Here is a 123,437-nt window from a genome sequence, read left to right as displayed (position 1 = left end):
AAATATTTATTTTTATATGTACAAAAATATTTTACTTGGAATATACAATCTCACATGTTGAACATTTCAATAATTTTCATTTTGGACAACATAGGAAATATGTGAAAAGAGAAATTTATAGGGACAGTTTCTGAAAAATCAATAATTGTACTGCAAGAAAATTTTATTTATACAAGGGCAGCAGTAATGTTTCTTTTATACAGGAACTAGTAATACAATTACTTGGAAAGCAGTAGCAAATTTTATTTTTAAACTTTTTCATCAGAAAGTTAACTTCAGCAGCTTGTTCAGCTTTTATTTTTAGATTGCTAACAAGCATTTTGCCCTCCATTAAAAAAGAAAAGTTCTACAATTATTTCAAAGATTAGAGGTTAAAAAGAGCATGCATTTGTGTTCAAAATAAAGATATACCAAACTGAAATGGAAAAAAAAAAAATCCCCAAAGCAAGGTTTTCACATCAAATACTCACCATGGGCTCTAAAATAACTCAACATGCAGAAAACTACACTTGTTGCCGAACCCTAAGTGTTCCTTCTTCCCCAGCAAAACCCAAGATCCCACTTCCTTAAAAATCAATGTTACCAAAGAAAGAGGAGTCGGCAGTTCTTTTTTAAAAAAGAACACATAGCCAAAAGGAGACTATAGTGGAGATGAGCAGTTCCTCAAATCTGGTTCTACCTGAAAAGGTGAAGGCATTCCTCATTTGGACCATATTTACCAGAACAAGCTTTGTCTTCAAAGCAATGTTGCTATACTATTGCCTCTCTTTTTTCAGAATAAGATGAAGACCACATATTTTAACTGGTGATGACTTCTGCTTAAACAGTGGTAATTTATAGCTGAGGAGTTTTGAATGCTCTGCTTTTTTCTACTTCCTCTAAGCTCCTTGGCCACCTTGACTGATATGAGGAAAAACTAATTTCAGGTATGGCCTGTCATATTTGTATGTTTCTACCCCCTGCTGTTGCTGAAGTGCAACAAAGACATCTAGTTCCAACTTTTAAAATAAGACCTTTTGGCTTCTGCTTATTGGCAACAACAGTACTATTCAGTGGTACTCAAGGCAGGTTTATAAGCACTGAGTCATTTACTTTCCCAAGTACGAAGTGGCATTTATGCTCATTGTAGACGTGTTCATTCGGTTTGTGCTGGTAATTAGTAAAAACTGGTAGGGAAAAAAAGGGAAGGAACTGTCACTTCTGGCTAACTTTGGTGTGTGGAGGCAAGTCAGATTTATCAAAGCACTGCATTATCAGCCAACAGCCATGAAGCCATTAGAAAGAGAATGCAACTAAGATGTCTTCATGTTCAATTCAAGGTCCACTAATTGAGGTAACAACAGTTCTCCCTACAAAGAAACAGATGCCTTTTAAACTTAATACTATGGGTTAAACAATAAGGCTGCAATGATAAATTTCAGGCATAAGAATTAAGGTAGGGCAGCTTTAAAGGCCAAAGATCAGAATGTCTTGGATGTCAGAATACTGGATTGCTTATATTTTATTTGATTTGTGAGTAACAATTTGTTAAAGGTCTGGACTGAGAGTGGGATTCTAAACTCAAAAGGATCTCCTGACCAAGGCCACAAGAGAGCAGAACAGACCCTCCTCGGAGCTGTTTTAAAACTGGAGGTAGGATTCTGTAATAGTATGTACCATTCATTATGCTACCTCTGAAAGAGATACATTTTAAACAAACTAAAAGATAAAAAACCTCAATATAAGTGAATACATGTAATAAATAGATTAAGTAGCCTAATAAGGATTTTCCAGCCTAGCATTTATCACATCAGAGTTAAAAATTACTTCTTGTAACTTAAGGTGAAGACAAATATTAAGCTAGCCTCATTTAACTGATGGAATATTAAAAGTAAAGGAAAATATAAATTTTATCAAAGGTCGCATAGTCAGAACTAGGATCTCAGCTAGTAGAAGCACGCCATCTCTATTTTTAACAAAAGAGATTGTTTTAAAGAAAGTAGTGCAATGTACTGCAGAAGTGGTATCAACCAGGCTTCAAAATTCTTACCTTAGAAATGAGATATCATTCCTTCACTTTTTAGGGTATTAAAGATTCATTTTTGATTCTGTGCACTAAATTATTCCAGGAACACAAAAAGTAACATAATGAATTAAGGGATATATTAAAAAAATGAATAAAACTTGAAGCTAACAAAAATGTAATTTAAAAATAATCTTACCTTAAGGAATTACAGAATTGTTATCTTCAGATATACAGTGTATACTCAAAAAATGCTGCTGCTGATTATTAATTAGTTGACTGTATTCTTAGAAGTCTGTGAATATTCACTTGCACTATATACAATAATCCCATTATTTAAAATACTGAATCTTGCTCAAGAACTTAAAATACATTACAGATGTTATTACATGAATTGTCACAGCAAATCCACTGGAACAACAGGAGGGCAGTTACCAGAATCTCGAAGCCTGAACCATTTCACAAATTCACTTCAAAATTTAAGTATTTCCCAAGACATTGCCATCTAGAACTCTGTCCTTTTTGCTTAAAGAAATTGTTATAATTTTCTGAGCTTAATTTCGTATTTTTCAGAAAGATTAGTATCTGCCTCAAAACTGGAGCCTTATAAAACAATGTGAAAAAAGTTTCAGAATGTCTAAGAATTTGGGAGTAAACATTTAAGAACACTAGCTATAATTACATGGGTGAACCTATTTAGTTTTATTATTCACGTACTTTGGGAAAATTTTACATATTATACATATGGCTGTATATATATATATATATAGATAGATAGATATAATATATATGGTGACTCAGACATTAAAAAAAATGACCTATATATGTACATAAAAGTTCAGGATTTCTTTCTCCGTATTTAGTATAAAGATTCATTACTACAAAATTATTGGCTCCCTAGCCTGTGATTTCTGGAAAATGGAGTGTTGTTTCAGAAGTCGTAAAAGTACAATGTTAAGCAGACCACTATTTTGACCAATTTTCAAAACTTTTACAGTTAACATTTATCAGTTCAAAATAATCGTACCTAACTCCATGGCTATCCATCTTGAAAATCAACTCCAATCACCAGATTATGACACTTATTGTTTTGCCCAGCAATAAGTACCAATTTAATGAATTTTTAAAGCAAATATCATCTTTTATTGTCATTGGGATAGTATGGTCAAAGCAGTTAGTATCTGGCCATAATCTATAATGCTACACTATTGTATTTTATTGCTAATTTGCATTCTTTCCTAAGTTTATGTTAATAACCAATTTGCTCTTTTCAAGAAAACTTGTCCTGATAAGGTATTATAAGTAAATTTGCTAGATTCTAGAATCTAGGGCTCAGGCTACTATTGCTGTAGTCACACCGTGTTTATAATAGGATTTCTATTTTAGTAAGCTATGTTCAGCAATTGTATAGTTAAGAATTGGGAAAAGTAAAAGTCCTGATGTATTAGATATTTGATAATATCCAAATATCAAACAGAAATTAAGACTACATAATCAAGACGTGGCTGGAATAAAAGTAAAACTACTTGTAGTGCATCACATATATTCCACTAGTTATAAGGTTACATGACTTATCCAGGAACATCACCTCTACGGGTATTTGTACATTTGAAAATAAAAAATACATATATATATAATAATTAGTCGTATATAAACAGTCATGCCCTGAATGCTGAATGTGGACACAAAGTCCTCAGTCCACAAAGAATCCTCAGGTACATTAATGTATTGGCACAGGTTTCTTCCCAAAGGCATTTGCATGTGCATGCATATTTTAACTATTACCAATTGCTTAGCGTCACTTTAAACCATTTTCTCTTCAGTAAATCTAATTATTTTAGATATTTCCCACAAGAGAAGTTCATACTTCATTGATTACAACTGTACTCTCATTGCCTTGAAAGAATCCTGGGGCCTGTGGGACTCCTAGCCCCAATAGAACTCTACAGGGCCCTGCAGACTCAGATGGAACTTCAGTTTCAAGTTCAATGATTCTATTGAGATACAATGAACTTTTCTGAATTTATTCTCTTCAGCTCTGGCATCTAGACTGAAATAAACTAAACAGCATTATTTTGTATTATGGGGGTCTAGTGTATATTAACTAGTCATGAATACCATTCATAACAGAAATAATCCTTTTAAGTATAGACTATTTTCTAAATAATATGCATTTTAAATCATATGATAAAGCTAAAAATATATATGATGTAAATATCATCTCCATCATGTCAGGATAGTTGAAATATTTTGTGGATAAACTTCTTGTGCTGCTACAATGATCCCAAAGATGTTCAAAGAGGCTCCGTGCAGCAGCATGAAGGCACACCACAGAAGACAAAACATTTCCTGAGAACTTGGAAACAAAATTTCTCTTAAAATTTTCAGTGTTGAAACACTTAAATCATAAGACATTACCTCGACACTGTGCTTTGAGTCAGGTTGCTTTGAGAAGCTGAGAATTTGAAGTAAATCTATGTGGTTTAAAAGTTACCAAAGTTATTAAAAGGGTGTGATCCATTTTACCACTAATTCCCTATCCTAGGACTAAGAACATGATCTGTGTTCTGGATATGAAACTCTAGAACAAAAAAAAAATACCTATACATTTCCAATCTTAACAATACAGCAACTTGGCTGTTCTGTTTCATTGTGAAGATGATTTAAAGCAATGTGTGCATAACTGCTTATTGCCATGTATTTTCTCTCCCCTCTAAGCCCTCCCGGCTGGTGTTCTGTCACAGCTTTGCTGAGGAGAAAGCAAATTCAACAGCCAGGAGCCAGATGCCTACCATGGACAAAGATGACCACGAGCACCTAACCCTGTAGGTGTGAATACTGTCCTTCTGAAAAGCTGGCAGCAATATAGAACACAGCTAACTTAGTTTAATGATGAGCTACATCTCAATATGTTTGAGGAAGAATTTATACCATCCAAGAATCCTAAAGGAAGCTATTAACTGAGATGAATTTTAAAAATCTGAATGTTAATGCATCTAAAAGAGAGCTGTTTTCTTAATTACCAAACAAAAAAGTGCATTTCCTAACAGAAAAGTAAAAAACTATATAAAACCTTATTTTATATTATATAATACATACAATGTACATATTATATAATGTATATGTTATATATAGATAAGACAGCTGAGAGTTATTCCCAGATCTCATAAGTTGTTCAATGGATCTGGTTCTCAACACGACAGATTTAACAAATATTCTAACAATCACATCACACTTCAAAAAGCACACCGATTGTTCACAAAATCCCCCACTTGCAAACTTGAAGTATCACAGAAATTTGCAAAGGCATGATACATTTGCTGACCATATCCTAATAAAACACTGCTGAAGCTACAGTAGGTTCATTTTTGTCAGTCAATGTCGGTATTTTCTACATGTGAAAATAAATCCACTTTATGTGTCATTTTGCTGCATTATGTGTTACAGGATAAGGCACTCTCTTAGCCTACAAGGCCTTGCTTGCTGTGTACACATTCACTTAGCATCAGCCTGTAATGGCAACAAATGAGAGTGCAAAGTATTGCTCTTCACTTTTTCCCTCAAGATGGAAATGAAGGGGAAAAAAAAACCAATATACCTGCTTAAATTACAATGGATAGCCATATATCTTTGAGATAATGAAACCATGTATTGTTGAGCAGACTTCTAATGTCAGACTTGGAAGGTATGGACATTATAGTTCTGCTTCAACTTATATTAGGAAAGAAGGCCAATAACTACTATTTTCTCCTAATAAAGAGTAACTGACCTTTCACTAGTTAAATACTGAACTAAAGGACAGCTTTACAAAACTATTTCAAGTATTCATTATCACAGTGAAAATGGGAGACCAACGCGAGAATGAAGGATTTGAAAATTCCTTTGATGAAAAGGCAAGGGTACTAAATCAAAACATACAAAATGCTTCAACGCATTTCTTTATGTGGTATGAATAGAAAGATTACCCATAAAAAGTTAGAAAAATTAAGATAAATTATATATTAGTACACCTTCCCAACCACATTTTATATAAAAATTCAAATAGTGTACTGGTATTACAATCTACACAATAAAAATGCCTGAACTTGGCAGATATCTTCTATCTGTGCATGTATTTTCTCGGTAGAAGGCTTATTTGTTGCAGTCATTTTTAAAAAGTTTTATTTCCATTATGAACCTTATTGAATCATCAGTAAACCCAGCTGATTGGGACCCACTGTGGCTCCATTCTCAACTTCTCTATGGCAGTTTGTAGTTTCTCAAAGGCTTTGTCTAGATTGTCGTTTACGATGATCAAATCAAAATAGTGGTTGTATGCTCTTTGAATCCGTGCACTTTCGTCCACTGTTTTCTTTAAGTCAGAGTCCTGTCAAAGAGTGTTAAAAGGAAATGTTTCTATCATAATGTGTATTTCCTTGCTCAAACACCAATTCAAAGTGAACATAAGAAATAAGCTGGGACTTTTATGGTGATTCTGATATTAATGCTCAAAATCTAATCTCTACAGTGTTAAAACAGACATTACCACCTGTTCATATCCCAGTCCTTCCAGCAGTGCTCATGTTTGCTTTGTAAGTATTCTGTATCTTCTGTTTCATTGATCTTAGGATAAGATTCCTAATTAAACAACTGCTGACAATAATCTCAGGGTGAAATCTAAGGTAATAAAAGAATTATTGCAGGTTTCCAGCCCAACTATATCATCCTTTTCAAATGATTTTTTTTTTTTTAAACTTTGCATGTATGTAATACAACCCTAGAAAAAGAATCCCAGGATTTTCCCTTCTGTGTGTTTTTGTCTTCCTTCTTCCTGGTCCAGGATGCCAGCTGAGGTGGTCAAGACAATGAAACCAAACTGGGGGGACAGGAGCAGATTATTCCGCCATTTTTGTAGATCTTTGAGTTGTACATCAAATCTGCTCAAGCACTGATTCAAACACCACACTTGTTTAACCTGCTTGTGAGGTTCACAGCAATTTTCCCAGCTCTGTGATCATCAATGATTTCAAATATGCCAATGTAACCACGCTTCATCATCACTGTTAGAAACTGGTTAATGACTTTGGAGCATAGCCTAATAAGAACCTAGCGTTTGCCTCTCCTTTCAGGAGTGTTAATGCTTTTGAGAGCATCTGCCAAGACATTCATGTGCACCATTAGGGCGACACAGAAAGACTGCGGAAAGAGCTCAAAAGACTTTTATCTTATGGGCTCTGAGATCATGGAAACCATTTTGCAGTGCCTATTAAGCTCAAAGCCAAATTTGCTGCCTATCTCCAGGAAAGAGAATATTAGGAATGGTATTTTGAAGACTAACTACATGCTCCCTATCCCCACCACCACATACACACATATTTTTTTATTTCTTTAGCTGGCACTGTTTATATTTTGTATATTTCTAGTCATTTTGGAATGATATAAGGAAACAATAATAGTTTCTGCATGAGCAAGTAAAGCTTTTCGTTAAATTGCAACCGTTTTTGAAATTTCACAGTACTTCTACATGTTCGTCAAATATTTATTGATTGCTATTAAATTGTCTACTATGTTTCATCATCTGTGGACAGAACAATGAATCAGACAGAGTGGGTTCCTACCCTCCAGAGCACGAGACAGACGAAGGGCAAATATAAACACAAAAACTTCCAAGTTGTAGTGAGTACTATAAAAGAAACCAATCAGAACAAAGAATTTTGAGAACTCTATTTTAGATAGAGTGATTACAAAGATACTGAGTAAATGACATTTAAACTGAGAACTATAGTGTGGGAAAGAGCATTCCAGGCAGAGGAAACAGCAATGCAAAATCTGGGAGGTAAATGACCCTGATATGTTTTAAGATACTGAAAGACCAGAGGGATAGAGGGACTGAGGGCAGTGGTGATACCTTGAGATAAGTACGAGCTAGGTTGTGGACAACTCACATGCAACAGAAACACATCGCTGGCTTGTGATGGAGAAATAGGAGATGGATATGACGGCAGACCGGAAATATATTTTGGTGATAAAGTCATCAAGATTGGCTGATGGGCTGAATGTGAAAAGTGACGAATGAATGAATGGGCGAATAAGCCAAGTGCAGATGTAAGCTAAGTAGATGGGTTATGCAAGTCCGAGCTCTGAATTCTGGGTTACCTATACAAAAACTAGGAGTAACCAGTGTAACAATGGTATATAAGATAATGAGTTTGGTGAAAACACCAGAAGGGAAGTGTAGAGAGAGAAATGAGTTCCAAACTAGGCCTGAGGGACACTAACAACTTACATTTCAGTTAATATTTTCACTGACATCTCTAAATCAATTTGAAACAACTAGAATATCTTTTGTGATAGATGTGCAAATAGCCTCAGTTCAACTTGGAAACCATTCTTTATTATTACAGTCATTAGCAATCTGCTTCATTTAAGAAAAAAGTTGTTGTTGTTGTTTTTTTTTTTTACAATAGTGGAGTACACCATTCAAATAGAAAAAAGAATAAAGAATCTCTATATATGGCCATAGCGAATCTTAAATATACTGATAAGTGGAAAATGTAGGCAGACTTCTGAATATAACAGGTTACTTTTTATGTAAGAAATGAGGGAGGGAAGGTACACATACATACTTGCTTATATTAAAAATTTTTTTTGAAAATGACCTACGTAGGTCGGAATGGAGCGGACAGAGAAAAGCTAGATTTTCCTGTTAAGATTTACTTTAGAACTATGAAATGTATAGAATTATACAAAATTAAATTCAAATAAAAAAAGAACAATACTTAAAAATCAAAAGAAAAATGAAACAGACCTGTTTTTCAAGTTAATGGTTTAACCACGCAGAAAGGAATTATTTCACTGACTTTAAAATAATACCCAGTGGGATATATCTTAGGAACAATTTTTTAAAAGCCTGAAACTTAAGAGTTTTCAATAATCATACTGTTGATATCAGTATTGATACTGTTACTCAGAAATTATATAGAGTGGGTTCTTAGTTTATATATGTGAAGTAAGAAATTATTTTAATGTCATCAAGAACCAAGATTTTCAGCATAAGAAAAAAAAATACAAACATAGAGTCAAAGAAGTTAAGTAAAATAATGGAAAGTTTAAATTAGAATTATCAAACTGAACAAATGATGTGTGCTTTCTAAAAAAGAAAAACGTATTTCCTATATCTGGCCACCAAAAAGCCTGGAAACAATGAGCAGCTAAGTTGAGCACACAACTTCAGCACCTATATTGCCTCTAAATACCATTTTCCACTAAAAGGAACCATGTTTTTTGGATGGCTGGCTCCAGGTCTGGGCTAAGAAAAGTGTAAGAAAACCAGGAACAGCTTATCTAGCTAGGAAGAAAAGAGTCATCAAAGATTAGTGGGATTGTGTTAAAAAAAACTCAGAAGACAAGCTGAATATTCCCACAAGCTAAACATAAGCCAATTTAAACACCAAAAAGAGTTGTAACTAAATTATCAGAGATGAAGTAGTCCAAGAGACTTTAAAACACAGCAATTTGACTGCATATATTTAGTGAGATAAACCTTAAGGACAAAAAAAACAGAAACAGAACAAAACAACCCACCAAAAAACTAGTTCATGGTAATCACACCTGGTAGTGTTGGTGTACTTATTCTCAAACTGTTGTATGTGTACTGTGGGATAAAGCAAATGAACAATTACATCATATTTTAACTCTAACATTCCCAGTGTTTTTGAGAACTGGGATACTCAGTACTTAGAAGGGAAATAAGCTAAAAGAGGTTAACTAAAAACCCTGTAGGGACGCCTGGGTGGCTCAGTTGGTTAAGCGGCTGCCTTCGGCTCAGGTCATGATCCCAGCGTCCTGGGATCGAGTCCCACATCGGGCTCCTTGCTCCGCAGGGAGCCTGCTTCTCCCTCTGCCACTCTGTCTGCCTGTGCTCACTCTCTCTCTCTCTCTCTCTCTCTCTGACAAATAAATAAATAAAAAATCTTTAAAAAAACAAAACAAAAAAAAAAAACACCTGTAATTCTGAATTTGAATGGGAAATAGCAGTATGAATTCATGAAAATGGTTTCCTTCAGAAATACAACAGAAAAACATATCCTAATTCTACCTGAGAGGTGTAGCTAGAAACAAGGATCAATCTTGTGACAATGAGCGCCCCTAAGCATTATGGTCTTAAAATACCATTTACTCTAAAAGGAATGAAAGCTTCTTGAAGAAACAGCTCATACCTGGCCTAGAAGAGAAAATGTACAAGAGGAGCCTGGAACATCTGTCATACCAGATAGTAATGAAGCTGAAACTAAAAGGTCTCAAGGGCCAACTTGAATAAGCTCCTACTGGTCAAAGATGGGACAATCTGAGCATCAATAAGAATAACCATAATAGAGTAACCACAACAAAAACTCACACCAGGTGCTCGAAATGAAACTAAAAAACAAAGAAAATGAAGCTTATTTGATCACCTGTTGCTTCTGGGGACTCTCAGAACAAATCCATTATTCTGAAAACTGACCCATCGAAGTATCAGCATATACTCTGACTTTCCTACATGAACTCTACTTCAGAGTGATCAACTAGTTGATGAAGAAAAGTTATTTCTTAGAACTCTAGTTTATAAATTCAGAAAGAATGACAAACTCTTTGGTGTTACCATTTTACAATCCCTAAGAAATATGTGATCCAGGCAAAGATGAATAAAACTTGCCAAAATCATTAGGTAAAAAGCTACTAGAGAACTTTACAGATCAGGCTTACAACATATGAACCCACTGATTAATCGTCTCACAAAAAGAGAGCCTTTCATATGCCTCATAATGTAACAAGGCAAGATGTATCAGTTATTAATTATTTTTGGGAAAAATAAGTAAGCCTATACCTGTTCAAGCTTCTATCAGTTCACAGGGAATAGAGGGAAATGACACCATGGGGACAAAATTGGCAAGATCTAGACTTTGAAGCACTCTATAGGATAACTGACCCAACTTTTTTGTTTTTTGTTTTGTTGTTATTTTGATTAGAGCAAAAGCTTGATCTCACAAACCCGAGATCATGAACTGAGCCCAAATCAAGAGTTGAATGCTTAACCAACTGAGCCACCCAGGTGCCCTAACCCATTTTTTTAACAACTAAATTAGAAGGTTCCAAGAGAGGAGAGGTGGGGAGAGTTTACAGATTAGAACAAGTAAAGGGATGTCTGCTTCCAGCTAAGATGTACTAACAGATATCAGACTAACCCTCCTACCTATGGAACAACAGCTTTTAAGACTTTATGCACGAGGCATAAACATAAGCCAATTTATCTCAGAGAAACAGGAAACAAATGAAGTGAGCCCTACTTATTAAGCCCAGCTTATTGTCTTGAAAGACCTTCTAGGCCACAGTATACAAGGTAGAGCCCAGAAGGAGCCTATACAACATTCCAAGTTGGGACAGAGCTGAGAGCCCAGAGAGACCAAGGTGGCAAGAGTTCACAGGACAGAATTCCTGAATAGAAAGCAGCATGGAGAGAGAACTTCAGACACTAGCAAATGGTCCCCTCTTCCAGCATATAGCTGTATACCAGTCAGGGCAGTGTACATCTACCTGAGACCACCAAAGAACCACCAGAAAAAAATGAGAAGTGTTCAACTGGAGTCAGGAACAGGACCTCTTCTCATGAGGAAGAACAGAAAACCTCTATGCACAGGCCATTTGGAAGAGTCCTCAAATGGTCTTGCCTCAGGAGTGGAGAATAATTGCCCCCAGATTAAGAATTGTTCTGGTCTTACCTAACACATGTTAAAAGCAATACCTGAAAGGAACAAACTGTTTCTAAACAAGTACATCCTAGAACGAAGCTCACAATGTCTGGCATCCAATAAAAAAATTACTAGGAAGAAAAGCAGAAAATATGGCCAGTGTGAAGAGAAGTCATTCAAGCCAAAACTGATTCAGAACACAAATGTCAGAATTAGTATGTGATGACATGACAGCACTTATTACAGCTATGTTTCAGATATTCAAAAAGTTAAGTAGAGACATGGAGAAAACTGAAAAAGAAGAAAGAGGATTAACACTATGAGGTTTTAAAAGTCTTTATCTTTTAGAGATAGATAGTGAAGTATTTATGGTTGACATATCAAAGATTTGCTTTAAAATAATTCATGTTAGGGAGGAAGTGAGAGAGGGCTGAGTGAAATAGAAATGGCCACACATTATTGAACATAGGTGATGGGGATATGGGAGCTCATTTTTTTCCTCTTTTGTATGTATTCTGAATTTCTAATAATATGAAAAGAGAGAAAGGCAGAACAAGAGAAAATATAACAGAAACTAAAAGTCAGAACTACCTACCAGTAGTAAACCTTATGATGAATATACTTGTTACTGGTCTTGGAGCCCAATTTCCTCACTGGTAAAATGAGAGGTGGATTAATATGCATATTTTAATATTGCTCCCTTTCATTTGTATGGGGGAATAAACTTGTATGTGTGTTTTTAAGATTTTTATTTATTTATTTGAGAGAGAGAGAGAGGGAGAGGGAGAGCACTCCCTGCTGAGCAGAGACCCCGATATGGTGCTTGATTTCAGGACCCTGAGAATATGACCTGAGCCAAAGGCAGATGCTTAACCGACCGAGCCACCGAGGCATCCCTACTCGTGTTTTAAAATAAAGTGAACAATGAGTTTTAAGTAAAAGCCATATGTTCCGAATCTTAGCTACATCTCATGAATCGATTTTTATTCTGTAATATATCATATGGTATATTTATTTCATAAATATGATTAGAATCAAACATGCCCAAAAGAAAAAAGAAAAAATCTTAGGAGTGAAATAATATTGTTAGCCTGAAAAGAACTGCTCACCGTCAAAAGCTTAGTAGTGATACCAGCATCCACCACTGCCTTGTGCATGGCACGTAATGTCTCTAGTTCTGGAGCAGCAATAAATACAACATAGGGCATGAACTCGGATGTCCTCAGCACTTTCAGGGCCTGTGTAGAAGAAAAATTACAAACCAATTTATATGGGAATAGAATTTGAATTATGTTACCCTATAATTTACAATAAATGCTAACTATTCAAAATCTATCTGCCCTCTCACTAAGGATGAAGGATGTAATTTAATACTTGCCCCCTTCTATCCTTTCGGTTCCATACAGTACGTTTCTAAAACAGTGATCCATTAACCATGTTCTGACCTCAGTCATACTACCCTTTAATCCTCCTGAACAAAGGAAAGTATTGAACTTAATGATCCAAAAATTATCAAGAATGATGTAAATGCTTTCTATGTTATTTGTACAATTCTGTTAATACTGGAAGAGCAGAAATAATCTCAATGTTTATTGAGAATGGTTATATAAATTAATATCCATTTGTACTGTGAAACACTATATAGCAGTTACAAAGAACTAAAAAGCTCTACAAAACTGACATGAAAAGATCTTCAAGAGATATTGTTTAATGGGAAAAAAGCTAAAGAATCTATATAGAATTTTCCTATTTATGTAAAAAAGAAAAATAGAAAACATAAAAAATCTAATAAAACTATATAGATATATATCTGTATTTAAGGCATACTCAAATGACAAAGATATATATCAAACTATTAATAGTTATCTCTGAGTAGGGAAGTTAAGTTGGATTGAGTGTGGAGGGATGAGAAGGGGTCACTGAGAGAGAAGAAATGAGAGGAAGAGAATGGTGTGTGTGTGTGTGTCTGTTGAGAAGGGGTGCGACTTCATTATGTTGCAGCTTGCTGAAATTTTAAAATCAATATTTCCTAACACATGCATTTATATGTTACTTGAGCAAGTAAGTAAATACTAAACTTCTATCAAGTTGTATTGCTATCCAAACCTCTGCTGGTTAATTAATGATCAGAGATTTATTTAACTAGCTGCAGACGCATAAACAGGTAATAGAGATACCCTCACAATCTGAAAATAAAACCAAACAAAACTCCACAGGAATTAAAATTTTAAAAACAGCTTTGGAATTTGTGCAGCTTACTTGTGGGTTGACATCCAAAATACAAGTTCGTCCAGTTTGGACAACTTCAAGAATAGAATCAATTTTGGTTCCATAGAGATTTCCTTCATATTCCCCATGTTCCAAATATTTTCCAGCTTTGATATCTGCTTCCATCTCAGACCGTGACACAAATTTATATGCCTGACCATCTTTTTCATCTTCCCTTGGTTTCCGTGAAGTAACTAAAATAATGTTGAGAATTTATACAAAGAGAACACAGGGATTAAAATTGAGACTAAAATGCACAGGGTAGCTTAAGATTTTTCCATTTAGTTTGGGATTGGCAAATTATGACCTATGGCCAAATCTGGTTTGCTCCTTACTTTGAAAAACTAAGTATTATTAAACCACAGCAATGGCACATTTGTTTTATCATCCCTGGTTTCATTCGTGTTACCATGGTGTAATAGTTGTGCCACAGACCAGATGGCCCACAAAGCCTAATATTTACTCTGTGGCCCTTGAATTTAAAAGTTTGCTGACCCCTGACCTATAGGAATATTTTAAGAGGTAGTCCCCAATACACAATTTATATTTTTAAAAATGTGCTTTATAAAGTCAGCTTTATATTATATTTACATTTACATACAGTAAATATATTTACATAGAGTCCTAAATTTAAATTCTTAATTATGATGAGTCCTACTAAGTGTGAGGTATATTGTAAGTGAATATCTTTTCCAGTTGCCACCGCATCCCCCTTAAGGAATATACACTTGAACACTTCCTAATAGAGCACGCAACAAGTGAGCAAATTCTATTTTTAGTTGGTATTATCAATCTTCTGAAGCACAGTTTTACCCACCAATTATCTGTCCTCCTCACCCTAAAACCACACCTTCTTCTGGCCTCCTGTTTACTGATATTCTGAAATGTTAACTATTCTGTTCTGCAACTTGGTGGTGGATCTAGCCACACTTGATGCTACCATGTTCTATTAACTTCCTCTAAAGTGTTTTTTTCTGAGAGGATAACAGTAAACAGACCAAGTCAAAATTTAGAAGATTGTTTTTGTCTGACAGAGTTCTGAGTACTTCCGAGATATACAGTTCCTTTGCAACTTAGGCTAGCATAGAAATGGCAATTCTCTTTCATACTGTTGCAAAGATGCAGTTAGATACTCCCTTCCAATTTGTTAACACTAGCTTGGAAGAAGGAAAGTAATGTGTCTGTCTGTTATTCTACAGTTTAGCCTTAACCTGATTTTGGCTAGATCAGATATAAAATCAAATACTTAGACATGCAGAATATCTGATGAAATCATTAGGCACATGCAATTAAGAAGTAATCCAGATCAAGAGCTGACACTATTTTGACTGTGTAATAAGTATAGCACATCAAGAAAATTTTTGAGAACAGAATGAACTTGAAATTCAAGCTCAATAATAAGGGTCTAGTTCATAAATGAGATCATTAGGCACAATAGGACTCCCTTTCTTCTCCTATTGTTTTGTGGCTCAGTCTTTAGGGCGATCATCCCAGACAACTGTGGAGAGCATTTATAAAGTAACTTAAAGACCTGCAAGATGCTATGATGCCTTTTCATATTAAAAAATGTGGGGGCACCTGGGTGGCTCAGTGGGTTAAAGCCTCTGCCTTCGGCTCAGGTCATGATCCCAGGGTCCTGGGATCGAGTACCACATCGGGCTCTCTGCTCCGCGGAGAGCCTGCTTTCTCCTCTCTGCCTGCTTGTGATCTCTGTTTGTTAAATAAATAAAATCTTTAAAAAAAAAAAATTTTTTTTTTTAAATGTGTAGTATCCAAGGTTTCAGGAATTATTCACCAAAGGTGGTATGATAAAATGTCTAAGGCAATTTTAAACTTCCCAAATAAATACATACTAGGACTTGGCTCAATATCTGTGAATATAATTTTAGAAGAGTACTGTTTTTTGGTGAAGCTCTACAGTGAAACCATATATGGGAATGTGCTGCTTGAAATAAATATGTATAAAGCACTCATTAACCCCATCACCACCCCCATGTTGAGGGAATCTTAATTATTGGCAAATGTTTTTAGTTTACAAGCAAAAAAATTTAAAAGATTTTATTTATCTATTTAGAGAGAGGAAGAGCAAGCATGAATATAAACAGGGGGAGGGGCAGAGGAGAGAGAGAATCTTAAGCAGACTCAGTGCTGAGGGCAGAGTTCCATGCAAGGCTTGATCCCACAACCCACAGATCATGACCTGAGTGAAATTGAGAGTCGGATGCTTAACAAACTGACTAAACCACCCAGGCGCCCCTAATTTACAAGTGAATTTTAACCATAATCTCATTCTCAAATGAAAACTCAGAACAAAGCAAAACAAAAATCAAAACCCAACAACTATACTGCTACATATTTAAGTTCCTTTCCATTCTTAGGACAGAGAAATTAGAATAGGGTGGCTTCACTACAACTCACTTCTTAGGCTTATATGCTAAGCAAACAAATAATGTGATTTCTTAGACTGTAATCACTATGGCAAAATTCTAAATTTTTATAGCTCTTCAAATAATGAGCAAACAACAAAGTAACATTTCTCTGTTAATTAAACTCAAGATGTCAATGTTAAAAAGCAAACTTGATTCCTAAGGTAGCCTATTCCCCCTGGATTAATAATTTTTTCTATTTTAGGATCATTTAATAATATATAAAGAAAAATCTATTTCTTCTAAGATTTATTTATTTGAGAGAGAGAAAGAGCAAGAGAGCACAAGCAGGGGACAGAGGCAAAGAGAGAGGGAGAAGCAGGCTCCCCATTGAGCAGGGAGCCAGACTTGGGGCTGGATCCCAGGACCCCTGGACGAAGACCCGAGCTGAAGGCAGATGGTTAACCAACTGAGCCACCTAGGCGACCCAAGAAAAATCAATTTAACACAATGCCAGCATTTACAACCTTCCCCATGAGACTTCCTTATCCATACCTTCTGACAACACGCAGCACAATACTATATATCAGGAATTAGGCAAACTTGTCACACTTTTGCAGTGTTTCTTTTTTGTGATGCATTCTGTGACTTAAAAAAAAAAAAAGCTAGATGCTATTTAAATGAGAATGTTTTATTTATTATTTTTTTTAATTTTATTTATTTATTTGACAGACAGAGATCACAAGCAGGCAGAGAGGCAGGCAGAGAGAGAGGGAGAAGCAGGCTCCCCGCTGAGCAGAGAGCCCGATTTGGGGCTCGATCCCAGGACCCTGGGACCATGACCCGAGCCGAAGGCAGAGCCTTTAACCCACTGAGCCACCCAGGTGCCCCTAAATGAGAATGTTTTAAAGAGAAGTAAAACACACCTACATTATATGAAGAAGTGAGAGTTACCCTGATGTATGGATATACCTAAAATTTCTATATGAAAATTTAGATTTGAATCCTCACTAAAATATTTATTTACTGTTGAAAGGCAAAACAGCATCTTTCCAGAAATTAATTTGACACCAAGAAATCAAGAAATTGAAACATCTATATATATTTTTTGATCTAATATTATATTTGAGATTTATATATGTACACACTTTATCATCTCTTATAACAAACATAACTAAACCATATACATAGGCAATAACACTATACTTATACGCTGGAATATTAAGAAGTTTAATTTTTTTTTTAGGTTTGTTATGGTAAAATATATATAATATAAAATTGATCATTTTAACTATTTCTAAGTACACAATTCAGTGGCATTAAGTACATTCATACTGCTGTGTAACATCACTACTATTTCCAGACCATTTCATCATCTCAAACTGAAATCTGTGTCCATTAAACACTGACTTCCATTAAACACTCTCTCCTAGGCCCTGGTAACCACTACTCTACTTTGTCTCTATGAATTTTATTATTCCAGGTACCTCATATAAATGGAATTATACAATATCTGTCCTTTTGTGTCTAGCTTATTTCATTCAGCATAATGTTTTCAAGGTTCATCCATATTACAGTATGGATAAGAATTTCATTCTTTTTTAAGGCTGAATAATATTCCATCGCCTACACATATAAGTTAGTTTACCCATTTATGCACTGATGGACATTTGAATGATTTCTATCTTTTTGGCTATTGTTAAATAATGCTATGAATATTCATGTACAAATATCTCAGTCTCTGCTTTTAATTCTTTTGGGTATATACCTATAAGTTGAATTACTAGATCTTTTGCAGTGCTCTGTTTATTCTTTTGAGGAACTGTTATACTGTTTTCTACAGAAGTATACCATTTTACATTCCCATCAGTAATATACAAGTGTTCTAATATCGCTACATCTTTGCCAGTACTTATTATCTCTTTTTTTTTAAATGCGTAATACCATCTCCTAATGGGTATGAAGTGGTATATCATTGGAGTTTTGATTTGCAAGTCCCTAATGATTAGTGATGTTCAGCATCCTTTCATGTGCTTATCGGCCATTGTAGATAGTCTTTGGAGAAATGTCTATTCAAGTTCTTTGCTCATTTCTGAATCGGGTTGCTTGTTTTATTGTTGTTGTAGGATTAATATTTACATAAAAACATATAATGACAATAACTTGTGAGGAAAAAGCTCATATTACAATGTTCATTCATTTATTCATCAAGTATGTCTTGGGTCTATCATATGTGCCAGACCCTATTCTAGATTCTGAGTCTACAGAAGTACAAAAGACAGAGCAGCTCTCTGTTCTCGTGGGACATATTCTTGAATGTAGAGATGGGTGAATAGTCAAAAAATAAAGAATTTAAGTGCTAAAACATAACCACTAGGTACTGGGGAGGCTACTTTAGTAATGTCCTATGAGAAAGTGATATCTGAATAAAAAGAAAAATTTAAGAATGTGAAGATCTGGGAGGCAGAGTGTTTCACGCTGAGGGACCAACAAGAACAAAGGGTGTGAATGATAAGTTTGAGGAATCTGAAGAAAAGAAAAACCAGTGTGTTAAGTAGGAGAAAAAGTATGGAAATTTTTATATGAATAATATGGTCCTAATTTCATAATTAGAAGTTATTTTAATTGTGTTCATTGTATTAATAAATAGAACACTGAATAAGGTGTGTTTTCTTTTTTCCTTTTTGCAATCTCACAGTATCCCTCAAGTCCCAAGTAGAAGCTAAAATGCCAAGGACTTATAGCTTCCTCTTTCAGAGTTCAGTAAAAAGTGGCCAACTTGGTCCTAGGATCATCTGTCCACCTATCTCTATCTTATATATACTCAGAAAGGAGTTGCTGAGGTTATGAATTGTAGGTTCAGTGCAGAATGCTTTATTTTCTTCTCCTTTACCCCATGGTAAAATGATTCTCCCTGATGAATTCTGAAAACCCATGATGACATACTGTAGCAGTGGGGTGATTGAACTCTCACTGTTTGACAAAGCAAGAATGAGTTTCCTGTGGGATATTGTGTGTGAGAGTGTGTGTCTGTGTTTGTGTATTCAAAGATAGAGTGGCTGAACTGTACTGAAGGTATCCTGCACAGAAAGACAGAATGAAGGGTAGAGAACGAAGCAAAAGAGAACATTAAGTATGGGATTGGGGCTTGGCATTAGTCTCAAGGGGACATCTGGAGATCATATTATCCTGGGCAGGGAATGGCAAAGTATGGAGGTCTCCAAAGAACCTACCAAGAGGCCTTAGTGAAGAGACAGTATTTGGACATTTATGACAAAAAGAACTCTAGTCTCCAAAAGGCAAAATTTTACATGACAGCCTTCGATCCCCACTTCTTCCTGTCCTGACCCTGAAAACCAGAAGTAGCAGAGCAGGATATGAAGGCAGAGTAATAAAACAAACTATACTGTTCACCTCAGAATATAGGTCTCAACCCAAGGATCAGAAATGAGCTATGAGGAAGGGAGAAACAGTGAATTGGATGTAACATTGAAGTTTTGAACTGGAGTAGCCTTTTTTAAAAACACCTCAAAATAGGGTTTTATTTAATCAAAATGACACAGTTCTTATACCTGAAAGTGACTACAAAGTTACGGAATCTTCTAAGGGGAGGAGGGAAAGTAGAGAGAAAGAAAATGTGACAGAGCATGGATGAAGTCAGTGGTTAGATGAAAATGAAGCTCTTTCCTGTTTGTACTCCCAAAGAGCTCAGCTGTCCAACAAACCACTTAGTTATATACTTGCCAGAAACAAATTAGTCAAAATAGCTAACTGCAAGGATACTAAGAAATGAATGTGTATTCAAACAATGTAAGAAAGGATTTTAGTGGCCTGGTAGCTGTTATCCCAAATTCAGGAAAAGATTTTAAATTAATGAATTATTGATGGATGCTAAAACAATTGAGTAAAAGTTTGCTGAGGAGAATAATTAATTACACAGTTTCAAAGTATCTTTGATCAAATGACTTATTAATGACAAATGGAAGAAGTTACCCTTTACAGTGAAGAAATCTATCAGACATGACCTAAATCAATAATCAAAGTTAAATTCATCAGTAATGGGATAATTTGACAAGATGGACCTACTATGTAATGTTCAGAGAAGGATAAAGCATGATTTATCTTTTCTAATAATGCATGACCTGAACCTAATCATGGGGAAACAACCAGGTAAACCCATGATGAGGGACATTTACATTAAGTGGATAAAATACTCCAATTAAAAGGCAGAGACTGGCAAAATGGATTTAAACAAAAAACCATGACCCAACAATATGGCTGTCCCCAAAAGACGCACTTTAGATTCAAAGACATCAGAGGGCTGAAAGTAAAATGTCTAAAAAATACCCCATACAAACGGACCTGGAGTGTCTATAAATATATCACATAAAATAAAGACAAAAACTTTACTAGAGACAAAGGACATTTTATAATGATAAAAGTGTCAATCCACCAAAAAGATTAAAAAAATACAAACATATATGGATTTAACAACAGAGTTCTCAAAACACATGCTGCAAAAACGGACGGAATTGAAGGGAGAAATAACTAAATCAACAAAAACTTCAATACCACACTTTGAAATAATGGATAGAACAAATAGACAGGAGATCAACAAGGAAATAAAAGGCTTGAACAATACTATAAACCAACTAGACCTAAGAGACATTTGTAGAAGACTCCATCCAATGATACTATAATACACATCCTTCCCAAGTATACCTGGAACATTTTCCCAAATGGACCATACCTGAGGTTATAAAGCAAATCTCAATGAGTTTTATTTATTAATTTTTAAAAGATTTTATTTATTTATTTGACAGAAAGAGAGCAAAAGTAGGCAGAGCGGCAGGCAGGGGAGAGAGAAAAGCAGGTTCTCCGCTGAGCAGGGAGCCCGATGCGGGACTCAATCCCAGGACTCTGGGATCATGACCTGAGCTGAAGGCAGCCGTTTAACTGACTGAGCCACCTAGGTGCCCCATCAATGAGTTTTAAAAAAAGTGTTCTCTGACCACAATGGAATGAACTGGAAGTCAGTAACAGAAGAAATTTGGGAAATGCAAAAATATGTGGAAATCAAACAATATGCTCCCGAACAACCAATGGGTCAAAAAGGAAATCACAAATGTAATTAGAAAAGTTTTTGAGTTGAATGAAAACAAAGACACAATACCAAAAGTTATAAAATGTAGCTAAAACAGTTGCTTCTAGGGAACTTTATAGCTGCAAATGCCTATTAAGAATGAAGATCTCGGGCACCTGGGTGGCTCAGTTGGTTAAGCGACTGCCTTTGGCTCAGGTCATGATCCCGGAGTCCAGCGACTGGGTCCCGCATCGGGCTCCCTGCTCAGTGGGGAGCCTGCTTCTGTCTCTGACCTTCTCCCCTCTCATGCTCTCTTTCACTCTCTCTCTCAAATAAATAAATAAAATATTAAGGAAAAAAAAAAAAGGAATGAAAATCTCAATCCAATAACCTAACATTCCACCTAAAGAAAATGCAAAAATAGCACACTAAACCCAGAAAAAGAAAGAAAAAACAAGGACTATAAAAGAAATTAATTAAACAGAGAATAGAAAACCAATATAGAAAATCAACAAAAGCAAATGCTGGTTTTTTGAAAAAAAACACCAAAATTGACAAATCTTTAGGGAGACTGACCAAGGAGAGAGGACTTGAATTACTAAAATCAGAAATAAAAGAGGGGATATTACCATGGGTGCTGCAAAAATTCTGAAACCCATTAAAGAGAAACAGCCTCCGCAGACTTATAATAAATAATAAGACTGAATCATTAATCAAAACCTCCTACAAAAAAACACCAGGACTGAATGGCTTCAAGAGTAAACACTATGAAACACTTAAAGAAGAATTAACATCAATCCTTTACAAACTCTTCTAAAAGAAAGAGAAGTGAAAGGAACACTTCCCAATTCAATGTATGAGTCTGGTATTACCACGATTATCAACATGATTAACATCATAAGAAATGCAATCTATGGGCCAGTATCTCTTATGAATATAGCTCCATAAATACTCAACAAAATACTAGCAAACTGATTCTATAAGCAAAAATAAGGATCATACACCCATGGCTAAATGGGATTTACCACAGGAACACAATTAATGTAAAAGAATAAAAAACAAAAATCATGCCATCATTTCAATAAACAAAGGAAAAACATCTGGAAAAATACAATACCTTCTCATGATAAGTCAGTGAACCAGGAATAGAAGAGAATTTCTCTAACTTGATTAAAGTTATCTACAAAAAACCCACAGCTAACATCAAACTTAGTGATGAAAGACTGAATAGTATCCCTCTAAGATCATGAACTAGACAAGGATGTCCACTTTTGCCACTTTCACACTGCACTGGAGGTTCTAACCAGGGCAATTAGACAAGAAATAAATGGCACCCAGTTTAAAGGAATAAGGAAAACTGCCTCTACTTGCAGATAACATGATCTTGTGTATAGAAAATCCTGAGAAATTTATAAAAAAATTACAATACACGAGTTCAGCAAGGTTACAAGATTACAAGGATACAAGATTAATGCACAAAAATCTGGTGTATTTGGGGGCACTTGGGTGGCTCAGTTGGTTAAGCATCTGCCTTTGGCTCGGGTCCTGGGATGGAGCCCTGCTTCAGGCTCCCTGCTCAGTGGGGAGCTTGCTTCTTCCTCTCCTCCCCACTCATGCTCTCTCTCGCTATCTGTCTCTCTCTCTCTCTCAAATAATAAAATGAAAAATCTTTTAAAAAATAAATCCGGTCTATTTCTATACATTTGTAATGAACAATCTGAAAAGAAAATTAGGAAAATTAGAATACTTAAGAATAAATTTGATTAAAAAACATACAACTTGTACACTGAAAACTATAAATACTACTGAAAGAAATTAAGGAAGAATAAAGTGTTAGAGAGTTATGGATGAGAGGACTACTTTATCCCCAGAACACTGAAGAGATTTCGGACTTTGAAGCAAGGAACTAAAAACTGAAGTTGGTGGTGTAATTATGCATATGGAGCAGGTTAATCTATACTATATACTATATACTATATCTATATTCTCCCTCTTCATCTTGTTAGAGAACAGTCTCAGCAGGGGAGGATACCTGAAAACTCTTCTCTGGAAAATTAAATAACTCCTCCCCAAAATATTTTTTTAAGGTTTTGTTTTTGGTTTTTTTTTTGAAACAGAGAGGGAGAGAGACAGAGCACAAGCAGAAGGAGAAGCAGGCTCCTCGCTGAGCGAGGAGCCTGATGTGGGACTGGATCCCAAGACCCTGGGATCATGACCTGAGCTGAAGGCAGATGCTTAACCAACTGAGCCCCCCAGACATCCCTGCCCCAGAAATATTTTATGCCAACTTTTTGGCTCCTCCAACAAAACAGCTCTCCTTGCCCATTTCATAAAATAAAGCTCAGCCAGTTGCCAAGACCTGCTCAAGAACATGGAGCTTCCAACCAGTTTTAACACTTACTTAAGCAGGGGTGTACAGTACAGGACCAGTGCATAAAAGAAAAAACCCTCTAGCATAAAAGGGAAAACACACACAATCATACCATAAACAGAAAAAGTAATCCAGAGGAAAACAAAGGTAATTCAGCTATAGATGAAAACCTAAAAAAAGAATACACTATTTACTATTCTTAGAGAACCTAAGATATAGCCCTCAACAAACAGAAAATCCTAAAATGAAAAATGAGATTACTCATGATAAAACATTGAAGGAAGAGAAAATAAAGAACTCAAGGTAATCTTTTAAAGAGTAAAATAAAAAGACAAAGGGAGAGACAACATGACTGATAGAGAAAGACATTGAGATGATTCCAGGATGCTCAACATTCAGCCAAAAGAGATTCCAGAAAAAGTAAACAGACAGAACACAGAGAAATCATTCAAGAAATAATAATTTTCCAGAATTGAGGGACATGAATCTCTAGTCTGAAGAGCCCACTGATCATCAGCACAAGGAATTAAAAAAGATGAACAGGAAGGCACATCATTATTACATTTCAAAATACTGAAAAACAACAAATGAAACAAACAAAAGATCCTGAATGTCTGAGAAAGAAAAATAAGGTCACGTGTGAAAGAACAAAGATTACAAAGGCACTGGCCTCAACAGAACTGGATTTAAGAGAGTAACATCTTTTAAGTTTTACTATCTTGAATTTCTATTCTTGGTTAAACAATCAAATATATGACAAAATACATATCTTCAAATACAAAGATAAATAAATTATATCTTGTATACTATTTCTTATGAAGTTACAAGAGGATACATTCCAGCATAACAAGTTACTGTCAACCCAGGAGAACAACAAAGGGAAACAGGCCCATGTTAACAGTGGGGCAGCCAGAATGGAAAGCAGCTGGTCCTCACTGAAGCAGGAAGATCTATGGTTCTGAGACAGAAATCTCCAAGAAAATAAACATGACTTTCTGGACAACTCTTTGGTTTAAAATAAAGTTAAAGACAGGAAGAAAAGGAACTCCATCAATTGCTGGATGGAGGAGAGAAAGAAGCTGTTCAAGGAAGTAAAATTCAATGAACTAAAACTAAACTTATTTTTATATTGGGAAGAGAGTCAGGAAGTCAACAGACAAGCTTACACTGGATAAAGCAAGAAATTGCAGAAGGGTGACATTATTAAGAAATATGAAAGACTTCCAAAATAAACAGGAACGAATATGAAAAAGCAAATGTTTCTGGTAAGCCAGTGGGGTACAGCAATATAGGCAGTTAATTTTTCTATTACATATCTTTAAGAACTCCTTGATTAAAGTACTGTAAATGTATTAACTAGATAAAGATGAGAAACAAAATACTTTAAAATACTTGAAATATTTTGGTCACAGCGAAGTTTTTATTTTCTTAGCTATTTAACCAGTATTTGTCTGAATTTAGTGACTTACAGTGCCTACAATGGAATCCAAGGCCTTACACTGAAGGAATTACAAATAGCACATGGTTATTACTCCCCTAGCAAATCCGTAAGAATTTCAACAATAAGATCACTCACTGAAAGTTAAAACTCAAACCATACTAAGATGAAAGCAGAGAAACGCTAAAATTCATCTAAAAGAGATGGAATGACATTAGGCGAAGAACTCAGAACAGCTTAATGGCATTAATATACCTAAAGAAATACTATTAATCAAAAGGGGGCTTGATCAGCAATAGAGGCACAGAAAGAGGTTATAAAGACAATGCTGGCTTGTCTCCTGCATTGTTCAGGGGAGAGAGTATATAAATTCCCACATATTTCTAAAACAAAGACAAATATATACTGGTCCTTATAAAAAGTCTACGACATCATCTAACTCCTTGATGTGGTTCTATTCTTATCAAGCACACTTCTGACATCATTATTTAATTTTCCCTATAAATATGCCAATAGGGAAAGAATGCAAAGATCATAAAATGAATGTTTGGCTTATTTAATTTTATACGTCTCATCAGTATTATTTTTATTTTATATGTCAACCTTTGTGACTTTAATTAATGCTGCCTGCTCGGGAAGATGAATTGCTGTTGATGTGCTATCAAAAATCAGGTTAATGACCTTGCAGGATAGAGGTGCAAGTGAGAATGCACAAAATTCACAAAGGGATGGCCACACTGGATGGCGGGCGGGGGGACGGGGGGCGTCTGAGGATCCAGGTTTCCCTCTTCTCTTTACACTAAAATGAGTAAAAACAACAACTACAACAACAACAACAAAAAAAAACATTTTTCAGATAAACATCAGTTATACAAGAAAATACAAAGTTAATGCTGATTTTGCCACAACTCCTAACACTTGCATTTAGCTAGCATTTCTGTACTAAAGAGTTCGGAGAAGCAACTGCCACTGGGCAGCAAGCCAACAGAGCTATAGCACTAGTTCAAGACAGCTGTAGAGAGTCACTGAGTTTTTCAGTATCTTCTACTTGTTCATTTCCACTGGCATAATAAAAAATTATTTGGGAATAAAAGTAATAATCTGCCCCACCCTACTTTTTGATGCCAGTTAAACAGCAAAAAGAGAAAACTTACATGGCACTGTGGTTCCAAATCTAGTGGGATTCAACACTATGAACCTGTTTTTCAAGCTTCTTCGTCCCACACCTTGGGCTCCTATCAATACTAATGTCTTTCTCTGGAAAGGAGGCATTTTGGCTACTTCCTCATATATCTGGATTTCATGACGATCAAATTCTAAATGTAAAAGGAAATGGAGAATTGTGATACTGAGTTATCTTTTAGATGGATGAAAAACCTCTGCAATTCTGTTCAGTAAGGACTTGGATGTCTGACAGGTAAATATCCCTTGAATTGTACTAACTTACTATAGATTCGTTTTTATGAATTTGGTAAGTTCAAGAAACTATTTTTTATCTTGATTTAAATATCTGCTTCTATCCATTTGCTCTTAAAAATTTGTCTAAGCAAGAAAATGCCTGTGCTTTATCTTTATCATACATTCTATCCATCTATCTAGGCTTTTTTTTTTTTTTATCAATTCATCAGTAGAAGTAGTTCCTTTAATATATATAATCAAAATGCAAATTACCTTAAGTAATTTGTTCAGCCAACTGATGTGTATCAGACATAAAAGATGGCAGTACACCTAGTGTGGCTGCTTAAATAAGTCCCACACAATGAGTATGCCTTTCCAATCATATAAATGAAAAAATCCTGTGTGTTGACTCAGCAAATACCAGTATGATTAAATAAAATGCATACAAATATACTGATAATTAAATTTTAAGATTATGAATTTATGTGTAAAATGTTGGAGCCAAACTCTTTTCAGTCAAAACACATTCCAAAATTAAATCTTGGTCAATGAGAAAATTGCAAGTTCTCTATTTTGCAAAAAAGCTGTAAGGACATATATTTAACGAATAATAAGGACAAAGTGGATTTGAAATAGTACATTACCTGTTATTAGGGTTATAACTCTCAATCTGCAGTAATAACACTTCTTCCTTAGGTTATTATCTTAACAGCAACTCCTTCTTTGCATAATTTCTCCACAGAAGATTAAACCAATATTAAGGGAGAGTCTATTTTCTCCTTATTATTATTATTATTATTATTTCCCTTATGGTGTGCTATTTAGTTTATAACCGGTATAGAGGCAGCTCTTTAAAATACTTTAAAATTGTCAGTTCCTTTCAGAAGGCCTTCTCATTCAAAGAGCTGCATTTCATGCCTATCAGCCTCTAGAACTGAAAAGAGTAACTTTGGTAGCTGTCATACTTACCTTTCTTTACATCTAAAAGATTTAAGAGAGAATCCTACTAGATCAGGCTAAGATCTTTTTGGTCTAGTACTATTTTCCCAAAAGTATCATGGACAATGTTAAGGCAGAATATAGTTGCCCTTAATCATAACTCTATTAGTATCTTCCTAAAAGGCATTTCTTTAGAAATGATACATAAATTACCATCAAAGTTCTCTGAAATAAATAGTTTTAATAAGTTTGTTCCTTCATTAATACAAGAATAAATCCTAACCAATCCATTTTATTGTGAACTATACTCATAAAGAAAACACCTTGGTAACAGTATGAGTATATATAATGTAAAAATTAAAATAATCTTCATATTATATTGTACCATGTGCTCAAGTGACAGCCCCTTACAATCAGGTAGTAATCTGAATTACTTTCATTTAAAATTATATATGTGGAGTTTATGCCACATTAATTAATGATATAAAGCTATCTCATTTGTACCATTCAGAAAGTATTTAAAACATACCTGCATTTCTGGTTGTGAGATACATCATCTTTTTCTTTTTTTTGCTACTTATGGTTCCACAAAAAGGTCCTGAAGGGTGACAAGAGAAATATAACTTAAAACAGTATGTCAGAATATGATAAAACTGCCCTGTGGTATTCTATATGGGTGGGAGAATTACCTTTCCAGTGTTGTGTCCTACAAAGCAGAAGGGGGCAGAAGTGAGTTGAGCCACTAAATTGTGATACTATATACCAGCAGGTGGCACACAGGGATCAAAAAGTTTACTTTTGAGAGAGATACAATAAAGTAGATGCGATGGATTAATTTCAGATAAATTTTAAATAAATTCTTTTGCTGATTCAGATGAAAGAGGAAAAGAAAGGTGACCACAAAGGACTACCTGTTAAACGCTGTGAGCAGCTCCTTACCTGAATTGTCCCAGTCTCTTCTAACAAATGCCTTTCTCTTCTCTTCCAAGAACTGGCTTGGAATGAGACCAGCGCTTCCTCCCTCTTTTACATGGCTAGCCTAGAATCAAATTAATGAATTGCATATCTCAGTGACCAAAATTTAAGGCCATATTCTAATAAGGAGGACAATCAATAGTCAGTAAAAATATATCACATTAGCTCTTCAAAACTGACCTTAAGATTTAAATCCATGACACTGCCAGTTAAGATATTTAAACACTTTAGCACTAAGGAATCAACTGGCACCTAATCACTCTGCCATCTGGTATCAAAATTTTGGGACCAAAATGCAAATGTATAGAGGATCTTTAAATTACTGCAACTTTTTATTCATAATGTTAAGTTAGTCCGAGAACAGAAAGGATAAATACTATTTTATGTGTTAAAAGAACATTTCATTAGCACTCTTAATAAGGTACTTACTATCAATCTTAATCTTACTAGAGAGATAGAATCTTAATATCCTCAGTTTAAAATAGGTAAAACTACATCTATTGTCAAGAAACTAAGTTTTGAAATCCAAAAAAGTGTTATTTTAAAATAGTGACTAAAGAACTGTGTGCTAGAGACTTATCCCACGAAGTTAGGGTTTTTTATATTTACAACTAGCACTGAAAAATCTGGTTATCATTTTTAGCCATTAAAATCCTAAAAAACAGAAATAAAGTAACAGATCACCAAATGCAAGAAGAGACTGAAATAATGGTGACAGGAGGAGAGGGCAGAACGAAGAGACAACATTCACAGAAAGGGGTAGAAAAGAAAGATTTCCTGGAAAAGTTCAATAAAGAAAACAAAGTTTTTTTGAAGAGAGTTCCAAGAAATTCAGTGGAAACGTCTAGATCTCATGGATTCTTTTAAACTTATCTACGTTTTAGTTCTCTCACTGCATAATGCACTTGTATATAACAACGTCTTCATTTAAATTTAAGGACACATTAGTAAGACTATTTTCACTCTTGTTATTCATTCCCCCTTAGAAGTCAATCAATATAACTTAACAGAGCTAATGTGATTTACTAGTATCTCCATTTTATTTAGAGTTTATAGTGCTACGTCCTGGATCCTTTCCTCGTACATCTTCCTTTTTAATCACTTGTTCTGATGGTTTAAGGAATTTTAGACTTTCTGACTTGTCAGTTTCTCCAGCTCTGAATACTGTTGGTATTAGACAGTGTAAACAATTACAAAATCAGACTTAATTCTGCTGCTAGAGATTTCTAAAAGCTGTAGTAGGGGAAAGGAAAAAACATGATCGCAGAGATCTTTAGAAAATGAAGTGGGGGAAAATAAGGTGATAACAAAGATCCCCCTTTCCATATACACATATTTTAATCCAAGACCAACTAACACTAATCATAAGCTAAACTTTCATTTCTAAGTAACTGAGGAGAGGTAGGGAAACAAATTTAAGAGCTTAAGAAATTTGGTTCTTCTGCCATGAATGTATATAGAGGGAGAGGAGACAAGAGAGAAAGACACGACTACACACATAGTAAAAGACTTCTAGTTAAAACAATAAACATTGAGAAGGGATGACCCCAAGTAAGTTGTTCTTGACCAATACTATATTTTATTACAATCACTCATGTGGAAGAACCAACTATTCTAATCCCTAAACCAATGGAGTATCTCCACAGGCTAGTTAATTCTGCATTTATTAACAGCTACTCACAAAGTCCCTCTCAATTTGATCTTTTCTGTCCACAAAATTATTAGCCATGAAGCTGGAGCTGTTCAGGTAGGAAAAATCATTGGAACAAATGCTAATACCTTCTTCTTGAATAATATTGGTCAGATCTAAGATTGAAAATAAAAAAGCAGTTGTGGAAATTATGAGAAGCATACTTACCTGCCACCAGTTTGGATCTTCTCTGTTTACAATTTGAAGAATTTCTCCTTTTGAAAACTTCAATCCTGCTTCTTTGCAGGGTATCAGGTTATCATTGTATGGATTGTAATCAAAATGACATTTCACAAACACCTAAAACACATAGCACAATTTAAAGTAGTATAGCTGTATCATTTGTCACTAGATTTTTAAAATCTTTTTCAAATTGTTATTTATAATTGAGAATTTATTTAGTACTTCAAATAAGGACCTTGTCCCACTCAAATAAAAATCAATTATTATGCATAAATAATTTGGCATCAGAAAAGAAAATATTAGTACAATCAAAACTTTGTTTCTACATTAATGTCTAATCTTAAACCAACAGTTTGATAATCATTTTACTCCACCATTCTTATACTTTCTCCCCATCTTTTCACATGATTTTCTAACTCTGCATAATTTTTAATTAAATGACACTTTCTGATTAATACCCAGCAACAATATATGCAGCTGATTTAAGGCATATATTTCAGATATAACAGGACTTTTTTGGGGGGGTTGCTTTTTGAAAGAGCCCAGAAATCAAAATTAAATAATGAAAATTGATGTTGAAGTCAGACCTGAAATATATTTAGTAGCTCAAAAAAAAAAATTAAAAACCCAATTTTCATCACTGGTAACATATGTTTTATAATCACAGATTTACACTGACCAAAATTTGTGTGGAAAATACTTTTCTGAAATCATCTTGCTTTGATTTAAATAATTAACATTAAATTAACTGTAAGAAAAACACTGAAAAGACCTTGAAACTATTTCTCAATTTAAAGTCACTAAACTATACAAACTTCTTTTAAATATGTTTTATTAATAAAAGTATGCCAGTAAGTTACCACTATTAGTTATCTCCAATAACTGATCCAATAACTGGATCCAATAACTGGAATATTCTGCTTATTCATTTCAATGTAAATCCTAATAAGTTAAGCATTTTCAGTATTTGATGGCAAGTTCAGATTACTTTCTTAAAAAAGTTTTTTCATGCATATTTATAAAAATACAAACTTTGTCTACTGAAGAACTGACTTGGCATTAATCAGCAGGTGAATTTTAACAAGCAGAAAAGCACAAAATTAGTCAAAATAACATTGTTATCATACTTCTATAAATGTAACCAAGAAGATATTCAAGTAATACAGCAGATACATTATATTATTAGTGTGGTAAAACATAATGTGATGGATGCATATTAAAATAATTTAATAATTTAAAAGTAACTAATTTGGGAACATGTGACGAAATTTTAGTTATTTACAATTAGATGATTTTGGTAGAAAGCATTCAGAACATTTTCAATAACTTTGGAAAGGCTAAATATTATTTAAAAAATCAGTAAGCCAAATTCTTTTTGATATAAAATTTTAGAAACATCTAAAAAGCAAGCATACAAACAACATTAAGATTGCTAAAATGTGACAACTGGCTAACTGGAAAATGGCATGCAGCTCAATGTTTTGGTAATGGAAAAAGAAAACCCAAATTATTATTTAATCAAGGTAAATTTAGTTGGCTGATAAGACGGAAAAACGGAGTACCAGAGTGTGTCCTGGAATGACATCATACCTGACGGACGTGTGCTGGATGCCTCTCCATACTGATGCAACTCTAAAAATATATTTTTCATTGCATAAATAAAGCCAGACTTTTAAATTGATAATAAATTAACAAAACATAAACAAACTACTGGCCCATTTTATTACTTCACTAATTTGGTAAAGTAACGACTCCCCTCATTAATTGTTCATAGGATATAACACCTGCAAATTACAAATGATAGAAGCAAAAAGGTCGAAGTGTTTGTGATGAGGCAGAGAAAAAGGATGGGTATGCAAAGTTTTAAAAAAATACTTGGATACTCTTTACTTCTCAAGAAAGCTGCACCAAATGAATAATAAGAGCATCCTGTCATCTAACCAGGAATGTGTTTATCATTCTTATTTGTGGGACAACATACATTTTGTAGTCATAAATCCAGATTTTCTGAGGTAGTCTAAATTTTAAGTAATTATTCCCCTACTCCCATCAAATTGTTTTGGAAATGTCATTATTTGTGGAACAAAACACATCTCTCAAATGTAAAACATTTCTAGAGGGAACAATTGTTATGATTTCACTTATTAAACTACTTTTAGAACATTACTCTCATGCTCAAAAACTCAGATTAGCCTGGTTTTACTTTGACTTTTAAAAATCTGTCTGAAAAATCAATTAACCCAACCTTTGATCTGAAGATTTTGTAATGATGTGAAAGTCATTAGAGTTCTGATCAAATTTAGTATATTTTATTTTATTAAGTATATTGCAAAATGTTTTACTAATAAGCTATGGATGTTAACAATTCATTATTAAGAAGTTATTAAACACTACTAAAATATTCAATCTCATATTCTTATCACTAAAAGAAAAACTGAACTGACAATCTAAAGTAGACGGAACAGAGAATGGGAAGTACAAATGGCTTTTAAACACAAGAAATGTTCAATGTCACTCAGAATAGAAATATGAATTAAAACCATATTATAACAACATTTTCTTCCTGCCAGATTAGCAGAAATCCAAATATTTGGTAAAATTCTATGGATAAGACTTTGAGCCAATAGGCACTTTCCTAACAGGTTAGTGGAGGATCTGGCTCAATCCCTTGGGAGAACAATTTGACAATAGCTATTAAATTACAAATGTAAAAATCTTCTCACCTAATAATCCACCTCTGGGAATGTATTAAGCAGCAATGCTACTCAGACATATGCAAAATGTCTTATGTACAGGACTAAATTAGTTCTAGTAGCAGAAGATTGAAAGCAACCTAATTGTTTAATAAAAGGGAACTGGTTAAATAAATGATGATAACCCTACATGATAGAATACTATGCAGCAATTAAAAAGGGTGGGGAGGTGGTGATGTGTGTCAAGAAGTAGTCTCTGTACCAATAAGGAAACATCCAAAAGATACATGGTTAAGTGAAAAAACCAAGTAGTGTATATACTATGTAACCTTTTCATTGAAAAGGAGGTAGAACAGGAATAATAATATGTAATTTTTACTTACTTGTACATGAATAATAGAAAGATAAACTAATAGCATGGTTTCTTATGGGGAGTGAGGACTAGACTTGTAGTGGATTATGAGAGAGATTTCAATTGAATACCTATTTATATATCTTGAATTTTGAACCATTGGAATGATTCACCTATTTAAAAATTAGATTCTCATAGTAATAAAAATAAGATAAAATGACTCACACTTCTGAATAAGATGAACCAATAAAGGACTCTGCAACCTGAAACAACTAAAATATTGGACAAAATTTGACAAAACATTTTTTAAGACATCAAGCAATGAAGTCAGTGATCCCTAAAAAATGGAAACAAACAAGATGAACTATTCAGTTGCCCCTGCTAACTGCACAGAGAAAGTTCCCAGATTGCAACTCAGAAAGGAAAAATCTCAGTAGAGCCTGTGTGTTCTCCAAGTTGAGGAGATGAGCTGGGCGACCTGAGAGATCAAGGTGGCTGCAGCATACAGAACAGAGTAATCAGTGAGGAAAGGGTTGCATACTCAAGAACCGCAGAGCACTGCCTCCAGTCTTCAGGAGAGTACTGATCAGTGCATGGATATAACAAAACTACTCAAAGTCAGGTAAAGAACCTGCATGATAAGAAGCAATATCAGCAAGTCATACATGGTCAGGAATAATTTCTTTTCTCATCAAGGTGAGTGGAAAAATCTCATAATTCATGAGGCACTGAGTAGGTGGAAGGATTATGCCCCAGACTGAATCCTGCCCTGGCTGTACCTAAAAAAGCTTAAAAAACAAGATCTGAAAGGATCAAACTGTTCCCAAGTAACTGAAGTATCCTAGAACAAAGTTTAAAAATTTTCTAAGGAAACAAAAATATCCAGTTTTCAACAAGGTAAAATTCATGTCTAACAACCAATCAAAAATAATATAACTTACAGTGTGGAGAAAAATCAATTAAGAATGATCCAGAAATGAAAAAAAAAAAAAAAGAAAGAAAAAAAAAAGAATGATCCAGAAATGATAAACATAATCAAATTAGCAGAGAAGGACATTAAAATAGTTATTTTAACTTTACATATTGTATTCTTAGGTTCAAGAAGCTAGAGGAAGGACTAGGCATGTTAAGTAGAAACATGGCAGATTAAAAAAAAAAAAAAGAAAGAAAAGGAAGACTCAATTTAGATTTCTAGAGATGAAAACCAAAATAAGATGGAAAAAGTACACCAGAAGTGACGAACAGATTAGACATTGAAGAAAATAAACTTGAAGATACAGCAATAGAAACTAAGATAAAAAACAGGGAAGTATTAAGATTTAAATGAAGACAATCACTGAACAATGGGACAACTTCAAGAAGCCTAATATATGCAGAAATGATGTCACCAAAGGACAGAAGAAATGGGAACAGAAAAATAATCTGAAGAGGTAATAGTCAAAATGTTTCCAAATTTGATGAAAGAAATAGTCTTTTCAACAAATGGGGCTGGAAAATTAGTTTATCTATATGCCAACCCCCATTTGTCCATATCTTAAACCTATACAAAAACTCATACACTAAATGGATCCTATTGCTAGGTATAAAGCATAAAACTATACAACTTTCAGAAAAAATATCAAAGAAAATCTTTATGACCTTAGGTTATGCAACAATATTTTACACGGAACAATACAAGCATGATCTGTAAAAGATAAACATGGAAAAATTGGACTTCATCAAAATTAAGAACTTCTGCTCTTTGTATTACACAGTTAACAGAATGAAAAGACAAGCCTTTTCACTGTGAGAAAATCCTTACAAATCATAATTCTGATAAAGTAGTTGCATTCAGGGGCGCCTGGGTGGCTCAGTGGGTTAAAGCCTCTTCCTTCGGCTCAGGTCATGATCCCAGCGTCCTGGGATCGAGCCCTGCACTGGGCTCTATGCTCAGCGGCGAGCCTGCTTCCCCCTCTCTCTCTCTGCCTGCCTTTCTGCCTACTTGTGATCTCTGTCAAATAAATAAATAAAATCTTAAAAAAAAAAAAAGTAGCTGTATTCAAAATACGTAAGGAACTCTCAAACCTAAATTAAGAAAAATCTTAATAAAAAATTGTTAAGATTTTAAGACAATCACCAAAACAGACAAAAAAACAAACAAACACACACACACACACACAAAAATAAACACAAGAAAAGATACTCAATATTAAGTAGTCATCAGGGAAATGCAAATTAATATATTAAGTTATCACTACACACCTATATGAGATTCTAAAATTATAAGGACTGACCATACCAAATGTTGCTGAAGATGTACAGTAATTGAAACTCTCAAAATGCTGGGGTGAAAGTACACTGGTAAAACCATTTCTGGAAATAGTTCAGTCACTTCTCTGAAAGTTCAACATATACCTACCATGACCCTTGGGGCACCTGGGTGGCTCAGTGGGTTAAGCCTCTGCCTTCAGCTCAGGTCATGATCCCAGGGTCCTGGGATCAAGCCCCGCATCGGGCTCTCTGCTCTTCGGGGAACCTGCTTCCTCCTCTCTCTCTCTGCCTGCCTCTCTGCCTACTTGTGATCTCTGTCTGTCAAATAAATAAATAAAATCTTAAAAAAAAAAAAAATACCTACCATGACCCAATCCTTCAGTTCCTAGGTATTCACCCAAGGGACTTACATGTAAATGTCCATGGCATCTTTATTTATAATAGCCCCAAAGTGGAAATAACAAAAATGTTCATCAGCCAGTTAACGGATAAACAAACTATGGTATAACCAAGCAATGGAATACTACTCATCAACACAAAGGAATCAACTACTGATACACATAAAAAGATGGATAGATCCCAAAAGAATTATGCTGAAAGACGATTAAAAAAACAAAACAAAACAAAAAAACAGCAAAGGTGATTCATGTTGTATGCTTCCATTTATATAAAAATAAGGAAAATGTAAACTAAACTATAGTGACAGAAAGCAGAGCAGTGCTTGCCTGGAATGCAGGGCGGGGGGAGGGAGAAGGAAGGAAGAATTATAAATGGATACAAAGAAAATTCTGGAGGTGCTAGATATATATGTTGTCTTGATTATGTTGTTAGTTTCACAGGTACATATATCTACATTTATCAAATTGTACACTTTAAATATATGCTATTTATATAAGCTTTTTCTCAAGAATATTTTTTAAAAGTAAATATAAAAATTTTAGAAGTACTGAAAAAATAAAATATTACACAAGACTATGCTGGGCCTATCAAAGGATAATAATTAGTAAGAGAAAAGAAATCAAATGGATAAAATGGCTTTAGAAATAGCCCTACCATAACCTTTATGTTAAATCAGAAGGTGGTTTGAAATTTGGAAATATGTTATCTGAACATTGTGCAAGTGTTCTTTATGCACCCTCAGTCTCAACACATATTTTCAAGTCTATTCAAATTTGCAATTATAACAAGTGACAATGTGGTGAATGCAGTGATCATAGTTGCTATGAAGTTCACTGTGACAATAACAGAGATGATTAAGGAAAAATGTTATTTTTCTAAAGATTTTCAAAGTATATGAACTCAGCCTACTCGGTTAAATGCAGTCACACACACATTTTCAATCAGCAGGGAGTCTAGAATAAATTTGTTTAAAAAAGCTTCGAGGGGCAATTCATACTCCTATTTGGTAAACATCCATCTGTGGGCCACAAATTTAAGTTTCTATCAAAGAGTTTATTTTAAAAAACTATTAAATTATTCAGAATTATGCTAATAATAATAATTCTTAATTTATATCACACTAAGTCACTGGTTCATGCAAAGCCTATTTTATTCCTTTTAAAAATGTGATAAACAGCCATAAACTTGTACCCAAAACAGAGGCTAGAACCTTAAGTGGTCCTACTGCTCTCATTCCATTCCATTACCCTGAGTTCCCCAGCTAAGGTAACCCTTACCCGGAATATTGTATTCATTAACTCTTTGGTATCCTTTAGTATAGTTTCACTGTGCAGTTATACACATTCTTTAAAAGTATGCATTTAGATTTTTTAAACGTAAAAAATTATATCACATCATAGCATACAATCTTTTGGAATTTACATGCTTGTTAACATATTTCCAGCTGTACATACCTATGAACTGCTCTAGGAAATTACTCCAGTATATGTGAACACTCAACTCTGATAATGCTAAACTCCACCCAACCATCCCATGCAGTTATACCAATTTACACTGCCACCAGCAGTGCAAAAGAGATACCGTAAAGTCACAAGTACACTTTTTGCCAATTGAATGTTATAAATGGTAATCCACAATGTCATTTTTAATATCTCTTCATTTGTTCACTGATTGATTCTTCTAACTTGATTTGTATATGTGAAGAGAAACAGAAACACAACTTCATGTTATCCCCGTTGATAACCAGTTTCATCCACTGAATAGTCTCTCTTCTTCTCCATGAAAGATATATCATCTTATCAAAATAGTACATGTGTTAGCTCTCTTTCTGAACTCTCTATTCCATTAATCATTCTATCTGCTCTTATGCCAATACCATGATGGTATCTTAATTCCTACGTATTAGGAATGCCCCATTACTGTTTTTCTGCCTCAAAAGTGGGATATTCATCCTATCAAATACTATGAAAAATCTTACTGGAATTTTGTTGAATCTAAAAGTCAATTTGAGGAAAACGGGACACCACAATATTGTCTTCTTCTCAATGAACATGACGTATCTATTAAGATCTTTATCACAGTGTGTATAGGGGTGTGAGTGTGCGTGTGTGTGTGTTTGTAGAGGACTTGAATCTTTTTGTTAGATTTATTTCTAAACATAAATGTGACATTCTCTGACTCTACTGTAATGATGTTTATTGATGACATACAGAAATGCATCTGACTTCTGTATATTAATCTTAGTTTCAAATATCTTGCTAAACTCATTTCTATTAATTTATAGTTTTGGGGAGCATTCTATGCTAAAAACTATTATTTGAAAATAGTACATTTTATTTTCTCCTTTCTGAACTTTTTGCTTCTATAATTGTCTTTTTTGTGCTTATGAAACTTTCAGTAAGATACTAAATTGCAATGGTGTTACTGAACATCCTCTAGTTCTTACTTTTTGTAACTAGGCAAGGACTTTATTAACTCTTCTTTTAAACTTTATATTGTGGCTTCTTTGGCTTAACTAACTACAAACAAATAATTGTGTATAGGCAATAATTAAAAAGCAGTAGAGTCCAAGGTCCTCAGAATTTAAAATATTATAGGTTTCTATATTTCATCATTCTATATATTTGCCATTAACAAAATTTTTTAAGCAGTCAAAATTATTGAAGTTTTATTATTTAAAAAATAAATCTAGTCAATTATTTGCCTAATTATTGGAGGCCTCATCAAAACCCTGAACAAGATCACCCTTCTCCCCAGGAGCAAGTGGTGCTTTTCCATTCAGCTTCTGCCAGTGTCCTTAAGCTTCTCAGTACCAAGGTGGTCTAAGAAGCCAGGTGGCATTTCTGTCTCAGCATGGCTGGTAATGGTAAAAGTGTTTGCTGCCAGAGACGTCTGAGCATTAGGATTGCTAAAGTAAATAGATAACCATTCCCTAGTTTGCAAATACACTTACCTCTTTAATATCAGAGATACTGCTTATTCTTAGTTTCTTAAAGGAGAACTGAAAATTTTTATCACTTACTATAACAGATATTTGTTGTATCATCTGTTACTCTATGTACCATTCTCAGGGCAGTTTTTTTGTGTGTGTGTGTTTTTTTTTTTTAAAACCAATGCACAATTACCCCTGAAGTTTGGCAAGTTTCTCTTAGTTTATGGTAGGTTCTTTGATCTTGTTGGAATGGAAATGAGGCTTTCTGGGGGAGTGGGGTTGTCTTAGGCAGACTACCTGAGGGTCCAGTTCCTGATGTTAAAGAGAATCATTCTAATATTCAACTATTCAGGATAATGTTGTCTTTAGTTTTTGTTTTTGTTTTTAAATAAGCATAAGGAGCCTTCCTCTGTTCTTGATTTATTAATCTTTTTAAAAAATCATTACTATGTATTGAATTTCATCAAATTCTTTACTGAGGTTTTTCTTTTTAAATCTGTTAATGTGTTTGGTTTCACACTTATTTCCAATATGAAACCACCCTAGCACCCATGGGAAAAACAACTTGAACATGTCCTGTTATCCCTTTTATATATCATTAAATTTTATTTGCTATTATTTTGTTAAGAATTTTTAAATGCATATGTAACTGTAATTTCTTTTCTTAAAATATTTTTGGTATCTACATCATGGTGGCCTTAAAGATGAGTAAGAGAATTCCCATCACTTTGATCTTGATGAATAAATGGAATTATGAACAGCCTTTGGAAACTAAACCATTATGTAAGTTGAAAAACCTCAGAATTCGCTACAACTTCTAATTTACATTGGTCTCTAATTTAAAACAATTCTTAGATCTCATGAAAAATTTTGATTTTTAATAAGCACTTCAAATTATTCTGATAAAAATATCTACTCATCATGTTTTGAGAAACACCACCTGGCAGGGAGAGCTTCTGGCTCCCTTCTGCTCTCCTAGCAGTCCAGAGGGAGTTAAGATAGACACACCAGGACTATATAATAGAGCTTCTGAAAGAGCTGAAGAGGTTAAATGCCCTTGCCTCCCCACAGCTTCTCTTAGGAAAATGACCATAGTTTGTCCAGGACAGGCACTGTTTAGGCCTATTATTCCAACATAATTAGTAATAATTTCCTCACTTTAAAAAATAACCCAATTTAGACATGTTTTGACTCACCTTTGGAAGTCTTCATGTTATAATCTCTTTTCTTTTTTATGTCTTTTAAGTCTTCATGTTATAATCTCTTTTCTTTTTTATGATAGATAGGCCTAAGAACTGCCTTACGCTTAGATGACCTCTCCTAACCCATTTAAATCTTTTCTCCCAGTTCTAAAGGCTAAATAAAGAAAGGCATGGGATGGGAATAAATTTAAGCCTGAGAGGGCTAAAGATCCTAGCATCTTATGCTATTCAAACCAGTTCACTGGGTGCAGAATCTAGAAAGGACTTTGAGCCAAAGTGCTAACATGTAACATATCAGTATTATAAAAATACCTTGCCTGTAAAAGTTCATGATAGCCTTGGTAAACTGGTATGAATTCTGGTTTAAACCACAGGGGGGAAAAATCTTCCTAATTATCACAGCTAACACATAATTTTTAAAAAATCTTAAGTTCTACTTTTCCAATCTATTCAAGTCCAAATGAAAATGTGCCACTTGAGAAATACAAGAGGTCTTAGAGGTAATAGTGATGTGAAATGTCTAATTTCAAATACCTTTTCTTTCATGATTCTTTTCTTGGAGCTGGGGAACAGGGGACACTACACTGCAGGATTCTACAGGATCTCTTCTTTATAAAGGCATTACCCTCAAAGACCAGGAGATGTAGTTAACTTTCCTAACAGAGAAACTGGCACAAAATGAGAAGACAGAGAAAATGAAAGAACAAGACAAAGCCATAGCAGGAGAGCTAAGTGAAACAGATTTAAGTAATGTGCTGGATGAAGAATTTTAAGCAATGACCACAAGGATACTCAATGGACTTGAGAAGAGAGTGGAGGACATCAGTGAGACCATTAAGACAGAGATTAGGAGTAAAAGAGTAGAGATAAAGGACTCAATAAACAAAGTAAAAAACATGCCTGATGGAATGAATAGCAGGCTGGAAGAAAAAAAAAGGAATGAATTAATGACCTAGAGACAGAGTAATGGAAAGTAATTATGCTGAACAAAAAGAGAGAAAAGAATTATGCAAAATGAGAATAGACTTAGGGAAATCAGTGACTCCATCAATGTAATAATATTCATATTATAGGAATCCCGGAAGAAGGAGAGAGAGAAAAGGGGTCAGAGAATTTAGTAGGAGAAATATAGCTGAAAACTTCTCTAGTCCAGGAAAGGAAACAGATATCCAGATCTAGAAGGCACAGAGAACCCCAGCAAAATCAACCAAAGCAGATCCACAAGAAGACACACTGTAATTAAAATGGAAAAATAAAGTGATAAAGAAAAAATATAAAGAGCAATGGGACCAAAGAAGACAGTTACATATGAAGGAAACCCCATGAGGCTATCAGTGAATTTTTCAGCAGAAACTTTCCAAGCCAGAAAGGAGTGTCATGATATATTCAAAGTGCTGAATGGGAAAAACTTGCAGCAAGGCTATAATTCAGAATAGAAGGAGAGATAGATGCCCAGACAAACAAAAACTGAAGGAGTTCATGACCACCAAACCTACCCTGCAAGAAAAATTAAAGGGAATTTTTTGAGTGGAAAGACCAAAAATGACAGTACGAAGGTAGAAAACACAAAAGCAGTAAAAATGAATATTGCTGTGAAAAACCAGTCAAGGAACTCAAAATAAAAAGATGCAAATTATGACACTATATACCTAAAACATGGGTAGGAGAAAAGTAAAGAATGGATTCAAACATAAACAATTATGAATTTAATATAGACTGCTATATGCAGATGTTCTATACAAACCTAACAGTAACCACAAATCAAAAACCACTACTGAATATGCAAAGAATAAAGAGAAAGAAATCCAAATATATCAAGACAACCAGTAAACCATGAAAGACAGAAAGACAAGAAAGGATCAGAGAAAATGTTCAGAAACAACCATAAAATGGCAATAAATACATATCTATCAATAAATTACTTAACATGTAAAAGGCCTAAACACTCCAATCAAAAGATATATGGTGACAGAATGGATAAAAAAACAAGACCCATCTAAATGCTGCCTACAAGAGTTATTTTAGACATAAAAACACCTGCCAATTGAAACTGAGGGGCTAGAGAAACATTAATCATGCAAATGGATGTCAGAAGAAAGCCACAGTAGCAATATTTATGTTGGACAAAAGACTTTAAAACAAAAACTATAACAAGATACAAAGAAGGGCACAATGTAGTAATAAAAGAGAAAATTCAACATTAAGATAAAACAATTTTAAGTATTTATGCACCCAACATGGGAGCACCCAAATACATAAAACAGTTAATAACAAACAAAGGAAGTAATTGATAATAATACAAAAATAGTAAGGGCCTTTAACACCCCACTTATATCAATGGAAGGCTCATCTAAAAACAGAAACTCAACAAGAAAACAATGGCTTTGAGACACAATGGACCAGATGGATTTAACAGATATATTCAGAAAATTCTACCCTAAAATACCACAATACACATTCTATTCAAGTGTACAAGGAATATTCTCCAGAACCAATCACATATTAGACCACAAAACAGGCCTCAACAAATTCAAAAAGATCAAAGTCTACCATACATCTTTTCTGACCATACCATTATAAAACCAAAGTCAACCACAAGAAAAAACCTGGAAAGACTATAAATACACAGGGGTTAAATAACGTGATACTAAACAATGAACAGATCAACCAGGAAATCAAACAAATTTAAAAATACATGGGAACAAATAAAAATGAAATTATAATGTACAATACCTTTAGGACGCAGCAAAAGCATTTCTAAGAGGTAAGTTTAGAGCAATACAGGCCTACTTCAAGAAAAAAATCACAAATAAGCAAACTAGAAAAAGAACAACAAACAAAACCTAAAACCAGAAGAAGGAAGAAAATAATAAGGATTAGAGCAAAAATAAATGATAGAGAAACTAATAAAACCACTAGAACAATCAATGAAATGAGGAGCTGGCACTTCAAAACAAAACAAAACAAAACAAAAGTCAATAAAACTGATAACCCCCCAGCCAGACCTATCAAGAAAGAAAGGACCCAAATAAAATCAAAATGAGAGAGAAGAAATAACAATAAACCCTACAAAAATACAATTACAAGAGAATATTAGGAAAAATTACATGCTGACAAATTGAACAACTCAGAAGTGGATAAATTCCTAGAAACATATAACTGACCAAAACTGAAGCAGGAAGAAATAGCAACAAAACTGAATCAATAATTAAAAAACTCCCAACAAACAAAAGTCCAAGACCAGCTGGTTTCACAAGCAAATTCTGCCAAACCCTGAAAAAAGAGTTAGTATCTATTCTTCTCAAACTATTCCAAAAAAGGGAAAAGGAAGGAAAACTTCCAAATTCATTCTATAATGCCAGCATTTCCCTGACACCAAAATTAGACATCACAAAAAAAGAGAAAAGATCTCTGATGAACATAAATGCAAATATTCTCATCAAAATACAAGCAAATCAAACCCAACAATACATTAGTAAAATTATACACCACGACCAAGTGAGATTTATTCCTGGGCTGCAAATGTAGTTCAACATGCACAAATCAGTCAACATGACACATCGTATCAATAAGAAAGGATGAGAACCACATGATCATTTCAAAAGACACTGATTGCAAAAGTAGTTCAACATTCACAAATCAGTCAACATGACACATTGTATCAATAAGAAAGGATAAGAACCACATGATCATTTCAACAGACACTGAAAAAAACATTTAACAAAGTATAACATCAATTCATGATAAAAATCCTCAACAAAACAGGTTTGGAAGGAACATACCTCAACAAAATAAAGGCCATTAATGAAAAACCACAGCTAATATAATTTTCATTGGAGACAAACCGAGAGCCTTTCCCCTAGGGTCAGGAACAAAACAAGGATTTCCCCTAGGGTCAGGAACAAAACTCAGCACCTTTATTCAACATAGTACTGGAAAACCTAGCCATAGCAATCGGACAACAAAAAGAAATAAAAGGCATTAAATCACCAAGGAAGAAGTCAAACTTTCACTCTTTGCAGATGACATGATACTACATAAAGAAAACCCAAAAGACTCTGGCAAAAACCTGCAAGAACTGATTAACAAATTCAGTAAAGTCACAGGATATAAAATCAACCTACATAAATCTGTTGCAGTTCTACACCCCAATAATGAAGCAACAGAAAGAGAAATTAAGAAAACAATTCCATGTACAACTGCACCAAAATTAATAAGATACCTAGGGATAAACCAAGCCAGAGAATTCTGAAAACCATCAAACAATGATGAAAGGAATTAAGGATGATATAAAGAAATGGAAGAACATTCCATTCTCATGAATTGGAAGAACAAACATTGTTTTTTTTTATTTTTTATAAACATATAATGTATTATTAGCCCCTGGGGTACAGGTCTGTGAATCACCAGGTTTACACACGTCACAGCATTCACCATATAACATACCCTCCCCAATGTCCATAATCCCACCACCCTCTCCCTACCCCCTTCCCCCCAGCCACCCTCAGTTTGTTTTGTGACATTAAAGGTCTCTTATGGTTTGTCTCCCTTCTGATCCCATCTTGGAAGAACAAACATTGTTTAAATATCAATACTACCCAAAGCAATCTATACACTTAGAGCGATCCCTATCAAAATACCACCAGTACTTTTCACAGAGCTAAAACAATCAATCCAAAAATTTTTATGGAACCATAAAAGACCCTGAATAGGCAAACTTATCTTGAAAGAGGAAAGCAAAGCTGAATGCATCACAATTCCAGACTTCATGTTATATTACAAAGGTGTAGTAATCAAAGTGGTATGGTATTGGCATGAAAACAGATGCAGAGATAAATAGGACAGGATAGAAAATCCTGAAAGAAATCCACAATTATGTGGTCATTTAATCTTTAACAAACCAGGAAAGAATATCCAACAGGAAAGACAGTCTCTTCAACAAATGGTGTTGGGAAAACTGGACCACCTTCTTATACCGTACACAAAAAATAAACTTAAAATGGATTAAAAACCTAAATGTGAGAGAGGAAACCATAAACATCCTAGAAAAGAGCATATGACACTGGTCATAACAACTTTTTTCTAGATAGGTTCCCTAAGGCAAGGAAAACAAAAGCGAACTACTGGGACTCCAACAAAATAAAAAGCTTCTGCACAGCAAAGGAAACCATCAACACAACTAAAAGGTAACCTACGGAATGGGAGAAGATATTCTGCAAATAGCATATTCAATAAAGGGTTAGTATTCAAATTACATAAAGAACTTATAAAACTCGGCACCCCAAAACCAAATAATCCAATTAAAAAAAATGAACAGACATTTCTCCAAAGAAAACATAGAGATCACCAGAAGACACATGAAAAAATGCTCTATATCATTCATCATCAGGGAAATGCAAATCAAAACTATAATGAAATAGCACCTTACATTTGTCAGAATAGCTAAAATCAAAAACACAAGTAACAAGTGTTGATGAGGATGTGGGAAAAAAAGGAACCCCCTTGCACCGTTGGTAGGAACGCAAACTGGTGTATCCACTGTGGAAAACAGTATGGAGGTTCCTCAAAAAGTTAAAAATAGAACAACTCTATGATACAGCAATTGCACTACTGGATATTTACCCAAAGAATACAAAAACATCAATGCAAAGAATATAGGCACCTCTACGTTTATAGTGGGATTATTCACGATAGCCAAGATATGCAAGCAGCCCAAGTGTCCACTGATTGATGAATGGATAAAGAAGATGTGGTATGTATGTGTGTGAATATATATACACACATATAAATATACATAAAAATATACACATATATATACACAAATATACAGTGAAATATTATTTAGCCATAAAAAAGAAAGAAATCTTGCCATTTGCAATGGCATGGATGGAGCTAGAGAGTATAATGCTAAGTGAAATAAGTCTAGTCAGACTAAGACAAATGCTACATGATTTCACTCATATATGGAATTTAAGAAACAAAACAAACAAGCAAAGGGAAAAAGAGAGAGAACCCAAGAAACAGACTCAAATATAGAGAACAAACTGATGGTTACCAGAGGGGAGATGGGTAGGGAGATGAGTGAAATAGGTGATGGGGATTAAGGTGTGCACTTACCATGTTGAGCACCAGGTAATTAAAATAAAAACTTAAAAGAAATGTACATATTTTTTCCTATCCTTCAAAGAATAATGTAAAAGAGGTATTCAACATATGTTATTTTGAAGAATTGTACAGAAATATAAAAACTAGACTTTTAAGTTCTCATACTGAAATTAAGATCACTGGCAGTATCTTATGTAGAAACTTACCATTTCACTTACCCATGAAATGATAAATTTGTGAAACAAAGTTGAATTAAAGGCATCAATCTAAAACATTCCTTTCTCCCATTTCTACATTACATAGGTCTTTTAAACCCTCTCCTCAGTTCCAACACTCCCACCATGATCGCCAAATCCTTCTCTGCAATTACTTTATTACGTTTCTTTCTTTACAATTCTATTATACCATCACTACCTCATCACCACGATCACAACAACAGTAGCAGCTACTTCCTGAGTGCTATATGCCAGGTGCTGCTAAGAGAGCTTTACGTGAATTAAGTTATTTAATCCTTGTAACACCTTCTGAGAAAAGAAATATTATCCTTAACTATATACATGAGATAATGAAGCACAGAGAGGCTAAGCTAGTAAGTGGTAGCATTGGTATTTGAATCCAAACAGTGGTAACGTTCTTTTAGAGTTGTCTCTCAGAAATCACCTCACACCTCCAAAATTCTGCTTCCTGGTTAAAGGATATCACTTTTCTCCTTTTGGAAATTCATTCAACATGATGAAACTAGATAATTGCTGTCATTAGAACATTACCCTGTTCAATAATCTACTTTACCTAAAAATTAGTTATAAAAATCAGACCAAATGTGTACAATCCAGGTATTCAAGATTTTTCTCAATCTATATACCTATCCTCCCTTTCTGACCTCACTCCCCATCCAACCCATCACATGAACACTAAGTAAGAGGTATTTAGAGCTATATTCTTATCCTCTCACAGGGCCTAATATAATACCTGGAACATAACAGGTGCCTAAAGTGTTTGCTAGATTAAGGACTAAAAGGCTTTATGATTTTTCAGATACCTAGCTGTAGGTTACTGTAATGCTAAGGTTCACAGTATTCACAAAGACATTTTGTTATTCCTTCCTAATAAGATAGTGCTAACTGTTTTAAAAATTCAAAAATTCACTCATGACAAAATAAGGCAATTCAGAACACTTAAATCATTTTTTTTTCCTATTTTCTTTAGCAAAAGAGGAACAAGTGGCAGTTATAGCTAACAATGTGATTAAAGAAATAAAAATATTATTGATATTACCAAGAATTTTATTACTCACCTGTTGAGGGGTTATGGTATCTCTATAACTTGGTAAAATTTTTAGGGTGACACTTCCACTAATATTTTTCAGTAATTCTTGTAATTCCTTTGGATTGTTTCCAACTTCATGACCATTGACTTCTTTAATGATATCTCCCACATGAAGTAGACCTTGTCGATCTATCATTCCTCCGTGAAGGATTCGGGCGATCACCAGATCATTATTTTCAACCCTAAACGTTACACCCTAGAGTAAATAACAGAATTATCACTGATTTTAGATTATTAGGAAGAAATCTTAAATATTCACTAATATGTATATGTAAGAAAATAATCCTAAAAGTAGGTGAGTTAATTGTTCCTACCTTCCCCCATTCTCTCCCGTCTCTCAACATTTTAATCTCATTAAACCACAGGCAACTGTGATGACATATATGACCTCATAAAAACAGGACTTTCAGGGAATTGCATTCCACAGGATAAAAAGCTCAAAGGAGGAGAAAAAGTATTTATGCATTCTGATGACCTTGTTCTAAGCTTTTCATTGTTTCTAATAGTCAGGACCCAGAAATAATAATTTTAGCATGGAATAGAAAACTTCACTACTTACAGACTCCTACCATGCCTTCAATTTTTAATAACTTTCTTTTGTGTTTTGATACTATCATTAGCAAGCAACTTGAGTTCATTTCTTCAAAGGATATAGGAAGAAATGGGGTAGTTATGTCTTATAATTTTTGCTGCCCATTAGCCAGCTTCTTCAGGCCTCTATTTCAGCTAAACATTTTATTTTGGTTTAATTTTATATGCTATATTAAGATGAAAGAGCATCAGTTGGGTATTTCTATACAAGCCAAAAGGCACTGATAAAACAAATAAACATGAATTGAAGTTTTTAATAATACAAATTATGAAAAAGAAAAAAGATATGATTGAGCCACAAATATATCAGATTTCAGATTTTAAAAGGCACTGATTTATCTACTCACCAATGGCTCCCCAGCTCTTTTGTGAATACCAAGAATACGAATGGCATCTACTGGTAATAATTGATTATTGATAGAAGAATTATTCATTTCTGGGCTTGACGGAGGTGAATCATAACATTTTGATGCCACAATATCATGGGCCTCCAAGAGTGACTGTAGCGATTCAAAAAAGCCTGTGGTTATTAATTACTGATGGAATAAGTTATTAAAAATAACAGTCCATTATTCCAGTGGAGTACTAAAACCTTCCAAGGCACACATTATTAAATTCTTAAAATATAAGGTAAACCAAATGCATCAGAATCTTTTAAAGAAATATAAATATATATAGTACATTAACATAAACAATATTGTATTTCTTGTTTTAAAAGATTTGAAGACTCCTGATAGAGTTTTATGACTTCTTAAAAAAAGTGACAAGTTCAGTGGAAACTGAACCTAGATTTCCAAGTGTGGTACACTGAAGGCACTGGAATTCACTGCCACTGTTGTCATCAACATTATCATATTTCCTATTTATCATCAATCCCTATTTATTAGGTATCATACAAATTCAAAAGGTGCAGGGGCACCTGGATGACTCAGTTGGTTAAGCGTCTGCCTTCTGCTTAGGTCATGATTTCAGGGTCCTGGGATAGAGCCCTGCATCAGGCCTGCTTCTCCCACTCCCTCTGCCTGCTATTGTGCCTACTTGTGCTCTCTTGCTCTCCCTCTCTTTCAGATAAATAAATACAATCTTTAAAACAAACAAACAAAAAACCAAATTCAAATGGCACAGACCCTAATTTTTACTCTAAGATTGTTATGTTAGTAATACCATATATTTTTTACACATATAAAAGTCGGCTAAAAAGATATCCAATAGAAAAATGGATAAATATTTACAGCATCTTATATCAGTGATGAGAGATTTTATATTACTGACAAAGGCTTTAGTTTATAAAACATATGTTTTAAGAGGGAAAAAACCCTAATGAGCCAGTAATGGTCCTGAATATAATTTTACATCCTACATTTATGATGTATGTGCTACCATCATGGATGACTTTGATCTACTTTCTAGGAATTTCTTATAATTTTTAAATACATTTATTTTAGTTTTTCGCTTACACTATAATTGTGTATATGCTCAACAATAAACAATAAACAATAAAATTTAAAAAAATTTTGAGTGGATGGAGCTCAAAAACAAATCAAAATAGAAAGAAGGGAGAAAATGTCAACATATTTGAACAGAAGCAATCAGGATATGTGTAATTTCTGGTCATTTCATGAAAATATGTTGTAAGAGACTAAAGAAAATTTCAAAAAGAAAAAAATCACAAGTCCACATGTAAGGATTATTCCTATAAATGCTAGACATTGCTCAAATCTCTAACCTGGGCTGCTTAGCTTCCACCCCATGCCTTCTTGGCCAGAATTATACTCCTGTGACTTGAACCACTACTTAGATGCTGATAACTTCCAGAACTCTCATGAGCTTCAGATTCATAGACTAAAAATCCGTCTACAACCAGTCAATCATGACAATTTGAAAATCAAAGAGTAAACACGGTAGAGGATTGAAACATACTAAATTAATGAAAAATCTGTAACTGCACAATGCTATTTAAAAAACAGAAGGACTGAAAAACTCATCTGTTGCCATTTAAGACTGCTATCTTAAAGATTTTTTTTTTTTTTTTTTTAATTTGTCAGAGAGAGAGTGAGCACAGGCAGACAGAGAGGCAGGCAGAGGCAGAGGGAGAGGCAGGCTCCCTGCTGAGCAAGGAGCCCGACGCCCGACTCGAGCCCAGGACCCCGGGATCACAACCAGAGCCGAAGGCAGCCGCCTAACCAAATGAGCCACCCAGGCGTCCCTAAGACTGCTATTTTAAACAATTCTTTACTTTAAAAACCGGTAAAGGGGGGGCACCTGGGTGGCTCAGTGGGTTAAGGCCTCTGCCTTCGGCTCGGGTCATGATCCCAGAGTTCTGCGATCGAGCCCCACGTCGGGCTCTCTGCTCAGCAGGGAGCCTGCTTCCTCCTCTCTCTCTGCCTGCCTCTCTGCCTACTTGCGATCTCTATCTGTCAAATAAATAAATAAAATCTTTAAAATAAATAAATAAATAAATAAATAAATAAATAAATAAATAAATAAAACCGGTAAAGGGAAGGATCAGACATTTCCCTGATTTTTCAGTATGAAATGCATTATGGGGTAACTAAATAGTCCAGTTGATGAGGAAAAGCTCTACTTTATATAAGAACAGCAGCTACAAAATGTAGAATGAGAGAACCTGGAAAATGTCATTTTGAAGCCTCTAAAGAAAATACTGATTCAGGCAAGGATTAATTTGTGTTCATAAGTAGATAAACGATTGAACAGGAAATAGCATTTGTATGCTAGAATAATAACACACTAGATTATGTCCTAGTCAAAAGTATTTCAAAGGAGGGATTAGATTGTTTATGCCCTTAATCAAGGGACTAATCTCAGCAACGATACTGGTGGGCTAACCTGGTGTCACATATCTTTTGATGTACTTTAATTCATATTAACATTACATCACTAATGATGCATTCTAGTTCCAAAGAGTTAACTTGAATCATCCTTTTAGATAGAATTTCTGTTCACAGGAACTAGAGGGAGTAACTAAACAACAAAGCAAAGAGACAACCAGATTATCCAGGGAGTGGGACATTCTTTAGGGCAATGGTATCGTCTCTTAATAGGTCAATATCATAATCAAGGGATAAAGGATGGTCCATCCAAATGCCACACATGAGTCTAGGTTGGAAACCCATAGTACAAAACAGCTATAAAGAATATTTTGGTGTCAAATGGAGATGTTTGAATATAGTATGTGTATTACATGAGATGGAGATCCACTGAAATGGCCAAGTGGAAATCAATGACTGAAAAATAAGGGTAAGTTACAAAATAGCTTGTACAAAAGGATCTCAATCAGTAAAGAAAAAAATATGTACATTTATGCATAGAAAAAGTATGGAGGAATATGTACTAGGATAGTACAGTAGATATGGGTAATAAGAACGCAATGTCTTAATTTTTAAATTTTTGCTTGCCAGTATTTTCTAATTATATTTATGAAACTTTATATAAATTTATATACTTATTAAACTTTATATATTTATTAAAGATACACAGCATGTCTGAAAGCTCTATCTATGTCTGAAGTATCACAAACTTAACAAGGCTGGTTACCTGAACATTAACATGTCAGTATCTTCTAGAGTGTTCCTTATCTCAGTGAGTGCCATCAATTATTTGTTAGAAACCCTACCCTTATCAACTTCCCACATCTCTCTTCTGCAATGATCACATGTAACCAATCACCAAGTCCTGTTGATTTTACTGCTTAAAACTTGAAAATCTTCACATTTTCTGTTCTCAACACTGCTGTCAGTTTCTTGCCCTAGTGCTTAACCATCTTGCTCCACAATCAGCCCCCTTCCCCATGTAGTACCTCCCACTCTCCCCTCTCATGATTTCCCACCGTCCTCAGGGTAAAGTTCAAATGGCTTACTGTGCCCTATAAGGCCTTCATCAACTGGCACAAGCATATAGGATGTCTCTGATACATGTCCATTATTTTGCATATTGAGATACTGATTCATGGAGCAACCAACTCACTATAAACCTTTGTAATATACAGTTACGTTTTTGAAGAGTCACAGAAAGTCCTTGAAAAAAACCAAAGAGGTGTTGCCATTTGATTTTCAATGCTAAGATTTATAGTGAAAAGCACTTTATATTCTTCTATCCCAGCATCACTTACGGAACAGTCCATTCTTTCTCCCCTAAAATGTAGTATCTCTATCATAAATCAAATTGTCATATACATGTGTATGTACTTCTGGGGTTTTGTATTCTCTTTCATTGGTCTATTTTTCTAATACTGTCCCAACGCCACACTTAATCACAGGTTAATAAGAAATCTCTCCCCCACTCCCCTCCACTTTCTCTTCTAAAACTGACTCTTTGTTAAACATATTTACTTTTTACTGCTACAGACCAAAGCTTAAATTGCACTTATTTTTTTTGCAGCTATGGAGGAAATGTTATGGATTAGTTTCTATCCTCACACAGTTCTCTTTTGTTTTATTCCAAGGTCATTGATTGCATCTCAGTCTCAGAAGCAATACTGTAATAGCTTTCATAAGAAAGGCTGTGAAACAGTGGTAGTGAGGAAGGAAAACCTAGTATCACAGTAAGAAAAATGTCTCCAGCATGTGGTCTGGTAGTAAATCAAGGCTGGTTTTAATTACACAATGGAAAATCCATTCTGATGTATTTCTGCTATACATTTATGTAGTGTGTATTAGTTGTGGGTGTGTCTGATCTGATATCCTCAGTATTTCAGGATATTAAAATACTTAAGTTGGAATTTACATATTTACAAACTATGGCTCTAAATAATCTTAAATAAATCACCATAAACTGGAACTTAACTACTAAAAGAGAGTACTTTGGGGATAAAGGGCACTTGGGAAGAAGAATAATATGCAAAATTTACCTGGAAGTGAGGCTCTTTGAGGATTCCAACCAGCTCTGCCACATTTTCATCCACATTTATTAAGGGAGTGATATCTTCAAGAATTTCATTGACTAATTCTAAGTTATTATCACTGACAGCTTCTAGTTTTGAGTCTTCTAGCCTCTCATGAGCCTGAAAAGATAACAGTATAATTAAAGTCATAGCACATACTGTTTTGCTCCAGACGATGATTTTCTTCTTTTCATAAAGAAGACTTAAAAAGATACTACTTGAAAGTTTGATTCATTGAAACCAAATGTAATAAATCTTGGCTTGTATCCCTATTCTAAAAGTCATGGAAAACTTGTTTTAATAACTTAACCATGAAAAAACTATAGTCAGATAACAACTGAAAAGAAAAAAAACATTTCCTACCCAATAGAATTTCCTAATGACCTTCTGGTCTAGGCTCAAACTCTAGAGGATACTGCTTGTGATTCATGAAAATAAATGATTATGCATAATAAAAATTTTTTAAAAAAGGAATGTAATCATTACATGGACTGCCATTAAAAAATAATAAAAATCATTTGGGGAGCACCAAATCCTAAAACTACCATTTTCCAATTTTTGAAAATCAGCAAAATAAGTCAATTTAGGGAAGTCAGCTCTTGAACTGGACTTTGAAAGACTGTTTGATTTCATTAGAGGAGTGATCACCTTGTGTCTCTTTATCTTAAGCCATTTTTTTTTTCTTAATCTCACCATCTTTTCCATGGAAAATGGACCATGAATCACACTGTTACAGGAAACAAGTAGCTCTATTTAGCCTTAAATAGTGGGAATAAAACAGTTTTAAATTCAAACTGAAAATGAACATTAAGCAGTCTCCCTCTTTTAAGTGCTCTTTGCTTTTCTGATGAATGGTTGCTGTCCGATTTTGAAGGCAGGCAAAGCATAACTGTTAAGACTTAATGTATAAACGAAACTATGTAAGATGACAAATCTTGTATTTAGTATTTTAAGATCCATGTCAGTAAGCGCTCAGGAAAAACCCAAGTTTTAAGTAGTAACAGTATCAATTAAATTTTATCTGTAGCTATAATACTTTAGCTGTTATATCTACCATAGAGTGGATCCTTCAAAGACAAACACATGATTTTTAAAAAGCAATTTTTTTCACTTAAGTATTTTTTTCTAGGTGACACTCCAGACTGAAATAAGTGTTTAAGTGAAAGAGGGGGCTATATATTAAGCAACATTTTTAAGAAACGCCTCAGAAGAAAAAAAATTTTTAAGTCATATGAGATGACAGAAGAAATTATAACTGTTATTAAACAAAGAAAAATGTCAAAAGACCAAATGTAATTTAGAGAAAGGAGTTACTATTAGATTTAGATAAGAAAAAAATTAAGATTAGAAAATGCCATGAAGAATGAAATGGGTAAATCTGTAACTTTCTGAAAGTTTAATGTAAGCCTAATAAGGATAAAATGATGACACTCAACATATACTATAAAATGATTATCACCATTGGAAAAAAACCTAGAATAATGGACATAACTAGCTATTAACTCTTACAAAACAAGCTAGAATTGCTTATTGCTTTAATACAAATATTTGCTGTTAACAAATATTTAATTTAGCACTGTTAACCTTGCAACACTCTATTACTCTTATGGAAGTAGAATAAAGTTTAAGGAAAGAAAGGAAATAAAGAAGCTGAACATTTATTGAGGGCTGTTTGTGTATGTGTCAGGAATTATATTCTCAGTGCAGTGTGAGTGAGTGTGTATTAAGCAAAGGTAGGTGTATTGTTGTTATCCTTACCTTGCAAACATAGATGTTGATGCAAAATAAGATAAAGTGATTTGCTTGAATCTACACTACTGCTAAGTGGCAGAGTCAGGTAGTCTAATACCAAGGCTTGAATGCTTACCTACGAAAGCTTATTTGACTTCATCACTATACAGACAGCCACTCAAAAATATCATACTGTGGTTAATTATTCCATCTGTTATATATTATTCTAATTCATTTAACTCTGAGATATGCTCTCATTGACTGCTAGTTGATTTGTTGCTTCTTAGCATGCTCTTCTAGTCCAGATGTGTCATTCTGTTCTACTGAGTCTATCCCCAGTTACTTTGTACTCCTGTAGCTCAGAATACCACCCGTCCCTTCAACCTGCACCCCTCTGCTCTCTAAGTAAGAGCTATAAAGGCCACCTGTTTCTCTAGGAAAGAGATAAGGAGTAACTTACAATTTTCAGGTACTGTATCAATATATTTTCTATAACATCCTCTGGTCATGTAATATATCAATTCAATTCAGACAAGTAAAGAGCAGAAATGATCACTGACCTGAGAACTCTAATATAGCTCCCTTTGTTCCTATGTTCATCTACCTTACTGCTCCCAAATTGGGTGAGGACATGTGGGAAGGTGGAAAGACCTACCAGAAAAAGGATGTCAAGCAGGAGGGCAAAATTATGTTATAAAAACAAACACACCCAAAGTTTTTTTCATATCGACTACACAGACTGGTGCTATAGTAGGAAAGAATCTCACTATACAATAAGAAGTTCTCAGGAAAAAAATAAAAGGCTTTTTAGTGAAACTGCAGCTATAATTATATATCACAGAAAGCCAATTTCTAAAATATAGTTGGGTTCTAACAAGATCAACTTTAATTTTTCCAAGAAAGCAAAAGCAGGTCCATATTTGTTAATATGCAGATTTTTAAGCTTGAAGATACTGTGAAAGAAGTTGGGACCTCTAGTCACTTTAAAGTCATAATTTATTTAGTAGATTTTAAGAGGCAAGTGCCAACTTGAATTTAACTGATAAGACCCACCCCCCCCCCCGCAAAAAAGAAAAACAAGGACAAAAGGAAATAATGAAAATTGTCCAGAAGGAGAGATGAATCATAAGCTATTTGAATGAATGGGTCTAGCGTCCTTTAAGACACTATGAGAAAGCTAGCATAACTTAATAAAAACATATTCCACCTGCCACAAGTGGTTGAAAGAATATGCTATGACTGGCTTCGTAGAACACTTGGAGTTGATACAAATATGGCCTAGCCTTCTTGTATGTCCAGATCTGAGAGTCCTATTTACCACTGCACCTTAGAAAAATGAACTGCAGAGAAGAAAAAGTTCTTTCAGGACTTCTAGGTATTTCTTCTAGGCACAGTCCAGCCATGCTTGCAAGCAAAAAAAAAAAAAAAAAAAGTTTTAATAAGTTGTGGGCTATAACTAAAGTGAAAAATAATATCATTTATTTTGTTATATCTAATACTATTATCATTATGTGTAAAACCTTGCCTTTTGTCCTCAAAAGGATGAAAATACAAATTTTGTTTCTATCTTTGAATATGGCTAAGTATATGTTAGTTGCTCATTAAATGTTTCTTGAAAAAGATAAGTAAATGGGAAGTAAGTTTTGCTGTGGTCAGAGTCATCCCCTTCTATCTAAAGAGTTTAGGAAGAGAAAGATCAAGAGAAGCCCACAAACAGTCAAAAATAAATAACTTGAGCAGAAAATAGAAATAAGACAGGGAATAGAAAAGTCAATTTCTATTTTGCTTCTGCATCCATTATATCAAAGAGAATGAGATTTGTTCTGAATAAAAAAATGGATGAAATAAGTATAAATAAATTAGAATTGAATTCTCTAATAAGTAAAGAACTTGCTAGAAATCTAGTTAACAAAAGGAGCTCAAATTCTTAGATTAGATAAATTATATATTGAAGCACTCAGAAAGCTTCTAAATAACATTGTCGAGCCACTCTTAGAGTTATCTGTGGAAAAAGAGAACCACACAGATGCCAAAAAAACTAGAAATGGGAATCTGTTATACTTTTTAAAATGAAAAAGACCTTTTTTCTTTTTTTTTAAAGCTTGGCTTTAACAGTATTCAGAAAAATATAAAAGAATACTTTTTATAATCTCTGAGTGGGAAAGACCTTTCTAACTTATGCTGCAAAATCTGGAAGCTATAAATTAAACAAAAAAGCCCAATAAAATTAACCACATTTAAAAATTTAATTTCTTCTTGTCAAAAATCAGCAAAGTCAAAATACAAATGACAAACCAGGGTTAAAATACTTACAAATCATATTATAGACCAAACGCTAATTTTCTTATACATAAAGGAAGTTTTAGAGAGAGAGAGATGGAGAGAGAGAGAGAGAGAAAGCATGAGCACTAGCAGGGGGAGGTAGAGGGACAAGCACACTCCCGAGTGAGTGGGGAGCCCAACTTGACCCCAGGATCCTGAGATCATGACCTGAGCGAAGTCTGAGGCTTAACCCACTGAACCACCGAGACATCCCTATAGAAAGGACTTCTATAAACCAGTAAGAAAAAGATCAACACATAAATAGGCAAATACTATGAACAAGAAATATACAGAAATGGAAATTCAAATACCTCTTAAACACATGAAAAGATATACAACCACCTTCATGATAAGAAGTACAAACTAAATATATAGTACTATATATATATATTTTTAAATTAGATAGTCAAGGATAAAAATTCTGTTAATGTACCATGTTGGTGAAAATACAGTAAAAGACAGACATACTCATACATTTTTTTTTCCTGGTGGGAACATAGTAGTGAGCAAAGTACACATTCATCTGAAGCGCACATGGAATATTTACCAAGACAGACCACTGTATGGGCTATAAAACATACCTTAAAAAGTTTGTAAGAATAAAAATCATATTAAGTATGCTCTCAGAATACAATGGAATCAAATCAAAACTCAGTAATAGAAAAACAGCCAGAAAACCCCCAAACACTTCAAGACAAAGCAACACTGTTTTTTTTGTTTTGTTTTGTTTTTTAGGATTTATTCACGAGAGAGAGCACACAAGTGCACGAGTATGGTTCAGGAGAAGGGCAGAGGGGCAGAGGGAGAGGGAGAAGCAGACTGCCCACTAAGCAGGGAGCCGGATGCAGGGCTTGAGCCCAGAACCCTGGGATCATGACCTGAGTCTAAGGCAGACGCTTGACTGAGCTACCCAGGCGCCCTCAAAGCAACACATTTCTAAGAATACATGGGTCAAAGAAGAAGTCTTAAGAAAAGTTTAAAAATATGCGATCCAAATGAAAATACAACTTACCAAATTTTGTAGGATAGGGCAAAAGCAGTATTTAAAGGGAAATTTATAGCACTGAATGCACAGTTAGAAAAGAAAAAAGACCTAAAATCAATAATCTAAACTTACATCTTATAAAGTCAAGAAAAAAAAGAGCAAATTTAAATCGAGAGTAAGTAGAAGAAAAGAAATAATCAAATTTAAAGCAGAAACCAATGAAAGTGAAACCAGGAAGTCAATAAAAGTTAATGAAACCAAAATCTGGTTCTTTGAAAAGATTAAAATTAATAAACTTCTAGCTAGGTTAACTAAGAAAAAGAGAAGACAGAGATTTACTAATAACAGAAATGAAGGGGGGCCATCGCTACTAATGCTATAGACATTAAATAATAATAAAAGAATACTATGAACAAATCTATGTCTACAAATTTGATAACCTATATGAAATGGACAAATTCCTTTAAATACACACTCCATAAAAACTCACAAAAGGAGATATAGATAACTTGAAAAGTACTGTATCTGCTAAAGAAATTAAATCAATAATTAAGAACCTTCCCAAACAGAAAGCACCAGGCCCACAGGGACTTACTGGTATATTCTACCAAACATTTAAGAAGAATTATATCAATTCTCTACAATATCTTCCAGGAGATAGAGGAAACATTTCTTAACTCATTCTATAGGGACAGCATTACTCTAATGCCAAAACTGGACATAAACATTACATGTCATTATACATCTGTTAAAACCCACAGACACACATATACAACACAAAGTATGAACACTGATATAAACTATGGACTTAGTTAATAAAGTTTTAAATTTATAGAAAGATTGAGCAGAAAGTATGGAGAATTTCCATGTTATCTGCCTCATCCCCGTTTCTCTTATTTACCTCTTGCATTAGTATGATACATTTGTTATAATTAATAAGCCAATCTGATATACTATAATTAACTAAAGACTATAGATTACATTAAGATGTCCTCTAAATGTTGTACAGTTCCATGGGTTTTGACAACTGCAGAATGTCATCCGTGTACCTTTACAGTATCATACAGAATAGTCCCATGGCCCTAAAAATGCTCCATGCTTCACTTATTCATCCCTCCTTTGTACTCCCCTAAACCCTGGCAACTACTGATTCTTTTGTACTGTCTATAACTTTTGCTTTTCCCAGAATGTAATGTAGTTGGAATCACAGTATATATCTTTTCCCGCATGGTTTCTCTCATCTAGCAATATGTATTTATAGTTCCTCCATATTGTTTTGAAGCTCATTTCTTTTTTACTGCTGAATAATAGTCCATTGTATGGATGTATCACACTTTATCTTTGCTCCTATTAAAAATCATCACCGTTTGCTTCAAAATTTTTACAATTATGAATAAATATGCTATAAACGTTCACATGTAGATTTCTTTGTGGACATAAGTCATCAACTCCCTTGGGTAACTATCAAGGAGTACAATTGCTGGATTGTATGGTAACACTATGTTAGCTTTGTGAGAAACTGCCAAAGAGTCTTCCAAAGTAGTTGTACTATTTGCACTGCTACTAGTAATGAATGAACAGCTTCCTTTTTAGGAGACAGGCTTTCTCAGAGATATTGCAAGTTCAGTTCCAGACCGCCAAAATAAAGTGAACGTTGCAAAAAGGGAATATTGCAACAAAATCAAATGAATTTTTTTGTTTTTTCCAGTACATATAAAGTTATGTTTACACTGTGTAATAACATTGTGTCTAAAAACACTGTATATACCTTAATTAAAAATTACCATATTGCTAAAAACTATTAACCATCAACTGAGCTTTTGGCAAGTCATAACCTTTTTGTTGAAAGAGGGTTGCACCTCAATACTGATGGCTGCTAACTGATCAGGGTAGTGCTGCCGAAGGTCTGGGTGGCTGTGACAATTTCTTAAAATAAGACAATGAAGTCTGCTGCATCAACTGACTCTTCCTTTGATAAAAAATTTCTTTGTAGCAGGAGATTCTGTTTGACAGTTTTTCCCCAATAGCAGAACTTCTGTCAATCTTCTCAAACTCTGCAATTGCATTATCAACTAAGTTTATATAATTTTCCAAATCCATTGCTCTCATTTCAACAATCTTCATAGCATCTTCATTAAGAGTAGATTCCACCTTAAGAAATCTGTCTTTGCTCACCCATAGAAATAACTCCTCATTTGGGGTGATGACTGGATCAGCTGGTTAAGTACCCGACTCTTGATTTCAGCTCAGGTCATGATCTCAGAGTCATGAGACTGAGCCCTATGTCAGGTTCACACTCAGCATGGAGTCTGCTTAAAAGTCTCTCCCTCTGCCCCTCCCCCACCTGCACATGAGCAGGTACTCTTTCTCTCTTAAAAACAAACAAACAAACAAACTCCTCACCCATTAAAAGGTTTATTATGAGATTGCAGCAATTCAAATATTATCATGATAAAGTAGAAATATTATGAGAATTATCAAAATGTGACACAGAAACATGAAGTGAGCAAATGCTGCTGGAAAAATAGTTGAGAGATTTGCTCAAAGCAGGGTTGCTACAAACCTTCAACTAAAAAGGGAAAAAAAAATACCCACCAAAAAACCATAGTATTCATGAAATGCAACAAAGAGAAGCACAATAAAATGAAGTATGACTGTTTATATTTTGCATATATTTTCCCCCAATCTATAGCTTGTCTTTTCATTTCCTTAATGGTATTTTTTAAAGTAGAAAGTTAAATTTTGGTAAAATCTAATTAGTCAAATTTTCATTATGCTTCATGCTTTTAATGTCTTATCTAAGTAGTCTTTCTCTAACCCAAAGTTGCTAAGTTTTTCCTTATGTATTCCTTTAAAAGTTTTAAAATTTTAGTTTTTACTTTTAGATCTATTTTGAGGTAATTTTTGTTTATAATGTGAGGCAAAAGATGATGTTCATTTTTTTGCATATAAATAATCAATTGTTCCAACAATATTTATTGAAAGGACTATTATTTCTTCATTGAATTACCATGGTGCTATTAATAAAAACCAGTTGACCATACATATATTGGTCTCTTTCTGGGCTCCATTCTGTGCCACTGATCTATGTGCCAATACTACAGTGTTTTCTTTACTGTAGGGTAATAGTAATCCTTGATATCTGGCTGTGGATAGCATCAAATTTTCTTCTTTTTCAAAACTGTTCTGATTTAGTCTAAGTCCCTCATAAATTTCAGTTTATCAATATGTCAGCCTGAAATTCTGACTGGGATTCTACTCAATCTACAGAACAGTTTGGGGAGAACTGACAATGTTAACAGTACTGAGCCTTCCAAACCCTGTATGTATGTATGCCTTTAATTTCAGCAATTTTTTTTTAGTGTCCAGAGGATAGGACTAGCACATATTATTAAATTGATCCCTATTTCTTTAACAAGTATATAAAAATACAACCAATTTATATAGATTGATCTTATATCTTATAACCCTGCTAAATCACTTCTTAGTTCTAGGTTTGTTGTTTTTCCTTCTGATCGATTCTTAGGATTTTCAATATAAACAATAATGTCATCTTTGAATAAAAATAGTTTATTTTTTCTTCTTCAATCTGTATGCCTTTTATTTATCTACTTTTCCCTGCCTTTTTGTACTGGCTAGTACCCCTGGGTATAAACATGAATGGAAATGATGAAGGTTGAATAGAAGTGATCACAGAAAGAAAGCATTCTATCTTCCATCATGAATTATGATGTTAACTGCAGTTTTTTAATAGATATCCATCAGGTTGAGGCAACCTCCAAGTTTACCAAGTTTTTATCAAGAATGAATGCTCAATTTTATAAAATTTTATAAAATGCTTTTCCTGCAACAATCACATGACTCTCATATCAACAAAATGGTGGCATTTATTGACTTTCAAATATTAAAGCAGTCTTGCATTTTTTAGACAAAACTCACTTGATAATGGAGGATTATCCTTTTTCTATGTTGCTGGATTTGATTTGCTAGTACTATCTTAAGAACTTGAAGTCTATGTTCATGAGGGATACTATTTTACAGTTTTCCTTTCTTGAAATGTCCATAGCTGGCTTTGCTATCAGGGTAACACTAGGCTTCATAAAATAGTAAATGTTTCCTTCTCTTCCTGTTTTTCTGGAAGGAATCAAGTGGAACTGCAAATATTCAATTAAAAAAAAAACAGAGCTATTCAGGTTGTCTCTTCTTATGTAGGCTTTAGTAGTTTGTGCCTTTTAAGGAATCAGTCAATTTCATCTAAGTTGTCATATCTATTGTCATAAAGTTGTTCATAATATTTATTATTCTTGAAGTATCTGTTGGATTTGTAGTGATGTCCTCTCCTTCATTTCTGATACCAGTAATTTGGGTCTAGCTATAGGATTACTGATTTTATTGATATATTTGAAGTTATACTGACTTTGTCTATTTGCCTTTAATCCATTTAGTCTTATTTTTATTAATTACTTCTTTCTGCTTATTTTGAATTTAATTTGCTCTTCTTTTTCTATTTTCTCAAGGTGCATACTTAGATGACTGATTTACATATTGTTCTTTTCTAATTATGGCATTTTCCTCCAAGCATTGCTTTGACATATATTTTCATTTTCATTCAATTCAAAACATTTTTTTGTTTGTGATTTCTTCTCCACCCTGTGGTTATTTAGAAGTATGTTGTTTAGTTTCCAGATACTTGGACATTTTTCAAATAACTGTTTTGAATTTTAGTTTAATTCTGCTTTAGTTTCACAGGTCTGCTATAAAAAACTGGGGTGAATCTGCCCAATGTACTGTGTAGCATGAGGACTCTCGACTCAGTGGGAATGCAAACTATTCTCCAGACTTTGTGATCCCTGGAAATTGTTTGGCCTACTGTGCTTTCCAGGGGATCTTCTCTAGAACTCCAGAGGCTTACTTCATACATATGTAGGTCAGTGCTCAGCCAAGGACTTGACAGCAGATCTCCAGAGCCCTTTCTGTGTTCAGCTTCCTTCTCCCCAATATTTTGCCACACAAATTCCAGTCACCTCCAATCTCTTCAAATCCCGACCTCTATGAAGACGGCTGGCCTGTTTGTATTTTCATCCTTTACTGCAGCCTGAAAACTATCCTCAATTTGATATTGTTCACTTTGTTTCCTTTCTGTCAGGGATCATGGTCCTGGCTGCCTACTATCCCTGTCTAAAGATGGTTTCCCTTCCCATCCTATATTTTGCTAACTTGTGATGTTAATTCAAGACTATTTTTTCTTCCTTATAGCTTGGATGAACTTAATTCATTCTTGTAACTTTAGTTTTCATGGTACCCTAGAGATTTCAGTATGCATCCCTGACTTTTTATACACTGTAAGCCATTTCTTTTACCACTTCCTGAACAATGAAAGGATCTTACAATTGTTTGATTCATTCAGTCATTCCCTCCTTTTAGGCTATGACTTTCACATATTTCACTTTTATACATGTTATAAATGCCCCAAGACATTGTTATTATTTTATTTTAAAAATTATATTTACCATTAGTATTCCCTTTGTCATTCTTTCTGCCAGAAAAACTTCCTTTTGCATTTCTTATGAAATAAATGGAGATTATTTTTCTCAGATTTGTCTAAAAGTAAAAATCTTTATTTTGCTTTCATTTTTGAAGGTACTTTTGCCAGAAAGGGAATTCAAGTTTGGCAATGTTTTTCTTTCAAAACTTCAATGATCTCAGTGCACTCTGTTTTGACATATATAGTTCCTGTTCTATTGCTAACCATTAGTCTCATTGTTTCTCTTTAAAAGTATTCTTCTCTGGTTACTTTACAAATATTCACTCAGTCTCTGATTTTCAGGAATTTGACTATGTTGTTCCAAAGAATGTTTTTCTTTAGATTTTTCCTGCAGGAGGGTTCACTGCTTCTTGGATCATCAGTTGATGCTGTTCATCAGTTTTGAAAATTCTTGGCTACTAGATCTTCAGCTATTTCTTCTGTCCCATTTACTCCTTCTCTCTTTCTGAGATACCAATTACATGTATATCAAACCTTTTGAGTATGCCTTCTATTCCCTCTTCTGTTCTTTCCATACTTGCTACTGAGTTTCAGTTTGGATGCTTACTACTGGACTGTCTTTAAATTCATTGATCCCCTTCTCTGCAATGTTTAATCTCTTAACCCTATCAGATGAGCTTTTATTTCAGATATCATATTTTTGAGTCCCTGAATATCCATTTGATTGTTTTTTAAAGTATAACTAACATACGGTGTTACATTAATTGCAAGTATACATTGATTTGACAAATCTACACAGTACTCAGTACTCACCGTGATAAGTACAGTCATCAACTGTCACCACACATTACTTAAATATCATTGACTATATTCCCTATGCTTTTAATCTCCAAGACTATTTTTTTTTTTACAACTGAAATTTGTACTTCTTAATCTCCCTTTTCCATTTTACACATCCCCTACCCACCACCCCTCCAGCAACCACCAGTTTGTTCTCTATATTTAAGAGTCTGGTTGTTTGCAGCACTTCTTAAGAAAGTCAAGAGATGGAAGTAACCCATGTGTCCACTGATAGATAAATGAATACAGATGATGTGGTATATTGGGAGTACACCAAAGTAAAACGCTTTTGCAGTGAAGGAAACCATCAACAAATGACAAGGAAACCTGCTAAGTGGGAGAAGATATTTGCAAATGATATATAGTATAGGAGATAATATAGAAAATATATAAAGAACTCTTACAACTCCACACAAAAAGACAAATAACCTGATTTTAAAAATGCGCAGAGGACTTGAACAGACATTTTTCCAAAGATGACATACAGATGGCCAACACACACATGAAAAGATGCTCAACCTCACTAATCATCAGGAAAATGCAAATCAATACCATAACGAGATATCACCTTACACCTATCAAAATGACTAGAAGCAAAAAGACAAGAAATAAGTGTTGGCAAGGATGTGGAGAAAAAGGAATCCTTTTGCACTGCTGGTGGGAATGCAACTGATGCAGCCACTGTGGAAAACAGTATGGAGGTCCCTCACAAAATTAACAGAAATACCACATAATCTAGTAATTCCACTACCGGGTATTTACCTAAAGAAAACAAATGGCTAATTCAAAAAGATATACGCACCCCTATGTTTATTCCAGTATTATTTACAATAGCCAAGATATGGAAGCAGCACAAATGTCACTGAAGAAGATGTGGTATACATACAATGGAATATCACTCAGTCATAAAAAAGGAGACCTTGCCATTTGCAAAACCTGGATGCACCTGGAGGGTATTATGCTAAGTGAAATAGTCAAAGACAAATACTGTAGGATTTCACTTCCAGGTAGAATCTTAAAAAACAAAACAAACAAAAAACAGAAACTGACCCATAAATACAGAGAACTGATTGCCAGAGGGGAAGTAGAGGGAAGAATGGGCAAAAACAGTTGAAGGGGAGTGGGAGATAGAGAATTCCAATTATGAAATGAGTCAAGTGGACAAAAGGTGCAGCATGAGAAAAGTCAATGATATTGAAATAGTGTTATATGGTGACAGACGGTAGCTGCACTAGTGGTGAGCACAGCATAATGTATAGACTTGTCAAATCACTATGTTGTACACCTGAAACTAATGTAACATTGTGTGTCAAGTGTATTTCAAAAGAAAAATGTTTAAAAAAGATGATTTGGGAGGTGCACCTGGGTGGCTAAGTTCTTCAAGTTCCTGACTCTTGGTTTTGGCTCTCAGGGTCGTAGGATGGAGCCATGTTTTGGGGCAGTGCAGAGTCAGCTTAAGATTCTCACCCCTGGGGTGCCTGGGTGGCTCAGTGGGTTAAAGCCTCTGCCTTCGGCTCAGGTCATGATCCCAGGGTCCTGGGATCGAGCCCCGCATCGGGCTCTCTGCTCAGCAGGGAGTCTGCTTCCTCCTCTCTCTCTGCCTGCTTCTCTGCCTCCTATGATCTCTGTCTGTCAAATAAATAAATAAAAAATCTTTAAAAAAAAAAAAAAAAAAAAAAGATTCTCACCCCTTCCCTCCCTCTTTGTTCTCCCAGTCCCCACCCTGCCCCTGCACTCTCTCTGAATAAACAAACAAATAAATAAAATCTTAAAAAAAAAAAGATGATGTGGTACATATGTATATATACACATACGTATATACATATACATACATACCCAATGGAACACCTATATACATACACAATGGAATATTATTCAGCCATAAAAAAGAATGAGATCTTGCCATTTGCAAAATATGGACGGACCTAAGGGGTATTATGTTAAGTAAAGTAAGTCAGACAAAGACAAATGCCACATGATTTCACTTATAGGTAGAATCTAAAAGAACAAATGACTACTTGATTGATTTTTAATTCTAATTTTGATTCTATTTCCTAGTAAAATTTTGTATCTTCATTTTCTCTTTTCTTCTCTTAAAATATAATACATTATTTTAAAATATTTGTTTATAAACTCTACTAAAAGGACCATCTATGGAACTGCTGTTATTTTTCCTCATGATTATTAGTTACATGTTCCTGCCTCTCCATGTTACTAGCAACATATGCCTCTCTGTTTCCTCAGTAACTTAACCATTTTTCTCTACTTATAGTACTGGGAATGTTAGCGTGCTGTGACTCAGTATCTCTTTCTTGGAAGTAAAAGTCTTCCTTTCCTCCTGGGATTTCTTTTCTTTCATTGTGGGAATACTAAACTATCATTGTTTCTATTTATAGAGAAACTGCCTGAACGGTAGATGCTACTGGTTGATTCTGTTCTTAATTTCATTTTTTAAAAACATTTATTTATTTGAGAGAGAGAGAGAATGCATGAGTGGAAGGGGCAGAGGGAGGAGGAGAGAGAATCTCAAGAAGACTTTGAGCTGAGCCATATGTAGGGCTTAATCTCACAACACTGAGATCATGACCTGAGTCAAAACCAAGTTGGACACTTAATTGACTGTGACACCCAGGTGCCCCCTTAATTTCATTTTTATCATCAGAAGATTACACAAGTACCTGAGCTGCTCAAAAGTCATCCAGCCATTTTACCTGTTGAGAATGAACAAGATAATCTTCTATAAGGCCAATATCAATAGCACAAAAGCCAGAATAAAAATAATTTTTACCCACAGAAATTCTTAGGAATACACATGCACACAAAACCTGTGCTATAGTAGAAAGAGCCAGAATTTGAAGAAAGAAAACCTGGTCTAAACCTCATCTCTGTCAATTTACTAGGACAACGACCTTAGACAAATAATTATTCTACTTTGATTTTCAATTCATTAAGTTGCTGTGAAGACAAAACAATGTATTTTAAAGACCTCTGTGAATTACAAACACAGTATAAAATGCCTTATTATCTAGTTTCTAAATCTACAAAGATAATAAATTGAATAAACATGGGGATGTGGATGTAATAGATACTGACGATAAAAACTGACAACCAACATTATAATATCAAAAGAAGAGTCAAAAACTATTTTTTAAAAAGATTTTATTTATTTATTTGACAAAGAGAGAGAGACAGATCACAAGTAGGCAGAGAGGCAGGCAGAGAGAGAGGGGGGAGCAGGCTCCCTGCTGAATGGAGAACCCAATGTGGGGCTCGATCCCAGGACCTTGAGATCATGACCTGATCTGAAGGCAGAGACTTAACCCACTGAGCCACCCAGGTGCCCCTCAAAACCTATTTTAAAAGTACCACTTAGAGCTAAGGGTGAGCTAGTTAATACAGGCGTAACTAGTCCTTACATATTTCAATAGACCCTGAAGCTTTTACTCTACCTTGACATGGTATGATAATTGGTTATTTATGATAAGAAGCTTGAATTTGAAAGTAATTTATATCCTATAATATTACTATTTAGATAAAGGACTATCTAATAAACTTAGGAAAAACTGTAATCAAAAATGTCTAAAATTGGGGCACCTGGGTGGCTCAGTTAGCTAAGCAGCTAACTTGTGGTTTCAGCTGAGGTCATGATCTCAGGGTCTGTGCTCAGTAAGTGCTCTGCTTGAAGATTCCCTCTCCCTCTCCTTCTGCCTCTCCTACTGCCCATGGCTTACACCCACGCTTTCTCTCAAATAAAGAAATTTTTTAAAAATGACTAAAATTCCAGTTGGTTGATACACATCTAGATTAGTTTTTACTTAGGAGCCAAGGGCTTTATATCATGTGATCTTACAATGATTAAGTTTGTGAATAAAATGAAGAATCTGCATCATTGATTCACTTTTAGAAATGAAAAACTTTGTAAAAAGTATGATTTTTCACAAGTGAGAAGAAAAAGATGAATTGACTGTGGTTAAAAACAATTATGGGAAAGGGTGAAATCAACATACTGGGAGTGCAAAAAGCAAATGGAAAAACAAGATGACTACATGAAGAGAGGACATGTGGCACAAGTTTCTGAAAACAGGAATCACTTGAAGGAATGCTGAAGAACGGGAGAACAGGGTTGTGAAGTAGTTAATACACCAAAGCTTTAGTGATGTTTATAAAAACGAATACAGGAAATAGTATAAGTGAAATAAAACTGGACTAAGAATAGCAGTAAAAGTGTATTTACAGATGAGTTAAGGAGACTACTAGAGAACTGATTATAGAAACAAACTTAATAAACCAAGGTTATCCAAGAGAAAACAAGATTTCAGAAAGTACTAGATATAGGAAATCAAGAACCAAAATGAAAAACAGGTACAGTCTAATATAAAAGAAGAAAATCAGTATTTTGCAGTTCCTGAAATGGAGATAGTACCAGGATCTTTTTCATAAGTCCTGTTATAATATGACTGTTCAGTTACAATTTCCCTAGAATTTAAATGTGTTAGGCTAAAACTAAGAGTTATTTTATCTTGTATTTAAAGTCAACACAAGAAAGGGAAAAGTGGTCTAATTTTTATGTGCATGAGTGTTATTATTTGCTAACTAAGCTGAAGGCATATCAAGTTCTGAAATAGTAATATCTGAAAAGACCTCTGTAGAGACAATTTTAAAAATAATTTAGTAAGTTTATGAATAAACCACTATACCTTAGCAAGTGATTTTACAATAGGATTCTCCATAATCCCCTTGAGGAAAATTAGGTCTATTTCTTCTGCTCCTGTAGATGAGGGCAGCTCCGTAAGGTTATCCAACACTTGCTGCATTGCTGCTGAGATAAAAGCAATAAAAAAATAATAATGATAAAAAACCCCAAACCCTTAAATTCCATGCCATTATGAAATACAATATATAATTATAAAATATTTGATATATTTAAAATAATTCAAATAAAAAGACATTAACAATACTCCTTTGAAAAGTCATGTTTTAAAAAACAAATGTTAAATGGTAAGTTTCAAACTGAATTCCCATGAATTAGGAGGACACGTTTTTATACACAATTTGGGCTTTATTAGACTGCCTTATACATACTTACCACTTTACACTTGCTTTATATTTTTTAAATTTAAAGCACTACTCAAGAAGAAATACAAAATTTTAATAGACCTATAAAAAAGTAAGGAGAATGAATCAGTAATCAACAAACTTCCCACAAGCCCAGAACCAGATGGTTTCACTGGTAAATTCTATCAAACTTTAAAGAGGAATTAAAACCAGTACTTCACAAACTCTTCAAAAAAAAAAAAAATAGAGGAGGGAATACTTTCCAGTTATTCTATGAGATCCTGATACTAAACCCACAAGAAGGTATCAGAAGAAAGTTATAGCCAATATCCTTTATAAATACAGATGCAAAAATCTTTAATGAAATACTGGAAAACTGAATCCAGCCACATATGAAAAGGGTTGTACAAAATGATCAAGTACAGCTTATCTCAGGAATGCAAGAATGAAAATCAATCAGTGTACTATATTGTATTAATAGAACATAAAACCAAAACAACTACATGGTATCTCAATGGGAACAGAAAAAGCATTCAACAGAATTGAAACTCTTTTCATGATAAAACATTCAACAAACTAAGAATGGAAGGGAAATTTCCTAAATTTGGTGAAAGGTATCTATGAAGAATCTATAACTAATATCATATTTAATGGTCAAAGACTAGACACCTTTCCATAAGATCAGGAACAAGGCAAGGATGTCTACTCTTGCCACTTCTACTCAACATTATAGTGGAGATTCTAGCCAAGGGAATTATGCAAGAAATAAAAGCACTGGAAAGGAATAAGTAAAACTCTCTCATTTTGCAGATGACATGAGCTTGTATATAGAAAATCCTAAAAATACAAAAAAATTTATTAGAATAAATGAGTTCAGAAAGGTTGCAGGAATCAAGATGAAAATACAAAAATCGAACATATTTCTAAATACTAGCAATGAATAATCTGAAAGTGAAATTTATGAAAACATTCTTTTTGCAACAGCATCAAAAACAAATAATTAGGAATAAATATAACAAAAGAAGGGTAAAATTTGTACACTGAAACTATAAAAATCATCAAAAGAATTAAAGAGAACTAAAATAAATAGAAAGCCGGCTGCCTGGGTGGCTCAGTAGGTTAAGCCTCTGCCTTCAGCCCAGGTCACGATCCCAGGGTTCTGGGATCAAGCCCCGCATTGGGCTCTCTGCTCAGTGGGGAGCCTGCTTCCCCCCCTCTCTGCCTGCTTCTCTGCCTTCTTGTGATCTCTCTCTCTGTCAAATAAATGAATAAAATCTTAAAAAAGAAAGAAAGAAAGAAAGAAAGATATCCTACCTTCATGGATTGGAAGACTTACTATTGTTAACATGGCAACACTCCCCAAATTGATCTACAAATTTAATGTAATCCTTATCAAAATCTCTACTGCCCTCTCCCCCTTTTTTTGCAGAAATTGAGAAGCTGATGTTAAAATTCATATGGAAAATGCAGTGGACCCAGAATAGGCAAAAGATCTTCAAAGAGAACAAAGTTAGAAGACTCACACTTTATTTCAAAACTGACTAAAAAGGTTCAGTAATCAAGACTGTGGTACCAGCATATATAGAGACATAAATCTTAAGAGTCCAGGGCCATGTGGGTGGCTCAGTCGGTTAAGCATCTGACTCTTGTTTTCAGCTCAGGTCATGATCTCATCATCATAGGATTGAGCCCCGCATCAGGCTCCACACTCAGCAGGGAGTCTGCTTGAAGAGTCTCTCCCTCTGCCCCTCCCGACTCAAATAAATCTTAAAAATAAAAAACAAAAAACAACTTACAGACCAGAAATAAATCTATATATTTAAGGTCAACAGACTTCCAACAAGGGTGGCAAGACAATTCAACAGAGCAAAGAATAGTCTTTTCAACAATGGTACTGGGACAACAGAATATGAATATGAATATGCAAGAGAGTGAAGATAGACTCCTACTGCATTCAATATCATAATCTTAATATTATTCAGATTAATCTTATTAGTTTTGTCTCTTCTTGATGTTTCTTTGGTATAAGTCTATTAAAATTGCAGTTTTTAATATGTTTTAATTTTTATTAAAGTAAAACATAAGCATTGTTAAAAGTCAGACTGTACTCACTAACTGGCTTAGAACGAAATATAGCAGTTCTCTGCTCCATACTGTCCTCCTCCCTCCCACCTTACACTACTCTATAGAAGTAACTACTTTGAATTTGTTATAGTTTCATTTAATAACATCTGTATTTCTGTATAATATGTGAATAGTGCTTCTTTTTCTTTTACCCATTTTAGACAGTATCTATTTTCTGCTAAGAATACCTGAGGGTTAAGCTTTTACCTTCCTCTATCTCCAGAAGGGCAATTTCTAATAAAGTCAACATATGGGAATCCTACACATTTTTCCCCCAAATGTTCCAACAAACTTTTCACATTTCCGTAATTTTTCCAAATGCTCAAGAATTTTCCAACACTCTTTCAGACCTATTATTCCCTGACTTAAACTCCTGAACTCCAGTCCAAAGTATTCTTGTCTTGTACTTTAATCTGGACAGTTCATCTCTTCATCTCTAGGCCTCCTATTCACTCTGTGTAAAATGAGTGACAATTCTGAGAGATGTGAATGGGAGAAAAATGTGCTCTTAAAACAAGGAGAAGGAAAACCTATACTGGGCTAAAATGAAGAAAGGAAACCTAGGAAATAAAGAATACAAACAAACCTAGGAAATAAAGAATAAAAACAAACCTAGGAAATAAAGAATACAAACAAACAAAAGCCTATTTCATACTTTTGTTTGGGGCCCAATGTGTACCTTTCAGTGGGTAGAGAACAACAAAATCAATAATCTTCAGAAGTATTTTTATCCCATAACTAGTTAGCTCTACTTCTCATGATGACTTTTTTCTTTCCTTTGATGTTCTATATCTGTTTTTTTTTTAATTTTTAGCTTTCATTATGAAAAATTCCAAACATTCTTTTTTTTTTTTTTAAAGATTTTATTTATTTATTTGACAGAGATCACAAGTAGGCAGAGAGGCAGGCAGAGAGAGAGGGGGAAGCAGGCTCCCCACTGAGCAGAGAGCCCCATGCGGGGCTCGATCCCAGGACCCTGAGACCATGACCCGAGCCGAAAGCAGAGGCTTAACCCACTGAGCCACCCAGGCGCCCCAAAAATTCCAAACATTCTAAAAGGGAGACAAAATAATATAATGAACCCAATAACTATCAGCTCTAACAACTAGCAACTCATGGCAAATCTTGTTTCATACCCCTATATACTCTCTATCCTATATAACTTTCAAGCAAATCCCAGATACCACATTTCAGTATTTATGTTTAAAATATCAGGGCTCTTTTTAAACAATGTAACCAAAATACTGTTAGCACACCTAACAAAATAACAATAATGTAATATCACCAAATTGTTATACTGAAAATCTTAAATTAAAATGCACCTTCTAAATGTATATTGGTTCTTGAGGTACTGAAATTTTTATATTGGTGCTTAATTAAGTGGGAAGAAAAGTGGTGGAGGTTGTAAAATATACCCTTGGTTATTTTAAAGATCTTCATAAGTTCTTGATTCTTGATTATATGAAATTTAATTAAACACTGGTAAGTCTGCCAAATGTCACATGTTCTGGAAATGGGATCTTGAATATTATAAAGTTGCCACGCATTCCCAAACTAATTGGTACATTTAATGGAGTTCTAATCAAAATACAGTAGAACCTTCCACATGTTTTCAGGCCGGGTCTAGCTTGTTCTTCCCCCATTAAGGAAATGTCCAGGGAGCTCCAAGAAACCTGGGCTGATGAGGCAGGGGAGCAGGTAAAACCAGTGCAGTTCTGCACAGGTCGGGGAGGTTACAGCATCTGGAAGTAACTGGCTGTCCAAGGGCAATGCTGTGCTGGTGAATGTCTACAGAAATCTGGTATAAGGAAAAAGCAAACTATGTGTTTTACAAGGAAATCTTCAATGGGTCCTCATGTCCCTTTGGGACCCATGCCCCCAAAGACTTCAAAGAGCAGACTGATATTTAACTATTCAAGTTTTAGGATATCCGGTAAAACCCCCAACCCCTTGGGGATGGTGATGCAAAGCTACTAGAGCTGAAAATCAGAACTGTTACAACTGTCTTTCTAGGATGAAAGTTATGGATGTCATCCATGCCCCTGAGATCCCATTTCCAGCTGAGGATGGCATCCCTGTTTCTTTATGGGCAAGAACTTCTACTCCTAGTTGGTAGTACTCCTTTCAAGGGGTACTCAAAGCTTTCACTATGCCCGATCCCTTCTGGATGGCTGAGGTGACCCAGTATGAGACAGGAGTCTATAGCCAGACAGAGTACTGTTCCTATCAGGAGACCCTGACCAAGCTGGCCACCATGGCCAACGCACAGAGTGGGAGCTCTCAGCAACAACAGTCAGCAGCTGGAGACCTAAGGCAATCTCCTGAAGCCTACCTAACAACCATCAGGTAATATACCCCCCACTCCAGTTACAAGAGTAAACATGCTAAGCACCTCTTTGAAGAGTTTTAAGGACACTGTAACAAACTGTGGAGTACTCTATGATGGCGCAGAAGGACTCTCGCTGAAGACGGAGCCAGACAGACTGCAGTGTGCTTGCCAGGCAGATCCAGAATGGCCCTGCCAAAGCCTTATTGAGTCCAAAGCTTCTAGAGCTCATGCCTAAAGGATCATTCCCCAGCCCTTTCTTATGGGCAGTTTTAGAACATTCACTAAGACTTTGTTTTCCACTGATAGCAATTTTTTTCTGTTGTTGTATTCAGATGTTATTTCTAACATTCCTGTCAAAGCGTCCTTAAAAATATTTGCTTTTCACTGGGTGTGGTGCATAAACAATGAATGCTGGAACACTGAAAAGAAATAAAATAAAATGAAAAAAAGAGAGTGTAGAGAGTACTTAAAAATAATAAAATCTTAAAAAAAAAAGAAATTCTAGCAAGACTTCAAAAGCTACTTCACATTTTTAGAAGACGACACAGGAAAAAAAAGAAAATACAAAAAAGATTGAAAATATTTCAACTTCTGTGCAGATTTCAAAACTCAATAAAAAAAGAAAATTATATTTTAAACTCACTTATGAACATACAGGCAAATATCTTAACACATTAGCAAACTGAATTTAACAAGGCCTTAAAAAACAACAATGGCTATAACATGGAGGACATGGGGAGATGGAGAGGAGAAGGGAGTTGGGGGAAACTGGAGGGAGAGATGAACCGTGAGAGACTGTGGACTCTGAAAAACAATCTGAGGGTTTTGGAGGGGCGGGGAGTGGGAGGTTGGGTGAGCCTGGTGGTGGGTTTTATGGAGGGCACGTATTGCATGGAGCACTGGGTGTGGTTCATAAACAATGAATTCTGGAACACTGAAATTTTAAAAATAAAAATTTAAAAAAATTAAAAAAAAAACCAACAATGGCCAAGTAAAATTTATCCTAGTTATATAAAAATGATTTGACATTAAGAAATATATAATGTAATTCAGTAATTATCATAGTAAGAAAGAAAAACCTATCATCTCAATGCTTTGAATACAGTACAAATAAATTTCAAAACTCTATCCTAGTGGAAAATCATACCATAGTAAGAATTGAAGGAGGAAAATAAAGTCATTTGATACCAGAATCTATATGAAACATCATACTTAGTAAAGAAAAGGCAAAAACTTTACCATTAAAGTCAGGGACAAGACCAGAACACCCACTAAGACCACTACTTTTCAAAACTATATTGAAAGGTTTTTTTGTTTTGTTTTTTTTAAGATTGATTTCTTTATTGGGGGGGGGGGGAGAGAGAATGAATCCCCAGCAGACTCCCCACCAAGTACAGAGCCCAATATGGGGGTCAATCTCATGACCCTGAGATCATGACCTGAGCTGAAATCAAGAGTCAGACGCTTAAATAACTAAGCCACCCAGGTGCCCCTATACTAAAAATTTTGATCAAACGTTTAAAAAATCCACATATGAATGTTAAAATAATAAATAAATAAAGCCACTGATGATAACTTCTACTTGGAAAAGTCACAAGGAATCAGCTGAAAAATTATTTAAATTAGTTAAAAGAGTTTGGGCTAAGTGACTAGACATAAGAGCAATGAACAAAAAAAAAACAAACCGTTTCCTAATAATAGTTACAGCCAATTAGAAAACATCATTGCTGGGAGAAAAATAAAAAAGATACCCCATTCACAATAGCAACAAGATCAAGCAAAACAAGTAAACAAGTAAAAAATAATGCTAAAATAAAAATGTTCATCCAGATAGGTATGAGAAAAACTATAAAATATAATAAAGAACATTTAACATAAATAAATGAAGAGACTATGTTCTGGGATAGGAAGACTCAATGCAATAAAAATATCAATTCTCTCCTAATTATTCTTTTAAAAAATGAATAAATTCTAATAGAAACCCCAACAGAATTTTTTGTAAAGCTATTCCAAAATTTACTTGAAAGAGAAAATGGGTAAAACTAGCCAGTAACTTTGTATATGTGTGTGTGTGTGTGTGTGTGTGTGTGTGTGTGTGTGTAACACAAATATAAAGGAAGTACCTGTGTTATCAAGTATAAAAACAGTGTAATTTAAAATAGTGCAGTATTGGCATGTCAATAGCCAAATCTTGAAAGATAGGAGCTAACCAGTATTTAATATATGTTAAAAGGTGATATTTCAAATCAGTGTGGGTAGGATTCAGTTAAATATGGTAGAATGACTACTTGAGCTTATATTCTATCCCTTCAGAACCTCTATTAAAACAGTAGCATAGTATTAGTAAAGGTACACTCCCACAAAGATAAAGAGGAAAAAAAATGGACAAAAAATATAGCAAAAATATTTGGAACAGTGGGAAAAGAAACTAACTTAGAGCAAAAGTAGATTCTACCTGCTAAATATTTGGGGAATCTAACAATTTCATTCCATCCCACCCTCATGAGTCTTAGCCATCATTTCTTTCCCAAGCTATCACAATAGTCTCTCACAAATGTGTGTAAGTAAGTAATGGAAATGTAGATTTTATGGCCCATAAGTCATTTTAACACAATGCTAGATTCAATCTGCACCACCTTTTACAGCTTTAGTTATATCAATCTAATTCCCTGTCCCTATGCAAAGTCCTCCCTCCACTTATCAGCACATATGCATAACCACTTTTATGAACCTAATTCATATCATCCTTTAGAAGCAGAATTTCTATGCCCCAATTAGGATAAATTCTCCTAATATATATTTCCATAGTATTCTACACATTACAACTCTGATAAACCTATAATTATTTTGGCATTTGTTTAATGTACTATTCTTTTCTAAACTCTAAGTCTGATAAGCATAGAAATTAGATCTGTCTTGTTCAAAACTATATTCCCAGCAACCATCCTATATTCTGGTACATGCTAAATTCTTCATAATATAGTTTCAGTCACAAAAATGTAGTATTTTTCTCTTACTAAAATCAAGAACAGTTTTAAATTATATATTGTTATTTATAAACAAAACATCTGTGCAATACTTGGAATTAGTAAAATGCGATGTAGTTTACAAAGCAGTAATCCTAAAGCTACCAACTTTCCATAAATTATATAATAAGCCATAAAGATAGAAGTGTTTTCTTTCAATTCTTAGTATACTAAAATGGCTTTTTCAGTAATTCTTCATGTAAATATATTTCTAACTTTCTATAATTCAGTACATAAGGCAAATATAATAAAATAAATGGTATTTACCCACCTATATTGTTCCAAAATCTCTTTAGAATTGTTTTATGTAAGCATTTCTGCCTGGTTTTAGAACTATAACTAATTACATGAGTTATTCTTAATAAATTAGGCTTTAAGCCTATTTTAATATACAAAATCCTTTGTAACCACATTTGGTGATATATTCATTCCCATTTGACTCAACAAATTAGATTTCCCATTAAAAATATGACAGGTTAGTTAACTTTTCATAAGATGTTAAAATTTATTTCTGTTGCTATATTTTATAGATAAAATAACAATTATTTCACCAGAACCAAGCTGGATAATTTATAGAATTCCTTAAATGAAAAATGAAATCTCCTTCTATGTGCTTTTGGGAAATATTTAAGCACAACTTTAAAGGAGGTACTTAGAAGTCATTTGGACTACCTCTAATATAGCTGCAATAGAGCAGCAAAATTTTTAAAAAATATATTTCCAAGAAATGATACCCAAAAAATCTACTGAAATTTGAATCCAGTCAGGTTTAAGTTTAAATTGTGACACAGTTATTTTCACACAATGGATTTAACCATCACAGCAGAGTTCATGTGAACCATTAATGTTAAGTCAGTAATACTCATTTTCCATAAAATAACAATATGCTGTCAACATCCGAGCTCTCACACTAGTATCTTGAAAATCTAATTTAGTTATAGTTACACTGAATCAAAGAATTAAATCTGAATGTGCTCAGCTAATTTAATCAACATTTGTTGAGGGCTTATAGGCTAGGCATGATGTTACCTTGAGGAGACTAGAGAAATATTCTTCAAAAAGTCAAACCAGTAGACCAAAATGTGTAAACATGTATATAAAACCTGATGATGGTAAGAATACTATGAAGGAACTGCAGTTAGGTGATATAGCATAGTGTTTAAGAGCCTGGACTTAACCATTTAACTAGCCCTAAAAAGCTGAGTAAATGACTTAACATTCCCAAGTCAGTTTCTTTCACTTTTTTTTTTTTTTAAAGATTTTATTTATTTGGCAGGAGAGAGAGAGTGTGCACAAGCAGGGGGAGCAAGAGGCAGAAGGAGAGGGAGCCTGATATGGGGCTCGATCCCAAGGTCCTGGGATCATGACCTAAGCCGAAGGCAGTCACTTAACAAACTGAGCCACCCAGGCGCCCCAGTTTCTTTCACCTGTTAAGTGGAAAAGGACAATAGTATCTAACTCACAAGGCAGTTGCTGCTAAATAATATATAGAAAACTCCTAGAACAACACCTCCTGCTGCATTATTAACATTGAGGGAGTACAGAAAAGGAGTAAAATGTTAACTCTTTCTTTGATGGTGGTGACAGGATGATAACATGGGAAACCATATAGATGCCAGTGGAAGCATCCCAGTGGAAATGACCAAAGTGATTGACCCTATTCAAAATCCTGAATTCATGATCAATATTTAAAGTCTCAAAATAAAATATGGAGTTGTATTTCCCAAAGCATTCCTAGAGAAATTTCTAAGCTGGGAGTCAAGAAAAGTGCAGACACAGTGGAGGGGTGGCCATTCAGAGCTAAGTAAGGGACTCTATATACAGGAGCATTCTTTTTAGCCTAAGTACCACACATTTCTTTGCAGAGACAGTGGTGGGTATTCCGCTTGGGAAGGATTCCTAACACAGTTGTTGGGCCTGAACAAAGAAGTGCAGAGGCCAAGGTAAATCTGGTTCTTATTGACGGACCCTGAAGAAGGGGTGGAGGAAAAACTACGTTACAGAAGGGAATACGCTAACAAACAGTATTTCTCAAACAGGAAACTATTAGCATTTGGGGAACAAAGATTTCTTTTGGCCCAGAACTGTTCTCCACCAAATGCCTGTAGTGCTCTACATTTATTATGACAACCAAAAATTCTCCTTACCACATTTCCTAACACTTTGATGGCTGATACCACCTTCTCCCCTTCTGTTCTTCCAACAGAAAGGCTTCCACTAATATGTGTATCTCCAGGATAAATTCTTCCTTCTCAGTTTAGCTTGTTCACCTGCTCTTTGCCTACAAATCTGAAAGAGAAGCCTGCCTGAAGACAGGTTTACCTGTTAGCCCCCACTCAAGACCTCTCATTCCATAGAAAGCAGCAGCAAGGTCAGGGGACAGTCTATATACTACAGAGGAAATCCTCATTAGATATATATTCTGCATTAGTCAACCTAGTTCTTCACTTACAGATCACCAGACATCTAAAGAAAACTTCAAGAACAGTGGACAAAGCTGAACAAACTAAACCAAGGGGAATCAGGTGGTGCTGAGAATAGAATTTAAAATTTTAATTTTTATTAGCATACTCAGAGATGTGAGAGGCTATTGCATTCATAAAGGAGGTCACTAAGAGGGAGAAAATGAGGTACCTAGAGAATAAGAAAAAGTTCCTGGCAATTAAAAATATTGTCAAATTTAGGAGCCTGAGTGGCTCATTCGGTTAAGTGACTGGCTCGTTGGTTTTAGCTCATGTCATGATCTCAGGGTCCTGAGATTAAGCCCGCCGTCGGGCCCCACGCTCAGTGCAGGGTTTGCTTGTCCCTCTCCCTCTGCTCTTCCCCCTGTTCTGTCTCCATCTCTTTGTCTCTCATAAATAAGAAATCTTAAAAAAAAAAAAAAGTCGAACTTAGAAAAATCAAACAGTAATCTAAAAGATAAGACTGATAAGGTCAAAACTGCAATCCAGAAAAATCAAGTCAAGTTAAACTCCTAAATGCAGAACAAAGATGAAAACATGGAAAACAAAAGAAAAAACACATAAGCAAGTCTAATAGTGCCTATCAGGAGTTTCATAAGACAAGATCAGAGAAAAGGATGAAGAGGAAATAGCTGTCAAATAGAAGAAAATGTCCCTGAGTTTAAATGACATACAAAACTTCAGAATGAAAGGCTTTCCAAGTACAAAACAGACTGAATGAAAAAGACCCAGATCTGGAAACATCTAAGTGAAATTTCAAAATGCCAAAGATAAAAAGTAGGGGGGGGGGGGAAGGAGTAAGTGGATATTTCCAGAAAGAAGAGTTATGTAAAAGGAACAATAATCAGACTTGTATGCCATTTATTACTGGTAATACTGAATACCAAAAGATAATAAAGTAAAAATGTCAAAGTTTTGATGAGAAATAAGTTTAAAAAATTATTTTTTAGATGCCATTATATATTCACACACTTTTATACATACAAATGTGTGTGTGTGCATACATATATGTGGTAAAAGAAGTTTAATTATGTTTCCAGATTTTGGGGTTTTTTTTTTTTTTGGTTTGTTTTTAACCAAATTCTACTTTCCATGTGGGGCTTGAACTTATGATCCCAAGATCAACAGTAGCATGCTCTACCGAATGAGCCAGCCAGGTGCCCAAAAGAAAGTTTAACTATACTGAAATATTTAATAAACACAAAAAATAATCTCCTCCTGCAAAGAGATTTCTTTCTATCCCTCCAGACAAAACATATGCTTGTATTTAAATATATCCTTTTTAATTTATACAAATGTGATTGTTTTATTAACATCTTAGTGTTCTTTCCATACAGAACTCACTCTTCAATGTACCCATACATTTGGATGTATCAAAATTTAGTCTGTCCTCCACTGAAAGATATGCAGGTTGCTTCCATTTTTTTTTTAATTTTTAAGATTTTTATTTGAGAGAGAGAGAGAGAGAAGCAGAATCTCTGCTAAGCAGAGAGCCTGATGTGGGACTTGATCTCAGGACCACAAGATCATGACCTGAGCTGAAGGCAGGTGCCTAACCGACTGAACCATCCAGACGTCCCCATTTTTTGCAGTTAAAATCAATGTTACAATCAGCATCTAAATATCTGTATCTATACACACACACACACACACATATAAATACATATTAATGTATGTACCATAAATGAATAAATACAAAGAGTAGATTGCTAGGTCAGAAAATACATGATTTTTCAATTCAGATACAGGTTAAACAGGTTGTATCAATTACATTTCCATTAAGAGATCCTCATTTCAGTATTTGTTATAATAATAATGAACTGCCTTATAAAGACATATCAATATAAATGCTGAGAACACGTATAATAACAAAAGGAGTGCCTGTAAAAGAATTAAATTCTGAATTCTAATCTCACTTTTCTCCAACATGGCATCAAAAAAAAAAAAATCTAACTATGCCTTTATTTCCTTATCTGTAAAATATAAATAACATCGATCCAACTCATAAGGTTATAAAACAAAAATAAAGGACATGCCTACTAAAAACATGTAAATGCTAAATATTGTTTTAGTTAATATTCTGCAACTCAATCTCTTCATCTATCATTGTGACTATTGCTAATTATTCAAAGTATCAATGAAAACAAATCACAGTAACAGCAATTTAAATATAATTTTCCCACCTTAAAAACAATGTTTTTTAAAAAATTAAAATAGTTGAGAGCTTTTTCCTAATTTTATCATTTTAACTGACCACTCTGCAGCTTGTCATCTTCTGTTAAGCCTAATTCAGAAAGGAAAGTGACCTATCATTTGTAATGAACTTGTCAATATTCCTGCTATAAATCAAGTGTCTTACAAAAGCAGCTAGCGTAACTTTCTGGCATTCTTAGAAACAATTTTCTTCTCCAAATTTTTATTTAAATTCCAGTTAGTTAACATGCAGTGTAATATTGGTTTCTGGTGTACAATTTAGTGATTCATCACCTCCATACAATATCCAGTGCTCACCACAAGTGCACTCCTTAATCCCCATCACGTATTTCACCCAACCTCTGCTCATCTCCCCCACTCCAGTAACTCCAGTAACCACAAGTTTGTTCTCTACAGTTGAGTCTATTCCTTGGTTTGCCTCCCTGCCCCAGCCCTATGGCATTGGTATTTGTCTTTCTCTCACTGACTTACTTCACTTAGCATAATTCTCTCTAGCTCCAACCATTTTATTGCTAAAAACAGTTTCCTATTATGGGTAACGCTTTAAGAAAGAAGACCGCTCCAAAAAACAAAAAACCAAAAAAGGTAGCATCTGGAGAATATTTCATTAAAGAATTCTGAACTGATACCTCCCTTCCCCACCACCATGCTTAAAATTGTTTTACTTCCTTCTGGCCTTTATGGTTTTACTGATGAGAAATTCACACTCATTTAAACAGTTCCTCTATTAGTGCTTTTGGCTTTCAGTGGTTTTTTTTTTTTTTAACTTGTTTTCAGCAGTTTGATTATAATGTGACTAGGCATGGATTTCATTGGGCTTATCCTGTTTTGAGATTTGCTGAACCCCTTGAGTGTATATGTTTATAACTTTCACCAAATTTGGGAAGTTTTCAGTGACAATTCAAGTATTTTTTTCTGCACAGTATTCTTTTTTGCTGGGTATCTGATGAAACAAAATATGCCAGACTTTCTGGTATTATCCCACAGGTTCCTGAAGCTCTGCTCATTGTTTTATTCAACTCTCTCTGTTGTTCAGTCTGGATAAACTTCTGTTGATCTCTAAGTTCATGGATTCTTTGTCATCTCCATTCTGCTGCTGTACTTGTCCAATGAGTTTTTTTGTTACGATATTTTTCAGTTCAAATTTTCTATTTGGTTTTTCTATTTCTTTACTGAGACAATCTACCTTTCCACTCATTTCAAGAGAGCTCACCCCTACCTGCTGTGGTGTATTTATAATGGCTGCTTTAAATCTTTCTCAGATTATTCCCACATCTGTGACATCTCAGTGTTGTGTCTGTTGACTGTCTCTGGCCATGTGAGTTGACATTTTCCTGGTTCCCCATGTGCTAAGTAATCTTAAAATGTATGCTTTATATTTTTAATAGTATATTTTGAGACCGTCTTGTCGAAATCTTCTGGAGAGTGTTGATATTTTTGTGGTAGCAAGCAATTTACTCAGTTGACTGCAGACCTTAAATTCTGACTCTCTGAAGTACTACTGCCATTTTAGTTTAGTCTTCCATGCTTAAATTCACAAAAAAGGATGCAGACAAGTTTTCATTTCTCTCCGGTAAATACCTAGGAGTGAGACTGCTAGTTCACATGATAAGTATACATTTAACTTTATGAGAAACTACTAAACTGTTCAAAACTTTCACAATGTTATTTTGATCTGTCCCACATTATGTACTACCTACTAGTCAGTATGGGACGTCGGTGGTGGTCTATCAGCATTTCAGTGCCTAATATCTGTGTATTCTCTTATGGTCAGATACACACACACACACACACACACACACACACACACACAGCTCAAGGGTGAGTCCAGGAGTGCACAAACGACTTTAAGGAGTCTCTCCAGGCCTACTCCCTCTCTATAAATTTGTCCGGTACTTCTATTTTCTGTGATACTCTTTATCAATGCTCTGGCCAGAGATCAGGGGCTCTATTTAAGCCAGTCTGCCATATACTTCCTACAACCACAACTTTTCAATGGAAGAGGGAGGTTTCCTCCCCTGGAGTTAGGGTCCTCTTGGCTGTTGCAACTGCTTCAACACTATTGCCAAAGGATTTGCTGGGAGTTGGGGTGCAAGACAACTCAGAATAAGAAAAAGAAGAAAGAGATTTCTGCACTCTGAGTATCTTATTCTTTAAACCAGAAGCAGAAGGTTTCTGAAGTTCTCGCTGCACATTCTGATGCCAACTTTTGGGTGTAAGGATATAGTTGGTAGGAGATACCAAGGGGAAAAAGAGTAAACTTACCTCTGATTCAGTGGTATTTAAATCTTTGGTTGTCTTCTCCAACCTGCCTGCTACTGTTGACTTTTTAGTCTACAAATAGCTATTCCTGTATTCAGGCCAATTTTTATAGCTGCATTCACTGGGAGAGAGGGTGTAGCATGTTTATGCCTCCTTACTGGAACCCTTCGTAAACAAGTTATATTTTCCACCAAATTTGGGGTGGTTTGGTGCCATTATTTCTTCAAATATTTTTTCTGTCTCTTTCTCTCCTTCCTGTCTTTCTGGGAACCTGCATTACATGTATGTTGAAATGCTGGACATTGTCCCAAAGGTCTCTGAGGCTCTGTTTACTTTTTTAACATTTTTTTTCTCTCCTTTCTTTGGACTGAATATCTTTTATTCATCTTCACATTTTCTATGCCACCTCAAATCTGCTGTTGAGGCTCTCCAATGAATTTATTTTAATTACTGTACTTTTCAAATATAAATTTCTATTTGGTTCTTTTTTTAAATTTGTTTCTTTATTGGAATTATTTATTTGTTGAGTATACTGTCTTTTAATTTTCTTAACATATTTAAAAGCCAATTTGGCGTTTTTGTTAAATCCAACATCATAAAAAAAAAAAAAAATCCAACATCATGTTCAGAGTCCATTTCCACTGACTGTTTTTCCTGATTATAGGTCCTACTTCTCTGGCCTTTTTCTTTCTTCCCTTTCTTTTTCCATATCCTTCAGTTTCTGCCTGAAAACTGAATCTTTAATGTATTATAGTAACTGTGCATTCATTTTATTTTTCAGAATCATTGGATCTTTTTAGTAATTCATCTGGATTTAAACCACAGAATATGTTTCCCTCTATGTTTGCAGTTGGGATGTATATGTTCAGTTTTTTAATTCTTATTTTTATATTTTAGACTGGTTTTTTAGGAGTTGTGCCTATGTCTATATAGCTAAATGGTTAGCCACTAACTTGGGCAAAAGTTGTTCTCAAACATTTCACGCCTGTAAGATTTTAACCATCTGCCAGCTGGTTTGTGTACAGAGTGGGGAACAGATTCAAACTTACAGCCAGTTCTCTACTCTCCCTTGCTTTGAACTTTTTGCCAGGCTCCTTCAGGTCTCCCCTCCACATACGTGGTTTCCCAGGCAACCAGAGCTGTGTGGAGAGCTTGTCTTACCCCTTCTGTTGCTCTCTCCTTTCTAGGATTTCCCTATGAAATTTCTACTTGTCCAACTGCTCACCCCAAACCAGGTTCTACAACCTTAAGCCAGCAAGGCAGCAGGTCTTCTCTATTTCTAACCAAATCTACCACTTTCACCAGAAAAGCCATAGGTTTTTCTGTCCACTCTCCCATTCCCTGAATTATATCACTGCTTAATTCTGTCAGCAAAGCTGCTGGTTTTCTGTTTGTCCCAACCTGAAACTTAATAGTTCTCACCAACTGAGGGGGCACAGGGATACTGGGATGGTGTCTGGGAAGAGCCCATGCATGAAGGCTACACTCACACTGTTCTCACCCCAAGCCCTAAGAGCTGTGCAATATCAATTTTTTAACTGACTTTGGTCAATTTCCAGTATGCTTAAATGGCTGTTTTTGATGACTTTGTCCAGTTTTATATTTATTTTTTGCAGAGGGGAACTGCCAGCCTCTTCATACCATGATTACCAGATTTCAAGAAATGTCTTTTATAACAGATTTTCAAAGTTTTAACTATACCAAACCTTCACCCTCACAACTTATTATCAAGTGAATAAGATCATAATTAGTAATATTGTCTCTACTGAGACAATTTCTTAGGATGCTCTTTGTGACATCATTCAAAAACATAAGAAAACAGAAACAACCTTTAATGTTCCTTAGGAGGGGAGTGGCTAAAAACCCGCCTGATGAATAACCTGACAGTTAAAAGAACAACATGGTTTTACACACACTAACATGAAAATGCTCTCCAAAACAAATTTTTCTGTAGAAAAAAACCAAGTGTTTATTTATAGAAACAAAGCACAGAAAACTGTACTTTATATTTTCCACAGGTATAAATGTTAGTATACTGGAATAAGTCTAAAAAGATACAAAATAAAGTACAACCGGTATCACCCCTGGGGAAGGAGCAGAGATTGAAAGAAGGGTTAGTCCTGGCTCTATCTCATAACCGTTACAAAATTAACACACTTATGTATACCTGTGTAACAAAACAGTAACTTAACAAATGGGTTGTTCTAGCTATGGATTGCATATTTGGAAAGTCATTATCATGAGGGTTCTTAGAGCTTTTTATACAGACCCTTAAGGATTAAAGAAAACCATTTTACCTAATAAAATTAAGTACTATTATCTACAAGATTTTATTAGGCAAAAATGCTTAGCCTCATTTCTCAAGTCATGAATTTGCTAAAGATCATCTCCTTAGAGAGGATACTTCATCCCTTAACTATCCTGTGCTTCATATATTAGTTTGTACTTTTCATCATGGATTTCTTCCCTAGTAAGCCATTTCAGGCTATGTCATACTAAATAATACCTTTTAATAACTTTAACGGGCATACCTTAAGTTACAAGGCTTCTTTAATGCCTACAGTTAAGAATTATAGTAAATGAAACTCATTAACAATCACTTTTAATTCTTTAAATTTCATCTTACAAATCAGATTTTTTTCTCCAAATATTTTTACCCTAATCACAACCTTTATAGATTTCAAGACAGAAAACAGAACCTTCAAGACAGTGTGAGTATAAGTGAAAACAACTTAACCTTCCACTTTAAGCCACACACACATCATAGTTCCCACATGCAGCTCCAGGGTGTTTGGTTTGAGATTACTAAGAATTAAATACTATATTGATTCTTGATAAATATTTATCAGGCCAGAGGACTTTTCTTACTCACCTATAATATTATATTACTCTCATAATTATGAAATGATAAAACAACATTTTGTATTAACACTTTATGACTTAGGAATAATTTCTTACTATTGTTGCTTTAAGGAGCCCCCCCCCTTTTTTAAAGACTTTATTTATTTATTTGACAGAAAGAGAGATCACAAGTAAGCAGAGAAACAGGCAGAGAGAGAGGGGGAAGCAGGCTCCCCGCTGAGCAGAGAGCCCGATGCGGGGCTCGATCCCAGGACCCTGGCATCACGACCTGAGCCGAAGGCAGACGCTTAATGCACTGAGCCACCCAGGCGCCCTTAAGGAGCCCTTTTATAAGAGCTCCCTTAGACTTTTCTGCTAATATAAAAACCCACCTACACTTGCTAATTTAACCAAAAGTCATCAAGTGGTACTGGTGGTAGAAGTCTTAACAACAGGTATTCTTTATAACTCTACCACCACTGAATTTTGCCTGAATACCACTATAGATAGACCTACTACCTTATTTCCACTTCATTTTTAGGTCGGTAGTCCATTGCCTCCCACCTACATTAATCAATTCAATATCCACCTTTCCATTTTCCCTTAGTGAATCTAAGTCATTACTTGAGTTCGAATAGTAACCACCTTATGCATCGATTATTACCCTTTCCTACATTGTCTATCCCATTTTAGTCTTAAAAAATGCTGAACACTGGATGGGATAGGTATTATTTCCATTTTATAGATGAAAAAAAGAGCCCCAAAACTTTAAGAGAAATGCTAGAGGGGGTAAATAGGAGAAAAAGAGTTTAAGAGTTCGTTTCAACTGACTGGCCCCAAACCATGCTCAACTTTCTCAGCTGTAATCACAGATTATAAGCAGCACTTCCCATGCATAAACCCTCTAATAAAGCAACCTCAATATCTTCCCCAAACAAAAAGAAGGATAATGTCCAAGACACTGGAAAGATAGCAAGTCAGGACATTTTGCAAGGAACTGCCCACAAGCATAGGGATATCATGAGCTCAGTTCTATCACTAAGAGTTTGCATTTCAACAAAAGGCAGGTATGAAGAAAAATCATGAAAAAATCTACTTTGGAGAGAGCACCAGGCATGAAAAAATAGTTTCTAGTTCTAGTCTTACCACTATGCAGTATGACTTTGTTATGATTTTAGCCTTGAAAAAGTAGACACAAATTTCCACAGGTCAACATCAGCTATCTCTCATCATTCCTACATCTGGACATACTAATGGAATCAGAAATACCCTGGAGAGACTCGAAAGCAGTTGCAAAGTTTAGTACAATGGAAGAAAATGAATTGTCAGTAAAAAGGTGCTCAGGGGCAGCTGGTGTTTGAAATAAATGCTTGCAAGAATAGTAGATGACCGAAATAAAATTTAAGATTAATGGTCAGAAATGGTCATTAAAAACTATTTAGTCAGGAGGGTCCAGAGATGCTGGATGCTATGATTAACACTGGGTTAAGATACTTCTCACCACTCTATTTTATTATCTATCTCCCCAAACTGTGATAAATAAATAAACAGCCACTGAATCAAATGTATTTAGTGAAAGGAAGGATTAAACATAAAACTTTTCCCCTTTAAAAAGAAAATTATCTTTCTTATATTTTTTGCTTACAGTAGTAATCTTTTAGGGTTAAAGGCAAATATCAAGAGTGCAAGAAATGCTAAAGGAAGAGTGATAATGGAAACAGATTTTAATCATGTCACTGCACATTACATGATTCCAAAAAGAAAGACTATTACAATGGTTAATAAATGAAGCAAAGATCCAAAGGGAAAACATATATTCATAATTTCCCATTTCCCCCAAATGTTTTTAAATAAAAATATCTGGTAAAACGAGGGGAAAGAATGGTTTTTCAGCATTTACTACGTGTTTCATATGTGCTTCCTATTTCTTTTTATTAAATCTCTCATAGAACAAGAGCACTCTCTTCTACATAGCCCAGTATATTGTCTTGTATACAACTCAACAAATGTGTACTCGACAAATGCTCAACTAATGCTCTGAATTATTTTTCCTTCTGTTATCTAGCTTTCAGCCCAAACTGGACATAAAATTTTGTGTAATCAACAACTGATATATACTAAAGTAAAATACAAAGTCACTTTGGAATTACCTTGAGTTTCTAATAGCACCTGCACATCAAAGGAGCCAACTTATTTCTTATGTTAATACTCAAAAGGTCTAAACAAAATTTCAAATTGAAGCAAAGCATGAAAAGCTACAGTGACTTTTGGGAAAATATTTTGGGTGGGGAAGCTGAAGGGTGTTCTTCATCACTGATTCTTGTTCCTGAAGCATAATTAAAAACTAAATTAAGAATGGTTTTCTAGGGGTGCCTGGGTGGCTCAGTTGGTTAAGTGTCTGACTCTTGATTTCAGTTCAGGTTTCGATCTCAGGGTCTTGAGTTTAAGCCCCACATTGCACTCTACACTGGGTGGGCATGGAGCCTACTTAAAAAAAAAAAAATGGTTTTCTAGCAGCAGCTCTTTCTGACAGGCTCCAAAATTCCAGTGTGCTTGGAAAATAAAGTGCCAAGTTTGAAAGAAAAGTAAATAGAAATGCAAAAGTAAAATGAAATGAAAAAATATTTTTTATTCAAGAGGACATCTATCAATATTTCCAGGTAAAAGTAAATTGAACTCAAGTTTTTTTTAAAGATTTTATTTATTTACTTGACAGACAGAGATCACAAGTAGCAGAGAGGCAGGCAGAGAGAGAGGGGGAAAAAGCAGGATCCCCGCTGGGCAGAGAGCCCGAAGCGGGGCTCAATCCCAGGACCCCTGGACCATGACCTGAGCAGAAGGCAGAGGCTTTAACCCACTGAGCCACCCAGGTGCCCCAAACTCAATTAATTTTGTTCTCTCCTAAAACCCCTCTAAAAAATGTAATAAAGATGTGTGTCTGTAATTTTATTTTAGTTTTAAAGGCATAAGTTTACAAAGACAGGAAGGATGAGGAGAGAAAGTTGACTTTGGAAGCTGTAAAACATGTGGACAAAGGAGAAACTGGATTGAGCAAACACAAAGAGACCAAACTCAAGCTATGGGAAAGCAAAAAATCATCTCATTTATACAACAAAATCTTCCAAAGCCTCAGGGATTATTAGTAGCACAAGGCACTTGAGGTGAGTGAGGTAAGCTACAGGAAGGAAAGTTAGTATTAGTTCAGTGTTCATTAGCTGATTCATTAATAAATTGCAGCTGCCTCTCTCCTTTCCTGATTTTTTTATTTTCTTGGAGCTTTATTTATTTTCATAGTTTTTCATATATAATATTTACTAATAATTCAACCTCACCCTCCTTAAGGTTTAATTGCCTGCCTCTTACCCTGCACCAAACAGAACCAAACACTACAGGTTTATTTTCTGAAGAGACTAAGGTTAAGAATTGTCTCTGGACAAAGGGCAATGAAATCATACAGAAAATGGAATTACTCAATGATGAGACAAATCCACCACCTGCTTCTTCCTTCTGACTATCATAAGCCTTTAGTTGGTCCTTCTTTCACCTTCCAGGAAGATGTCAAGAGTCTTCTCTTGAGAAGAAGACCAGCCTAACAGGAAAGACATAGATATTAAGCTCAGATTTACCCCCAAACAATCCAAAAACAGAATGGCTACAGAGAAGCTCAACATGCAAAAAGAGCTTCACATTTTTAGTTTTTCACTCTCAACAATGAGCTAATAACCTTACTATCAATACTATATGCTGAGAAAAGCCTAGGACATGAAAGATACAGATCAGTATAAACAATCAAACAGGTAAAATCTACTTGGAATAATGAAATTATTCAGGACAAAGAAAACCAAACATCGTTAACATTCTCAGAGAAATAAAAGAATACTGTATTTGTGAAATCAGAATAAGATTGCTCTAGGACAGGAACATCCACAGGAAACAAAAGAGCTCTTAGAAAATAAATATACAAAAGTAGAAATAAAAAATTCAGTAGAAATCATAGAAGATAAGTTTGGGGAAATACCAAAAAAGGAGAAAAGCACAGAGGCATGAAAAACAGAAAGGAATTACAAGACCTGATAGAGGACATCTAAGCAAGAAGTTGTATAAAGGAGGAAAATGTTAATAAAATGCTTAATGCTTTCGATTTTGGAAAATATTAAGTTCCTAGACTAAATGGTGCATGGAGCACCCTGTGAAATCAAGGAAGAGAGGCTTACTGCACAACACATCACTGTGAGATTTTACAAAACTAGGGACAAAGGAAAAACACACACACACACACACACACACACGTCAAGAATCAGAAATCAAAGTTTCTTTTGAACTTTTCAATAATGACATCTAAAGACAGAAGATGATAAAATGATCCATTTTAAAAATTTCCATCCTAATATTCTTTACCCTGCCTAAGTATCAATCAAGTGTGAGGGTAGTTAAAAATTATTCTCAGACTTGCTTATAAGGTTGTGAAACAAAATTAATCTACTACAAACACTTTTTCTCAGATTTAAAAAAAAAAAGAAGAAAAAGAAAGAAAAAGTGCTATCCTCTAAGCATGAAACAAAGTGGCAAAATAGAAAAAGGAAAGACATGAAATACAGGAACTACAGGAACTACAGGAACTAGAAGACCCAAACCAGGAGAAAGGCAAAGATGATTCTCAGGAAGATGGTGACAAGTGTGTATCAGGTATGGAGAATAATGAGTCCCTAGTCAAAAGGTCAGAAGCCTCCAGGAGTGACAGCTTCAAAAAAATGAAATTGATCAATCTGAATTAACATACTGAAAAGTGATTTAGAAAACTAGCAGAGATTTGGGGACTGAATTATTGATAATTGTTATACACAGAGAACTAAGCAAATAATTATGAACTCCAAGAAAATAAAAATACAATAAAGGAGAAAGGTAACTATAGTTTACTAATGGATCAATGAACACATACTGATCTAATCAAAATTACTAATATGATTATGTTGGAAGAATTGAGGGATCAGAAGTGTATATGAGGCCTTTATAGAGAGAGCGGGAGTAGAGTGGAAAAAAAGCTAAATGTTCATCTTCCATAATGGTTAAAACTGACAAATCAAGAATTAGCAACATAAACATGACATTTACTGACACAGCTAAAAAGTTCAAAGTAGTAGCTTCTGGGGAGCAAGAAATAGAAAAGAGAATTGGGGAGCACTGCTGGCCTTTCATCTATATATGCTCTAACACTTTCAGTTTTTAAAAAGTACAATAAAATACATCTCTCATGTATAAATAGTAATGTCTCTTTGAATGCAGAAAAATCAGAGAATTAAAACCATTCTTTTAGAGCTAAAAACAAATAGGACTTTTTCTTTGAAGGTGAAAGCTTGGGGAACACCAAGTTGTCCTTGGATCATATGCTTCATTAAATTCTTCTTTGTATACATTATGACATGAAATACATTTGAGGGAAATATTCCACTAAAATTTATCAGTAAAATAAATAAAATCAATATTTAAAAGCCTACAAAGAGTATTTTCAATTTTCAAAAGATGTATTTTCTACATTCATGAGTGTACAGATTTAACTTAGGAAACTTTTGTTTTTAGTCAATCTCATTTTAACTCATCATAAAACTGCTTCTACTTAGTGCCATGTTTAGCTAGTGTCAACCAAATCATTTTCCTTAACTCGTACCTACCAATTCCATTCTAACAAAAAACTGGGACTTAAAAATTAATGACCTGTACTCAAATGCAATCTAGATTATAATAATGTTATGCCAAGGTGACAGAGATATCTTTATCCAAATATATTTTAGAAGCTACTAGAATTAGCTATCTATTTGGAATATTTTATTGCCTCAGCACTCAGGCTTTGTCCATTTCTACTTATACCAGCCTTTAAAGCACTGAGCAAAACATTACGTAAAAGTAAGTACAAGACATTGCATTAAAAATAAGCACAAAAATCTATTTTTGGTGGTGAAAAGAAGTGGGAAATATTCTCAAAGATATAATGTCACTCAGTCATTCCCTCTGGGCAGGAATGCTCAAGTGAGAAGACAGGGGACACAGGATCCCCACATAAGAAGTCCTTGTCACGGGAATGTCAAAACAGTCCAAATATTAGGAGACTTTGATTTTACATGTCCAGATGAAAACCCTGCATAGAATAGTCTTACTAATTATTTAATAAAGTTTTAGAAATTTAGGGAATCCAAAGAGGTCCTACTGGTGAGAGCAGCAAATTATAGCTATCCAAAATGAAAGGATTATTTTGGGCTTTAACCTCACATTTTGTATGTGGAAGACTTTCCAGTTACAGTAACCTTGAAGAATATGCAATATATTCAAAGTGATCAAAGAGTACTCCAAACAGATGAAATGACAATTGAACACTGGTACTACTTAAATCTTTTTCTCACTGTAAATTTCCCTACAGCAAGCATAAACACTGGACACAACCGGATATCCTTAAAAGCCTGCATTTCTAGTAGTTAAGGATCAAGCTGGATACATGTTTTGAGAATATTGGTAACAAAATGAACTAAAAATACAGTGATTTCATTTTTCATCTATTTTAAAAGGTTACACAAAAATATTGTTTCAAATATTGCAGGATGTTTTATAAGTCTTTTTCTATAATGATAGTTTTCTGCTGTAGCAGAACTTTTTCATATCCTTTGGTCTGATAAAATAGCACTAATGGTGTAGTTTACATTTAGACTTAGTGAAAAGAGTCACCCAGTGTCCTGGCTAAAGCTTGTCAACACTTGGTTCAGTATTGGTAGCCCTAGACAAAACTGTCAGGGAATCAAGTCTGTCTTCTCTGCTCACCTCTGATGTCCACGGCTCATTCCTCCATTTCAGTGCCCTCCTGTCTATTCTTTTCTCCAGGTTTCCAATATGTTCCAACTTCCTTGGGTTCTCCAAAAATCAACAAGGTCCCAAATATTCCTGCACAATTACATTACTTTGTAATGGGTTCCCCCCATCCCATCTCAAACATTCACTACATTAAATTGCCAACAGAGGATTTTGTTAGGAGAGAAAGGAAAAAAGAGGGTATCATTATGATTTATTGATTTATTGAAATTCCCCTCCACTTCTAGAATCATATGTCAGCACCATTCCTTACTTCCTTTTTTCCAACATCAGAAGAAAATATACCCCTCCTCCCCTACAAGACTATAATGAATCAAGTCCTTCCCACCTACTGTGGGATCATGAAACACATCATCCCTTTCTTGTACCTTCAGTACTTTTTCCTCCTTTGATACTTGCACATTTTTATAAATGTATTAACATCTTCTTCATCCTTCAGTAATACTTTTTTAAAAAAATTACTATTTGGAACCCCACTTCCCTTTTCCCTAAGTCATAGCCTTCCTTCCTTTTCCCATTGCACCAAGCTCCTCTAAAGAGTAGTTCAATTCTCCACCCTTCCCATCTCAGCCACTGCTCTCCTCAAACTTTGTATGTAAATAAATTTAAGAATGACCTGAATGATAAATCAGTTATATTATCTGTCCTCACCTTGCCTGAGGACAGACCATCACTGCTACTGACATCTCTCAGGTTTTCATTCTTTTCTTGAGCAATCTCATTCACTTTTAGAACTTTAGTTTCCATATGAATATGATTTTGAAATCTAATGACAGCACTCACCTTTCTCTGACTGCCTTCTTAACATACTTCCCTGGGGAGTCCCAAAGATGGTGCCTTTAATTTACCATTTTCAAAATTACTCACTCATCTAATTGAGCCTACTCCTCCCACTATAGATTCTACCTATTATGACATCACCATCCACCCATTATCCAAAGCTTAAAATCTCAGAATCATCTGACTTTCTTTCTTCTCCCTAACCTCTATCTAATTTTCTTTCAAATATTTTTACCCTCCTTCATTAAAGATTCATCTTCTTCAAAACTTCCACTCTTAGACCTCTGGTATACAGTTTTTATCTTCTTTTGTATAGACTATTTTAAAATTCCCTTAACTAGCCTACCATCCCCTAGTCTTTCCCCACCCTAGTGCCTGCTCCATATTATGACTGGAAGTATCCCGGTTAAAGTGCAGAGCTCATCCAGAGTAAAACTAGATCTACAGAGATTCTTTTTTAAACAGCTCAGGTAAATAACAGTAATGTCCCTAATTTACTCTCACAGTGTAGTGGCCCTACTTTGACTATTTTTACTGACTTCACCACTAATTAACAAAGCAGGTCAAAGCTTCACTACTTTATTATAAGAAAATAAGCAGTGTTGGGGCACCTGGGTGGCTCAGTGGGTTAAGCCTCTGCCTTCGGCTCAGGTTATGATCTCAGGGTCCTGGGATCAAGCCAGGCATCAGGCTCTCCGCTCAGCGGGAAGCCTACTTCCCCTTCTCTCTCTGCCTGCCTCTCTGCCTACTTGTGATCGCTCTCTCTGTGTCAAATAAATAAATAACATCTTTAAAAAAAAAAAAAGAAAGAAAAGAAAATATGCAGTGTTAAAACTAAACCAGTTGAATTGTCTGGAAGTGTTTTTACATAACTAATAAGCACTAATAAACCTGAAATATGACTACAGGATCACTGCCAGATCTTATTAAACATGAAAATTTGAATCTTTTTTAGTATCTCAAAACTAGGTTATTTTAGAGTAATAAATTTCATCGTTTCTTTTTTTAAGATAACATTTCATATATGCACTGATAAAAATACCCAGAATTCATTACAGATCCAGTGATAAAGTGGTTTTTAAAAATTCAGTCATGGCAGGGGTGATTGAAGAAAAGTAACTAACTGAAAACCTGATCTCATGGCTCTACTGGCACATCTTACTCTAAGCCACCATCACCTCTTGCTTATTTACTTCAGCAGGCACTCAACTGGTCATTTACTTTCACTCTAGTTCTCAACAATATTCTCTAGAGTGTCTAGAGACATCATTTTAAAACAGAAAAAAGATTTTGTTATTGTTCTGCTAAAATTGTCCAGTGGCTTCCCACTGCACTTTGAAAATGTCCCAAACCTGACTATGGACTATACCAGCCTTCCTGACTGGGCACTCCGTGTGCCCTGCTGAGTACCCCAGTGACAATCTCTCCCTCATCTGCTCATCTCCAGTTGCACTGGCCTGCCATCCCTGCTTCAAATGTGCCTCATTTCCCATTTCTCATCTTTACCATTGTCTGTTCTCTCTGCTTGAAATGATCTTTCCAGATATTCACACATCTATCCTTTTTCTCTCATTTGTCTCAGTATGTTACCTCCCCGGAAACTAATCCTTAACATTTGATCCAAACTAGCCTCTCCCACACACCCACACACTCCCACACACACACACTTAGCCACTCGCCCTCCAACTAGGTTTGTTTTCATCAGAGTGCTTATTTGAAGCAGCTCTGATTGTTTGTCTCTCTTCACTTGAAAAAAAAAAAATCACTCATTGTTTCCCTCTGGCACTAGGAGAGTAACTTGACACATAGTAGGCACTGAGATATTTACCAACTCATACATACATTCTAATGTCTTTCAAAGCTCTATCTCTTGAGTTTCACACTCATATTTCCTTGCCTATGTCTCTGTAGAGATGTTCCATAGACACTATAAACTCAGTGCATCCAAGTATCACATTATTTCCTCAATCTGATGTGGTTCCTATATTCCCTATCTTAGTTAAAGGAACCCAGGCACACCTGGTTAACCTTTTTTATTCCCTCTAACTAACCTGCTGCCAAGACCTTTTAATGTAATATATTTCATATCTTTCAAATATATCACTTTATCTCCACTGTCACTGCCTTAGTTCGTTCTCTCATCATCTCTCACCTTAACCTCTATAACATTCTACTTATTTTCATCTATCCTCAAAACCACCATTAGGGTGAGCTTTCCAAAATACAAATATAACCATGCTTATGCCTAAGTTAATATCACTCAGTAGCTCTCTGTCATCTATAAAATCGAGATTCCTTAATATTGCACAAGGGCCTCACATCTCCCTCCTTAACTATTTAAACATGCTTTCCTGCTCCTTCTCAGAAGAGCACTTTTGATTCTGGCCACACTGGGCCATTTGCTATTCCTTAAATCCACTGCTTCATACTATTAGAACTTCACCTTAATTGTTTAAAATGAAGCCTTTCCTGACCCATCCTAGCAGATTTAGAAGTATAGCACTCAATATATAGTAGAGTCAATCCTCATTATTCATGAATTCTGTATTTGTGAATTTGCCAACTTGCTAAAATTTATTTTTAACCCCAAAGTCAATATTTGCCATGCTTTTGTGGTCACCTGCAGACAGGCACAGAGGAAAAAACATGTGCCTAGTGTGCGCATCCCCAGCTTGGGTGCAATAAGGGGAAGGGGACACTTGGCCCTTTCGTTTCACCGATCACACTGAAAACAAGTATCCTTTTCATGGTCTATTTAGTGTCATATTTTTCACATTTTTGTGCTTTTTCACAATGATTCTGCTGTCTAAAAATGTCCCAAGCATAGTGATTAAGTGTTGTTTAGTGTTCCTAAGGACAAGAAGGCTGGGGATGTGCCTTACAGAAAAAAAAAACATGTGTTCAGTGAGCTTCTTTCAGGCATGAGTTATGGTGCCACTGGCCATCCAATGTTAATGAACCAACAATACTCGTTAAGGCATCTTTAAATAAAAAACACACAAATAACAGGGTTACATATTGACCAATTAATAAAAATGTGATCAGAGGCTCATAGGAACATATCCTTGAATATTCCCCTAGAAGCATGGGCTCAGTATTTGCTAATTCAGTAGTCACAGGGAATTGTAAGACATAACCACCATGAATAATGAAAATTGACCGTATTTTCCTTTGTATGTCTGTCTCTACTACAAAATTAGTGGGCTCTCTGAGAGCAGGAATGGCATCATATATATTTTTGAACTTTAATTCTCAGTATTATGGCAGACATGCATACTGCAGTTAATAGTTTTTGCACGGAGTTTTTGCAAGGAGTGATTTCTCACCATTTTAATGTGTTTTACCCTAAAAGTTTAGACATTATGGCAGGATCCTCACTGTTCCACACCCCAGGAAGACATTGCTCAACTGCAGTTAATGGTCTGAACTTCATCTTCTGTCCCTGCCCCCTTGCTTCTTTTATAGCCAAAGATCATGCTCTTCAAGTTCAAACTACAAAATCAAAGTTAAATGAAAAGGCATTTATAGAGATTTACTTTTCATCAGTTAGCCCTAATGAGCTTAGATCTAAAAACAGACAAGCCGCCAGCCAAAATGGAAGACTGAGCACACATGCCTACATTCTCTCCTAAGGTCACAGTGAAATGACAGGAAGGATTCTTTTTAAAAAGAAAAAATGCCAACAATACTGGAGGTGAGGTGGGAGAGAAATGAAAGAGATTATCCAAACCAAAAATTTTAGGAAATTCCTGGAAGTTAGAAAGAAGATGAATGAGGCTTGAAGGTCCAGCAAAAAATTAGACTTGACAATCTGAAAATAATTCCCACATTTATAAAATAGCTAGGAATGCTATATAAAATACCAAAAACACCCTCTCAAATATAAAAACAAGCCAAGAAAATCTCCATGGGCCCACATGAAGAAGATAGAAAAGTGGTAAGCAGGTGCTTAAGCCATGGCTGCTCTGGGGTTTGCAGATTTCAGTCCCTAGAAGTTCAGAGGCAGCAGCTTAGGACTTGGTCTATCCAAGATGGAGAACTGACAGGGAGACCCTCCATAGAAGGCTGGGACCTTACATGACTAACCCCCACCTTGTAAAAGAGAGGCTTAGCAAAGACATACCTGCTGGCCAAGGAAGCCAATGAGTATTAGCCTGTCTCAGCTTGGATATTTCCGCCGCCCCCCCCCCCCAAGTCGGGGGAATATCGCCTGAGATTGTGTAACTGTGGCCTACTCTCAAGGATTCAGGGTTCCAAGATACCTACCAGTTCAGAAAACCCTGAGGAGAAAAATTAGAGATGCCAAAGAAAAGCCTTAGCAAATCTTCCTTGGAAGTGCTATTTAACCAGAATCCTTTCACTAAAACCCAGCAAAGCACAAGCTCACAACTCAAAAACCACAGACACTCAAGGAAGAAAAAAAAAGGTAATTGAAAACACAAGACAGTAACACTGTCATAAAGGAAAGCAGATAAGATTGAATAAACATTATAATCTATGACATTCAGTTCTTCCCAAGTGGATTTCCTCTGGGCCTTCCTTGAGAAGTACATGTGTGTTCAAATAGTCTTCCTTTATAGTGGAGTCAATATAGTTACTGTGTAAAACTGAAAAAACACACATTTTCTAAGACATGCGGTATAGTTTAGAAAAATTATAATAGTCTCACCAACAGTAAGTATCACATCCTAATCAAGGAGCATCTGGAAATTAGGGCATTTTTGATGCCTCCATGGCTGTGGCAGAGAACAGGGGCACTAAAAATTAAGATGTGCTCAGGATGATCTCAGACAACACAGTACTGCCAAAATGCTAATTATGAATTGTTGAGAAACACTTTACTAACTAAATCTAAAACTGTTATCAGTGATTAACTCTATGAAGTAAGACTGAGAACAGAAATTTTTAAACTTTCACTGCATGTTCATTTTTCTATACTAGCTTAACTCTACCACGCAACACTATTTTTTAAATTAACATATAACGTATTATTTGTTTCAGAGGTACAGGTCTGTGATTCATCAGTCTTACACAATACACAGCGCTCACCACAACACATACTTCTTAAAAAGCTCATTTTAATAAGTTTATCACAAATAACTAAGGAGGAAAAGCTGTCTATTCACCAGTCAACATAATTTCCTCCCTCCAAATAAACTGGGTTGTTCAGACCACGAATGCTGTGTATTCAATTACCCCAGAGTTCCTGGACTCAGAAGAGTAGTCTCTTCAAACATTTAAATGTTCCTTAGCTAAAATATCTCCACAATTAAAATAAGCTTACTGATGTGGGTTGTGTGCTTATGCAAGTGAGGACATGATACCTCTTCTGTGAGGCAGCAGCTGCAGCACCAATGCTTTCCACAGCTAACAAGAAGACTCAAGACAGATAACCATATATATCTGAAGTGGTGGGGTAGGATGGTTCTGTGGTGCAGTTCAAGAATCTATCACTTAGGAGCACCTGGGTGGCTCAGTGGGTTAAAGCCTTTGCCTTAGGGTCAGGTCATGATCCCAGGGTCCTGGGACTGAGCCCTCAGTGGGGAGCCTGCTTCCTCCTCTCTCTCTGCCTGCCTCTCTGCCTACTTGTGATCTCTGTCAAATAAATAAATAAAATCTTAAAAAAAGAGAGAGAATATATCATTTAGTAAACTAACGAAAACCTACTGTTGTTAATAACTGATCTAACAACAAGGCAGATCAGTTTTCGATTTGATGGAAGGTCAATTAATGAAACACTTGCACAGATGAAAATGAAGGTGAAAATAGAATTTATGCATACCATAGGCAGACACGAAGTTATCTACTAAAAAGAAAACCTGCACGTACTCCACAAGTTTGCCTCTCAAGGATGACAAATTCTCAATGTTCTCTCTCTCACTCTTATCTCTCCCCTTTTATCACCACACCCTGACCACTACAGAATAGATTTTTTTTTTTTTTACACTTTTGCTTTCCCTCTCTATTCCTTTATTTCACATGGAGTAGCTAGTATACAGGTATATTTCACTAAATAGCCAATATGTTTAGATCAACATCAAATTGAAGTGATTAAGGTTCTTTCAAAATATCTTTCTCCATCAGTGATATGTTGATTCAACTTTCATCTTTATATTCCAACGAATTACTTTGCACTGTTTAGCAATAAACACCAATCGGGGCGCCTGGGTGGCTCAGTGGGTTAAAGCCTCTGCCTTCGGCTCAGGTCATGATCCCAGGGTCCTGGGATCGAGCCCGGCATCAGGCTCTCTGCTTGGCAGAGAGCCTGCTTCCCCCCGCCCTCTCTCTGCCTGCCTCTCTGCCTACTTGTGATCTCTCTGTCAAATACATAAATAAAATCTTGAAAAAAAAATACTCCTTTAAAAAAAAATAAACACCAATCAAAAAATTTTGCATACTTTGTTTCATTCTAGAATTTCAATATTTTTCATTTATCATTACAAAACTATTATAAAACCTTTTCACATGGAGCTGTTTGTATCTAAGGCAATCTTTATCTATAAACAGGGATCAAATTATTCTAAAAGAAATAACTCCTAGATTTTTTTCTTTTCAGCTAAGCATTTTATTTAAATTAACTTCTTGTGTATAGAAAAATTAGAAAATATTCGAATACTGTTAGAAAAAAATATCTTGCATAAACAAGTTAGAACAGATGCAAACACTACCAGAAAAAACCTAGATTCAAGAACTAGCTCAACCCAGACCTGGCACATGAAGCACCTTAAAGCACATAAAAGCCTTGTTGCAAAAGAAAATACTTAGGAAATCATATCAAGAGGCTCTCAGAATTTGGAAATAGGGTGACCCCTCAAGAATTAAATTAGTGAAAGAAAACACAGAAAGTTGGCAGAAAAAAAGCCACCCTAAGAGAGGTAGAACTACTGGAAATATTCATCTAATTGAAGTGTCTAAGATATATACCCTTAGGATAAGAGCATAATAAAGAAATCAGTGACAACCAAATGTACTGTAAGCTGCTGGGGAAAAAGGAGCGTTAACAGAAAGACGGTTTCTGGTCAATCCTAGAAAAAAAGAAGAAATTGATAGGTCTCTAAAACTGCCCATAGCACAACTTGGCTACCCTATATTCCAGGATTTCTCAATCTTGGCACTACTGACATTGGGTTGTCCTATAAATGGTTTAGCAAGTATCTCTGGTCTCTACCCACTAGATAATTTTTTAAAAAATTTATTTATTTGACACAGAGAGAGGGAACACAAGAAGGGGGAGTGTCAGGGAGAGGGAGAGGGAGAAGCAGGCTCCCCACTGAGCAGGGAGCCTGATAGGGACTCCATCCTAGGACCCTGAAACCGTGATCTGAGCTGAAGGCAGAAGCTTAATGAGTGAGCCACCAAGGTGCCCCTCTACCCACCAGATGATAATACCCACCCCAAATGGTGACAACCAAAAAGGTCTTCAGATATTACCAAATATCTTGAAGGAGGCAAAACTGCCCCCTAAATCAGTGGTATATTTTAAATAATGCAAATGGATGCACCAAGCTAATATAGTTTGATATCTCTAACAACAGAACACTTCGATTCTCTTGCTTACCCAGAAAATATCTCACAGTAAGTTGGCTTTATATAAAAAGTATGGTCATGGTTGTAAGAAATATTTGCTGACCATACTTTACATATGCTATCTAATAGTAAAAATCAAGTCACACACTTCTCTTATTTGCCCACAACTTCTAACACTGTTTTAAGCATCTTTCAGACATTTGAACACTTTAAAAATTTGTTTTAAAATTACTTGTTTAGGGACACCTGGGTGGCTTGGTGGTTTAAGCCTCTGCCTTTGCTCAGGTCATGATCTCAGGGTCCTGGGATTGAGCCCCGAATCGGGCTCTCTGCTCAGCGGGGAGCCTGCTTCCCTCTCTCTCTCTGCCTGCCTCTATGCCTACTTGTGATCTCACTCTCTGTCAAATAAATAAATAAAATTTTAAAAAAAATTAAAATTACTTGTTTAACACTCTTACAGTCTTCTGCACTATCAGTGTCTTGATTTTCTAAGTTTTTCTTTTCTATAATTTTTTAAAGATTTTATTTACTTATTTGAGAGAGAGAGGGAATACAAGCAGGAGGAGTGGGAGACGGTGAAGCAGGCTACCCACTGAGCAGGGAGCCAGATACGGGGCTCAATCCAGAACCCTGAAAAATAAATAAATAAATAAAATCTTAAGGGGGAAAAAAAAGAACCTACATGATCTAAGCATCGTGAGATTGAGCCCCGAGTTGGCTCCCTGCTCAGAGGGGAGTCTGTTTGAGATTCTCTTTCCCTTTCCCTCTCTCCGTCTGCCCCCCCCCACCCTGCTTGCATGCACATACTAGCCGGTGTGCAAGCACACTGCATGTGCATACATGCTCTCTCTCAAATAAATAAATAAATAAATAAATCTTAAAAAAAGAAAATAAGAGCCTAGATGAACCTTTAAAACAAGATGAGGGCTTACCTTAGGAAAACATCCCGAAACCCTGACAATCCAGGGACTGCCCTTGGCCTAGGGATCCCTTGAAAACTTCGATATACCTCTGTATGTCATTTGATAGGCCACAGTGGATTCATAATTTCCCTACATTCATCTCTTATTCTCCATTCCCTCTGCCACCACTTTCAAGCTCTTATTGCTTCACCTTAAATTATAATTGCAAGTCTCTTCCCACTATTCTTCACTATAATCCACTCAGCACAAGACTATCATGTAAAAATGTCATTCTAAGGACAATACTAGATTAGAAAAACTTTCATTATCTAAAAATGTTTAAATTTCTCTTAAATATCTAGCTTTTTATCTATTCAGCCGAATTCCTCTATTCTCTAATATAAACTAACTATTCCAACCACATTGTTCTTTTTTACTTACTGCATGCACAACTACATATCTCTTCCCACTTAAATGCCTTCACTCATGTTACCCACCCAACAATATTGTTTCTTAGCTGTTCAATACCTAATAATTTATGACACACTTCTTGCTTTTTTAGAATCAAAATTTTAGAGTTAAAAGGACTCATTTCAAAATTAATTCGATCAAATGAATGTCAAGTCCCTTCCTACGGATAAGAATTTCTTCTTCTAAACTTCAAACTCTTTCAGAACTTAGCCACACATGATAAAATACTATTTATATGCTAATTTGTGTTGTTTCCCAATTTCAGTAATAAATATTAAACACAGGCTATGAGCATGGGACAATGCTTGGTTGAAGCTATGCAAAAAAGACAGTTTCTTTCTTCAGGTAAACTATATAAAGTAACCCTTTTATTGTGTGAAATTCCAGTATATACATATATACACAGATTTACTTTTGGTGAAAATTTCTACTTGAATATAACAAATTCTAAGCTGCTCTTTTTGCAGGTATTTTGAGAAAAGGGGAATTGAGTTTAGAAGATAAAAGAGAAGGGAAATTAAAAGATGGCAGAGTAGGAGTAGAAGATATTTGCAGTGCACTCTTAGAAGAGACAGAAGTGATAAAACAATTTCCAGCCTTCGATCTGGAAACAGTCTATTGGGAAGAAGAGAAAGGATATGGGAATGAGAAGGACAGAGCCAAGTAAGTGTTCCATTATGTTATGGTCTGATGAGTGCTGGCATGAAATTATCATGGGTAGAAAAGAACTATAAATACCTACTCAGCTCTAGCAAGCTGAGTGAGTTAAATAAAGGTTACTAAAAGCTTATTTTTTTAAAAAAATTTTAAATATCCAACTTATGCTATCTCTAGAACAACAGCTGGAAACACAAGTTGGGGTAACTTTTAAATGGAAATAAGAAAGGCTCTTTTTTTATAAGACACCCTAAAAAATGCTTCTTAAGATATTAAGAACTCCCCACCCAACTCCCCCCCCCCCCCCGCCAGATTGGAAATCCTGAAAAGTTTCTTTTAAGTAGGAGTAAATGGAAAATAACTGTATCATCCCTGGTATTTCCAAATTTAATTGCATAAAATGTTGTTGATAATCTGATATATTTTATTCAAGGTTTTAATTGGATGAACATTAAAAGTGTATAAGGATTTTTAAAGGTTCATTCACAACCACAACTCCTTATCCTTGTTTCTCCCATAACATCTTAAATTCCTTCAGGGAAAATTTCTCTACATTAAGGTTTTCAAGAACCTAATGCTAAGAATGATGAGGACATTCACTGACGAATTCGCCTATATGCCTCACAAGGTGCTCCAACCTTCTTAAAAACATGGTTTAAAGTTTTTCATTTATCCCCTATTCCAAAAGATTACTAGTTTGAAAAAGAAAATGAGAAGCATTTGAATCAACTTACATAAAAATAACCATGATCACTGTTTAATTTCTGAAATAAGTAATTTCAATGAATTAAATATAACTCAGTTGCCCATGTTTCCTACATCAAAGTCCCAAATAGAAGAGCATTTAATAGATGAATAAATAGGCACAAAATTTTATTAAAGCTAAATTTCCCATGAAACATTTTATTATACATATACAGACATATATATTCTAAATAAAAGAGAAAGACACATCCATTTGAAGACAGCCACATTCATCCAAAATACTAAAAAATTCCTTTTATATGATAATGGACCATTAGGAACATATTGCAACTATGGTCATTCTCTTCATTTAAAAAAAAAAAAAAAAAGGTTATGTGCTATGATGAGTGCTGTGAAATGTGTAAACCTGGCGATTCACAGACCTGTACCCCTGGGGATAAAAATACATTATATGTTTATTAAAATAAAATAAAAAAAACTACATTATCAAACACTATTTACTTCTGTAGATTTTTTAGAGGGAAAGCAGGAGGAAAAATCAGGATTATGTGAGTTTTATAAAATCTTATTTTGTTGGAAGGAATCTTTGAGGTCACATAGTCTCTTTCCACTCAACCTCCCTTTATAAACACATTTAAATGTCATGTAAAAAAATAAGACTTATTAACTTTAGTTAACAGCACATAATTTACTGAACTACTTTAAAAGCAGAGTTCTTTTAAAAAAATATTTACTAAATGAGACAGCTCATACTGCAGTGAAAGAAAATGGAAGTTATGAATCAGGCAAAGGCAACTGAAAATGTTATTCAACAAATATTATTCACTGCACATATAACACTGTACCAAATAGTAAGAAAAGAAAATGATACTGACAATTACTGAACACTTAAAATGTACCAGAGTCTGTGCTAAGCAGACTATATTATCTAATTAAAAGCTTACACTAACACGATAGATATTATAACCTCTGTTTTAGAGATGAGGTATATTGAGTTCAGTGCTAACATCAGACATGTTTGCCAGCAGCCTTATTGTTTGTACCACATAGAACTGAGTTCTGAAAAAGTAAAAGAGCCAAAAGTTAGAAAAACTGGGATTACAACCCATGTCTCTAACTGTCCTGCCATGCTAAGTAAGAAAATGATAAAATGCAAACCCTAATTTCAAGGAATTGTAGGATTTAACTATGCAAGCAGTAAAAATATTTTGCTAGTAAACAAAATCCCAAGTAATATTTATCATAGTTAATAAAAAGCCAATGTTTCCTTTAGTAGAAGAGGAAGTCAAGCATTAAGATGGTATAGCAATAAAGTACGTAAAGTATTATCCTATAATTTATAAACTCTCATTTGTACTAAGACAAAATTTTCTACAAATTCCAAAAATTTAGAAGCAGCTAGGACATGAGCTGTCATCATATCACCAGATAAGAAGCTATGCAAATTAGCTCATCTGGGAGTAGTATTCCCAATAGTTTAAGGAGTCATTATTTTTTATACAAAACAATTTCTTTATATATAATTTTTAACATTAAACATGTATTTCCTCATATATAAAAATGTATTTTACAAATATACACACACAATATTTTACTTAATACAAAACCATGGAGTTATATCATTCCTCATATGAAAACCAAGTTGATTGCTTTGGAGAGACCCAAAGAAAGCAAGTGACAAAAAAACCAAGAAAACAAAATGCTATCTACTATATAATTAAATATAAGCACACCACTAAAAACAACTGAGGAGTCATAAAACACTACAAGGATCCTACACTCAGATTCTTGCATAAATTTTTTAAGTTCTTACTCGAAAGCTAGGAATCAGTGATAATGCACTAGAATTAGAAGAATAATGACACGGAACTCCAGGCAAAAGATACATACTGAAAGAAAACACTGGCAGATAAATGTACAGAATATTTATATTTTTAAGTAAAAATATATTATTTAAAGTATGTGTGAGTCATTTTTGATTCCTCACTTAAATCAACTTTCAGTGAACCACAAACTACCACCAGTCATAATCAACTCAGATTAGAGGGTTTTGCTCAAGATAATGTGCTGGTGTAGGTATTAAACTTTTTCTAGGAATGCTACACAAGAAACTCCTGGCAACAGTCACCTTCAAAATAGTGTTTCTCAACCTCAGCACTATGACATTTAGGGCTGGAGAATTCTTTGCTGTGGGAGTCTGTCCTGTGCACTGCTGTAGTCTCCCTGGCCTCTATCTGATATATTCCAATAGCAGCAATCCCTTCCAGTTATGACAGCTAAATGTCCTTGAGGCAAGTGAAGGGAGGGTAGCAAAATCATCCCTGTCTAAGAAACACTGATTTACAAAGAGAGGGACAAGAGGGGTAAAAAGACTTTCACCAGCCCTCCTTTCCTGGACTATTTGAATTACTAGTATAGTAGGCTAGTAGTCCTCCAAAGATAACCAACCAGGTCGTAGGCCCTGGAACCTGTGAATGTTACCTTATTTGGATTATCAGGGGTTATTATGTGGGCCCTAAATGCCATTATAAGTGTCCTTAAAAAGAAAGTCAAAGGGAGATTTCTCTTTCTCTCACGCACACAGGAGAAGGTGTTAAGAACAGAGCTGAGAGAGATCCGAAGCCATTGAAGATTAAAGCGATGGAACCACAAGCCAAAGAATGCTGGCAGCCACCAGAAACATGAAAGAGGCAAAGAACAGATTCTCTTCTTGAGCCTGTGAGGGAGCACAGTCCTGCCAACTCCCTGATTTTGGCGCAATGATACTTATTTCAGACCTCTGGCCTCTAGACTGTGAGAGAATAAATGTCTTTTGTTTTAAGCCACCAAGTTTATGGGAATTTGTTATATAGCAGACACAGAAAACTGACACAATCATATAAGGGTTTCTGATTTCAAAAATCCGATGAGCAAATGAGATCCTGTATGGAGAGCATTTAGTGTAGTCCTAAAACATAGTAAGTACTCAGTAATATTGTTCATGCCACTGATACTATGACTGAGCTCCAAGCTCTTGGTACTGAGAGGAAAAATTAAGAGGTTCAAACTGTAAAACCAGGCATATATATACAAGGCTCATGTGAGCGAAAGCACACAAATCAGCTACTGAAATGGTGTGTAATTGCCTCATGTAAGTGTTGTGCTCTAATTTGTCTTGTACTGAAAAGATAAACTGTGCATGAGGCCAGCCAATGTAGCTTCTTGAAAGAGTCAAGTTTGAACATTTATTAGTAACGAAGAAACAAAGGAACAAAAAAGGGAAGAGTATAAAAGTTAGCAAAGCATTGGAAATCTGATGCTTGTAGAGATATGGATGTGGCTAAAGTAGACACCATGGTAAGAGACCAAATTCTAGGGTTAGAATTATGTAAATGGTGTAGGATCCTAAAAGCTACACTAACTGAATTGGTTATTAAAGAGAGTACTTTACATAATGTATTACTTGACAAATATTGGCTCTTGTTGGTTTTAAAAACATAAACATGATCTGGCCCTACACCAGACTTACCAAATTAGAATCCTTTGGTATAGAATAACTCTAAAGGATTCCGATGCCTAGTTAGGTGGAGAACCCCTGTACCAAAGTCAATTCATGGTAAATGACCTAGAGAATAAAAATATCATAAAGTATATATCATATCCTTGAAGTATATATTCAGCTAAATTGGCTTAGCACTTTCCTAGGTTAAAACTCCTTCTAAGATGTAGCCCTTCTATGTTCCACCTTATACCTTCTCTAAACAATATGCCCTTGATCTGCTCAGTCATTTTCCTCATACTTCCTCACAAATCGTTCTAGAAAGATTTCATGCATCCTCAGCTACCCTATCCCACTTTTCATATCTATCTAACCCAACTAAGACCTAACAATATTTTATAGAACAAAGGAACCATGTAAAAGTAAGGTTTCATTAATATACTACATTATAAACAATTTATAATATTGCCCTATTCACCATTTATTGTAATAAAACCTGAAGTACATTTACCAAATGAAATTCTAAATCACTTTTTACAAAAGATCTCCAAAAGCATAAAATTATGAAGTGGGTCTATGAGAAGCTAGTAAGCTAAGCACAGTTCCCTTCAATATACTTCAGTGCTACTAAGCAGTTAACAAAGTGCTAGGCTCTGAAAGATACAAAATATATAGAAATCTTAGTGATTTAAAAACAAACTTCACCAGCACTAGAGTAAAAGAAAGGGTGATCTGGGAAGATGAACTGAATATAATCCTAAAAGGAGGCTCCTTTGTTCAGAGTTAGGAGGGTATGTGACCTTGCTGGATTTACTTAGCCTGGGCTTGTTTCACGACTAAAGCTAAAAATAAAGCAACACAAGTTAGTGTTCAGATAATTAAATTGTACATTAGCACTTTCCTCTCCAACAAACACCTAACACCAATTTATGCATATTCTCAAGTATTTCTATTTACCCTAGTACTCTTCAGAAATTTCAATCACATCAAATTCTATTGATTTACATTTCCACCAGCAATGTAAGAGAACACCTGTTAGTCTCTATCCTCCTGAAAAAATTATCAAATTCTTTTTTGATCCTTCTAATTTGTGAAAATGGTAACTCATTGGTTTAATTTATGATATTTATACTATGTGTGAGGTTGAATATATATGCTTAGGAACCACTCAGATTTCCATTTCTATGAATTCTGTCTATAATCTTTACCCACCTTTATTGCTGGTCTTTTTCTTATCAACTTACAGGTATTTGTTATATATCAAGGAAGTTCACCTTTTGTCTGCAATACAAGCTGCAAATATTTTCCTGTTTCTGTATTATCACCACGCTATTTTTGATCTTTTCTTTCCTTCATGTATATATCTTACTGTCCTCAACCAAACTGTAAATTCCTGCCATGAAAGGACATTTCTTTTTAATATCCCCAGGACAGCGCTTTTCAGATCTTCTAACTTCATATACCAGCAAAATTTAAAAGATGGGAAACCAAACTTCTAGAGGTGGTCAAGGGTGAACGTTAATTATCATTATACTATCTATTTGGGTTTTCTCTCCAATTCCATTTCACATGGTTACAGCAAATACCACCAAGTTCTAATAATACAACATAGTTTGTTGAACAGGGGAGTGAAGGGTACTAGATGAATCTCTTCCTGTTGTCTGGGCTAGTACTGAAAAAATTCAGGAGATGCTGGCAGCCATATTTTCCATTAAGAGGACTAGGAAGTGATCCTCTGCAGCAAAAGAAGAAATGAAGGAAATGCATGTCCAGAATAAAGAGATGAAGTGTATCGTGCTGGCACTGGATGAAATCCCGAGTCCCAACCTTTGGATTCCATCAGATACTCCCTGCATCTTTACATCTTACCTTTACTTAGAGCCAAAAGTAGCCTACTTACTACAACTACCATCTACCCATATCATTCCATAAAGGAACACTTTAATGAAATTGAGGAAGGACAGAACCTCAGATATTAAAAAAAAAAAAAAAGGAATATTTATTTAATGACATCTGTGTGCCAGGAACATATCTGAGTCCTTGAAATATAGTTAAATAAAAGGGCTACAATTGCTGTTTCCATGGGGCTTATTCTACTGAGAGTAGACAATGAAATAATATAACAATACAATTTGAGATAGTGATAAGAGGTTTGCAGAAATTTTTTTTAAAGGTAATGAGACAGAAGGAAATAAGCATAGTGTCATTCTAAACGGGTGGTTAAAGAATACTGCTTATTTGAGAAGATCATTTCTGAACTGAAACCTGAAATGATGAAAAGGAGCCAGCCATGTAATGTTTTAGGAAAAGAATTCCAGGCAGAGAGAACAGTCCTAAGTCAGGAATAAACCCTGACATTTCTGAGGGACAAAAAGAAGGACAATGAAGATAGAATATAGTGAACAAGGAATAATCTAAAAGGAAAAGATGTAAGTTAGTGAAGTAGGGATCAGTTCATGTATAGCAACTAGTAGGCAGTAGAAAAAGATGTGAATAACTTGAGCTTTACAAAAAACACAGTATATTATCTTTCATTCTCATATTGCCTTGCATTGGATAACTTTAACAAAACAGGCCTTTAAAAATTACCATCCCCAAGTATTTGACACAATCTTGAAGTAAGCTAGAAAGGAACATTTCCTAAGCAAAAAACATCATTTCTGGTATACCATCAACATTTTTTTTTTAATTTAGGAAAAAAGAAAAGCAATTTAAAAAGAATTTAGGATGATAAAATGTTAGAAACTATTCCAAATTCTATCCTATCTACTATGATCAGGAATGTACAAAGGTCTTAGATATGAAAGAATACAAAACTTCTAAGTTACTATAAACATAATATCCTTGGTTTACTGAGTTCACTATTATTCAACTGGACATTGCCAAAAGTGGAAACCTGACTTCTGACTTTAAGAATAGCCACGATTGGAGCACGTGGTGGGTCAGTAGGTTAAAGCTTCTGCCTTTGGCTCAGGTCATGATCCCAGGGTCCTGGGATCGAGCCCTGAATCGGGCTCTCTGCTCAGTGGGGAGCCTGCTTCCCTTCCTCTCTCTCTCCTGTGATCTCTGTCAAATAAGTAAATAAAATCTTAAAAAAAAAAAAAAAAAGAAAAAAAAAGAATAGCCATGATATAATGGCCAATAAAGTTGTGAGTTTTTTTAAGATTTTATTTATTTATTTGACAGAGATCACAAATAGGCAGAGAGGCAGGCAGAGAGAGAGGAAGGGAAGCAGGCTCCCTGCTGAGCAGAGAGCCCGATGTGGGGCTCCATCCCAGAACCCTGGGACCATGACCTGAGCCAAAGGCAGGCGGAAGCTTTAACCCACTGAGCCACCCAGGCGCCCCAAGTTGTGAGTTTTAATCTTATCTTTACTACTATGAAAAAGGAAGAACTTCCCCTTTGTGGTAAAATTGGGTACAAGGGATGCTGTAATACCTCTTCCTCTGAAAGCTTTTTAAAATATAAGTCCAATCTGTTTGAAGAGGTTCAGATATAGCACACCTGTATCTCCAGATCTTTTCAGACAGCTAATATCTGTGTACACTAAGCAAGTGATTAAACTTACATTGCTACTAAGATTAATGTCAGTAAAGTCAGCCTTTGAAAGCTCTAGTGTATTTATGAATCTCATCTTTCATTATGTGAGATATTTAGTTAGCTCACTTAACAACAGACCAAAAAGTAGAACATTAATAACACAATCTATGAAGAGAGGTACTTTGTGAGTGGTGGTGTGAGTTAAAAAAATAAGTCACTAGACACTTCGATCAAGACTTGATTCTGAGTGCATCCTCCTTAACACAGATCCTGCATTTGGCAAAGTGCCCAGGGATGATTAGCAGTGAGTGTATGTAAAGGGAGGAATACGGTCAATCTAAATTGTATAAAGTCTCCCCCCAGTGGTCACAGACAAATAACAAGAAGAGTGCGGAAATCATTGCAGCTTCTGTGGGACTGACCAAAAATACACTATACAGAACCTGGTCCCTACAAGAAAGAAATAAAATTTTTAATTCAATACTAGCAACCTATCAGTAAAGAGATCTTTTATGCTTATCTGCTCCTATGGTATTCATAAATGTGAAGCCTACTTTTGGAAGGAAAGAACCTACAGATAAAATAAAACTAGCATATTTTTCTCAGCATATATTTTTAAAGGAATAAACAATATCTTCAGACAGCCTAGTATTTGTTTTATCTAAAACAGGCAGATGTTCAGTTCTTCTGAAGTAAGTATCAGCACATCCCTTGCAAGTTAACCACATTTACCTGAATTAGAGTTCTGGTGTAAATTTAGTCACTTACCAAATGAACTGCCTTGGAAAAGAAAATTATCAGTGTTCTATACCTAATGTCTACTTTGCAAAACACTTTCAAAAACCACCTAGAATTAGATAATTTATAATACAGTAAGCAATGTCAAATATACAAATGGGCCCTCTTGTTTCTTCTAATATTTATTTTCTTGGTGTTCTTAAACTTAGATAGCCTTTGACTAGTACTAACCCTGTATTATTTGCAACTCTCAGCAATAATTTGCTGTTATTTGCTTTTAACAAAGCTTGGATGTCAAAAATGTGAAAGGCACTTAATTAAAACAGCTGTTGTCTTCTAACCATCCATTATTAAGTGGTAAAGAACATTAGAAAAAGATGGTAAGCACTCAACTTCAATTTAAAAAGGGCCTTTTAAAAAGGTAACACAATTGTGGTTGTCTCGGTTATCCCAAGCTAAAAGGTGGGGGGGGGGGGGGAGAAGCAGACCATGTAGTCTTCTCCAACAATTTCAGCCTGAAATGAGACTCAGGGGGAAAAAAAAAAAAACTGCTCCCTCAAATGTTTAAGAAAAATATGATTCATTTTTAAAAAATCCAACAGTTGGCTCAAAGAACAAAAAAAAGATTTTGTCTTATATAGCGCTTCCAGACTTGCTGAAGCACCTTAATTCTTCCAGTGCTTATTTAATCTAGAATGTAAAATAATTCAGTTCTGAAATTCCAGGTGAGAAAGGAGCTGAGTAGTATCAGTTGGAAAAGGACACACACACACACATACACACACTCTCATGGATGTTTTTTCATAAAGATAATTAGTGTGCAACCCCAAAGGACAAAACAGAATAATATGTGTTACCATTTGAATATTATGTAACCCTAGTCTAAAATTTAAAAAGGACCTTAAAAAGTAACACGTTGTGCAAACATGTATTTAAACATGTATTTAAATATGATAGATTTCAGATACAAATGACCTCAAAATGACACAACCCATAAAAGTTCTTTGTTTACTGTAATGAGGCCTCAGAACATACTACTATAATCAGGCCTGATACCTTACCATAACTGCACAGTAGGTACCTAAAATAAGCACTATTACCTGAGGTCTGTTGTTATACGTTTGTACCGCAACTATCTCTGCATTGATAACACTGTTACCTCGCCTAATATATTCGACATACATAAGTTTCCAAACGATTTGAAAGATTTCACGGGTAGAAATGGCTGCTAAATCATACTCCAATTGAAGAGCATTTTAACACACCTCAAATGTTCCAAGCCATATTACAAGAAGACCAATTTAGGAAGCATAAAGTAAAATACTAACAATCACCAAAGCCGTAGGAAAGAGTAAAACGTGGCTAGCTTGACCTTAACAGGCTGTTTATAAGTAATGCGGAGAATTTTCTGAGCTTCCCCACCCGCCTTCAATTCCCTTCCTCGTCTGCCCGCAACCCCCTTACATAAATGCATGCCCCATCTGAAGAAGTTTAACGGATGTAATCTCCGGCTGTAATCCCAGGAGCTCGTGAGATTGAGACTAAACTCCCAGTAAAGTGTTAAAAAGTCCTTCTGAAAAAAAAAAAAAATATATATATATATATGTGTGTATATATATATGTCCACCAACCAATCCACAGCCTGCCATCATACCGGCGGTATGATCCCTCAAGCGACTCCCTCCTGGCCCTCCACCCCGCCAATTAAAAAAAAAAAAAAAAGCCCCGCACCTTTTCGGTTCCAGATTATGTACCCAGGATCGAAAACACTGCCTCAGTGGCGAACGCCTCCGGAGCAGCGTGTGCTCGGCCCACAACCACTTTGGCCAAATGAGTCTCGTGCTTCGGAAGTAGCAGCAATAGTTGCAGAAAGCCTCCTCCCCCAAGAACTTGGGGCTCGGGAGCACGCCAGAAGCCGGCTGAATCGCCCCCTCTCGGCACTGACCCCAAAGGTGTCAGTCACAGCAACTACCGCCCCCGGCGCCGCTCTCCATTCATGCCTTAAACGCCACTCCCGCCGCAGAGGGTGTCGGCGCCCGCGCACGGCTCCAGGCGCCCGGAGGGGGCTCCGCGCGCCCCCAGCCCCAGCCTTGCTCCAGCCGGGGCCGCGCCGGGGACCGCGTGGAGAGCCGGCCTCCGCGCGGCGGCCGGCAGCACGGGCCAGACACGTTGCCGCGCTCTGGCCCGCCCGCCCCGGGGCCAGGGGCCCGGCAAAGCGCACCCCATCTGCGCCGGCCGGGCCAGGCTAGGCACGCTAGCAGTCCTCCCCACCCGCGCCGCCTCCGCCGCCCCGGGCCCAGCTCACCGAGCCCAGGTGCTGAGGGGGCGGGGCGGGCCGGGGTCCCCGCGTGGCGCACGGCGACGAGCAACAGGGCGCCCTCCGGACGCCTCGGCGCGCGGCGAGACCGTTACCCGAGCAGCGTGGGGGCCCCAGTAACTCACCGGCTCGCACCTCGGCCGCCTCCGCGCCGCCACCGCTCCCCTGCGCCCGCCGCTGCTGCTCTCGCTCAGCCGTAGGCGCCGCCGAGCAGCCCCATCTACAAACTCGGGGCTCGTAGTTGGGAATTGGAAAAGCGGCTCTCTCTCCTCTCCGCCCCCTTCCCTCCGTCCCCCTCCCTCGCTCCCCACTCCGCCCCGGCTCCGGTCGCCGGCGCCGCCGCCGCCACCGCCACCGCCGCCACCGCGCGCTCGGCCAGCCTCCCCTCAGCAGCCCTCCTCCTCCTCTTCCCCCTCCTGCTTCTCGCGCCGCCGCTGTCGGGGGCGCGCTCCCTCCCGGCCTCGCGCGTGCGCCGAACACCGGGGAGCGCGCGCTCGGGCGCGAGGAGGCGTCTGCGCCTCCGCGAAGCCCGGCCCCGCCCCTCCGGCCGCGGCGCGGCGGCCAGGTGGAGCCCCCATCCGAGCGCCCGCAGACTGCGCCGGCGGCGCCGGGGCCTGACTGTGCAGCCTGCGCCCGGCGGCCTCTCCCAGTGTCTCTCGGCGCCGGCTGCGAACCGCGCCCGCGAGAGGGTCGGTGAGACCCAATCCCGCAATCCGTGCCTGGGCTTCCGGCCGAAATCTCCGCTGTCAATCAGCATTTACTGATAGGCGAGGTACTCTATGGGGCGTAAAAGACGCCCCTCCCCGCCCTTTCCAAGAGTTTACATTCAAAGAACCCAGTCGCGGGGCACAAGGCATAAACAGACGCGAAGAAAAGCCTCTGGAGAATCTCCTCCCTTCCCCTGCATACACACCCCCCTGGTTCTGATGTGTATTTGGCAGGGTCTACAACGCTGAGGGTGTCCTTCATGAATTTTCTCCCAAAGGCCCAAGCAGGGAATGGGATTCACACCCGAGGAAATGGACTGACAGGAGCTCTTCTTATAGCACCGACTATCCCGTGGAACTCCCAGAGCTGGCTTTGCCGGACATTCCCACGGCACCAGTTGTTCAGCTCCTCCCCAACCTCTGGCCTTCCCAGACCTCGGAATGGGCGACTGCGCCATCCTTGCCACCTCAACTCTGACTCGGCGTGCAGTATGGTGAACTGTGATGAGTGTCCGGGGGTGAGATGACACATTTCGACAGGAGCGCAGATTGAATTTTTCAGTTGCAAGGAACTGAGCAATGCAGTGCAGCAAAGACTGGCTAGAAAAACACAGCAAGACAATAGGAGAACTTCCAATTCCTTTAACGACTACCTGATCCCCAAAGATGTCTGTGAACTGTCAGCCCTGTGATTGGAGACTTTTGAAAAAGCTGTTGTGTTCTTCCTGAAGTCGGAGAAACTATGAAGATGTTATTTAAATTTTGCAAAATGTTTACTGCAGTCCTTTCAAACAGTGGCTGTAGAAAGTGCAAGTAAAACTTGACAAGTGAGGAATATCCCATCAGGAGACCTCTATGCAGTCTTTCTTGGCTTCTCTTGGGCTTGTCGTACAGTGCTGCAAGAGCGGTACAGGATTTAGTAAGCATTTGCAGGATGAGTGGATGTATCATGGTCCTTTGGACTCAGAGATGGAGTTTCAAACTGTATAGGTTCCTCCCTCTCTGTGTGGTTAGCGGGAAAGAGAGGGGCAGAATACCATGGATGAGGTGTGTTAAGGTGGCCTAGTTCCCTAAAAAAAAAAGTGTTTTTTCTCCTTAGCCTCAACCAAGCATCAAAGATTAGTTTACTTTTCCAGTAGGATCATTAATTTTGCAAACCAACATGCAGGGGGAGTTTGTAGAGTATTGAGAACCTTCTTTTCTGGAGCCGCTATCCTGAGGAGGAGACGTTGGAAGCTTTTACAGAGATTTGAATGTGCTAAAGGGAACAGAGTAGCTCTGGGCACATGTGGTGCCCCCCCCCCCCATAGTCAGGCCAGCGTGGTGTGCCCAAGAGTGAGGCAAGGGAGAGGCGGAATGGAAGAAGGAGGTTCCTCTTCTCAGAGACTCAGCATAACTTTCACGTCTTCCTTTTCCTCTTCTTGCTTCCCAGGTTCACTTGCTTCCCACAGGATACCCGGTGGCTCATTCCTGCTATACCCTACCTAGGCCTCTGAACTTTTATTCTCTTCTCCCTTCTGACCCCCAATTTTACTACATCCCCTCCTGTCCACCTGGTGCCTGAAGCTCCTCTGGGAGGGAGGGGATGAATGTCATTTTGGGGTGTGTTTTTGATCCCTGTAGTGCATTTTCATTTTCTCAAGGGTCTTCTGGAAACAATGTCCTAACTTCCTACTCTACCTCTATACCCTGCAAATAGGAGGAAGTTTTGGGGAGGAAGAGTTGGGGAGTCTGTGCCTCTCAAATCATATGTACACCTCACTGCCTTCCAGCTAGGACCAGCCCTGGCTCAACTCCCTTATTCCTGCATGTACCAAGGACCCAGCATTTGAGAGGGGGAATATAGAATAATTATATTTTATTTACAATTCTAAGTTTATTCTCTAAATAATGACTGCAGCTATTAGAGGCTTATCATAGTTGTAAGACCGCCTCATCCTCAGAGCCAGAAAAATGATTTTGCTTCACATCTATGGCTTCAATTGCTTCTCTTCAGGATTCTCTTGCTCGTGAAGTTTCTCTTTCAGCATCTATATTTTATCAAATACTCGTATACAGGTTACATTATGAAACACTACTTCTTTTTATAAGTAATATGCCACTTTATGACATTCTGCCCTTCCTCTAAACTTAAGAGGTGGGACACGCCAGAATAAATTTAAAGTGATCTAATAGGAACATTGGAACTCTCATCATTGCTTGCCAGCCCACCTTTCTGGGAGGTCATAATTTCTGAGACATGACCCATCCATTTCCCGTATCTGTTACAACTTCTTCATTCCAGAAAGGAGAATGTTATGATTGAAAATGATGGGGAATCCTTCTCTTCAGTGTCCTTAATGATCTGACTTTTCAGTTCCTTCAAGGTTACTCTAGAGGGGTAATCTTACCACAGCCTGCTATTTCCTAACCATAACTCAATTTAAAGTCTGAATTTTGATTCTTAATTCCACAGCATTCATCATTGGCTTTATTTCCTCCTTCTGATATAAACAAAAGCGTCCATACTTTTAATATGATTGTGTTTTCTTTTCTCTTCTGACCTGCTTGGCTACATCAGAAACTGAGAATTTTACTAAGGAATAAGCCCCAAATTTTAGCAAAGCAAGTTACTCGCTTGTTTTCTAACTAATCCGTCATAATAAGAGCAGTGATGCTCCTGCAATATAGCTTTATGAAAAATTGCAACTGACACGCATCAGAGAGTCCAACCAAGCTTTCCTCCAGAATACTTTATTTAGCCTCACCCCTTTTATCTCTGTTGACTAAGCTAGGTCAGACTCCAATTTCCAGCCAACCTTGCTAACCTTTCTAATTCAAGTATCTCTCTTATTTGCTTGCAATTTTTCCTACGCTTAGAACAGTGCTTCTGCTTTTGGTTATTTATTGGGGTGATCCAGAGAACTTCAAAAACAAAACACAAACAAACATCACTAATAGCTGGGTCTCACCTCTAGATTTAGATGTTCTGGGGTGCAGCACGGGCATCGGGATTTTTCAGAGCTCTGCTGGTTATTCTAATATGTAGCTAGAGTTAAGAACTACTGAAATGAGTCATCTTCCAAACAACGTTTATACCAAGTCTTCTCAGAACATTGGGGTGGCTCCAAATTACCTCAAGTAATCAAATTAAAATACTTAATCCTGTGCTCTAAGACTCTTTGCCAATTGACTAGAATAGTCCCCTTTCAAAACAGCTTAAATTTATCTCCTTCCTAAAGCTTCTTCAGATTAGTCTCACCTGGCTGTCTAAAGATCGCTGTTCCCAGTTCTCTGAGCATTCCATCTGGCACTGGTTTACAAGCCCTTGGACCACAGTTGATTGTGTATATTATTGTTTTAATCCAGCTTTCATAGGTACCTGTCAGAGGCTTTTCTTGTCATCTAAATCTCTCTGAAGTCCCACCAGGTCAACAGACAAACTCAAAATAAACAGAAATGTTATTCTTAGCGGAACTTTCTCCTACCCACCTGAAATCAGAACCTTCCCTGTCACAATGGCAGTTCATTTTTTGATCGCCACAAGGAAAGCCAACAATTATAAAAATTTATGTATTTGGGGTCGTTTCTTGTTTCTTACAAGATAAGAACTCTATATCTCTTCGTATATCTCCCTGACTCTCCTTACCACCACTCTTTTTCTTTAGATAATGGAATTAGCCTCCACATCCACCTCTCTATTGAAACTACGTCACAACTGACATTTTCATTTATGTGTTTATTCATTCATTCACTAACTTAAGTGATAATTGCTGGAAATAAAATAATTAACATTATCAAATTATCCGTACCTTATGGCAGAGAATAATAAGCAATTAAAATGTCACGTGATAAATACTATGTCAGGAATCTTAAGCGGACACAATGGAATCATGGAGGGAGGGCCTTAGCTTAGGGTTCAAACAACCCAACTTCTCTGCAGTGTTTGAGGAGGTTGACCAGCACAACCCCCCCCCCCTTTTAGAGTTCTCCTCTCCTTTCATTCCTCTGATACTATACAACCCAGAAACTTCTTTGACTTCTCTGATTATTCCTTGTCGGACCTCTTGTTGCATCATGTCCTCCCACTTCCTAAACTAAAATGTTACACTAAGAAAGAAGAGACTTTTAAAGGAGAAAGTGTTGAAAAAGAGACCACTGCTTCTCTCAAGAATATCATGACCCTTAGAACGCCATCTTTAATGATTCCACATCTGTATCTACAGTTCTACTCTCCCCTGAGGGATGTTTTCAATTTCCTGTTGAATGTCTCCAGCTGGATAAGCCATTCAAGCTCAAATGAACATGTCTAAAATAAAATTCATTGCTTCTGCTACCCTACTCAATCCCCTCCTGCAAATTTCCCTTACGCTCCCCCCTTTCCTCACCTCTTTTTACCCTCTCCATAACAAAGACAGCCTAGCCTGCACCCAGGTCCTGTGAAGTTCACCTTCTCAATGTTACAGTAGATTCTCTTGTCCATTTCCTCTAACCCTACAGTCTCTTTGTCCAATCTCATGCACACCTGAATGCCAGGTGTCAGGCATATCATCCCAGCCTCCTGTGGAACTCCATTCACAAGGTCATTCACAGCAATCTTTAAGGCTCCCCCATGTGTGGATATTATACATCAACCATATCTTGCACCTTCATATTCCCACCCCTTTGTTTTGGCAGGAATGCCTTCCCACATCTCTGCTGATCAAACAGAAACTTCTATGCCTATTTCACATCCTCGTTTTTTATTAAAACTTTCTTGCCCCACCCTAAAAAGAGGCAATTACTTTCTTTTGAATTCCTATAACACTTTGACGATCTCTCATGGCCCTTTGCCTATTCTACTTCATAATAGTATCATTTATGTTTGTGAATATTAATCTTAACACTCTTTTCACCAGCACCCGTGGCCCCTTCTTGTTTGCAAATAAGAGTTCAGGGTGCTGTGTACAGAAATGCCTGTGGAACTTGGCACAATATTGACCATAGTAGGGGTTTATTTATGGAAATAGATAAAGTAATTGGTGAGCTTCTTAAGTTAAAGAAAATGAAATGGCAAAAATGTTGCTAATTAGACTTGAACTCCTATTCTTGAATATGCAAGTAATGGCTCTTACAAGGACAATCAGATTTCAGGCCGGGACCCTAACAGAGCTGCTTGACTTTATCTTGTCAGCAGTCAACCTCTATGTCTAATTAACCCCTTGGAGTTCTCATTTAAAATTAACCTCTAAATTTCACATCTCCCATTTACATATAAGTTGAGAAAAAAAAAGAAAAAGACCTCCTACTCAGGTACCAAATGAAGATTTAGAAAGATATGAAAACAGGAAAAAAAACATAGTCTTCATTGGAGAGGCAGAGGCATGAATCGTGGAGGGTAGAGGAGGTCTTTTTGAGGAGTTTTATGCCATTATATTAAAAAAGAGTATCTGAATAGTGATTAACCACAAAAGCAAATTGTAAAACTCTCGGAGTCTGACGCTCCTCCAGAAGGCTGAAGAGCCATCATGAAGGTAAAACCAAGTCATGAGTGTGCATACCAAGTGCTTAGGACATTTTTTGTTATATGAATGAAAGAAAGATGGTCAGGATCAGCGGACCGGGAACAAAGACAGGAGCAGGTGTATACGTGTTGTATATAGAAGGTGGTCAGGGCAAGCAACTTTGGCTGTTAAAAAGTGCAAGAACTTAATGGCCCATTCTAAAGTGATGCCATCTTCATGTTAGACAGTACAGAGTACTTCATTCCTTCTCAACAGAGCTTATTCCAGCTTAAGAGAGCTGCTTATAAATATGAAAGTCCAGTCTTTCAAAACTTTTAATCCCATCTTGATAATAATAAGTGAATTGTGATAACTACCGAGGGAGCTCACACCTTGTGGAAGATAGTGTTTTGTGTCTTTTTATCTCATTTGAATCATTATTATCACCACCACTGTACAAACGAGGAAATGAGTGAAAAGCGTAAAGTTAACCTTCCCAAGGCTCCAAGCTAGAAGTGTTTGAGTCAGTTCAAATGCAGAGCTCCTGCTCATTCCCACACCTCATATACAGAGTGCTTTGTAATTCTCAGGTCCATTCAACTGGAATGAATTATAGTACAAGTCCCCACAATTAAGGGTTCTCTGTAACATGTCATTTAACTTGGATTCATCACCATGATTTTCAAACTTACTGTGAGTGTGTATTTGAACAATGTAGCATTTGTGGAAAGGCTATTTTTGTTGTTATTGTTGTTACAGTAGAAGTGTGTTATAGAAAAGTGCAATTTTTTCTGAACTAGGCTTTTTAAGAAATAAAAGAGTAATAAATAAAATAGGAAATAAACAACACCTTAAAGAAGACTAAGAAAAGTTTCTTCGACCCATTTAGATGGTCATTGTTTAGCCGTCAACACATTGCACTGAAGATGGTTTTATACTACAGGTTCTTAGCAAGTAAGAAAGGAATGGAGAACATCAATTCAGCTTCACGATGTGTAAATCCACGTCTCTACCAGGAAAGGATAATGTTAGGGCTAAATGAGATACACAAAGTGTATGTAAATTATTGATAATAGAGCATAACAGAAACGATTACTCCAGTTTTTGGTGGTTTTTCCTCCCCTCTTTCTCTTTGCCTGTTAACTTCACCTTCTCTGAAGGATGTGGCCGATGCAGAGAGACACTCTCCAGATATGCTTCAAGGAAAGACTTGTTACTCCAGCTGCAGTAGAGCTGTCAGAAGAAAGACTCCAGCTCCCATTAGCCCTTCAGGGATGTCCTGAGCTGCAGAAAACCCATATGCTCAAATTCATCCCCTAAGCCCTTTCCAGGGTGATCTACATTAAATGACTGATGGAGAGGGTAGGGGATCTAAAGGTCCAGCTACTGTGAGATTATTTTTAGTTCAATGTCCCTGTAGAATCAGCTAAGACTGTTGTTCAGGTCTGCATTCCATACTGATTTCTCTCTTAGCCCAATCTTGCTATCTTTTCTTCATTCACAGGTGTTCATCCAAGTGCACCTACTGAACTACACACTGAACTCTGTCTTAGAGTCTGCCTCTCAGAGAATGCAACAGGTGATACAAGAAAGGGGCACATTTTAATTCATATCTCACACATTTTTTTACCATAGGATGAAAACATAATCAAGTCTTATGTGCTAATTCAGTTGTCTCAAGGGAGATTCATGGCTGATTCTGAATCTATTTAATTTTTTGTATGTATGTATTGTTTCTATTTATGCACTGTTTGAATGTCTTCTATCCACATGGATAATTGCTTTGCTGATTGTTATGAGGGATACAACTAAGTGAAAGAAACTTTGTTGACTTAGAAGAACTTATAATTTATAATGGATACCTCTCATTTTTATCTATCTTTCTCTTATGTTCTGATAATTGCAGCTTCTCTTTTCCTTTAGAGAAATGTTTCTGTCACTACTCACTGCATTAAATTCCAGTAGGGCTGCTAATCATGGTATCCTTCCCAACCTCTCAAGTCATAGGAGTGGCCATGTGACATAGGCATAGACAATCAGAGGACTCCCTCCCCTCAGCCAAAGTGATTAGTCCAAGATGTAGGCATGTTACCTAAGCCAAGGAAAGTTGGGATTTTTATATACTACCGTAAGGAGAAAGATTTTGTTTTTTCTTTCTTCTAATCAACACTTGGAGAAACTTGGGAAAGGAAGATTTAGTCATGCCTGAGGTCAGCCCTGGACTCTTCTGGTGACATAAGTTTGCAAGATCATTTTTAAATTAAACTATTTGAATTGGATTCCTATCCCTTGTCACTAACAGAGTTCTGACTTATAGACAATCTATTTGGAGGAGAAATTATATGCTTATGAAATGTTAACTCACAAAACAATCATATGATTATATGATAGTGAGGTAATTATGAAGATACAGACATATTATTGGTACTAAACATTTATTTGATTAACTCAT

The 123,437-nt window shown here is 35.8% G+C and overlaps 1 protein-coding gene and 1 pseudogene across 6 annotated transcripts; both read right to left on the bottom strand.

The window, feature by feature from the left end:
- Positions 1–6,149: 6,149 nt before the first annotated feature.
- PALS2 (protein associated with LIN7 2, MAGUK p55 family member) lies at positions 6,150–115,198 on the bottom strand. Of its 5 annotated transcripts, none has more exons than XM_080818502.1 (13): positions 114,942–115,198; positions 69,231–69,349; positions 53,138–53,290; positions 48,618–48,770; positions 47,648–47,875; positions 32,011–32,052; positions 30,406–30,537; positions 28,512–28,611; positions 28,102–28,170; positions 26,390–26,551; positions 13,969–14,171; positions 12,819–12,947; positions 6,150–6,368 (listed from the first exon to the last, which is right to left on the bottom strand). In XM_080818502.1, the coding sequence occupies exons 2-13, from the start codon at positions 69,345–69,347 to the stop codon at positions 6,192–6,194; spliced, it is 1,665 nt and encodes a 554-aa protein (XP_080674628.1). In that variant the 5' UTR covers positions 69,348–69,349; positions 114,942–115,198; the 3' UTR covers positions 6,150–6,191. The 5 variants fall into 5 exon arrangements, with proteins under 5 accessions (XP_080674628.1, XP_080674629.1, XP_080674630.1 ...); XM_080818503.1 differs by having other exon boundaries at positions 69,231–69,352; positions 114,942–115,166; XM_080818504.1 differs by lacking the exon at positions 114,942–115,198 and adding an exon at positions 114,231–114,447.
- Positions 6,759–7,183, bottom strand: LOC308352312 (small ribosomal subunit protein uS8-like; annotated as a pseudogene). Its single transcript has one exon. The product of its transcript is annotated as a small ribosomal subunit protein uS8-like (transcript).
- Positions 115,199–123,437: the final 8,239 nt, after the last annotated feature.

The sequence above is a fragment of the Martes martes genome (assembly GCF_963455335.1).
Source record: "Martes martes genome assembly, chromosome: 11".
In the NCBI taxonomy this organism is placed as follows: Eukaryota; Metazoa; Chordata; class Mammalia; order Carnivora; family Mustelidae; genus Martes; species Martes martes.
Note: the sequence above shows the minus strand (reverse complement) of the source record. Positions and strands in the feature narration are given on the sequence as shown.

Bases quoted from the DNA above. Each gene is read 5' to 3' on its own strand.
- PALS2 (XM_080818502.1), bottom strand. From the start codon at position 69,347: ATGCAGCAAGTGTTGGATAACCTTACGGAGCTGCCCTCATCTACAGGA. The intron at 48,771-53,137 runs GTAAATTTTGCA...GAATCGCTACAG, and splicing joins TCAAAGAGCCTCACTTCCAG to TCACTCTTGGAGGCCCATGA. The intron at 30,538-32,010 runs GTATGATGTCAT...TATGTGTTTTAG, and splicing joins ATCCAGCACACGTCCGTCAG to GTGTTTGTGAAATGTCATTT.